At 39.9% G+C, this 134,763-nt stretch overlaps 6 protein-coding genes across 10 annotated transcripts in view; 2 read left to right on the top strand and 4 right to left on the bottom strand.

Annotated features, from left to right (window-relative positions):
• Positions 1–7,981, bottom strand: part of znf385b (zinc finger protein 385B) — a 56,739-nt gene extending 48,758 nt beyond the window's left edge. Inside the window, exon 1 of the mRNA XM_023420863.2 lies at positions 7,743–7,981. The gene's annotated coding sequence lies outside the window, so the exon portion shown is untranslated. The remainder of the gene's footprint in view (positions 1–7,742) is intronic.
• Positions 7,982–13,442: 5,461 nt separating this feature from the next.
• cwc22 (CWC22 spliceosome associated protein) lies at positions 13,443–29,964 on the bottom strand. Of its 3 annotated transcripts, none has more exons than XM_087177874.1 (20): positions 29,860–29,964; positions 28,539–28,595; positions 28,208–28,437; positions 27,036–27,319; positions 26,219–26,473; positions 24,794–24,922; positions 24,326–24,494; positions 23,358–23,411; positions 23,105–23,240; positions 21,943–22,149; positions 21,795–21,857; positions 21,609–21,704; positions 20,897–20,978; positions 20,403–20,463; positions 16,970–17,047; positions 16,606–16,758; positions 16,369–16,496; positions 15,693–15,794; positions 14,810–15,000; positions 13,443–14,207 (listed from the first exon to the last, which is right to left on the bottom strand). In XM_087177874.1, the coding sequence occupies exons 2-20, from the start codon at positions 28,591–28,593 to the stop codon at positions 13,699–13,701; spliced, it is 2,982 nt and encodes a 993-aa protein (XP_087034000.1). In that variant the 5' UTR covers positions 28,594–28,595; positions 29,860–29,964; the 3' UTR covers positions 13,443–13,698. The 3 variants fall into 3 exon arrangements, with proteins under 3 accessions (XP_087034000.1, XP_087034001.1, XP_087034002.1); XM_087177875.1 differs by having other exon boundaries at positions 27,036–27,313; XM_087177876.1 differs by having other exon boundaries at positions 27,036–27,307.
• A 772-nt stretch (positions 29,965–30,736) lies between these two features.
• itprid2 (ITPR interacting domain containing 2) lies at positions 30,737–74,358 on the bottom strand. Of its 3 annotated transcripts, XM_087177872.1 has the most exons (24): positions 74,226–74,358; positions 66,316–66,366; positions 66,023–66,150; positions 65,277–65,441; positions 63,462–63,504; positions 61,043–61,092; positions 60,740–60,793; positions 56,451–56,490; positions 56,093–56,188; positions 53,422–53,481; positions 53,173–53,320; positions 52,234–52,294; positions 43,863–43,970; positions 43,075–43,447; positions 41,643–41,859; positions 41,038–41,089; positions 38,405–38,487; positions 35,667–37,451; positions 35,451–35,510; positions 35,021–35,145; positions 34,800–34,911; positions 34,281–34,346; positions 33,848–34,189; positions 30,737–33,568 (listed from the first exon to the last, which is right to left on the bottom strand). In XM_087177872.1, exons 3-24 carry the CDS (start codon positions 66,063–66,065, stop codon positions 33,461–33,463), a joined length of 4,191 nt encoding a protein of 1,396 aa, XP_087033998.1. In that variant the 5' UTR covers positions 66,066–66,150; positions 66,316–66,366; positions 74,226–74,358; the 3' UTR covers positions 30,737–33,460. The 3 variants fall into 3 exon arrangements, with proteins under 3 accessions (XP_087033998.1, XP_023276649.1, XP_023276651.2); XM_023420881.2 differs by lacking the exon at positions 53,422–53,481; XM_023420883.2 differs by lacking the exon at positions 66,316–66,366 and having other exon boundaries at positions 74,226–74,351.
• Positions 74,359–79,128: 4,770 nt separating this feature from the next.
• Positions 79,129–85,472, top strand: neurod1 (neuronal differentiation 1). Its single transcript, XM_023420867.2, has 4 exons — positions 79,129–79,222; positions 81,284–81,558; positions 82,715–82,944; positions 84,332–85,472. The coding sequence occupies exons 2-4, from the start codon at positions 81,296–81,298 to the stop codon at positions 84,892–84,894; spliced, it is 1,056 nt and encodes a 351-aa protein (XP_023276635.1). The 5' UTR covers positions 79,129–79,222; positions 81,284–81,295; the 3' UTR covers positions 84,895–85,472.
• A 3,186-nt stretch (positions 85,473–88,658) lies between these two features.
• On the top strand, positions 88,659–120,661 carry cerkl (CERK like autophagy regulator). Its single transcript, XM_023420864.2, has 14 exons — positions 88,659–88,965; positions 91,238–91,347; positions 98,683–98,913; positions 107,686–107,817; positions 108,715–108,778; positions 111,696–111,826; positions 111,958–112,032; positions 114,755–114,932; positions 115,119–115,184; positions 116,001–116,038; positions 116,168–116,276; positions 116,366–116,462; positions 119,261–119,457; positions 120,347–120,661. The coding sequence occupies exons 1-14, from the start codon at positions 88,793–88,795 to the stop codon at positions 120,423–120,425; spliced, it is 1,680 nt and encodes a 559-aa protein (XP_023276632.2). The 5' UTR covers positions 88,659–88,792; the 3' UTR covers positions 120,426–120,661.
• Positions 120,662–121,036: 375 nt separating this feature from the next.
• itga4 (integrin alpha 4) overlaps positions 121,037–134,763 on the bottom strand; it is a 25,083-nt gene continuing 11,356 nt past the window's right edge. Inside the window, exons 12-29 of the mRNA XM_023420876.2 lie at positions 134,447–134,541; positions 133,773–133,863; positions 133,613–133,658; positions 133,342–133,496; positions 132,311–132,465; positions 132,045–132,197; positions 131,455–131,531; positions 130,305–130,446; positions 129,989–130,090; positions 129,223–129,299; positions 128,755–128,844; positions 128,412–128,499; positions 127,105–127,212; positions 126,100–126,225; positions 125,091–125,216; positions 124,751–124,849; positions 124,424–124,543; positions 121,037–123,681 (exon numbers count right to left, since the gene is read on the bottom strand). Coding sequence (XP_023276644.1) covers positions 123,580–123,681; positions 124,424–124,543; positions 124,751–124,849; positions 125,091–125,216; positions 126,100–126,225; positions 127,105–127,212; positions 128,412–128,499; positions 128,755–128,844; positions 129,223–129,299; positions 129,989–130,090; positions 130,305–130,446; positions 131,455–131,531; positions 132,045–132,197; positions 132,311–132,465; positions 133,342–133,496; positions 133,613–133,658; positions 133,773–133,863; positions 134,447–134,541 — 1,952 coding nt within the window. The 3' untranslated portion in view covers positions 121,037–123,579. The remainder of the gene's footprint in view (positions 123,682–124,423; positions 124,544–124,750; positions 124,850–125,090; positions 125,217–126,099; positions 126,226–127,104; positions 127,213–128,411; positions 128,500–128,754; positions 128,845–129,222; positions 129,300–129,988; positions 130,091–130,304; positions 130,447–131,454; positions 131,532–132,044; positions 132,198–132,310; positions 132,466–133,341; positions 133,497–133,612; positions 133,659–133,772; positions 133,864–134,446; positions 134,542–134,763) is intronic.

Raw genomic sequence — 134,763 nt, 5'->3', positions numbered from 1 at the left:
GTTTCATCACTGAATGTTTCCACTCAGAACCTCAGTGCTACAAACACACTGTGTGCGCACACCGTGGCGAGCATCAGCAGTATTCACAGTAGAGGATGAGGACTTGAAGATGGGGCCAGAAAATATGAACCCGGCCCGAAAGACGAGAAGACGGCTACGACGTCACTTCCTTTTCAACATGCTGACTCATCAAACATTCAACGGCTGCTCCACTCAACTAATGGAAGAAGAAACATGAGACCAACAGACAGAAACACACACCTTGGTAGGCAGGTGGTTTAAGTTAAGACACATTCACTCGTTTCTACTCTGTAACGGTCTTTCAGGCTTCAAACGGAAGCTTGACAGAGTGACACCACAGACGACATGGGGTTGTGGAGAGTAAAATTGTGTCTTAGTCTCTTTGAAACTTTGTTTTCTATGTGACTTTGTGTTAGACAGGATTACCTTTCCTGTAATTTTCCTGCTGACACACAGAAACTGTCTAAAAATCTGAGACATGTCTACGCTAAGCTCAAGTACATCTGACAGCAAATCCTTTTCTTTACGTTTCTGGCTCTCTGCACATGCTACGCCAGCATTTTGCACACTCGAAAACTGAGAAATTGGAAATACTCCGTAAGTGGATGAATCCAAAAGCACTGGTCACATGTTTTCCTGTTGACAAGGAAAACTTGTGGAAAACAATGATGTTGGATGAGTAGAATTTATGGATAAGTGTGGTGAAATTCTGTGTTTTTCTTCCTTTGAAAAATGCCACAGAAAGACAAAAACCAAGAATAAACTGATTCTAGTGTTTAGATCCAAAGTTTAATCTTATTCCTTTGTACCACAAAGGCTCGGTCATTGTCCAAAATCTATTAAAAACATGTTCATACAATGAACACACACTAGTTTATTTTGATTAAATCACACATACACCGTCCTGCTGCCATAAAAAGTCACTAGAGCACCGAATGTGGATTAATCTGCCAGTGAAAATATTGCCTAACAAGTTCACAAATGTCTTCCTCTTTGGGTAACAATTGCTGAAAACTACAGTGACCGGCTGGTTTAGGAGTTATGTTATTTTGAGTATTTAAAAATGAAACTGTACATTTGTGAGCTGTTTTTAAAGACTTTCATCCTCAGTGGGAACCAATGGGCTTGAAGCTGAGTGCCACAGAAAGGAGGGAAGTCAGAGGGTGTTGAGAGACGGACGAACATATTGTTTAAAAGAAGTAACTTCCTGTCAGCTCTTAGCCTGTCTGTGATCACGTCACTCTCATTTTAAATGTGAGTATAGCCGATCGTACAGTTGTTGTTATTGAGGTGTATTGATATTGATTCTGTCAGACGACTTCATGATCGTAAGCTAACTGGCCACTGACTCATATTTAAATGTCAGATATGACAAATTTGTTTTCTACCAAAATATCTGATCTTGCTGACCATGCAATATCCACTTGTAGTGACTACAGCGTTATTACACTTATTTATGGTTATGTTGAGGCTCTCCCAGCACTTGAACATGGTCTAGTTTACTACAGGAAAAGTTCACAGTAACTTTAGACAACATGTTTATTTACATTTAACCAAAACCACCATCTTTCCCTAACCGTAACCAAAGCACTCGTGTTGCCTAAACCAAACCACAGACGGGCCTGTGGTTGTAAACCCCAGTCACTTGTGTGACAGTCGTTTGCTCTGTACGCCCAACATCCTCCCCATCCATGTCCTGATGACCTTGCTGCTGTTAATGAATGTAGCACTTCATTTATTCAGAAACAACATAAACCAGCCAGTGATTATGTTTCCTACAAAACTTATTTGCTATTGCAGTAAGATGAATAAAACTGTAATTTCTTGTAGACGTCATGGTCTGACTGTCTGCTGACTACTTGCTACAGCCGCCCATCTGATGACACAGTGTGTAACTGTGTGTATGTGTGACCTTCACAATCTCAGTAGTGTGTGTCTGTGTGAGAGTGTGTGTGTGTGTGTGTGTGAGAGAGTGTGTGTGTGCGTGTGTGTGTGTGTGTGTGTGTCTGTGTGTGCGTGTGAGAGAGAGTGTAATACCTCAGAGACATGAGTCGCGAGGAAACACTTCATCACTGCCGTCCTATTTACACACACACACAGTTGACTTTTCCTTTATACACTCTGTCCTTTTTGTACACACTTTCCTAACACCACCCCACACACACACACGTGCACACACACACCTCTCTTGCTCTCTCATCACCATCAGGCTACTAATTGTGTATTTGATAATAATCATCCAATCACATTTCATTACTGTCATCACTTCCTCTTTGTCACATGATAGAAAATTAATTAAAACTTCCTGAGAGCAGGTGCACACACACACACACACACACACACACACACACACACACACACACACACACACACACACACACACAGGTAGCTCCATAAATCACAGCAGACAGAATGGGAGTAATGAGGTGGCTAGCTGTTAGCTCTTTGTACTGTAGGCAGCACCTAGCTAGGTAAGCACACACACACACTCACACACTGTACTCCACATACTGCAATACTCTGAGTTTTACTGCTGCAGTGAGAAAGTAGAAAAGCATCTCTGGGGGAAAACACAGCTGTTATACACAGTTGTTAACACAAGTAGTGTGTGTGGAGTGTCGTCAGCAACAAAATTACTGAGCGAGCACAAAACTAAGTCAAGTATCTATTTGATTTTGTCAAAGGAAAAGTGCTATATGATATATAATAGTTAATTAGTGAGTTTTAGAGGTGTTGGTAGCTGCGGTTACCTTTGGACAGAGCCAGGCTAGCTGTTTCCCTCTGTTTCCAGTCTTTATGCTAAGCTAACTAGCTGCTGGGTCCAGCTTTATGTTTTACACAGTTAAAAGTGGAATCAATCTTCTTATCTTATTGTCTGCAAGAAAGCAAATTCATGAATTTTCCAAAATTTCCAACCATGTCTTTAAAAATCTTCTGAGTCACAAAATCGAGAGCGACCAGGAGCTTGTGAGCAACTGAAGACCAAACCTGTTGTTTCCCCACACACGATTAAACCGTTGATTACATTTAATTAAATATTGATGCAACGTTCACATCCTTCCTGTTTTAACAGAACAGCAATAAAGTTGTTACAATGAGCTCATTACACCTGCCTGCCACAGTACACAAAGCAAGGACAGATTTAGTACAGAAACAACAGTTTGTGCTTGCATCCGTGTGTGTGTGTGTGTGTGTGTGTGTGTGTGTGTGTGTGTGTGTGTGTTTCTCTGTAGGTTTCCAAACTAATCTGTCCTGACGTAACAACATGCTGCTTCTCAATCTGCCCACTGCTGGAGACCTGGCACAAACGCGCACACACACACACACAGACACGCATGAACACACACACAAACACACACACACACATGCGCGCGCACACACACACACACGCACACAGTGTTTAGTAATGTTGTCATGCTCTATAAATAGGTAAAATTGATTTGTGTGGAGGAGAGCGAGAGAGAGCGTTACAGTAGGATAAATCTACCTTTACTGTACAACTGGAAAATGTAAACTAACGGGCTGTCAGCGTGGACTTAAAACTACACACACACAGTTTTAGCTCGTTGGTGCTTCCTAATGTCCCTTTAGTCAGTTTACAAGCCGGTTAGTACAGTCAAAAACTAGTTAGTTCAGTCAAACTGCTGGTTTCTACTGACTAACAATCACTTAGTACAGTCTAACAGTCTTAAGTAAAATCCAGCAGCTCATTAGTACAACTTAGTCCAAACTAACAGCAGGTGAGTCTAACAACTAGTTAGTGCCGTCTAATAGCAGGTAAATACAGTCCAACACCAGATTAGTGCAGTCTAACTAGTTAGTCTGCTCTAACAGGAGGTACAGTCTGACAACTAGTTAGTACAGTCTAGTACTGTAGTGCTGTAGTTAGTACAGTCTAACTAAGTGTGTTTTTACAGTAGGTCACTACAGCCTAACCACTACAGGCTAAGCTGGGTAATTAACCGAAAAACTATCAAAATCGACTTAATGTTGCTCATGTCGGTTAATTTGGTTAAAATGTTCGTATGCGTTCACATCCATTTAAAAAAACCACAACCTCATGCCTCAGTCACGTGCCTCAACCCGAGCAGCTTATTCCTAAAAACGATACTGTGTCCATCGTTTGGGCACATTTTCATGTTGGTTGCAGTGAAGACGACACAGAACAGAAAGAAATCAAATGCAAACACTACAGAAAAACTATTTCAGTCTACCAGCAAGTTCGTATGGTTCAACAGCAGGTTAAGTGTCTAGCAACGAGTTTGTATTTCTAACAGCAGGTTTGTAGGTTTTCATTATCTGACACTGTGAGCGCTTCCTCAAACTGATGGGTTTAAAATATCTTTATTGCCTTTTTGAGCTGTGTAGCTGTTTTGGTCGGCTGGTTTGACCAGCTTACCAACACTGTCAGCAGTTGCAGCAGCAACAGCGTGAACAACTGCATGTACCTGTGTCTTTCACCTCACACAGTATCTCTGCCTCATATCTCTCACTCCTCGCCTCCTTCAACTGTCCCACGCTGCACTGGGGAGGCGCACCTCACAGAGATGTAGTCTAACAGCAGGCGTGTGTGCTCCAACAGTTAGTTAGTAGAGACTTGTAGCCTTTTAATCCTCACTAACAACCAGTTAATATGGCCTGACAATGGGTTGTTATGGTAGCGGGTTAGTATTGGCTACTGACGAGCTATGGTTTATAAGTACAGTTTAATTTAATGATTGATTTAATGATTAAATGACCGCCCTTTCCTCTGGTTCTTTCTTCTGATTGGACGATCAGCTCAGTGTGAATGTGTCTCTGTCAGCTTCCCTCTTCTACTTCTTCTTCTACTTTAATTAAGTTGATTAGTGTTAATTAGACTCACAGAGGCCGGAGACACACAGAGTGAAGGTCAAAACACCCAAACAAAGACCAGCACCTTAACAGGAGGAAACTTCTTCTGCTGGGAAGGAAGAAAAGGAAAGAGATGGAGGGACAACTGCAGCGATGGCGGCACTAAGTTTCCAGGTCACAAAGGAAAAGTAGGAAAAATGGAGGACGGGGAGAAAAGGAGGTAAAGATGCGAAGGTAGAAGTAGAGAAGGAAAGGGGAGATAGGAAAGGAGAGAAGGAGATAAGCAAAGGTGGAGATAGAAAAGGAAAGGAAAGGAGATATTTTAGGGATAAATCAGTTTTCAGGTCTTTTTCCGCTCAATCTACAGAGGAGCGCTACAGTCCACCTGATTAGACATCATTATCAGACGGATCAACACACACACACACACACACACACACACACACACACACACACACACACACACACACACACCAAGAGCCTGTCATTTTGTCACCTATGTGAAAATGAACAACATCTCCATGACAGAAGGAGAGAGAGACCGAGAGGACTCTGGACGATTCAGACTGTGTGTATGTGTGTGTGTGTGTGTGTGTGTGTGTGTGTGTGTGTGTGTGTGTGTGTGTGTGTGTGTGGGCTTTGTAACGGATTATCTGACAATAATGAAGCATGTTCAATACACACACAAGATTATACTGTCTGTCTGTCTCTACTTCAGCCCTGATTTGTAAAGAATCAGGTAGTTTTTATCTTTCAGTACAGTTTTCTAATGTTTTGATGTAAATGAATTAATGAGCAGAGGCCGAACCAACTCTTCTCCATGTGAAAACAAACTGTCAGTTACAGTGTGTCAGTCTGCCGCACCTCTCTCCCCTACACCCTGCATTCAATTTCATTCAAAAAACAATGCTAATAAATGAAACTCAGTATAAAAGCACAGACAAGAATAAAAACCACCTCAGAAAGTGCTGAGTAAAGTTAAAACAGCAGAACACGGTGAAAGACCTCATCAGGTGTCTCGTTATGTTCAGAACCTGAAAATATTCAATTTACTATAATGTAAGACAATAAAAGATCCTCAGGTTTGAGAACATGAAGCGATCTAATGTTTTTTATTTTTACTTGAAAGATTATCCACATAATTAACTCAAATTATCAAAAAAAGATGCTGCTTTATTTTAAGTGTATCTGCCAATTGATTTATTGACGTTGTAGCAGTTCTACATGAACAACTGAGAATTAAGTGAAAAAAACTGATTAAATGTCAGAGACTGAAACACAGGGAGGTCTCAGGAAGTGACAGCAAAATGTAATTTAAGTATGAAAAATTAAGTTTCTGTTCCACAGTGTTCTGATGCAGTAACATGAGAGTTAAAGCAGAAAAGAGACACCACTCTCATATGTAAATATGTTATCTTAGATTAGCATAAGGATTGTAAACAGGCTCTGTCCTAAAGTAATAAAATCCTCATTACAGAACCTCTGAAGTTCATTTATTAACATGTTAAATTACATTTTTTTATGAAAATAAGTAAACACATAAATATTATTGTTGAAATGCATTTGAAGTATGAAAAGTAAAAGTAGGCTACAGTTTTCATGTTTCATTGATGTTACATTATTATATATGAAAATCACTGATGAATTGATGCTGTTGCTGGTCAAAGTGGAGCTAATTTCAACCTCTCCATAAACTGTTTTGTACTTTTTACAGAAACCTGTAGTTTTTAGTTACTTTACAGATTATTATGATACATACAGATTAACGCATGTATTTCACATTTTACTGGACTTTTACTTGTAATGGAGTGTTTTTTAGTTAGTACCTTTACTAGTATTTACTCGAGTGCAGTACTTAAATACAAATTTGAGGTATATGTAGGTACTCCTTTAATTTACAAACTTTACAAAATAAGATTCTGAATACAAAACTGTGATAAACTGTATGAAAAAAAAAAAAAAAAAAAAAAATACATATATATATATATATATATATATATATATATACATACTTACGACTTTTCCTCGTCACAATTGACAGTAAACTGAATTATTTTGACTGCTGAGGAGATAAGTGACGGTGCAACCTGTCAAATGGACAATCCTCACCAGTTTCTTACATTTTTTAAAACCAAATAAAAGAGGGATTAATCAAGAAAATAACCAGCATATTAACCCATAATGAAAATTATCATTAGCCTAGTTGCAGACTTATATAAAATAAGTAAAATTTGGTCAACCTCAACCAACTACGACTAAGAGTAATAATTATCTAGTGATATACAAATAATAGAATATAGGCTTGTATCATTAGATAAACAGTAGGTTACAGTCACAAAGACCATTTCTCCGCATTCTGTATTTTCACTTTTTAAACTTCAAATACATTTTCCTGAAAACTTTCACTTAGGTAACATGTTTACAGTGAGGTGTTGGTACTTTTTACTTCAGTAAAGAATCTGAGTCCTCCACTGCTATTTTTACTGATGTTACTTCAGAAGAAGATGCGGGTACTTCTCCCCCCACTGCGCGACAGACAGACAGAAGATTATTTATCTTTTCAGCCACAGAGAGAGAAACTGATGTGGACAAAACTCCACAGAGACGCACAATACAGACACACGGGTCTGATCATTATCTAAAAATACAGACAGAAAACACGAACGTTTAAAAGAATCAGACTTATTTTTGTGGCTGACAGAAACAACCTGAAAGTGATCCGGACGAAAACCAGCGGACAGACCGTCTCCGGTGTTCGCGGTTTAAAGCCGCTGCTGCTGCTGCTGCTCGGTCCGTTTCATAACCTTCAACTAACAAGGAAAAAATAAAAGAAAGAAGGAGAAAAGGAGGAGGAATAAAAGAGGAGGAGAAGGAGGAAGGTGACTTACCGGAGGAGGTGGAGGAGTAGGTGATGGATGGATGAAGAAAGTAGAGTCCTGTTGGTTTGAAGCGCTGAACTCCGCTCACATACTCTGTCAGCTGCCGATCATTAATCAGTAATCAATAGCTTACTGAACGTGCCTGGGTCTCCTGTCTATGAGTCCGAGCGGGGGTTTGATTGATTGGGCATTGATCATCCATCCATCAGGTATCACTCCGGACACTGATCAACTCTGTCGGAGCAGCGGAGAGCCGCGCGCCCTGCGCCGCACCGAGAGCCGAGCGGCAGGAATGCGCATGCGCCACACACAAACATACAGAGGAGGAGAGGGGGAGAGGGAGAGTGAGAGGCTTAAATTGCATCCAATAAAAATAAAAGAACCACAGTTGGATGGATTTTAGAGGACAGAAATATCCGACACCAGCTCGTTACCTGTGTCTGTCTGTGTGTATGGTGTGAGTGTGTGTGTGTGCGTGTGTGTGTGTGTGTGTGTGTACAGCAGGTTGATTCATTGCCAGGTTTTGTGTTGGCAAAAAAACGGATAAAATCTATTTTAAAACAGTAAATACTGACTACAACACACACACACACACACACACACACACACACACACACACACACACACACTGTTCTCAGCTGTCAGTAGCCTCTGTTGTACCTCTCTCTGTATTTACAGTCAACTCACCTGTCCATGTTGTCAGGAGGCGTCAGGTTAAAGGATCATTTCACAGTTTCCTTGAGCCAGAACTGAATCTATGACTTAACGAGTGCTCCACTGATTTAGCACTGCTCTCCTCAGAGACGAGGAGCGGGCTGCAGAGGTCTGGTAAGATCCCTTCTCTCTAGCTTCACACCACGGACGGATCATGAGATGATGAGCTCCTGGGCACAAACATATTAAAGACAAGACACAAGAGACACAGATTCAGAGACACAAAACAATTACTGCGTCTCTTTGCGGCCACTTTGTCTCATATTGTGGTCGCTGTGCATCTGTCTGTGGTCATTTTCAGTGTCTGTGGTTATTTTCTAATCTCTGCGTGACTTTTTGAGTCTCACTGAGGTCACTTTGTCTCATATTGCGGTCACTCTGAGTCTCATTTGTGTTGTTAGCACACCTCAGGGTGCATTATCAGTGGCTCACAGATTCTTCAGTACCAGAGTTCAGACGGACAGACAGGTATCATGTCAGAGAGCTGAGGCATTTCACACTGCTGCTCTGAGAGATACGTCTGCCTGTCTGCCTGAAGCTCAGCAGACTGACTGGTGCCCACTTTCCAACCAACAAATCCGTTGTCAACAAATCCAACGAGAAGAGCCAAAACAACGATGAATCGATTCCACTAATAAGTATTACCCCTGTACAAGAGCCTGATATGTTGTATATCACAGTGATATGAACTGGTGTACTCTGACATTTTCCTTCATTACTATGAACACACATACTGCTGTTTATTTTGTGTGTATTTTTTCAGGATATTACTGACCATAATTATTAACTGGACTGAATCATCCAGGATGATATATTGGCTAATATATAATTGTAATAATATAGTCAGTTATATTTTTCAACTGTAAAATTTCCTGCCCAGTGCATTTATTGGTCGCAGTCATTAAAAACAAATATAATCTATTTCCTTATTTTAACTCTCAAATATCAGTATCAGCCTTTAAAAAAAATCAGACAGACAGTCTTTTAATGGGATGAGCTGTCAACAAAAGTACGGATAACCACCAGCCTTATCCTTTAAATTCCATATACAGTGTCTTTAAAGCAGCAATAATCAACCTTTCTATACTAACAATGGATCACATGATCGCTTGCATGTGAAAGGGTTTTGCTTGTAGTGACAAACCTACAGAGAATAATCATACGACTGGTCTCCTCAGCTCTTTTTACTGTCTTTAAGCTCATTGTTTAGTTTTTTTTCTGGACCACACTTTTACAGCTGTGGTTCACTCATCACTGTCACAGCATCATTTTCGCTACAGTAAACAGATGTTGTCAATGAAAAAGCATTAACTGCCCAGTGTGCTCTTCCTGCTCAGCACCAAACAGCAGACAAACACGGGAGTGGGTGAGTGGGTGGAGACCAAACCGGAGCTATAACAGAGGGGATGTTGGACTATCTTCCCAAAATTCAGTCTATAATCAGTATTGTTTAGCTGTGTTTTGTTGCTTTGTGTTGGTTTCAGATTAACTCGCCAAAGGACTGTTGAAAATCAGGCAGCCGGCTTACACACACACACATTCACAGCAATGCTGATGAATGTGTGTTGTCCTTCTAAATAAACACATGAAATTAAAATATCTCTGGAAACTTTGAGATCAATATTAGAATTTAAGAGAGGGAGAAAGAGGAGTCCACTTCACCTCCTCATCTTCTAACTCATCTCCAACAGCTCTCTTACTTTATCCTGAACCCCCCACCCCCCCCCACCTCACTCAGCTGAGGGCCTTGCTGTGGTTTCCCAGAGTTCATTGCAGCTCCCAGGTCCCAGTGGATCCGTTCCTCCATTTGCTGCAGCAGCAAACCAATCCGACTCCTCTGCTCCTCAGGACATCCAACCAATCCCAATCTAGCACTGCAGCGACCCACTTACACACACACACACACACACACACACACACACACAGGCAGGCATCTCCCCCTCTCACCTTGAACACCACATCAAGGTTGTACAAGGATACAGCAGAGTGTGAGTGTGTGTGTGAGGAGTGGGTGCTGGCAGTAACAGGGAGCAAAACCAGTACACACACACACACACACACACACACACACACACACACACACACACACACACGAGAGAGAGAATAAGAGATAGATTCCAGTTTGGAGCAAACTTTCTGATTCAGTGCTTCTTCTTAAACGAATAGTGACAGACGGACAGACAGATAATCCCAAAGTGAAATTGAAGTGTTGCAGCAACTACTTTACATAAATCGTATAAAATAAGATAGGTAGGTGGGTAAATATATGTCTTCCCCTCGCCATACACATAGGAGAGTCATTGTACAGTCTGAATCGTTCAAAATTAGGCTACAGCCAACATGGCTTTGCATAAAGACTGAAAAGAGCCTGGCTCTGTCCAAATTTTTTTTTAAAAACCTACAATCACCTGTTATTAACATGTTAAGTCTCCTGTGTGTAGTGTGTGTTATAACTGTGCTTGGCCACAAAGTAGTCCAGTACCAACAGTAATTTGTTTGAGCTAAGAGGGAGCTTCATTAGGAACAGCAGGAGTTAGAAATGTGTCCTAAAAACAAATAAATAACCCAATTAAATAATAAAATGCTAAGTGTGTTTACACTGAGGATCAAAACCCTTAATTAATATTATATGCATATCCTGTGTGTACAGTTGGTGCAAACAACAGTATTCTGCAGCCGTGCACAATTACAGACAGCAAATTGCTTCTTAATACAGTCAGAAGCTTAACAACACACTTAAACACAACAGTGTGTGTTAGGGAAGACTCACAACATTAGTGCAGTGTTTCTTTCAGGTCAGTGGCAGCCCAGACTTATTATGTGCAGTGAAGCGACATCGTGACGTGCAAGAGATAGTGGAGGAAAGAGTCAGACACACACTTGACTTCCACATCACTGATCACAGGACGGCGTGGAGAAACCAGGCAGGTACGACGGGAAAGTTCAGACTGTGTTGTTCCTGTTGAAGAGATAAAAGTCAACGAAGTGCAGACATCAGCACATGCTGAGCTGACGCCACCAGAAGAGACGGTTTACTGTAAACAAAAATACTGCTTTCAACAACCTACATTTTTCAGTTTTAAGTGGTAAAACCTGAAACAGATGAGCCTTTACAAACAGCACAAACATAAATATACTACACATTGCTGCGGCACCCAGCATTGGTGGAAAGTAACCGAGTATTTTGACTCAAATTCCATTTTGAGATATTTGTACTTCTTCAATCTCCTGAATGAATTTAAGACCTAAAAAAAAACAAAACAAGAAAAGTGGCATCATGAAGGAGGATTTCCCACAACCTGGCAACCCAAAGGTTCCTCTTGTAACTGATCTATAAAGTACCAGCAAATGATTTATTAACCAATAATAAAGTCAAGTGAAAGTAAGTTGTTGGTTTTTTTTTTTTTTTAAGGATGTAATTATATTCAGAAACACTTCTTGAGATTGGTAGCGTTTCAAATCAAAAGGAGCTATTTGTAAGTTTTGCTATTGCTACATAGCTAACGTTAGCATTAACGGCTGTTTACTTACCAGTCTAGAAGAATCGAGTTCAGCATCAAACTTCATTCCTTTACTCGCCCAGATGTGGAAAGCAACATCAGTCTTAACTCTTGTCTCGATCACGTCTTTTCTTCCCGCTGAAGTTATCTTTAACTAGCTCATCACTCTGACGATCAATCCCGACACCTGCTCCCGGCAAGAAACCATGTTCTTCAGGAAACTTAAAGGGGCTACAAATGGCCCCTTTTCGCACATTTTGCTCACAATACTTGTGTAATTTTACAAAAGATTTTGAAAGCAGGACAGATGCTTATGATGCAGTATTTTTTACAGTGCTATATTAATCCTTTTAGTTAAGTAAAGGACCTGAGATCTTCTTTTACCGCTGATACCTAGAGGTTCTGTTGGTCCGCAGCCTGGCTGTGGGTCTCTGAACTCACTACTGCTTTAATGCTAATCAAGAATCTGGTACTGAAGCTTGTTGAGCTGAAATTGGACGAGTTTCAGTGTGTTTATGGATTCAGCAAATTGTGCGTGTGTGTGTGACTGTGTGTTGACAGAACTGATTAGTCACATTTCAGTATCGCATCATCAGGGTTCCCTAAGTGTTTGGATATTTCAAACAGCTGCTTCCATCTGTTCAAGGGTTTAATGTCTCCACAAGTCTCACCAATGTTATTACAATTCATCCTGAGGGGAACACCAGTGTCTGTACCAATCTCATGGAAAATGTTGAAATATTCCGTTTGAAAACACAAACAACATGTAAATTAGTCAGATTTAGAAGTACTGGTATGTTATCTTTAGCTGCCAAGATTAGTAGTTAATTAACTAACAAGTCGATTGAAATGAATTGGCTATTTTAGGAAATAAAAATGCCAAAAATCAGATTTTCTTTGTCTCATATTAAATGAACTACTTTGGGGTTTTGGGTTGTTGGTCGGACAAAATCATTTGTGTTGCAGTATATTTTGATGGGTTTTTATCACTGTTTACTGTTGTTTCATTGACCTATGTATTACTTGCATCAGTTACAGCACTGATATTTTTAGAATTGATACAATATGAGTGGATAATCGTCACTGGAGTGAAAAGCAAGGGGTGACATAAGCAGGAGAAGCAGCTATAAGCAGAGGTGGAGGCAGAGATGATGTTTGTATGAATCATGTCTCACTAGATTATAAATATAAACTCTGATTTATTACAACACAAACCACAACTCCCTGCTTGCTTTTACAACAGGACTGAGGAAATTTACCATAATATTATTTTTCTACCTGGTTTATTTATTAGATTATTCATTTCACTCTACAGTTACTTAGATATTTGTGTGGTGTGGTGTGATCTTCACATTTGAATGTAAGTGGATTTCCCTAAAAAGGATCAACTTTTTCTAAGTGTTTGGGGGAAAGAAACAAACAGCTTGTAGTGACTCCACAGTAAATAAAACAGTTCACCTGGTCGGGAACTGGAAACAGTGGAAACAGAAACAGATTAGAAAACATGTAAAGCAACTTTAATGTTTTTTTTTTTTCTAATTTCATAAACAACAAAAATCAACAATAGAAAATACAGACAGACGAAGACGAGAGGGAGAGAGGGAGAGGTGAAGAGAGAGATGGGACCTGAATCCAAAACACCAGAGTGACAGGATAGGGGGGAGAATGGAGGGATGACAGAAGGAAAAGATTCACTTGTCTGTCAGTCATCAGTCCATCACTGCTGCTTCAGGACGGAGGGATGAAGAGTTTTACCTCCTCCTCCTGTCCTCTCTCTCTCTGTTCCTGTCTCTGTTCTCTTTGTTCCTCTCTCTCTCCCTGTCTCTCTTTTCCTCATTCTCTCTCTCTCTTGGTCGCTCTTGCTCTCTTTCTCTTTCCCTCCCTCTGTCTCTGTCTCTCTCCCTCTCTCCATCCCTTTGCCTGCCTTGAACGTCCATTTTTCGTCTCCTCTCCTCCTCTTTCCGCTGCTCTTCTTCTTCTTCTTCTTCTGCTCTTTCATCTCGTCTGTTCCGACGGGCGCCCTCACGTGCGCGCTCTCGCTCCTCCGCCTCACGTGCATGGCCTTTCCTGTCCTTCCTCGCCTGCTTCTCGTCGTCACTGTCATCCTCCCCGTCTTTGTCGCTCCTGTGTCTGGTTTGCTTCTTGTCAGTTGGTTTGTCCTCCTTCTTCTTCTTCTTCTTCTTCTTGTCCTTCTCTTTCTTCTTCTTCTCCTCACTTTGTTGTTTTCTCTTCTTCTTCTTCCTGTGTTTGTTGTCCGAGTCTGAAGCACAAGAGGAATAAATAATCACTCATCTATTAATCTTTTACTTGCTCACTCTACACACAACTTAAATTTAAACATTTAATAACTTTTAAACATCACATCAAATGCAATTTCATTCATAATCATAAAACCAATGTATGAAAGTATGACAGAAAATCAGTAGGGGCGATAGAGTTACTCCTAATGACATAATTCATTTAATTAACACACTCTGCACCTGGATAAGCAGCAGAAAATGGATGGATGGATTAACCAGCTGAAAAGGATTAATTCATTCATTAATTCATTCAATTCGTTTTTACTAAAATGAACTTGTCAATCATGAGTTTATCATCTTTCGAGCTACTGCAGCAGCAGTGAAAGTGTTTCCTACAGGTGTGATGGTTCTGACTGAAACTCTCTCCCAATGGGTTCCTATCACACACTCAACTTTAGGTAAAACCTTTAGCTGCTTCCGGAGCAGAAGCTATTCAGATCAAACACCTTTTGGATCGGGTCTAATTAGTTCAGGACTTAATTATCCAGAATCCCTGAGGCAGCAATGTAACCATCCTGCACACTGGGACATATTTAACTGCAGTAAATTAATACAGACTTACCTGAGCTGCTGCTGCTGGAGGAGTCAGAGTCTGAGGAGTCTGAATCTGATTCGCTGGAGGAGTCCGAGGAGGAGGAGTCAGATGAGGAAGAGGAGGATGAAGAGGACGAGGACGAGTCAGAGGATTCCACTTCTTGGTTCTGAGTCATGATCATCTTTGGAGCGTTCTTCAAATGTTCCCTCAACTCGTCCCTGAGAGAGAGTGAGAAAAGTGTGTGTGAAATACATGTAGGTACAAGATGCACAATATAGTGTTGTTGGTCATTGTCAATGTGTGAATATAGACTCTGAAATTACAGCATACAATAATATTTGAGACAATAGTGTGCTTCCAACTGGGTGGCAGTTTGGGGAAGGCCCTAAACATTTAAAATTTAACTGTTTTTGTAATAAATAAATTCATATTAAAATTCTACATTAATATTAATTGTGCATTCATACACAATTTATGTTACTTCTGCAAAAAGGGAGATAGAGTCCTTTTCTCATTTACCTTAGTTAGTTCAGTTAACTGAATGAGTACAAAACTAAATATTATATTAAATATACATATGGGAGAGCCAGAATAATTTCGTACCAATTACAGAAAGCGTGGTTATATTTATTTAAAAGAAGAAGAAGAACAGTGAAACTGATCATTTGACATTGCTCATAATCACGTCATCACATTCATAAACAACTCATAAATAGATTTGTTGTGTTTCTGCTCCAAACACAGCGCACAAGCACAAAGAGCAAAATCCCAACAGCCAGGTTTGGAAATCTGAATAACGCCCATGGTTTGGGAATCTCAAGTCTCACTACTATCACATATTATGGCTATAACGTTCAGATGTCCACATACTTTTGGCCACATTGTGTATGTGTTTTTGTGTGTCTCTTACGTTAGTCCTCCCAGTCCAATAGAGGTGAAGAAGTTGATGGCGAAGCGAGTGTTTCTGGGATTATCACGAGGAAAGAGACCTTCAAAGAACGGCTGCAGAGTCCTGAAACAAACACACACACACACTTTAGTAACAAATAGCATACACTCACCAGTCATCATCATGTTTTCACATTGTAGCCCATCTACTCTTCCAGCTAGTAGTAGACACACAAGCACAGTAACAGCCGAAACCTGCAGCCAGTCTCACGTTGTCCAACTTTATTGTGTCTATCTCTGATCTTCAGCCCTAAAACCTTCATGTTCATATTAGATCCATGTTGTTACTTTTTATACACGACCTGCCTCTTTACCATTACCATTTGAATGTCCTGAGATTTCTGTCATATTTCTCAAAAGTTGACCTGCTGACCTTTGGCTGCCAAAGCCTCATGGCAGCTGTAGCTGTAGATTGCTAACAAAGTATTTACATGTGTTCACACGTCACTGTCGAGTTCAGCAGTAAAGACTCATCTACCTCTGAATATGGACACACAATGTTTCAGCTTTTCAAAAGGCTGCATGTGAAAATATAATGATGAAGAGAATCTAGCAGATGTTATAGGGCTCTATTAACACAGTCTGAGTACTCTGTGTGATAGTGGTATGACTGTGTGTGTGTGTGTGTGTGTTCGTACTGGTCTTTGAGCCTCTGGTTGAGTTTGGGGAGGCCCAAGTAGGCACAGAGCTCCTGGAAAAGGATCTTCACAAAGATCCTGCTGGACGACGTTGTAGTCTCCTCACTCATCCTGATGCACTCCAACACCTGGTCGAGAGAGGGGTGGGTAATATGAGGAAATTCAATTAGAGAGAGCAAAATTAAACTAAGTTTGGTCAGACTGGAGCAGATTTAATGGAAGTTTGTGTGTCCTTACACTCCAAGGGACAGAGTCCGTGTACAGCAGGTGAGCGAACAGTCGGGCCACGTTCCTCAGTTTGTTGGTCTCCAGTCGGTGAATCGTGTCGTACTGCTCCGCAAAAATCCCCTCAAAACTCTCCATGTACTCCTTCTTCAGCAGACAGAATCTCTGAAAACACAGACAGACACAGACACAAACACACACAGACAGACAGACACACACAGACACGTAAACAAGTGCTTTCAATCTGTCCAGTGCTTCAGATGTCTCAGGTCGTGGATTCTCAAGGTGGATGTGTACATTTATTATTATTTTACATTATAATGTTCTTAGAAGCAAGATGTGTAGGTGTGTGTTTGTGCTCGTATGTGTGTCTCACCCCGGCCAGCAGACCAAAGAACTTTTCGTAGGTCCTCTGTTGAGCGCAACAGTCCAGGATCATGTTACACAGCTCCTTCTGTTCACACAAACATAAAATATCTTGTAATACCAAATAAAAATTAACATTGTGTTCATCAAGGTGTTTAATCTGTATAACGTGTAATCTGAACTGAGTTTGTGTTTGTTTCCAGCAGCTGCAATAATAAGTCAGCGTGATGAAGCCTGGTGGGATCAATCTTCATGTCGGAGGAGGAAACTTTGTGAAACTAGCCATTAGTAAAACACTTTTAAGACTTTTTTGAGTTAAATTACCTAAAATATCTCTGACTATTTCTTTGCGTTGAAGCTTCTCAGTCAGCTGTGATCTGATTGGATCCTTTAAAAGCTCAGCGTTAAATGGGAATGAAGTTCCAACTATGTGAACTGGAGAGCAGCAGTGAGGTGTAAAATCTCAGTGGTGGGTTACATCCAAAGTGGTGCCAAAGTGAGGTTCGGCGTCACCACTCAACCTGAGGGAAAACAACAGCTCAAGCCGTTTTGTTTTGATTGTGTGTGATGTGTAAAGAGCAGCTGTGACGACAGCGTCTGTCTGAGATCACACACACACACGCATGTTCAAACAATGACCTGACCCACATTTCAAAAGCATCTCAAGGCTATATTTAAAGTATCTTATGAATGTTCCTCGGTCTCAAGAGGCGTTTCTCAAAAGTGTCATAACTCCAGATGCTCTTGAAACAACTGTAGATTAAAAGTTCCTCCTTCCTGCTCGTGAGAATCTAAGATTCTGCAGGAGGAACCCAAAACTCTTCCGTCCTGATCCCCCTCTATCTCTTCTCCAATAATATATTAATCTGTTCTGGCTGAAAAGACACCGTCCTCTTTTCTTATTATGTGGCACAAGTTGTTTGCCATGCTGGACATGTTGTCGGTCTAATCCAACGTCCGTCGAGAAGTTGTTTTAGTTCAGACCAGAAAACGTGAGACGCTTTCAGATTTCATGTTTTTGAGCTTCGTGACTCGATGGAAATGTTTTTTCTTCAGGAACCACCTCAGTCGCTGCGGCTGTTCAGTGTTTGAGACAGAGGCTGTGAGAAAAATATGTCAGAGGACAAACATCTTCAAAGAGTGAGTGCAAGTGTGTGTGTGCGTGTGTGTTCCAGCTGTTGTGCTGAGTGATTCATCCTGATGCTGATGAAACTCTGGCTGACAAGGTCATCGGCTTTGACCTCTCTCTCCCTCTCTCACATACACAAAGTCCCCGCGCCTCCAACATGAAGAATCATTTGTTCATCACTCGATCTTGTGTTCATTTAATGAACTAAAGCACAATCAAATATTAAATAAAGACAAATCTAACTGACGAGAGAGTCCACTGCGATGTCTTCAAACCCAAAGATCTTCTATTTACAGTCATTTAAAACAATGAAAAGCAGCAAGTTCTCACAATAAAAAAATATAATGCAAATTAATTCAACAGTTTATCATCAAAACTGTTGCAGTCTCTCAATTTTCAATTGATCAGCTAATTGTTTCAGTAGTACACTCACAACACACATGCAGAGACCAACACGTGCTCATGATTTTTCTCATCATGTGCATCAACAGCTCAAACAGCCAAAGTCTGTTCGCAGTGTTTAACTCGAGGTACAGAATGAGAAGCTGGGGACAGGTGTTGATGATTTTTTCCCACAGTCTGCAGCATGTGTTTCAACTGAAGTCAATGACATGTCACAGTTAAATGTTTATGCTGCCATCACATGAAACTCTTGGGAAGAGGAGTACACCGTGCGTTTGGAGTTCAAATTCTTGAAGACGTGAGAACACTGTTGACAGTTGACTGAAAATGAAGGTTGCCTTGTTCCACTTTGAAAAATGGTGAATCATTTTGTGGTTTCTGCATTTCAATGCCATGAAAAACATGAAGAGGGTAGACAACAAAGGCACAAAACAACCAGAAAGAGACTAAAAACAACCAGAAAGAGACATTAGACTGGAACTAGAAAGACTCGACAAATGACGACCCTGATGTCTGTAGTCTCTGGGGTTAGGGTTAGTGTGTAGGAGGGGTGAGGGGCCTTTTACTCATCTGTGCCAAGGGGCCCTTCTAGTCATAACCTGTCTCCGTTTTCAACCTTCTTCGACACTGCTGATAAAACCCGACAGCGACAGTTTTCATTTCAACAGACAAAATCAATGATCGTCAGCCTGTAAAAAGGCGCTGCTCTCGTCCACCTCCGTCTGCAAACGTGTCGAGGAGCCGAACCATCAAACGCACAAGCTGGTCCTCAAACAACACTAACAGAGCTGTGTCCTCAGACACATGATGTTTCTCACAGACCTGAGTTTATATTTTTATAGCAACAATTAGCTTATTAATCAATATAAGGATCAACAGAAAACAGCCAACTGCTGATAACTGATAAGTCATCAAAGATATTTTTCATGAAAGAACTGCCAAATGTTTCTGATGTTTTCTCCATTCTGACAATTTTCCGCTTTTCTTTGTTTTATATCATTAGAAATTAAATTTTTGTGTTTTGAACTGTTACTCGGACAAAACAATCAAAAATCAGAGACGTCACCTCGGACTCTGGGAAAGTGTGATCGATATTTTGCACTAATTCTTGACATTTTACGAACTGAGCGATTCATCAAACAAATAAACAACAGATTAACTGATTGTGAAAATAATCTTCAGTATTTTGTTTAATGTTTAATACCTCATCCCCTCACTGACAAGCATTTTACTGGCTACAAAAACCGTTAGAATAAATATATAATCTTTTTAATTATCATCATTAATGAATGGTTAATCCCTTGGATTATACTGTTTAGACGTTGTTGATGTGAGGACACTCACTGCTGAATGGGTAGCGCTGAGAGAGGAGGGGCTTTACAAGAATTCAACAAATTTTAAGATAAGATGCTAATTAGGCTCAACTGGTGCGTACAATCAGTGTTTGTTTAGAGCTTATTCATAGAAATTTACGATCATCTTAGCTCTTTATGGCTGTGTTCAATGTACCAGTGTTGTGGGTGAAAAGGGGACATGGGGTTGACTGTGGGGAAGCAGTCTGCAGAGAGAACTGGATATTAAGTGCCATCCCAAGTCCACAACCAAGGCATCATCAGAACAGTAACAATGATATAATTTTTGTACTTCCCAGGCAATAATATATCAGCCACCAATATACTGTGCATCCCTTTTTAAACAATTGTCTTAACTTTGTTGTTTAATTATCAGTCACTCGTTCTTTAAGATTTATCCAGTATGGAGAACTCAGTCCTCTGAGGTGGGAAACTCAGAGAAAGACAAGTTTTCTCATTTATCCTCATTAATGTGTCTGATTGCATCGTTGGAGCCTTTCACATCAGTCAAGAGTTATATGTGTGTGTGTGTGTGTGTGTGTGTGTGTGCGTGCACTCACCGTCTGGCTGTCAGGAAAGTCCATCTTGATCAGTTTATGAGCACACTCCTCGAAGTCCAAACTACAGAAACAATCGATCAATCAATCAATCAATCAATCAATCAAATCAGTCGGTGACTGTATATCAGTGAGCTTGTGAGACTCTGTGTGTGTGTCTGTAATTTTCTCAATCTGTTTCAGTGTTTCATCCTGTTCTCCAAACCTATGAACTCATATTCAATTAAACCATGGTAAGTAGGGCGCACACACACACGCACGCACACACACACGCACGAGCGCACACACACACACACAGCTTTAAATATTAGTCCAAACTCCATCAAATATAGCAGAAGCTGTAAATAACTGCCAACACCCTGAGAGACAACTGAGTCACCGACTATGTGAGTGTGTATTAATAATAACATGTGTTACGTGTGTGTGTGTGTCTGTGTGTGTGTGTGTGTGTGTGTGTGTGTGTGTGTGTGTGTGTGTGTGTGTGTGTGTGTGTGTACCTGGACTGTATTGCGAGGTAGATGGTTCTTCTGAAAGCAACAAGGTTGACTTCTGTCTTATCAAAGATGGTGACCTTCTCATCTGGGAGAGACACAGACAGGTCATGTTTAAGGTCACGGAAAATGCTGTTTTGTTGTGTATTATGTTAAAATCAGGTTCATATCAGAACATTAGAAATACAACTAATGTGAGAATACAATATCAGAATATTTAACCATAAACCTGATCAGTGAGGTGTCCTTTGAGGTTATTGTCCTTTATGATTTTAATCAAATCAAACCATGTCTTTACATTCAGTAATTCCCTCTCTATTTACAGTCACTTTTATTGTCAGGGGTGGATTCTGCTATTCCTGCGCAGCATTCAAAACGTCCTTCACACCAACAGCAGATTCGCAGGGAACAACACAGCATGTAATCCAGAGTTACGCGGCAGGAAAAGCACAGGTGCAACACATTTCACTAACGATGGCTCAGTTCCAAGACGCCACGAAATCAAACGCACCTGTGCTTCTGCTGTGACTCATACAGCCTCACTGTTTACTGTTCAGCCTTCTACATCACATATCAGAAGTGTATTAAGTTACTGCTAAGTAGTTGATTAATCAATTAGTCAATCAACAAAAAGTACTCGGCAACTATTTAGATAATTGTTTAATTTCAGTTAAAACAGGGGAGAAAAAATTCTCTAGTTCCGGAGAACATGTCTCACCTTCTCCCCCCTCCTCATTCTCATCTTCATCCTCTTCATCTTCGTCGCTGCCGTCTCCCTCCTCCCCTGAATCGCTGCTTCCCTCGTCCAGGATATCTGTCAGGAGGAGGTGACAGCGGATTGGTTAAACTGTGAAAAACTGTGATGGCTGATTGGACAGAGTCGGACGTTTATGCACGTTCTCACCTTTTTTAATGGTTTTGTATTTCTCCTCGTTCTCCAGGAAGTCTGGGTCCATCTTAAACACATCTGAGTGAACACAAACACACCGTTAGTACTACCACATAAACACTTAGACCCCAGTAGATTCCTCCCCTCCCTATCCAGCTCTTACTGAGGATGTCCTCAGTGTTGTACTCATCGTCCAGCGGCAGCATGTGGGTGAACTGGTCATCCTCGTCCACCAGGTCCAGGCCTTCTGGGATCACCGGATGATCTTTGAAACCGTCCTTCCTGATGGCAAACATCACTTCAATCATGTACTGGACCCTCTTATCGATGGCCGACTCGTGGAGGACGTTCCTGAGACGCTCAAATATGGCTGAGAGGAGAGACAGACATGTTTCTGATCACGTGCTGATATTTGTGACGTGCTGATATTTGTATTTATTTTGTATTAATACTTGTATATACTTACTTATTTGTAAGTATTGTACTTGATATTTGTATTCAATATTTTGAAAATATTTGTATTTATTTTTACAATTTGATATTTGTATTTATTTCTCTTATAAATGCAATATTCTTTAGTTTAAAGGATGCAGGACTTAAAAGGACTTTTTTTTGATTTTTTGGGGGCGAGTTCTGCCTTAGAAGACTATTTCAGGGGAAACAAAGTCCCTAAAATAATGATGTTTTTGTGATGAATCAGGTTTGTAGAAGCTGACGTTTGACGTTATTTGACTTGGCTCTTAACAGTGGATCTGAACTGGATTATTTACATTTCTTTTTACTTTTTTATCTAGAATAGTTTCACTATCTATCTATTCACCTTCGCATAGTCATTAGGAAAGGACTTTGCTGCTCCTTCACTTTATCCAACCAGACTGCAGGGATTGAACTGGGAACCTTTTGATCACAAGTCTGATTCTTCAGCATTCGAGCAAACAGTTCAAAACCCAAAGACATGGAGTTAACGATGATATAACAAAGGCAAAAGCAGCAAATCCTCCCAAAGAGCTGGGAGCACTGAATATTTGGTGTTTTTGTTTGTGACTTTGCCTTAAATAATTAAAGGATAATCATTTCAGCTCTAACTGAGATGATCAGCCACGATGAGTTATGATAATGACTGGGACAATTTTGAAATATGCTTTTAAATCTTAACGTCTTTGAATGTTATTGTTTTTATGAGGAACAGACTTTTGTATTTTTTCTGCTTGGTTTGTTCTCTTTCTGCTTACGTAATCTCAGCATCATTGAAAATGAGGCTAACACTCAAGGTATCCCTGAAAAAATAAATAAAAGTTGACAATAATCGTGAGTTTGCAGTATACCGTTGATTCCTCGAGGGGAGACTTCGGTCAGTTTGAGGCCACACTCCTTCAGGAAGGCAATGGAGACCTCCACACTGTCGTCAGTCGGTCGCTCCAGCAGCAGAGTGAGCATCTCCAGACACAAAACCTCATGGGCCTGAGGGAGCGAGACATCGCAGCAGACAGAGCGAGAGAGGAGTAAACACACCTCATTAGAGCTGAGCATCAACACTCAAACCCTTCATCCATGCTAAAGTCAGATGGCACTACCTACCACGTTCTGGTTGATGAGGTGAGCCACAAACTTTGAGGCTGTCAGGCACTGTTGCTGGAAAACAAAAGACAGACAGGCTTTAATACATTTCAGACCTCAACGGTGCTACTACTTACAATGATAACAAGAAGAGTAAATTTAAGAATACCGAATCCTAATCTACCTGTCTGACGTGTGTAGAGGTGTATGTGCGGTTATTCTGTAGCAGTCTGGAGTCATGTGCGTGTGATTTCATTACGGTAAACACAGTGGACGGACCGTGCATAACGAAAATGTGCTGTGATGCGGCACTTCTCAAAACAGAGGCTGCAAATTTATCAACATATGTATCGTGCTGCCTTCACACAGCCGCAGGGATTTAATGAACTGAAGGAGAAGATTTTCATTCAGTATAAAAGCAGCTGTGGGCAACAGATACCGTAAGCAACACTTACGTAACACTCATGTTCATTTATAGATAAGACCGATTCACTAATGTTCCTCATTTTACCACATTAAAAATGAATTTCTGATGCAGATTTAAACACATCTACATGATCATGTGTAATTTATTAAAACAGCTTATTTACATTTTATGCATTATTTCATTATTATTGTGCATTTGCTCCAAGTATTCAAGTTGCTCTTGTTGAGTGAATTAACAAAGTTCGTGTGGGGAGACTTTGTGGCAGAAGTGGATGTTGTTCTGAGACGTCTATTCTCAAAGTTTAAGTCCCCTTTTTTTACTGGTGGGCACCAAAACACCACACAGATTAACAAAATTAATTTCAACATCAGGAAAATACTAAACTACAGGAGCACTGCTTCCATTGGTTCTTGCACCTCTTGGAAAATAGAGACACACATCAATTCATGTTTATTTGAAACCAGACGCTGGATCAGAACCTGATGCACATTTTCTTCCCCAGACTGTCAGACAGGCTGGTATGCAGTCAGGTTATTGTTCATACAGTCAGTCAGACAGGTACCTTGAGGTTGCGGCGGTAGCTCCTCCTAAAGGCCAGGATGAGACGCTTGAGGATCAGTTCTCCAATCTGGGGGAATTTGGAGTTGATAATGGCAACGACGGCAGAATAAACGTGAGTGAAAATCGGAGACGCTGCCTGAGCCTGGAGCACTGAGCGAGCCAGCAGACCCCTGAAGGACAGACAAAACGACAGTTACATGACCGCAAGGTACAACAGAACAAAAATCTCTATAATCAATCATGCTAGTCAGGAAGCGTGACTTTGAGAAAGACAACAAATTAGTTAATAAGTGTCAAAAAAATGGCTGATAGCACTTTGTTGAAAGAATTTTCCGATTCATTTGAAATAGCTACAACAAAATCAGTTTCACTCCAATTGTCACATAAATTTCTAACACCACCTAAAATGTTTATATTTGCATATTAAGTGTTAATGTGCAGTTGTTCACGGGTGTGTGTTATTGTTCACCTCCCCCTGACGATGTTCTCCTGCAGCAGCTCCTGGATGATCATGACAATGTTGGACACGTTGACTTTGTTGATCAAACCGTTGATGGACTTCTTCAGGGCCTCCCAGCTCATCCTCTGATAGGCCAGGCTGCACGGGAGGCGGGGCGTCAGCAACAACACACACAGATTAAAGGGTGTGAGTCAAGATTTCGGTAACACACCTCAGAACAGAGTTGATACAAGTTAAGTGAGTTCAATAAAATCTGCTCCTCAAAAGTTAGGTTTAATGCCGTTGGCTGCAGGGAGTGTTTTACAGTTTTGTTAAAATGCAAGAACATATTATTATATATAAAAACAGTACATCTTTTAGTGTAACAAATAACCACATTCACATTTTTGTTCAGTGTCCATATTTGATTTTTTTTTGTCATTTAGGTTTTATTTCCTGTCAGAGCGTCTTTGAATGCATCACATTCAACCAATTTACCATATAATAACAACTCAACTCAAGCAAACAATGAGGTGACTAAATCTGTATTAAGATGGATTTTCCCTCTGCATCAAGTCTCAAGTCTCCACGAGAAAAATGATCAGCAGTAACAGAGCGTAAACAGGACTGGAGTTAAAATAAAAAGAGAGGATGGTTTCCAATCCTCGTGGGGATGGGTCCCAACTGCCAGTTCCATTTTGGATCCGGTTCCAAGTTGGTAAAATACCCAAATTTGTTACGTTCTGCAGCCAATGAATCCCTAATGAAATCTTTTATTCATTCTATGTTTAGTCTCTTTTGCCTCTCTTTCTGATACTACATGCAACATCAGGTTCAACATGTTTATGTAAGAACTTGTGGAATTTCTGAGATTCTGCAACTTGTAGCAGTGGTACAAGTTTACCTTCAGGAAACCTTGTTTATGTAAAATACCTGTGATTTATTTAATTGATATTCACTGAATGATAAAGCAGAATGAGTATAATTTTCATTGTGTTTTTATTCTTGCTTCTACAGCCCCCTAGTGAGGAGAAAACACAGCAAAGGGAAAGACGGGATAGGGTTAATGAAGAGAGTAGTGACAAAACATGTGGGGAAAGCCTTACAACCCTTCAGCACAGTAGAGTGTCCATAGTTCTGAATTGATAGTTAATTACCGTAATTTCTATTAATGTCATTGTCGTGCTTTTCTAGTAATTGGTCCTTAAATCACAATTAAAATAAACAATTGTTTTACTGACGTTATTAGAAAAAAGCTAGATTCTTAAACATCAAGTTCTATCTTCTGTTACTTAATTTGCCACCAACAAACTAAAAAAAACTACGTATTAGATTGGATTAGAAAGAATTTGGATTTAAGGAGCAGATTCTGAACTGGATTCAGATTTATAATCCAATCAAACCATATCCCTAAATCCTCATGTCTATAAACCAACTAAGTAAACACGCTCTTACCTGCTCTTGTCAGTGATTTGCTGCTGCATCATGCGTAGCTTGGCGGGGGGGATGTAAGCTCCACCGGTTCTCGTCAGGATCGGGTCAATCTCCTCCTTCTTCTTCTTGACCGGCGGCTCGTTGGCCACCGCCGGCTCTCCTTCTCTCGGCGAGGAGGCGGAGCGGCCACGTCTCCTGTAATCGGACTCTGCATCCCGATTGCCCCGCCGGTCAAAACGCCCGTTCCTGTTGTCACGGCGATCGTCATAGCGATCTCTGGGCGGAGCAAGGGAAGCCGGGGGTGAGACAAAAACATTCAATTATTCATGTTATTACGTTAAAATTACAATTTTACAGAACTGTAACGATACAATTGATAGTACTACATAGTACAGTTTTCTCTTCACATCTCTGTCTTCTTCACTGTGAATTGTTTCAGATCATGTTGTTAAGTCATGAACACTCACCTAATTGAGATTGTTAGTCACTCAAATCAGGTTTTTCACACTAAGCATTTGCCTTTCCAGACCACCTTTACAAAACATCCCCCAGGTCTGAACTGGTCTGGTGTGGCTTAAAAATGTCTGGTGGTTTTAGTGGTCGGAGTACATTTAAGTTTACTAATGCAGCACAATTTCACCATTAAAAGAGTTTTTAAAAACTTAAAAAAAAAACTTGTAAAATGAGTATTACTGTATTCAGAAGAATTTAATCTACGTGTCACAACTTTCTTTAACATACTGATCATCTTACATTAAAGTAATAAAAAGTCACTTACAAAAATACTACAAGCTAACTGATACCAAGATATGTGGGTCTGTTTTTGTCTGTGTGTTACCTAGCATATCGTCCTCTGTCGTAGCGCTCCCGGTCACGCTCTCTCTCTCTGGACCTGGATCTGTCTCGTCCCCTGGACCTGGACCTGTCTCGTCCTCTGGACCGGGATCTTTCTCTTCCTCTGGACCTTGATCTGTCTCTTCCTCGGGATCTGTCCCTCTCTCTGGACCTGGATCTGTCTTCTTCTCTGGATTTGGACCTGGATCTGGACGCATCTCTCTCTCTGGACTTGGATCTGTCTTGCTCTCTGGACCTGGACCTGGACCTGGACCTGGACCTGGACCTCTGGAACAACAAACACACAGAGTGTGAGCAGTATTCCCTTCTGTTTTTACATGTTAAAATGATCTGGATCTATCTGAATGCAGGCTGGACTTGGACATGAACTCGACAAAGAACACCGGACCAACAGAAAACTGACCACCACATACTGATTTACTATTTATTTCTTATTACTATTTCAAATGGGTAAAATTTTATGTCATTGTAGGGCTGTGCATAGTGTTATTGATTTGTTCAGCCCCTCAGGTTTCAATGACAATAAAGGCTTTCTAATTTCTGATTAATGCAATGTGAAACGATGTATATTGCTCAGTTATTTATTTATCAAAAAGTACTTTGCAAAGGAGTACCTTACATACAGTATTATTTAATAATACATGGTATTATATAATAATACTGTATATAATCATTTAATATGGTATTACACCCTTCCCCTATCTCTCATCAGCTACCACCACAAATATAATCCAAATCTGTGGGAAACACTGAGAAAAACATGCTGCCATTTTTTTTAAAGTCTTACTTCAGCTGTAAAAGAGACAAGGCAGCAGCTCCAGTTCAACTTATAGTCAGACTCGGTCAGTTTCTACATTAAGTAAAAGCTTGTGGGTATCTGGGGAGTTCATGTCTAAGTTGACAGTAATGGACACACAGATCCCTTCTATTTGTGTTTCTGTCAATCATCAAGCTGCGTCTTTATTTAGCAAAGATGCTCTTCACTGGTCTTTGTCATGAAGCAAGCGAGCTTACTCTAACCAAGACCACTCTGTCTAACAAAGCCATGGAAATTAACACTGCAGACCACATGACATTGTGAGACCAGCTGTCCAGAATCGCAAAATCATGCATCACTTTGAGTAATAAAACATGTTTATATCAGTCCTTGCTTACTTTGATCTGGGCCACGCTGCTCCTAATCTTCCTCAGTGCCCCATTATGTTCATCCTCATCATCACTGCTGCTGCTGCTGCTGCTGTCCGAGCTGCTAGAGGCGGGGCTCCTGGAGGGGCTGCGTCCTGCAGGACTGGCCTGAGGGGACGCTCCCTCTTTTGGGCTTCTCTCTACCGAGCCGGCCTTTTGGGGTCTTTCTGCTGCTGGACTGGACTCGTCCTCTGAAGTTCCTGAAGAAAAGACATGAAGATGAATATTAAAACTGCAGCTACAAGGACACCTACTGTTACCAGAACAATAGAACAAAGTAGTGACAGCCAATTCTGCTTACCACTATGTTTTCTCTGCGCAGGACTGGGACTTCGACTTCTGCCTGGAGAGTCCATACCTGGAAAACACACACATATACCCATGGCTGCAGCAAAGGACTATTTTCATGATAAATTTCATTGATTCTTTTCCTGATAATTGATTGTCACAAAAGTGACTTATCAGAATCTATTAACGCATCTATTTAGTTTGCTACCATAGAATAAACACAGAAAATATTAATACTTGTGAAGATGGAAACAGTGTTTTGTTTTTGTTTGTTTTTTTTGACATTTCATTAAAAAATTGTTCACACGATTAATTATTGATCAAAATAGTTTAATTTTTTTCTTTTTTATCTTTATCACACATCATCTCATACATAAAGAAAAATATAGATTCTGTTGTTTAACAAAGGGAATTTTTCCACCCAATAATCTTTAGTTTTCTTACTATCAATAAATCCCATGAAGAGACTACTGTCTATCAATACTCTCTGGCTGCCCTACCATGTCTGTGATAGGGACATTATCTGACATAACTGTTAATTACATAAAACAATATTTTCAGTGCTGGATTAATGCTTATTTGATGTTCCAGTAACTACTTTAAGGTGATCTGCATAATTTACCTGTTCTCACCTTCACCGTGACAGGTCTTAGTCCTTATCCAGATATATTTTGAAGGAGTTCTCAGAATTGTTGTTCAAACAACAATATGCGCCAGATTAACTTTAAGACCGTTTAGCAGGGTTTTAAAAAAAATCCACGCTTTGATCAAACCATCAAGATTGAAATAAAACATATTTTGGATTATTTTGCTTGAAAATCGAATCAAATAATCGATCTATTCATAAAATCATTTCAGCTCTGATGTAAAGACATGCTCCTATGTTTTACAAATGTTATTTTTCAGTGCTGTCTACTTAACTGAAACTTAACCTTAGAAAAATACACATATAACATACATAACAGAAATGCTTATAACTTTTAAATAAAGTTTAGATTTACCTGTGGGTAATATACAGGAACAGCGAACACTATGATACGCGACCGGATATGGTCCGTACGTGTAAATTAATCATTTAAAAATTACTTTGGGCAAGATGTTAAAACATTATAAACAGTATAATAAGTAACTGTTAAATCATTTCCAACAAACGTTTCAGTTTTATCGCCATGTGTGTTTGAATCAGCTAGAGTTAGCTAAGCTGCTAATGCTACATTTTCTGTACGTAGTTAAACTGCCGGTTATTAGCCAGCTGGAGCAAAGAAACCGGGCGACTTTTTCTTCAAGAAACTCTTTCTGCTCCTTCTATATTTTAAGTTTCAATGTCGTCTTACCGTTCTCCTTCCCGACTTTTCGTCCCTCAGTTAAACCAGCGTCGCTTTTCTGGCGGAAAACTTCCTACAATAACCAACAATGCTTCCGGGGCACGTACAGTTTCCGGATTTCACAATAAAAGTCGCCAGGTTGAACGTTGGGGGCTGTTTTTGTATCGCCCCCTGGTGGTGATGATAACTGCCTCCCCCAAGGATGCTGTGTTTTCATCCCTTAGTTAGAAAAAGGAGAACAAGGAGTTATGATAGTGGAAAAAAAACACGAAATGCTGTAGTCTAAAAAAAATTAGTTGAACTGTCAGTCAAAGGGTGGTTTTTCTGTAACAATGCTGTTAATATGCTTATAAAAAGTTTTCTTTATAAAATGTTAATCGGTATCTCTGAGTATTTGTACAACGTGGCTTTGGTTTTTATCAGTTTATACTTATTACATTTCTTTTTGTGTGTGTGCGTGTGTGTGCATTAGTCTCAAATTGTTTTCACTGTTCACATTTATTTTATTTTATTATTGGCTTCTCAGTCATTTGAAAAGCACTGTTCATTGCATGAACCAGTATGAAAGATGATATTCAAATAAAGTTTAATTGATTGATTGACTGATTGATTGATTGATTGATTGATTGATTGATAAGTTACTGTTACCCAGTGTTGTAGCCCTGGCAGAGGTATGAGCTTCGAGTACTCTCTCTATCCTTGTGTGTAGGTTTAAGATTGGAAACTGATGCAAAACCCACTGGAGGGTTCTTATGAAGATTTAGTGTTAAACTGCTTACCAGCCCTCCTTCTACACACACACACACACAGACACACACACACACACACACACACACACACATAGACACACAGACAATGACATCAGAAGTGAGGCAGCACTCATCTGTACTGAAAATAAATACATCTTTATTATTATCTCTACAGAGTGATCCCTCCCTGCATCCCGCTGACAAGACATCAGTACAAAATACACATCATCATTAATAGACGTCGACAGAAATTAATAGACACCAACAGTCAACCACTAAAGTGTAATTAGAAGTGTGTGAAGGATCCTTGATCAGTAATAAAAAAAACAAAAAGCATTTCGAGCCTTGGCGCTCACAGTGAGTGTTTGTCCAGCAGAGCAGAGTTTGTGATCAGTGAAACATGACAAAAAAACTTTTCCACAAACACAAAGTCAATAAACAATGAAGAGAATCGAAGGTCAGTGGTCCAGTTAATAACAATTTGGAGCATTCACATGATTGAAAGTTCACATTTAGATCACATGGTGACACCTATCAGCTCCATTTGCTGAATGAAAACTGTCTCTGAAAGATCAAAATTATTAGTAAGTGGGACCTTTGAGCTTATATTCTCTTTAAATTGCTCCCAAAAATCAAGAATGAACATTAATGTAGGCCTACGCAAAGTTCAGCTTTCAGTAGATTATATCAATTCTAATGTGAGCCTGTGTGGAAATTTTCAGAATCATTGTTCCATTAAGAGGATTTTTAAAAAAAGAGGTATTTAGGGGAGTGTTTGCCATGATTGACAGGCGTCTGAGCCAATCACACTCATCTATGGAGGGTGCCAAGTGCTCGTTTCACCTCAGCTACTAAGATTTGATGTCTTCAATAACTGATGGTATCCGGAAACCTTTGAGTGACCACACAGACAATACACACAGGCTTCAATGAAGAAGAAAATACATGTTCAGTGAGTCGTAAAAAATTGGTCAGTGATCAATCAGTTCTGTAGATTCTGTGTGAAGAGGAAGACAAGCTTCAGATTAATTTGTATTTGACATGCAGGTAGACAGTTTGTGGGATGACTGATTGCATCTGAAATGTTAGCAGTGATTTACTGATAATCTATTAACAATAATCTCAGTAATCAGAATATACTGTATGTTCATATTATTGCACAAAGATTTGTCATCAGACAGCGTGAAACTAACATGCTAACACAGCTAAGGTTCGAGCTACACTGCCCCACTCACTAAGCCCCTCCCCCTGACTGGTCATTAGATCATCATCAACGTCATCATCATCACCGCTGCTATAACAACTTACCAAAACCTGCTCCTGCTGTAGAATAACCTTTGACCTCTAAGCCTGACCTCCACAGTACCTCAAGATATCACACACTAACTTCATCACCTGCTAAATTACAACCATGCATTCAGGATGTGTTTAGCCTAGCTTAGCACAAAGACTTGAAGTTGGGGGAAAGTGCTAGCGTAGTTCCATCAAGACATAAAACTATTCACTCTCCAACGACTCCAACACTGTCTGAAAATGTAAAAAGGCGACGTTGTGGTTTTTAGCAGCTATCAGCATTGGAGCTATTTGTTAGCGAACATTTGTGGGCTGCAGTGACAGTAATAAATTATAATAATGCAGTAGCTTTAGAACATGACCTCATTTTAAAAAGTTGAAAACTTCCAAGTTATTGTGACCTACACATTTCTTAATTGAGTTGTTTATGAACTGACCAGCCTGCGATGTCACATCACAGAAAACACTGAAATGAACAGAATCAGCTGTGAAGGAGGTGAGGTAAAGAGAAGCATAATGATGACGATGATGATGGTGATCATGAAGAAGGAATGTTGACAGCTGAAGCATCATCATGTTTTTATGTAATCCCTTAAAAGCCTCTAAAAACGTTTTACGTTTAGCTGAAATGTGCATGGAATGAGTAATTTTAAGGTGTAGAAGCTCCCAGTTTGACCCTCAGCCGACCTTTATTAAAGATTAAGGAATGCAACCTCTTACTAAAAGGCATGAGTGCATAGATTAAAAGATGATGAAGGCGTTTATAGTATTTTTAAAAGGAATCCCCTGTGTTGCTCTGTCAACACATTTTAGGCTCAATTCAACCAAATTATATAAAAAGAAAGATATTTTCTCCATCTCCCTCAGGTGGTGTTTCTCCAATGCAAAGTTTTATTTATACCTCAAAATGTGTCTCTGAGATGTTTGCCCCCACCTCAATACAATGGAAGACAATTGAATTTCATTTGAGGTTTTCACAGCATTGAAAAATTTAATTTATAGATATAAATCTTTAGATTTTTGTGAAATCAAACCCTGTTTTTCCATTTACATTCTATCATTCTCTCTCTCTCTATCCTCAAAACTGGGATTAGTAGTGGTTGTAATGGTGGCAGTACTGTTAGCAGTACAAGTAGCTGTAGTCATAGTATTAGTGGCAGTGGTAGTAGTTTTACACTTTTGATCACAACAGTTTAGAAAAAGGAAACAGGATGTGGAAAAGAAAACACATTTCTGATGGATGCTGTAAGAGGAGGCGTGGACAGGCTGGTCCAGACTGGCGTTTCCCAGCATGCATCGCACTACCTCACTCGAACCAACTAGATAGTGGAAACGTCCTCTCCTGTCTGAGGCTCTGTCCTCCCCCTCTCACTGACGAGGGGGGCATGCCACAGGTGAGGTGGGGGTGGGGGGGGGGGGTTCATTTCATCATCAGTGTTACAGACATACAGTGTTCCACACAGACAGTGTTACTCAGCTATACAGTGTTACAGACAGACAGTGGTGCTGCTCAGGCTGTAGTTACTAAGGCTGAAGGTCAAAGAGGTGGTGCTCTGCTGTTGGCATGACTACAGGCGGTGTTGTCTGGTGGGAAGGGGCGATTGCCGAGGCGACACGGCAGCCAACAGCTCGCTGTAGATCTCCCGTCGGACCTCCTGCGCCAAGCTCTCTCGAATCTGGGAAAACACAGACAGAGGTGATGAAACCGTTTCAACAGCTGCTGTCTTCCCTGAAAATGTTTCCAAACACAACCAGTTCCCATTGGCTGTTTGGAAATGTTTATCGTCTGTGCACACAGTTAACATTAAACATTTACATAATGGCTTACCCATGACTTCACTTGTTTAACTGCTTGAAGATCATTGATCTTGATGTATCCTTTTTTTCTATATTTACCTCGATTGTTTGACTTGTAGTAAAGTTACTAGAAAGTAAAAGTGCTAACAGGCTGTTACCTCTCTGATGAGCTGCTGTAGATTCTCCACTCTGACTCCTCCTGCTGCTCCCTCCACCTCCGGTACCTCTCCACCTCCTTCTCTTCCTCTGTTCCTCTCTCCCTCCTCTTCCTCCTCCTCCTCCTCCTCCTTCTCTTCCTCTGTCTGTGTGTTGGGTCGAGGGGGAGGGATGGGGGTTATGTTGATTGATGCCTTGTACACGCCTTGTCTCTGCTCGCCTTCTCCTCCCGCTCTTCCTCGGACTGGACTGGACGATCGGGAGGAGGGGTTGGTGGAGGGAGCGTTACCATCATAGCTGAGTTCTGATTGGAGGAAGAGCTGCTCTCTGAGGAGGTCTGACACCTGGAAAGACAGGGAAACATTACATTTAGACAAACTTTAGCATTATTAGCTTGAGAATAAATGTGTATGTGTGTGTGTTTGGTGTGCTGACCGGCTCCATGGCCCTCAGTGCAGAGGTGGTAGACAGGCTGTCAACACTGCTGTTTCTATGGAGACCCTGAGGAGGAGAGCAGGACTGACAACATTACTCTAATGTCAGGTCACATGTTCTCAAAGAGGTTTATAATCAGTTTGTAGTGTGTGTGTGCATTTATACCCTGTGATGTGTGCCCTCTGTGTATATGCCTTAAGTTGTGTGTGTATTGTGTGTTTGTTTTTTTTAACCCTGTATTGAGTATTTTGTGTAGTACTCCCTGTGGTGTGTGTGCTTTCTGTGTACAGCCTGTTTTGTCTTTATTCCGTTGTTTGTGCATTTTGTGTTTTGCATGTTGACATCCTCTGCTGTGTGGGTGGTCGGCACATACCGTCTGGTTTGTGTTGCTTGTGTATATCTAATGTTGTGTGTGCACCCTGTGGTTAGCGTGTATACCCTGTGCTGTGTGTGTATCCACTGTGTTGCCTGCATATGTAGTGTAGTGTGTGTGTTTGTGTGCGTAATGTGTGTATATACCCTGTGCTGTGTGTGTGTCAGCTCCATCAGTCTATCTTCCAGCTGCTGTTCCAGCTCCTGCAGTTCTTCTCTGACTGCTGATCTCAGAGACTGAAGCTGCTCCACCTCCATCCTACATGCACAAACACACACACACACACATACACAAGGTTTGCTAGTATCACATGTCAACACAGGACAGATTACTGTGAAACATGTATCCGCTTGCTGTCATGAGTCACCTGTCAGCAGGGCTCAGGTGTTTATAGACCAGAGCTTGCTGTCGGATGATTGACAGCTCCAGATCCATCATCTGACTGCGGAACACGTTCAGACTCCGCCTCTTCTGCTGAAACTCTGCCAAAGACTGAAAACAGAGAGAGAGAGAGAGAGAGAGAGATAAAGTGAAACAGACTTTATCGTTACTAACGACAACAACAGTCCACTCTGTTGCCTCCTGGATGGACACTATGTAAATTTTATGTTATGCAAAGCTAATATGTGAATTTATTACATGACTGAATACAGAATGTGTTCATGTTATGGAAATCCACTAAAAGCTATATATAGTGTGATTTAAATAGACTGCAGGGACTTTCCCCGCTGGATTTTAAACCACAAATTTAACTACTGTGTTTACCACATTACAGGGGTGTTGAGGGATGACAGTACCTGGTGGCTGGGTTGAGCTGCTCTGTGCTCACTGAACATGTCCGGAGTGTCGGCTCGGTTCTGGATGGAGGATAGGAAGACGAACACTCACTTTACATGAATAACAAAATAACTTTAACGTGTGTTTACAAGTAGGACCAGAACCACAGACTACAGCTACAGCGACTAGAGCTGAAGTAACAGGAGCTTGAGAGAGTGCGACTGCAGAGGACTAACCTGGCTCAGACTCTGAACCGTCCCTCTGATGTCATGCAGAACTCTCCTCAGCTGCATCTCGGTGCTGGACGGGCCCTGGCCGGGCCCTAGACCCGGGTGGAGGCTGTGACCTTGGCTGAGGGCTGACGTCAGGCCCGGGAGGAAGCCTGGAACAGTCGGCGCGAGACCCGGATGGAGGCCGTGCTCTGGGGCCGACAGCGGACACTGGTTGACAGGGTGGGGGAACCCTAGGTTTGGATTCGTGTTGTAGCCATGGTAACCCAGATAGGGAGAGGCAAACTGTGAGCCATGAGGAGCGGCATGGTAAGGCGATTGATGACTGTACGAATGGTTGTAGCCCTGGTGGTGCATTATGGGAGATCCGGGATGCAGGTTACCCATACTGACGTGGTGATGAGCTGTGGAAGATGAGGGCTGATGCAAGTTGGAGAGGCTGCCGTGCTGGGGGACTGGGGGAGTTGTAGGCTGGTGGAGACTAGTCAGACTGGAATGGTGGTTCAAGGAGTGGTTGTGGTGGAGGTTGGGAAGACTGGCGTACGGATGGAGAGGGGAGGGGTAATGCGGGTGAGGGTTCAGAGTGAAGTGGTAGGGGCTGGGGTTAAGGCTGGGACTAAGGTTGGGACTGGGACTTAAGTACTGATCTGTCGGATTAGGATTTGGGTTAGCGTAAGAGAATGACGTCGGCGCTTGATTCCAACTTTGCTGGTTTCGGTTGGCACTCAGGTTTTGTTGGAAGTGGCCAGGCGGCTGCTGATTGGAGGAAAGATCAGGGACGCTCTGGGTGCTCCAGGAGGGGGCATGGCCTCCTGGTGACAAATCAGGAGGAGGGCTGGGGCTCTGCAGGGAGCAGGATGACCTCATCAGGTAGCGTGGGATGGCTTTAGGTGGGATGGGAGAATCTGTGGGAAGCCTTAGTGGTTGGTTGTTAGAGTGAGACGAGGAGGAGGGGTTTATGATCAGAGTGGACAGACAGTTGGTTTGTCCTTCCTCCTCCTCTTTCTCACCATCCTCCCCATCTTCCTTGTCCTCCCCGGCCTCCTGGTTGTATTTGAACGAGAACCTGGGCTGGGTGGACGACGTCTGTCCTCGTCCAAACTGGATCCTGACAGAGGACACGACCCTGGAGGGCGAGAGGAGCGAGGAGGGCAGGGAGGAGGACCTCTGTAGGGGGATGCCACGTCTTCCTCGTCCTCTCCCTGGGGTCTCGACCCTCAGCCCACCCCTGCTCAGTTGGTACTGTTTGGCTCGGTTCAGAGCACTGAGGACCGGAGAGGAAGGAGCAGAAGGACAGGATGAATCAGAACCGTCCAAGGATGCGTGCTCTTCTTGGGTCTCGTCCCCAGCTTCCACTCCCATTGTAGGGGGCTTTGTGTCTGCGGCGGTCTCTGTCTGGTTCTGAGTGTCTTGTGGTTCTTGTTCTACAGCAGACATACTATGTGGAATCTCCATATCTGGTTGTGGTTCTGGTTCAGGATCAGTCTGGCCCCCATTCTCGGCTGGCTCCTGGTCCCGGGTCTCATTCTGCTGCTGTCCCATTGGTCTGTTCCTGGGGAGCTGGTGAGCTGTGTACTGTGTAACCTCCTCTGAACTCCCATCATGCTCGTCTTCTTCCCTGGATCTGCTCCTCCCATCAGCCTCACCAGTGCCACCAGGCCCCGCCTCCTCCTCTCTGGCATCTGGCAAAATGAACGCTGGTTGGTCCAGTGCGAGGGGCGTGGCCACATCTTGTGATGGGTGCGATGTCACAGTGGTCTCACTGTCACAGCTGTCACTACTTTCCTGCACCTAATTAAAATTAAGTATCAATTAAACACTAGACATGGAAGAAGTCACCTGCTTAAATCAAAGTACATTACTATTAATATTTACTTTTAAATATCAAAAGTAAAAGTCTCATTCTGCTGCACAAATTTATATCAACTGATTTTTTTGTGAAATATTGGATAATTTTACCTCTTTGAATATCAAACAGTTATTTAAACAAAAGCATCTGAGTTTTGAAAGGAAATCAATCACTGAACTGCCAACAACTCCTACACATCTAAAATGTGACAATGGATCCAAACTGCACACTGAGTTTTGTAAGAGGTCACAAGGTTTTGCTGTGAAGTAAATTCAAAGCAGAAATTTGGAGCCAATTAGTGGTTTAGTATAATAAGATTAAGTGTAGCAGCAGCATGAAATTCACCATGAGATTCATATTCAATAATGAGTTGAGTGGAATAATTCTGCCATTAATAAATGCCAAAAACTGTAAAATAATGTAATTTCTTGTGTTTTCATATGGAAAATCAAATAATTTTCCCTCTTAAAAGAAAAGCCTGACATCTATTGAGGGTCTATGTACAGACAGTATCATATGCTGTACAGATTGTAAAGCCCGCTGAGGCAAATAACTTACTTATATCAATGTGTGTGTTTGATTCCTTATTTCTAAGTCTGAAGGATTTTATTTGCTGGACCCTTTCTACAGACATTAGAGAATCTGCAGCAGCTAAAGTGGTTCTGAATGTTTTTTTCCTGAAAGATAAATGTTCCAGACTGGGATACAAGCTCTTACTACACACCATTAAATCATTTTCCTGCAGTTCACCTGTGACTAATCAGCAGGCGTGTTTCTCCTCCTGGTGTGATGAGACTCTGACTGGAATTAAATGAGTCAGTTCAAATAATTCAAAAGGGTCAAAGGTGGTGACCTAACCTCAGACGAAAACTTTGAATAAAACGCTCAAACAGACCTTGAAGTAGCTGTTGGAGTCGGCTGAGGGCTCCTCAGCAAAACCACTGCTGTCTGACTGCTGACTGACTGTCCTCAACAGATCTGAGAGAGAGACACAGAGAATAAAAAACATCATGATTATTCCTGCAGTACCACATCTGTCCAGCAGGCGGCAGAGTAGACTCATTCATACTGAACATAAAGAGTCTGTCCTGCCTGAGATCTGAGTAAATTGAGACAAATGAAAAATGTCTGCTGCATACAGAAAGAGACTGTGTTTATACAGTATAAACTCTCATATATACACTCTTATATACAGAAACATACTCAATAGATACTCAGCAGAGACTCTACTTGGAGGATATAAAGTGGAGAGACAGAAGATCCAGTCAGAGTTTGTTTGTTAAATCTGGTTAAACAGATATGAGTGATTTAGACTCAGGCCACAATTTGATTTGTTAATTTCAAGAATGGAAAAAAACAATTTCATTGTATTCTTCAACTCAGAGTCAATTACATTACTGTTTACCCACAATGCTACTGCCAGGATTTTTGATTAATACAAAAAAGACACAGCTCTGGATCCCTGTATCTTTTACTGTACCAGGTAACAAACTGATACCGATACTGATTTCCAACAGAATCCTTTAGGATAAAAATCTCAGACTTTCTATCGCCTTTAGTGTTTAGCTCTTTCAGGAATTTCAGTCGTTTTGGAAACATGCATTTCATGTCTTGCAAGACTTTCTTTCATCTTTATAAGAATCATCATGACGCCTTATTGAAAATCTAACTTGTCCTCGTGGCTTCTTGGAAAATCATGAAAAGGTGACACTGATTTGGCTTGTTAAGGATTAAATCTAAGCCCTTAAATTTATTCAAGCCAATTACCATCATACAGTTAGAGGTTCTATATAAAAGATACAGCACAGGTGTGGTTGAATGACTATTACAATTTAACGTTTATACTTTTTTCACAATTACATTAAAGAAAAATCTAGATTTAGAGAGATACAATCCTGCAGTATCAGACCAGAGGGGCTCTGTCTAAATAAATGTGTATTCACACAGAGCCTGACGCAATGTGGCATGAACGCAAACAAGTTAATGGAAAGATGCAATTTGGCCAGTGTATCGTTCCTGGGCCCCTTGGTATTTTTAAAAAAGGAAAAAATCTTTTTAATAGAGTTTTAATTTGGGGTTATCCTATTTTTCAGGTCTTTTTTTTTGGCTTTTTATTTGTCCTGTTGGTTTTATTGTTGTTGTTTTTTTTATCATCATATTATTATCATTATTATTAGTAGTATTATCATTCAATAATTACTGATATTACTATCTAAGCCAGTGAGACACAATGTTACAGTCTGAACAAAGTGCTATAGAAGGAGCTGTGTGTTTGAAGCAGGCTAGTCTAACCCTGATGTAAGGGCAGACTTAAGTTAAGAAAAACATTACATAATACTACTTTGGTATTTCGGTGATTTATGCGCATAGTTTAACTCTAGCGGTGGAGAAAATATCATGTTTCGGTATTCTGAAATTCCTAAAATATGAGCCTGACTTACTGGATCAAGCCTGACTTATACAATCTATCTGTGCAGACTGTGTGTGCCGAGAAAATGTGTGAACGTGTCTTTTGTGGTCTGAACATCCTTGATAATACAGACGTTGTTTCATGAGCCTGCTGATTTTTGTTTCCTATCAGTCAGGCACAGAGCTGCATTACATAAGAGTTTATCTAATACACTTTTAATACAATCTGCCAAGGTCTCGACCCCCTCTATCATGGCAGTTTCAGTATTTCCCCTGGCACTCAGACACCAACCAGTAATTTAAAGATTAAATAATTAGTGTATTAATTTATTAGGTCATTGACAGTAAACAGCTGGCAACAATTTTGATGATCATTTAAGTCATTTTTATGCAAAACTGTCAAAAATTCACCTGTACCTGCTTCTCAAAGGTGAATATTTACTAGTTTGTTTGCTGTAATAGTTAAGTCCACATCTTTGGATTTTTGACTGATGGTCAGACAAAACAAGATATTTGAAGATGTTCACTTGTGCTTCAGCAGATAATAATGGGCATTTTTTACTATTTTCTCACATTTTATTTACTAAATAATCAATAGATTGTTATTGAAAATACTGTCAGACCTACTGATAATGAACAACTGTTGGTTGCGGCCTTACAGTCCTCTGATGATGGTGATAAATTATTTGACACAAATAAAAAATTTGATAATTTAATTAAACCGACCAGACCAGAGCCACAAGATGGAGGGTGAACGACATGATAATATTCTAATTCAATGGTGCAAATTTCTAATAAATTTGTGATTAATTAAATTATGTAGAGCCAAGTGATATGAAGTAAGCATGAGGGATTTGGGGCCTTTAAGGATCCGGGGACCTTGGGCAGGTTCAAACTTTGCCAGGTTGGTAACCCAGCCTTGGGCCCACGTTGTCGCCAGTGGTTTCACACTATTCCAACAAAGACAGGTGAGAAGAAGACTACTAGCAAGTAAACACATATGTAAAGAAAAAGTGCAGAGGGGTAAATTAATGTTAACATAACTTTTGTTTGTGCGCAGGAAAACGCCCACAGGACATTAAGGTGAGCAGGTGACATCAGAGGTTGGGGTAAACTCACCGGTGGCTCTGGAAGTTCTGGATGGCAGACCCTCATCATCGTTACTCTGGATCTAAACGACAAACAACAGACTGGATTTTAAAATAAAGAAAAAAAGAACAGCACCTTCACTCAAAGAAAAGCCTGAAACCTTTCACTAACTGGCTAGTCTGTAAACAACAGCGTGGCTTTAAGCAGATACACTGGGTCAACATGCTTGTCCACCTACAGCAGCGGACTTTCGTCTGGGTCGTCAGCAGGTAAAATTGCCCTGAAGGTCCTGGTGTATTTACTCCATCAAGCAGAATCGTCAAACAGGTTTTCACCTTGGTTTTCCACTGACAGTCGAGTCAGAAAAGCTGTCCAACCATCAAATATCACTTTAAATCACACCTGAATGCACCAAGAACAGAGCCACGCCTGCTTTACAACAGATAAGTCAACCAACACTTGTCATTGTAGGATTGGGAGTTTTATGAACAGAGGAGAACATCACAAGTTCTTTGCATGGAAGGTGATTTACATGATTATAGACGAGCAAACATCAGAACCCTGAAGAACACTACATCTCTGTGTGGGAGGAGGTTGGATATTAGAACCAGAGAGAGCGCAGGAGAACATCGTACCTCCTCCATGTCGAAGGAGTCGGCATTTTCGGTGCGGAGCTGGGCCAGCTGCGGTGGGGCCAGGGTGGGCGGAGCTTTCTCTGGGGTTGAGGTCAGGTTCTTCTCCTCTTTGACCACCTGAGCTCCCTCCTCTGTTCTCTGATTGGATGACTGAAGGTCAGCTGACCCTGTTTGATGCTCTCCATTGGCTGCTGGTCCAGTGCCGCTCTGTTCAGGACTGATGGGAGGCCAGATGTTAGTCAACAGCAACAATACAGACTTGAAGTGCATTTACTCAAGTACTGTGTTTAAGAACAAATTTCAGGTGCTTGTACTTTAAGTATTTCATTGTATGCTACTTTATATTTCTAATCCATTACACTTCAGATGTAAATATTTAACTTTTTACTCCATTACATTCATCGGACAACTTTAGTTACTACATACTTTACAAATTAAGATCTTACATAAATGCATAACATTGTTAAATATTAAACCAGTGGTTTCCAACCTTTTTTGGCTTGTGACTCTGTATCAAAAAAAAAAAAAAGATAGTGTCTAATTTGGGCCTCTTGTCAGTTTGAGATGTCTAGGACTAACCTATCAGTTCCAACAAAAACCTACGCTCACTTGGTTTCATTTAAACATGTCAAATAATCCATCATTTCACAAAAAAGCAAGATTAATAGAAAAGTCCAAAAGTCCTAAAAAAAAAATTGTGTATTAGAACTTTTAGTCAAACTGCTTTTACCTCTTTCCTCTCCCATTAATCATCACATGGCCCCTCAGATTTATCTTGTGACCCTTTGGAGGGGCCTGACACCTAGGTTGGGAACCACTGGACTAAACTACCTAACTGTATATGAAGCTGCTACAATACAATAGTATTACTACAACAATAAAATGCTGCCTACACGTTGATGATTCAGTATTAACAACCTAATAACATTGAATATATATACTATAATATACATGTACCGCTCACAGGGGCAGGTTTTCTATGCAACAAATGCTTTTACTTTGATATCTAAGTACATTTTGCTGATAATACTTATGTTATTTTGCTCGAGTAAGATTTTAAATGAAGGACTTTTAGTTGTAATTAAGTATTATCACTTTATTGTACTGGTAATTTTACTTAAAGCTACAGTATGTAACTTTTTTCTAATATGTTTTCATTCCAAATATGCTCTAAATATATAGAGGTGCTGTCAGATGCCTCTGTAACCCAGAATCATTCAACAGCCTGGCAGCAGAGCAGAGATATTATCTTGTGATGTTTTTGAGTGAGTGTTGCCTTTCTAACCAATCAGAGAAGGCCAACGTCAGGGTGGGAGCTCGCAGCTGTCAATCAGTATGTGAATAATGCATATTGTAGCTTTAAGTAGATGATATTGATTAGAGTGCTTCTTCCACCAGTGCAAACTGCTTTAAATATTAGCTCCACCAGTACCTGTTGTCTGTAAGCCGATCTGTCTCTCCATCCCCGTTGGTTTCCTCGGTAACCGTCGCCAGGGAACAGCTGTCTTTTTTGCGGACATGTTTCTGGCTGACTGTCTCCCCCTGGTGGGTTTGGTCAGTGCTGCAGCCGTCCTGCTCTGAGCCGGCGTGTGCGTGACCGTTGGTGTGCGTGTGATCAGAGGATGTGTGTCCGTTCACCTGTGTGTGCTGGTTAGGTGTGTGTGTTTCAGGTGACTCGGGGGCGGCTGCGAGCAGGTTGTGTTTGCTGATGGTTTTCTTGAGGAGTTTGGCGACGTTCAGAGCGGAGTTGGTTCTCTTCAGAGGAGGAATCGACTCATCACCTCCCCCTTCTCCTACTTCTCCTCCTGAACGAGACAAGATGAAGAAGATAATGAGTTAAAGAACGAGATTTTGAGAGAGGGATAAAATAAAATTGTTGTACCCACGTCTCTAGTAGATAACATGTCCAATATGTTTCACAACAAGGCGGACATATTGTTACAGAAAGATTGTTCTCTAACAAACCCCAGCTGCAGATTTTACATAGCACTAATTCCTTCAGTATAGATTAATGTCATTCTCAACACAGTTTCTATTTTTTTTTTCAAGAAATACCCATCTAACCCACCTCTTAATTCCAGTTTTTCCATGTTTCTTTTTTTGCATTAACTAGAAATCTGGTGAAACTGGGAATAAAAGCATGTCTCTAATTTAACCTGTTCCGAATAGAGGCCATAATAAAATCACAATTTCAGCATTTACAGTAGCTGCCACGGTTACCTTGGTCCCTGGAGCTGATGCGTTGGACAGGCTGACCAGAGACCTGACTGTAGAGCTGGAAGAACTCATTAGCTACTGTGGTCAGGACCTCGATCTGACGGAAACGACCTGTGACGGACAGAAACAAAAATACAGTCACAAAGTGCTTCACAGAGACGATATGCAAACTACATGTAAAAACAGCATTACCTATTACCTTGTTTATGGGAGGGTGTTGTAAGTTGCTTTGCTTTGCTCTCTGGTTGGTGGGAGCTGTTAACACTGTGTGTTAGTGTGTAAATGTAAGAGTTGTTATTTCTGTATGTCAGCTAGCAGCAACAAATAATAAGAAAGACTCTGTGGCGATGTTTTGTGAAGGTATTCAGTATCAAAATATAGTTGGAAGGCAGCTATTATTTCAGTACTTTCTGTGCTCACATCATGCACAAAGTTGTGTTTTTATCACTGGTTGCTCTGGACCTAAAGGGAACATGGAGGTGAAGGCTACATTCAAAGATACAGTCAAACAGGTCGTATGTAGTTGGCTAGCTTTGTAAGAAGTCCAAAAATATTTAGTGAAAGCAGCGAGAGGAAGAAGCCAGAAACGAGGAGGGAGACCGTCACGTCCACAGCTGTAACAGGCCAATCACACTTGGGCCCTGTTCACACAGTGGACAGCTTTAAGTTCAGGTGTGATCGCACCCAAGACGCATTGAGGACACATTTGAGATCCGATCACTCAGACCATATTCACAGGTGGTCTGGGCCACACGAGGCCACATTCTTTTAGCAGAGTGAACACGAACGCCTCCTGGGCCACACTGAAGGACCGCCTACCGTACTGACGTCCTCTGCCACAGTCTGATTAGTCCCAACACTGTTTCATTATGAACCGAAAATATTTTACTATTTCAAAAAGATATTTCAGTGTCAAGCTGTGTGCAGTACATTGATTTGCTAAGCCCCTTCTTCCTGCTCTCTCTCTCTCTCTCTCCCTCCTTCACGGTCGGACTGGCTAAAAACAACAATGCATACATGTCTGTTTGCATATCGAGCAAGTGAGATCCAATCGCAAGTGGTCACTCGAGACATGTGGAGACACAAGCCAGGTGCGAACTGACGTACTTAGAGCTGTCCACTTGTGATCAGATCACTGAGGACGCATGTAAATACCAGGTCTGAACAGATCCTTTGTTTACAAAGCCAACAGCTGATGGAATAAAAAAACCTCATACGTCTACTGTGCCAACACTAATGAGGCAAAAACTTCTGTCCTGATGGAAGAAAACTCCTTGAGTAAGATGAGATGTTTACAGTAGGGAGCCTAAAGATTGAGAACAAAGGATTTCGAAAAAAGTTTAAGACCATTTCTTTGAGTGTAATAACTGGGAGTGAATAGATCAAAAGGCAGATTAGTTAAGAGTCTGAACATGTCAACATCCAGCTGCCAGGCAACGCTCTTCCCTCTCTGAGCCAGTTCACATATCTCTGCCGGTTGGATGTTTCCTGTTGTCTCTGAGCTGGTTTTTAAAGCACTCCCCAAAACACATCCATCTTACAAGGTCATTCAGTCTCATCTTCAGCCTTATGAGGACAAAGGAGTCTTATTTCATTTCAAACCGGAGTAAAAAAGTTAAGTGCAGTCCCAAAGGAAGTGCAAATTTTAACCTAATTTCCAAAAAAATAGAAAAAGAAAATGGTAATTAAAAGTCCCATACTGTATAAAGTTAGATTCCCATGTCTTTTTTTATTGTAAAACAGGTCTAGATTCTATATTAATGCTGTGAAAATGTCAAAGCACTCCACAGAGAAACGCACACAGCCTGTAAAACGAGGCGTCAGGACTTCTGGAACTTTGTGATGTCACAACAAAGCAGCAATGCCCCAAGCTCCGCCCACCCAGACCCACCACTCAACCTTGAAGGATTTGGTTTCTCTGGATGTTTACTGGAAATCTGTTTTAATTTTATTCAATCACTCAGAAAATAGTCAGCCAATCAGAATAGGGGCTCAGAGCCTCTGATCTGATTGGCTCACCAACCTATTGTTACTAGAGCTCCAGAGAGCAGATGTAAAACTACGTTCAAACATTTTTTTGTACTTAAAACAACAAATATATCTTCTTATGAATATCTAAACATCAAATAAAACACCGGAAAAGTATAAAATATAGGACATTTAATGTGTTTCCATCCACCACTCTTATGTAAATATTAGGAGTTGGGTGCATCGAGATAAACAGCTGATGGTGTTAATTCTCCATCTGAGTGCTATTACACCACTTCAGACAAAGAGGACACAATGAGATGGAAAAAAGAGAAAGAAACCTCAAACAAACATGAAAAAACATGTTTCAGGTACTTATTTGGATTATTGCGTCATGTCCAGCATTTCTACACAGGTTTTTTTTAATACACAAATTGAAAATGTGCATAAAAACGGACAGATGGAAATGCTTGAGCTGTCTCTAAAACCACTATATGGTGCAATAGATTTATATCTATAAATTAACTTTATAGATATCTATATATATATAAGTGTTTATTATATAGGAAGTAATGAGAAAGAGAGTGAGTTCAGATACACACAGACTTAGGAAGATCACTGCTCCAGAAAGAAGAAAATAACACTTTATTCACAAAAAAAACAAACTATTATTGGAAACAGATGAAATATCTTCCATCCCACTGACAGAGTCCTACACTTGTTTGAAAAAAGAGTTTCGGATTCTTTAAGTTTCTGCAGTAAAAGACTGGGGAAAAAAAACGCTTCATGTTGGGACTGAACACAGACGTCAGAGCCACTCCTCCCTCCTTCCTTCTTCTTCTTCTATGGTTGTGTAAGTCGAGCTGTCAGTCTCGTCTTTAACAGGATGATGACTTGCATACTTTCCTTCCTTCCTCCCCTCCTCCTCTCCATCGCTCTGTGTCTAAATACTTGTCAGTCTGTTATGAAACACAGATTTCTGTCTTCTCTCTTTGGCTCTGTAAATTCCCTGTAACTCTCTCTGATGTTACAATATCACCTGAAATAGAGAACATGCCTACTCTCTCTTACTGTCTCACCTCTGACCCCATCGGGACCTCGTAACTCCTAAAAACAGATCTGTTGGTTGTTAAATTTTATTGTTGAGTTACATCACTGCTGTCAAAATATAGATTATAGAAGGACTGAAACAGAACAAAGATCCAGAAGTGAACTGCGGATACTGTGATTACATACTATGCATTTTAACCACGAGGCCACCAGGTCGGCCAAAAATCAACACATCTCCACAGTAAAGAACAGTTGTACTGAAAACCTGATCTGAGCCGACATTTAAAAAAAATACATACATACACATAAGCTACACATGTGTGCACATCCATGGGTCGGAACTGAAATAGGTAATTCTACAAACTTTTGTTGCCAATTTGAAAACATGCAAACGAACGTGGGCTGAAAAGTCTCAAAAAAGAAAAAGGCTCAAGTTGGAGCCCACAGCCCATAACTCACTGAATCCACAACTCTGCAGCTCTACGGAGCTTTTGAGCCCTATTTAGCTCCTTGTTTTGGTTGGCACATTTGCTGTATGGTTCAGTATTAGTGCGTTCATTAACCTCATTTCCAGCTGCAACAGACAGCTGTTTTCAGAGAGCTCTTGATAAACCCACAAACAGCAGACAGACCAAGTTAGTGACAAGCTGGTGAAGACGGTGGAATTGGCAGAGACAAAAACTGGAGCTAAAAGTTGAGTGAAAACTGGACTTAGATTTATCAGGTGGACACAAACACAACTCCAATGTGATAATAATGTTGCTCTGTGTCTGCTAAACGTATTAAAGGGCAACTACTTGCTAAAATGTTAGCCGTAACAACTTTTTTAAGTTGATAAAATGTCCGAGTCATGCTCTCAGTTTATTCTGCTGCCACCAAATTGCCAAAAAAAAAATCAATTGTTGTACCTTTAAAACAAGCTAAAGGATTCTGAAAGAAGCTACAAGAAACAAAAACATAAAAAACCTTGACGTTAAAACACATATTGAACAAATTATTGTATCAACTAGTCAGTCGAACAGACAATCGTCCAGTTATTTCAGTCACATCTGCATACGACTACAGAACATGAACCTCTTATTACAGCAGCCTCGTGTGACGACAGTAATACTGTGTGAGTGTGTTTCCTGCTGACTGCTGACTCTGCACTAATGCTCATTCTTAGGATCCTAAAACAGGAAGTGAGGAATAAGAGAAAACGACACGTACTCGCTCTTTTTTCTACTCCTCATCCCAAGAGATTCTTTCAGATGGTGAGAACAGGGCTTACATAACAAACAACAACACACACACACACACACACACACACACACACACACACACACACACACACGTGTCTGGGATCCAGGGAAACGATGGGACAGTATGAGAATGTTCTGGAAAAGAAGAAAGATTCCAGGAACCACAGACAGACCAGAGACTGTTAAAGGAGCAGTTCGCTTAAAGAAAAAAACACACGCGGATCCAGTTCTGATCGGAGTCGATGCAGCTAGTTTTAAACCAGACATTTACAGCATCAGGTTCAACCAACATCAGTATCAGTATGCTTCAAGATAAGTGCCTGTCAAACAGCATCTTAAACCTCTCCCCCGCACACACACACACACACACACACACACACACACACACATTTTCAGTGTCAGTTTCCAAAAAACGACAATCCAACATTCAAACTCCCTTTTTTTTTTAAATTCAGTTTGACCAGGTGTGCAGAGGTGAGGAAGTAACCAGGACTTGAATTTTCTCCACACCAGTTCTCCAAGAGGTTCAACACTGTGAATACCCTGGAGGGGAGACTGTCCAAAAATATGTACAATTATCCTCACAATTATCCTCACTTCAATGATGATCACATCTCGCCCCTCTCTATGAAAGCCAGCTTTTCATCCCACCTTAAAGTGTGGTGGTTCAGAAGAGCTACGAACACTACAGACTGATCTGTCTCTGAGCACACTGTCGCCTTTAGTAAAATGTACAGTTCGGTGCATGTTTAGATTCTTATCCATCATGCAGTACAATCAGGGAAACATCTGGCTGGTGCCAAATACATTCTGAAGAATAACAACAAGCTCAAACATACAGCCAGAGTCATAAGAACCGTCTTCAGAGACGAGTCTCGCAGCAGATGGTCTGAGCTCCTACAGAGCCCTGATCTCAACATCACGCAGTCTGGGATCACATGAAGAGACAGAAGACACTGAGACAAGTTCTCTAAGATACTTGGAACAACATACCCACCAAGTACCCTGAAAAACTGCGTGTGTGTACTGAGGAGAACTGATTTCGTTTTTCTTTTTTTATGTTTACTGCACTTTGTGTTTATTTTTCGTGATTAAACATAAGTTTTAAAGTAACATCTAATCATAAAGCAATCTATGATGTCTTTAACGGACCTGACAATCCACTGTTAAAGATCTTTTAAACAATTGTTCTGGCAAAAGTTTTAATTGTTAGAAAAATAAAAAAATATATGATCTATATTGCTATAGATCATATATATAGATCAGGAGATCACAGTTCTCACAGGAGTTTTTTTTTGAGGGAAACACTGTATCTGTATCCAGCACAGTCCATGTTACTTCCACACCACAAACGAACCATGCTAGAGTCCAGTTGGAGGCAGGCCAGGACTCTCCAGGCGGTCCAGGCCGGGTTGCTTAGTTTGCACCAGAGTTCGACTCAGAACTTTCACAGCCCAAAACAAACGGAACCAAATGGACAAACACACCAGAGTTTCTTACGACCGACCCAGATGTATGTCCTGCTTTTTGGGCCGTTTGTCCCGCCTCTGTAGGATCCTGCACCGCTGCCTGCCACCATCTTTCCTGATGATAACACGGAGGGGCACCAAAGATGGATATTTTCTGCACATAGTGCGTTTGCATGATCGAAGTTAGTGAGTCAAAGCATTCCGACAGTGAACTAACTCCTGCTTTCTTTTTCTCTCAGCAGGCCCTTTGATGTGTTTTTGTCATCATGAGTTGTTTTTCTGCCCATCAGACTCTGGTTCCCCTAAACATTGGCTCTCGTCTCTCCTCCTGACTCAGTTCATCGAGCCTCAGTGGGCATGCCACCAAACAGCTCGTGACTCATTTAGTTGTTATCTGCAGATAACAAGAAAATTAGGTTGTGCTCCTGAGATAAGAAGCAGTGGGAAACAATATGTATGTATGAGCAGTCACGCCCGTTCTCAGTGTACATAACGCACAGCATCGGGTTGTTTGTTTTAGACATCTATGGCACAGGTTAGTACCTCTGGTGGACTTTGACCAACAGGAAAATATTTTTATTTTCTGAATCCCGAACAAATGGCAAGACTGAGCAGAAATCAGTTTGTTTACCAGTGACCACCTGATCAATTCATTATGTTTTTCTGTGGCCTTTCAAGTATTTGGACAAAATAATCAAAGAATGAATCCATTGACCTTATGCGTTTCAGTAACAAGGAAGTTCTACGACTCCGCTGTTTTGTGTATGAACTTCCTGTCTGCACCAGGGGTGGGAATGTGTTGCTTTGTGTAAGTGAACATCTGCTGCGTGTGATAATGCTGCAGTGGCATTTTAGCAAATATATAACCAGTTACACAATAAAACATCACAGCGTGAAGGGCAGCCACAGCTGGAGGAGACTGAGACACATTCATTCACAACAGTCTGACAAACGTCGACTGCACACTTGTGAGAGATGTCTCTTCTTCCTCAATGTGTCTCACTGTGGGTTAAATAACTGGTCATATATTTACATAGTGGAGCTATTTAGATCATTCTTCCTACACAGAGCTGGAATCATGTCACCGTTACAACAGTCACAGCGACGGGTCAGAGTGTGTTTTATTATGTGTAACTAACAACATGACATCATAACAGACGTCTGAGTGTTGCCATTCAAAAAAGTGTTGACACAGAGTCACAGTGGAAACTCATTTGATTAGTTACACTGTTATATTGCACCATGACATGGGCTTATTACTGTTTAACAAGCTCAATACTGTAATTCATATTTTCAATATCAACAGAGTGAAAATTTTGTGGAAATGTTTTTGTGAATTTGTTAATTTGTGACAAATGCAAATGATGTCAATAAAGTGATAAGTGGACCATCTAGAAATGTTTCACCGTAGAAACATCAAGCTGCTGCTGTAAAGTAAGTTAAGCTGGAAAAGGTTGTCTTTTAAATCTATCTGCGGTGCGTGTGGTGTTGTCAGGCCTTATTTCCTCCTCAGAAATGTTGACATGTGAGAAATGTGTAGTAGGCTGTGTGAACTGATCAGGGTCAAGATCTTTCACTTGTATTTACTAAGGACAGCAATAGCACCTGGAAGTTAAAAGATAAAAGCAGAAATGGAACAAACAGCAAAACGGAGTGGCCACAAATGGACTGAAAAAACCAAGAGAGCAGAGATACAAAGTCCAGTCAAAACCAATTAATACTGTGTTTAAGTAAAAGTGTTAAGACCGCTTGGCTGACCAACACTCATTCACTGCATTGTTTGTTTCAAACGAATGATGATCAGACTGGTTAAACAGCCAATGAGGTGTAAAATCAAACTTTTGCAGACCTGATGTACTTTCAGCTACGGAGTGATTCATCTTCTCACACACAGAGGATCCTTGGTTAAGTCCTTTTTTATAGCACCAAAGCAGTTAAACTGTCAAGAAGAAGAGAATCAGCCGTGTGTGTGTGTGTGTGTGTGTGTGTGTGTGTTTAATTACAGAGCCCATACCTTCATGCAAACGAAGGTTAAAAAACAAAAAGAGACCAGGATGTTAGCAGAGCAGGTCTCTCTGTCCATGTGTGTGTGTGTGTGTGTGAGTGTATGTGTGTGTATGTGTGTGTATGTGAGTGCGTGTGTGTGTGTGCATGTGTGTGTGTGTGTGTGTGTGTGTAATTACAGAGCCCATACCTTCATGCAAACGAAGGTTAAAAAACAAAAAGAGGCCAGGATGTTAGCAGAGCAGCTCTCTCTGTCCATGTGTGTGTGTGTGTATGTGTATATGTGTGTGTGTGTGTGCGCGTGGTGTGTGTGTGTGCTGTAAGTGTGTGTGAGAGTCTGAGACAAACAGATCTTTGTCCTTGCCGGCAGTGTTGTCCAGGCAATTGGCAGAACAGCTAATATGGCTGAAGGACCCCACAAAACACCACAATAATACTGGGAACAGGACACACACACACACACACACACTCTTTGAACTTCACTTCCTCTATCTACAGTTGCAGGACGTGAACCTCCGAGCCTCTCATCACTAACACGGTTAACCCTCCACCTGCAGTACAGAGGTGTTCGCACATTGCCACCCTACTGAAACTAAAAACACACTGTAAACAGAGTAATGCAGACATTGTGGAGGCACATACTTGTCAGAGCGTAGTTGGGGTTCTCCAGTTCCATGCGCTGCAGCTGGGCTCCCAGATAGACCTGCAGGTCAGCCACAGGAAGTGATGTCATTATAAAACAGTATCAGTGAGTAATTGCACTGATAAGTCGGGCAGCAGACTCCAAAAAAGTAAATCTGGTCTGTTCTCACAGGTGAAATTTGTGACCATTTATGACCAAAAATGTGTTTCTCCACAGCAAAGGCAAAACTAACACCTTGACAGATTCTCGAAGGGAGTTTGTTGGTTTTTAGCCGTGCTAGTGCTGGTCCACAACTTTGGTCCAGATATTTAAACACCTACTGAATGGATTGTAATGGAATTTTGTAGAGGCGTTCATGGTCCCCAGAGGATGAATCTTAACGACTTTCATGGTTCTCGGACTTATCTTGCGGCACCACATGAGGGTCAAAGTTTTCACTCATCCACTGAAATATCTACACATCTACAGGATGGATTAGCACAAAGTTTTGTACGGATATTCATGGCTCCCAGAGGATGAATCCTAATGACTTTGGCGATCCTGTGAGGTTTACTCTACCGCCACCATGAGTTATACATCTGTGGTATTTTTGTGATATGTGTACAACATTTCCTTGTCATGAAATTTGCTGTTGGGTGACTCTTCATCTAGCACCATCATAAGGTCCAACTTTTCAATACTGTACTTCAGTTTATGACCTTTATAAAATTCTCATTAGCCTCAGTTGTACTTTGTGTTTAGTGTATTTAGTTTAGATAGTGAAATGGGACTGTGCAGTTGTGTAGGAGTGTGTTACAGTGTAAGATTGCTGTGCTAGAGTCACCGGGAGTTTACTGGTATTTGTGTTGCGGTCGTCTGCATTTCAAAAAGCTTCAAAAAACAATCTAAATTAAATCTGAAGTTTGTTTCCACTGTTTTCACACTGCTGTTGTCGGTACCTTGATGTCAATGCCTCGCGCTGTGGAGGAGTTGTTGAAGAACCTGGAAGGAACCTTCGAGGCTAGGTCGGGTTCTTCTCGACCAAAACCAAGATTTAAGAGGATTTCCTCAGGGTCCTCCTCATACAGGTCCAGCAGCTCTGACACACTGTGGACACACACACAGACAGTCTCTCAGTCAGTAAGTCAGTCAGCCAATCACTTAGTTAGCTGGTGAGTTAGTCTGCTGGTTAGTTTAGTCAGTCTAACCACAGGGTAAGGAGGATCTCCTCTGGGTGCTCCTCTGACTGCTCCATCACCTCTGAAACACTACGAAAACACAGACAGGCAGTTAGTACTTTTCACACACAGCTTTCTGTTAGTGGGTTAGTCTGTTAGTGAGATAGTTCATTATTTAGTTAGTGAGCTAATGAGTAAGTGTGATGCCTCCGCCTCCCTGGAGATTGCAGCAATGCTTTGCCCTTCCCAAGCTCCTCAGCAGCCCCACCTAGAAAGGGTAAAGACCAGTAGAAACTTGACCAGCACCAGGCAATCAGTCCCTCCAGGATCTTGAAAAGTTGTTTTTGTGATTATTGTGGCCAACAATGACCTAAAGTGGAGCTCATTTTGCAGCGGCTTTAGAAAAATGCAACCATTGTTGGTTATTTTGTCTTAAATTGCAGTATTATTAAAATTGCTAGTTCCAGTGAGAGGGAAAATAAACTTATTGTAGGGATTTCTCTGGATTTCTGGAATGTCCTGTTTATGGGCTTTTTATGGGCTTGTAGCCACTAGCCTGAAGCTGGCTACCACTACCAGCCTCTGTAAGTAGTTTTTCTCCTGTATTGACTCAATAAGGTAAAACAATGCTACCTGTCATGTCATGTCACCAAAGGGCTCCATAAAACCATAAAAGTCTTTTAGGCGTTAGATCAATTGGAGAAGTCATGCCGCTGCGAAACACAGTCTGAGGGTAAATTAATGGAGTGGTGCCAATAAATGTATAAAAATGAGATCTGATCTGTAACATTGGCACGCATTATTTGAGTTTGGCCATTTTTATGTGGAAGAATTGTGTGGATTTAAAAACATTGCAATTTGTCAAACAAAGTGCAGGGACTCATTTGCATAAATTCTTGTGATAACAAGATCAGAGATTCCTGGAGGGACTGCATGATGAAACCTGGGTTTGCATTCAGTGCTGCCAAGATAAAGGACAACTTGTTTTATTGGGAAAAAAGTGGTGCAGTGAAGATAATGTACAGTATAACATGACTGCAACGAGTGGCTAATGCAGCAGTGAATAATTCCAGCTGTTTGTCCCCGTCCACTGACAGTGAAGGATGAGATGTATATTCAAGGACAGATTCACAATTTTTCATGTCTAACTTAAAATAATATGAATCTACATGAATATTGAAACAGTTTGTTCTTGCTATAATCTTTCCTCTTATTCAAACTGGTAATTAAAAACATGGACTGGATTCAAAAGTTTTTCTGACGCTTACATTAGGCTCCTGTTGGCTGAGTCAGACAACTAAAGGGGATATCTTCCCAAATAAGTCAGTGTTTCCCTGTTGAGCTGCAGTGAAGCCACAGATTGGCTTCTGATAAACTTGTGAATACCTTTTTGCACAGAAGAAGGACTGTGGATTGTATCATCCCTAACTTACAGTGAAAGCACATTAGGAAGGGATATTATAATGGTCAGTGTGAACAGAAGGAGCAATTACAGCCAGAAAGAACTGTTTCGATGTTGATATGGGCACCTGAACATTGTTTTAAGACAGACTTGAATAAGTGTGAACACATCCTTCAACGGAGCTGAAGTGGCTCCCTGAAGGACTGATGTCTGTGTTTTTATACGTCACTGCTCTGTTGGCTTTTTCATCCTGACACACACAGAAACAAACCTCTCAAACCTTGTATCAACAACATACAACAGAGGATGGATTACCCATGATGCACCACCCACAGCCCATTATGAACCATTACGCACACACAAACCCTGGCACCCATAGCCACACCCCCTGCCCACCCACTCCCAATGAATCATCCTCCCAAAACAGTAATATCCACCACAAACAGTTAGTTCAACTTTAAATCCAAACACAAATTACAAACAAAGATAAATCCTGCTAGTTTGTTGACCCGCACCTACTTTCTGTTAGAGCAGTGACACTGTGAGCTGTTGTTATTATTCAAACCAATCAAAGGAGCCCTGAGACAAGTCTTTACTGTTGTAGGAAATATACAGTAAGAAAGTAGCTTCAGTTAAATACTGAGAACATTTCAGCCAGACACAAACCACAATTGCTCAAATCAACTGTGTTAACATCTTTATATCTTACATGCTCTTATGTGAGTGGGTCCCAATGTTTTTTGCTTGTGACATTTTAAAATGAAGTATTGTGTATTTGTGACTATAGCCCAACCCATACTGGACTTTTAAGGACCAAACAAATGTCACACATAAAAAAAAAAATCAGACAACAAACTTTTTTTGAGTAAATAAATTTAAAAACAGTTTGATTTTATGAAAATCTTACAGATCATAAGTTATTTTCCTGCTCAGATTGATTAATTTTGGGACCCGAGGAGGTGGCAACTATCTGTCAAATTACAAGAAAAACATTTTTCTACAGAAAATTAGAAAAAAATATTGTAATTTTGTGCAAATTAATTATTTCTTTATTTTACTTTTTGTAATCATCTTCAGACCCCTTGGTGAAGAACCACTGCTCTACATCCACGTGCACCAATAACAACACCTCTGGTTGCTTTTTAGTCGGCTACAAACGACTTCTCTGTATTGTCATTCAATTGGTTTGAAGCTTAATAACAGCCCTCGGTGTCTACGCCCCTCTCTACCTGAGATCACTGGGTCACTTCCTGCAGAAACCTCCATGAGTCTGACTGAAGACCAGAGATGTGAACTGACCTGGACACTGTGCTGCTCTTCCCAGATCCTGTGGAGTTCATACTTCTTCCTCTCTCTTTATACTGACTCCTCTTCTGATCCGCCGCAAGACCAAAACTATACATAACACATTAACATGCACATACACAGGACGTTAACACGTACACACAGGGTAGAGAGAGGATAAACTGATTTATCAACTGTGTGGAACTTCATTTAATTAATCTAAGGGCCCCTGGATTATTCTTTAACATTTGGGTCATGTGATTAACTGCAAATTTGTCAGAAACTTGAAACTATTTTGGCACCTCGACCCTTGATTTTATGGCCGCGGTGTTATAAAGGGAAGTGCAGAGAGAAAACATAAAAGTGGACTCACCAAGATTCAGTTTTATTGTTACTGGACAGAAGATGGTTGGCTGCAGAGAAAAACAAGAAAACAAAAATTACTCACATACCAATAAAAAAAAACTTATAATATAATATGTATTTATCTGTCAATAATTACCATTTAATTAAAAAATGTCAGAAAATAGTGGGAAATGTCCTGCTAACAAGTTTACTACTGAAACTAGTACCCAAACCCAGCATTAATTGTATGGCCAAGGGGTATCATTAGCTAACTTCATTCTTTTGTAGGGTTTTATATTACATACCCGCATTACAAACAAAAAACACAACCACAAACCCTTAGTCATCATCCTCAAAGCCTTTTCTTTTGTAAAATCAAAAGTGAAGACATACAAGTATAAGCATTCAAACAGGGTTATGTCAGAACAAATAAACCAACATTTTTCCACATCATACTCTTAACATTAGGCCATGAACCATGAAGTGTTGAGGATGCTAACACTGGGATCTGTTTGTTTTAGCCTCAGTTTTTTCAGCCTGATTTCGTGTATGAAATGACAAAAGTGCATATTCAAGCCCCCTTTTTTTTTTAACCAGATTCTTCACTTTAAACGAGCCACCTAGAAGCAAAAATCAGCTAAGAAACAGCATTTTCAACCAATTCCCAGAGCAGATTTTTGCTTTTCTATAGCTATCTAGCTTTAACAGATAAAACCTTATGTTTTTTGTAAATCTGCTCTGACTTTGTAGGTAAAGCTGAGGCAGGTTAACCTTCATTCTTTCAGAGAAGTGAAAGTCATCACCAACTGGAGGTGTGACAGTTATTTTCTTTTCCAGTTAATGAGAACTTGTTGAGACCTGTCGTCCTGACATTGTCTGTCTGAGTGTGTCTCTCTTTTTCTACTCCATTTCAGCTGGATATTTTAAACCGTCTTTGAATGTACAATGTTTTTTTTCTCTGACAGACAGCGGCATTAAAGAAGACAAACATGGCGATGACATGCCGCCTTACACTAATTCACCCATCCAGTCCACCCTCACCCTTTAATTTACTAATTCACTTCCACCTTATTCCCACATTAACACTTAAATCCCCGCCCATCCTGTCTTTACAACATTACAACCCATTAGGATCAGTTCATACATGAGATTTCCAAAGAGGATAAAAGCCACTTCAGCCAAATCTCAAGATGACTCAACATCGCTCTCAACACGATGAAGGCACGAAAGGTAAGGACATAATAACCTGAGGTGAGGTTTAGGCGAACACAGGAAGTAGACAGAATTACTCAACTAAAGAGGCTGCTTAGGTTTTCAACAAATACAATACAATACTTAAAACCGTACCATTATCTTTTCATCCTGTGTCTTGTCCACATCAACACACAACCAGTTAGCTCATTTTAATCATTAAACCATTTCACAAAATTTAGATACAGCAAGAATGAATAGCAACTTGAACAGAGACAATCAGACACAGTTTTAAGTCACACTAAAAATCCCTAGACATTATTCTTGATCTTGACCTACAATATAAGATTACATGCATTCTTGTACACTTCTTGTTCCTAACTCCCACCCAAATGTTTCTCTACTAATTTTGTTACGTGATCACTTACTTAAAGCTGCTTATCAGTTTTCTTATTTTGAACATCTTGTATGTGACAAACCCACAGTTAATCATGATCCAACTGTAATTCCCCACACCTCTAAATCTACACTGTAGCGTCTTCAATCTCATCACTGTAGTTCAACAGGGACATGCTGATCAGCTGATCACCTCAATGTCAATTTAACAATCTGCCAGTACAGTTTTTATTGATATAAATCCGGTCAGCTTTTTGGTCTGAATCACAGCAGCTGGTGAAGCACAGTAGGCTGCGGCTGCTCATTGAATGTCAGACACATTTAATACACAGATCATACATTACACTGCTCATTATCAGGTTGTGAAATTTAATTAGGCTGCCACAAAAAACTGTACTGTTTCTGATACAATGAAGGATTCGAAAGGATTCAGATTTAGGTGGATTAACACAGGATTTGAACTTCAGCGTCTCTGCGGACTGATTCAAAGCACCTGGCTAGACGCTCTGTATGTCAGTTGGATGACTGCGTGCTTTTATTCCAAAGAAGGATGTGGCGTAACGTAGAAAACTAAAAACTGGAGATTGAATGAAGTTTGAACTTTAAGTGATACCTGTGAATCAGCAATAGGGGGTACGTTTTTTCCTCCAGTATCTAGTGACGAATTCATCTCTCATCCAGCTTCTTCAGGTCTAGTAACTGATGTGTACTGAAGACTAACTTGTAGAGACTTGGTGTGGAGCGTGACAAAGCTTTGTAACGGCGCTTGTACTGTTTATCAAGAAACTAAAACATTCAGGTTGGGGCGGGGGGGGGGGCTGATTTTACTGAACGATAAAATTAACTGTTAATTAATCATCAATTTCTTAATTATCAATTGTTTTAGCACCACATTTAGGTGACAACAGAGGAGCAGTTGCTATGGCGTAAGTTTTTTTTTAATCAAATTAGACAACATTAACTGCAGCTCCAGTGTAGAAACAGGGTGTTTCTGATCAGATCCACACAACCTCTGACCTCTCAGCCTCAACTCATTAGCATCTATTCAGTCCCTGATTCCAACAGCTGACCCTCAGACCACACACACACACACGCACACACACGCACACACACACGCACACACACACACACACACACACACACACACATACAGAGCCCCCACAACATGTCAGTGTTCAGGACTTCAACATAAAGTCATTACAGTCTATTGTGCACTCAATAACAAATACACCCTCTTGCTTCAGAGCCATTAGTGCAGTATTCACCGCAGATCAGAGGAATGATGAAAACACACATACACACCATGAGGACAGTCAGTCACGCATTCACTGGGTTTCCACACCTCTGTGACTGTTTACTTTTCCGTCATAAAGAAACAGGACTGAGGAATGAAGATGGAGCAGTGAATCACACAATGTTCTGTTGATTTTTCTGACACTGTTGTGTTTGTCAGACATCAGGAGTTGTTTTAACAAAACATCTTCAGGTTAAAAGTTCATCAAAAGTTGAAGAGTTTGTAAAAACACGTAGAAATAAGGGACGTGTCGATCCTAACTTTAAAACTGTATGATATTTTCTTTTGTTCAAAGAGTAATTCCTCAAGATTTTCAGTGCTAACACCAGCAGAGTTATAGGTAACCCACAGATCTCCTAAAATCACAATCAGTCAGCTTCTGCACAAAATGTGTCAGAGTTATAAAAAAAATAATGAACTTTTAAAAGCGTATTATTATCAATCAAAGAACAATATCACCAGTGATTTTGGTTTGAACAACTTTTCACTACTGTGGCTGTGGAAAAATCTATATGTCTGCCATCTGTTAATCAATTATTAATATGATCATCTATCTATCTTGATGTAATTTGTCCCCTGCGCTCCTGTATATGAAGCAGCTTCTCGTCATGAAACACCTTCTTTATTTTTATGAAGTGAAGCCTGGCAGCTGTTTCTCACATGGCATACTCTTCCAATGCAATAAACATGCGTATATCCAACACACCCTCTGCTCACTCCTTAGCTGACACTTGCTGCTGTTTTCAAAAGCCCCACCTCTATCCCGGCATTCACCTCAAAACTCCCGGTCTTATGCAACAGATGAATTCAGACGTCTCTCTGCAGTCTTCTAAGCCATAGTCAAAGTCTGTCTTTGTGAAACTGGCACCTCTTCCTTTATGTATTTATTTTTTGCAGGTGAATTTGCTTATCTATATCTCAGAACAATGTATTGTCATATTGTTTATTTATGGAGATATAGGGGTTGTTTAGATGGTATTAAATAATATAAATCTGCAGACAGACCTGCAGAGCTCCGCTACTGATTGACTGTTGACAACACAATTGACGATCACACTGGACTTCACTACCATTCAACACTTGAGCCGAAAGCATTGAGGGGGCGAGCAGACATGAGGGTTAAGACATAGTTTGTCACACTTCTCTATTTCCATTACAGTTAGGCTTTCAGTTAATGATTCGACTGACAACATGAAGTTAGAATCAGTGACTTCTTGAATAACGATTTAAATCATCGATATTTGGGGTCAAAATCAACTTTCTAATCTGACTGTGGGTAAAATGGAGAACTAGAGGATATACCAAAATGTCAAAATGCTCCTTGAGTTGGTTGCATCAGTTAAAATCCAGAATTAGAAGAACACAAGGGGAAACTGTTAACAATGAGCAGAAAAGTCTAATCTTGTTTGTATTGTGAGTTTTTTCTTGGTACTGACCTTCAGCTCCCAGTGAAAGGTCATCTTCAAAGCTGCAGCCGTTCCTCAGCGGTCCTGTTCTCACACAAACAGTGCACACACACACACACAAAGCAGTTAAGTTGTGAAATCTTTTCAGTAACATGTCCCCAGTAATATAGAGTAAGAGAAATTTCTCAACCAATTCTGACACGCCTGAGGTTAACCCGGCTTTAAAAAATATGCCGATTAGTCTCAAGTATTACTCATAAACTTCAGTGTCCTAACAGGCTGGTGTCCTCCCAATGTAATACACAAACAAAACGTATAGAAAATGTTGATTACCTCTGCTGGGAGAAGCACTCTGATCATCTAGGGAAGCTCCGAGGGGAGTCCTGGACATGGGACATTGTGACAGACAGAGATAGTTATACATCAACCCAAACCATAAACTGACTATTTAAAACATAAAGATCCAAAAGAGCGCTCTATCAGTGAAGTCAGGTCCTGTTAGCACAAAGTATATGTGGTAAAAAAAAACAGCTGCATCAATAAGCATCGTATCACACAATGCCTGTACCACACACCAGATATGCCACACATAAGAAGACTAGGGTAGACAGTGGCCAGGATGTGTCAACTTGCATCAACGTGCGTCTTCCAGAAGCCAGTGAGTGGGTTTACATAGAAAATATTCACCACCGGTGTTTCACCCTTATGCTTTTCTACTGTTGTCTACATCGGGCTAGCTGAAAAATGCCTTTAGCCCAACAGGTAAAGTGCTATCATAACCAGGCAAGGCAAGCTAACAACAAACCAGGCTACACCATCTATCCCTCCTGATCAAGATGGGAGTAATAATCCATGTTTATCCTAGACTACTTCCTGATTCCTGATATAAACCAAACTATACCATTAAAGTCACCCATGAAACTAAGTATCTAAAAACACACCAGATCAGGCTTAAACTTTGTTGTAATGAAGGACCCATCTATGCTATCACAACTTGACAGCCTATTGTTGGCTAAATGTTAGTCACGTGACAGCCAATAATGCAAGGCTAACTTCCTGTTATCTACTGAAAAGGATATGACGATATGAAGTATACTAGGATAAAGCCTAGTTTGGGCTAAGATAACAATATCCCAAAGTGTCTCAGGTTATCATTATTAACTATCCAAGCACTAACTGCTTGTCGGGCTAAGGTTAAGTAACCCAGGGCTAACTGCCAGGCTAAGGCTTACCCCTTCAGGCTAAGGCTAACTATCCCAGTACTAACTCATGTTAGGTGAAGGATAACTATGCCAGAGCTAACTGCATGTCAGGCTAAGTAACCCAGGATAACTGCATGTCAAGCTAAGGCTAATTAACCGCCATGGCTAACTACCCAAGCGCTAACTGTCTGTGAGGCTAAGGCAAAGTTACCCAGGCTCACTGTCTGCCAGGCTTGGGCTAACTATCCCAGGCTAACAGAGAGTCAGACTAAGGCTATCAAGCAAGGCTAAGACTAAGGTACTTTCCCAGTCCAACTCCTAGTCAGGCTAGGCTACATATTGTAGTCTGCTACTGACCAGGCAAGACTAAATATCACACACTAAATCCTGTTCTTGTTACCTATCCCAGGAGCTCTACTGACCAGACAAGCTGTCCCAGGCTAACTAGCTGACAGGTCAGACTAGTTGACAGTAGCAGTACGCTATGAGCAGGTCTGAGCTGCGGTCTACAGCCGGACGCTGGGAACACTGAGCTGTTATACAACCTGCAGCTCTTATCAATGGGACAAACTTCATGCCACCATTCAACACACACACACACACACACACACACACACACACACACACACACACACACACACACACACACACATGGTTGGTTGTGTAACAGTGCGCAGCCGCAGAGTTTACTAATCCTCCCACTTTCCACCAGCTGCCATGTTGGCCCCTGGCCTCTGTCTGGTGGCTGTTGCTATAGTAACCAGTGATTCTGATTCTGCTGGTCATGTTACCATGGTGATGTTGCCAAGGACACATCAGAACTGGAGAGTTCTGAGTGACAGTGGCTAATACTGTGTGTGTGTGTGATAACAGTGTTGACTCAGCAGGAGGAACCCCTCCTCTGTTTACCCTCCTTTCTTTTTTCTGCCTTCCTTTCCGTCTTCTGTCAGCTTCTTCCTTTCTTTATTTCTTCTCCTTCACTGCTCTATGTGCCCTATCTCTGGGCGTTGGTCTGCTTTGTGTGTGTGTCTGTGTGTGTGTGTGTGTGTGTGTGTGTGTGTGTGTGTGTGTGTGTTCTGTGTGTTGTATGTCTAGGCGTTGGCTGTGTGTTGGTTCTACATCAGCACCTGATAACACTGCTCCTAAATGCACACAACACTGGACACCAGGAAAACACATTGATAAACCAGTAAGCAAAAAAAACAGTTAGTCAGTCTGTCTCACAACCAGTCAGTCTGGATTTGAAGGACCATACTGCCTGTTTTTCATGAATTGCTATTTACACACATTCCTGCTGATCATCACTGAACCATCAGTGTTGTGTTTTTTTTTTATTTATTTCCTTCTTACAAGGAATCACTGGTTTCAGTTCATTACTAAGAAAATCAACCAGCAGCAACTTGAAACTGGCTCCAGGGAAATAATGTGTCACTGTCAAAATTTTGTCAGCTTTATTTAGATGTATCATCAAGTGCACATTGATCTGAAAAAAGAGGACATTAAAAAACATTGGTACGGTCCTTTAATCATGTGGTGAATGGATACTGTACCTGCATTCAATCAACCAGCTGGTGATGTTGTTAGAAACTTGCCCTGACAGACAGAGAGACAGATGATCATGTTAAAGTAATAAGCCAGCAGATGTTGAATGCAATAGTGATTACAACATGCTATAAAACTATTACATCAGTGCCAGACTCAGTACATATCTCAGCTGATTAAAAACATGGTACCAAGCAGGTTGCAATTCCACCACAGTTTAGTTAATGACCCACATGCATGTCCTGTTCTTACTGCTGTGGCTGCAACTAATGAGCATTTTTTTAATTATGAATCAATCTGTGACGTTATTTTTCAATATGTTGTTTGCAAAACATGAATTTCACAGTTTCACAGAGTGCAAGGTGATATTCTCAAATGTCCAGATTCGTCCCACCAACTGTCCTAAAATATAGTCTAAATGTGAATATGATAGAAAACAGGAAAGCAGCAGATCTTCACATTTGAAAGTTTGGTGTTTTGCTCAGTGGATGGCTAATACAATTAATCAATAATCAAAGTGTCAAACAGCTGTTTTAAATCAAAGACAGCTAATGGATAGTGGAGTTAAATTGACACAAAAATCATTGCAGTGAGAGTCATAAACATCTGAACCAATTTTCATGGCAATCCACTTAATAGAGGCATTTCACTCAAAACCACAAATGTAGAGATGCTAGAGGGAAAGTCCAGAAGGCTCACCACAATCACCAGTATTCATCTTCTGGGCACCGGGAATATATGTACCAAATTTCATGACACTCGATCCAATAGTTTGGACATATATGTATTTTATTTATTTTGATAAAAACAGGTTAATTAACAAAAACAAAAGCCTATAATCAGAACGACATGATGGAATTAATACACTACTGTAAATATTTGTCTGCTTTCACTTTGCGTTGTGTAATGTTGTTAAGAGTAATACCACAATATCAATGTTGTGATATTAACAAATGTACATATAACTTGATATAAGAATTAATCTGTGCCGCCTAGCCATACCCTGCACACGTCCCTTCTTCAGCGGTATTGTAATTGTATTGCTCGAGAAGTTGAGGTTTTCCCATTCACGACAATCCAATCAGAGTTTTGTCAGAGCAGAATCTAGTGGACATTGGAGGAACTGCAGCTTGGCACATTTCAGCATTAAGCCGTGTTTTTATTACAAGCGTACAACAAGGGGCTTGCCTTGCACGTTGGTCGGCACAGTATTTACCCCGATGAAACTTCCAGGGACACTGATATTAACAGCACCATCTTAGCTACAATGCTAATGTCGCTAACAGTCGATTTCTACGTTTCAGAGACTTAAACAGTGGGTTTTTGAGGCCACGATATCTATACTTAAAGAGTTACAAAAATCTACCAATGTTTGTCTTATGATGTACATAAACATACATTTTTTTGAAAAGGATCCTTTTAATTAAGTTGTAAATAAACTGAGACGGAGACATGTACTGAATGGCAGATTTTCCAGCTGAAGATCTCTGGTGGACAAACTATGTAATGGAGACACTGTTTTTCAGTTGCCTCAAATACAATACACCATACAATTGGCCTTTCTGTCTGGCAATTTCATGTTACTTATTAGCTGACATATGGTGATACTGATATAACTGTGAGAAGATAAAAATGTCTGACAATAGGCCCTATTCAGCACTCAGCTAAGGATGCTGCTGGATGGCAGACAGATACCAGTGAATATTGGATGCCCATGTAATACAAAGTTAATGTGAAATATTTTGTTATTTTAAAAATACAGTTAACATTGAGAATATCCCCGGTTACAAAACTGCTTTAGTGACAGTTCAGCTCAGTCTAACCTGGTTCCTCTGAGGGTCTCTGTGCATCCCCGTCTCTCTGGCTCTGTTGGGGCCCCTGAGAGCCACGGCGCTCTTGTTCTGATTTTTGCCAGATGGAGTCTTTGCTCTGGGCCCAGGCCCGGCGCCGCAGACAGGCTATGCTGCACTCTGACTCCTCTCTGGTGTCTGAGGATCAATCGAGCAAATAATCTGTCTGTCAGCCTGACAAGTGTGAAGTCATCAATCGGGTTTGGCAGGTATTCAACCTGACAAACAGAAACTACAACTGATTCAAAGAAAAAACACAAGAGTGGAGCTGAGCGATCACACGCGTCAGTCCCCGCCTGCATATCTAGGTCAACTAACTGTTCTTTCCATCCACCAGTTTGATAAGGAACGATAAAGACATGACTGAGCCAGCATTAATGACAATGTAAAATCACATTGTGTTTCAATACTGTATGTTCAAAGACACACAGTGGCAAGGTGAATCTGTGTGAGACTGTCACCTGAAGTTCACCTTTGATGAATTAGGACACATGAAAACAACAGCAAGCCAGAGTTTCACCTATTTTTTTTCATACAACTGAATTGTCATTTAGTCAAGTTTGCATTCATACTATTATTACAGATGCTGGATCTTTCAACCTTTCATTTGTTACTTTTAGCAAATTACTTCAGTGTATCCATGACATTTAGCCAACTATTTCAACTGCTAATCCATTAGTTTTAGGTCAAATTTAAGGTGTTTAAGTAAGACAACCCACCTGAAGCAGCACTCGTGTCTATTTCCATAGCTCCACTCTCCATATCTACCTGTCTGTGTGTCTGGTTGGGGTCAGTCAGTCAGAGAAGACTGACGACTCTACAGCAACATCAGCAACAGGTAACACACCTGGAGAGGGAGAGAGAGAGAGAGAGAGAGATGTTACAAAGTCATATGCAGGTCATATGAAAGCAAGGCAGCTATAGATGGCAGGAGGCAGCAAGGCAAATGCACAGCAAAGACAAACTTGAGACAGCAAGGAGCAATTGAGTTTTTACTGCTGAGAAAACTGACCATCAATTAACTTCTAGAAGTGTCTCCCACACAAACAGTGTGTGTCGCATCCTGGAGGGAGGAAGCAGAGTAAAGATGGTTTTTGGTGAGATGAGAAGTTGAGAAGTGGACTTAATTATTGATGAGTTACCCACACTGAGAACCAGCTGAGATTACACACACACACACACACACACACACACACACACACACACACACAGGTTTGGAAACACGGATGTTGTGAAACTCACTAAAGGAAAAATACTTTAAACAGCAGTGTATATTAGCAGCTATAATTAGAATGACATTACATATCAAATGACAATGTTAAAACAATGTGACAATCATAGTGACGATCCGGCAGAAAATTACCACCTGAACCTGCAGCTTCAGAGCTTCACAGTGAGTTTCAGCTCTCTGCAGACAGACACAGACACAGCCTGATACATCCCTCAGGAGCAGGTAGAGACCAAAAACAGAGCTAAAAGAGAGTAACTCTTGAGTTAGAAAGTTGAGCAACTAACTATTACATTAATCAGGTGGACACAGACACCACTCCAGATGAATGCTAATGTTGCTCCATAACCTCTGAGCAATTGTGCACTAAGAAGTTCGCTTTATGAACAACTTGTTTCCACTGACATCACAAAAGAAAAACAGTTATCGGAGGCTTAAATTATATTTTCTATATGATATACTGTATGTACAGTATGTTGCATTTGTAATTTGGAAATATTTTTATGTAATTATGATGTTATACAGAAAATATCTAGATGATTTCATACATTTATATTTAATGGTCTTTACAATGTGTTCATGATGATACTGGAGGTCTTTCTTGCCTGTTAGTTACCTGTAGTTTATTTGAGTGTTTTCATTTCATCATATTTTACAGAGATATCACCCAGTCTCAATTAATTGGATTTGTTTCAGCTAAAATGAACCTGTCATAATGATTAACAAGTCTTTTTTTAATGTACTCTTTAGTGCTTTGTCCATGTCAGCCTGTTAATGTTGCAGCACTGCTCTCCTTTACGAGAGCCAGGCAACAGCATTTCACTGCATATGCAAATGAAAAGTGAATGTGTGAATGTGAACGCTCACTACCCCCGGACAATTCAAGACAACGATCTCAAACCGCTTCATCTCAGTGTGAAAATGTTTTCATTGAGTATGTCCTCTTTTTCATTTTTAACTGTGTATTTCTATGTACCTTGAAATTACTGTAAATGAGGGAAACCTCAGGTTCAAATGAATAATAACAAATAAGAAAAATGATTTTGATGCACAGATCAGACACAGGGGTTGTTAAAAATGCAGATGCTAGCTTTTGTTAGCATGAGGTTTAGCTGGTTTAAATGGTTCTGCCAGCAGGTCACACCAGTTGTCACAAATTAACATCAATTCTGTGAAACTTGATCACAGACAAAAGTAAGCTTGTCTGTTCATGTTGTGCACCTGCACTCAGCCAAAAAGCAGAGAAAAGAACTCAATCGTCACATTTGAGGAGCTGGAGCCAGTAAAAGAATTTTGCAATCAGTCAGAAAATGTCAGTTTGTCAGTCGGTCCAACGCTGAAATATCTCAACAACTATGTGATGGATAGCCATGAAATTTTATAGAGACATTTATGTTCCCCAGAGGACGAATCCTACTGACTTTGTTGAGCCCTTGACTTTTCCTTTAGTGCCACAATGAGGTTCACATTTTCTGCTTTTGAGTAAAATGTTTCAATAACTATTGACTGGACACTTGTTATTGTTAAATTTTTCCAATACTAAAGTTTGTGACCTAGAAAATGTGGATGGGAGTGCTATTAGCTACATGCTAATAGCTAAACTAAGATGTGAATATGATAAACGTTATACCTGCTCAGTATCAGCATGTTACTGTCACTAGCACTAGCCGCTGGCATGACTGCAGACGCCTCAGTCTTGCTGACAGATGAATGACTCAGTTGTCAAAAATGTTGGTGATTACTTTTCTGTTGAGTCACTGATTATTCAAGTAAATGTTCCAGCACTAACAATAATGATCTAACAACATAGTATATTGTCAGTAGTGACTCTGAGTAACTTAAATAATGACGTTTGAAGACGTCACCTTGGACTCTGAGAAGTTGTGAAGGGCATTTCTCTCCTTTTCCTGACATTTTATACACCAAAGGATTAATGGGTTAATTGCAAACATAATCAATAGGTTTAATGTTTAAATGTTAGTAGCAGCCTTTCAATTTCTTTTGGCACTAACTCTCTCAGCTCAGTCTCTCAGCCAGCTGTTCAGGGACACAGTCACAAAGTCATTTACTGAAATGAAACTCCACGTGAATTTATGAACAATAACAAAAGGCAGACGAGAAAATGAGGAGATGAAAAGAAAAAAACTAAAGCACCAAGGTAAATATAAAATAATACATATGGGGCCACTGAACAGAGGAGAAAAGGATGGAGAGGAAGAAGGACAAAAAAAAAAGATTACCGTGCAGCCAAATCCAAATGAGAACGTGTGAAACAGGAAACAAGTGTTTAGAATTAAGAACAGAACAACTTCCTGTCCATGAGAGAGAGAGATGGGGGAGTGAGGGAGGGATAGGGTTATTTATAGATTACTCATGTAAATGCAAAACAAACTGGAATGTCAGAAAGCAACAAAATACGCAGACTGTGAGCAGGGAGTGAGTCTTCTGCAGCTGTCTTCAATGCACATGAGGGAAAACATCAGGGGTAGTGATGAGCTGGTCAGCTGGTTTTCACCCTCATCGCAGCCCTCTTATGTTATCTGTCTCTAAATATCAACCACTCAGCTCCTGCAGACTTAAAAGGTGGCTATAAAGAGCGTGTAGTGTCGGTAAAGGATTAAATGGTGAAAAAAAACATCTGGGTATTGAACATCTGGTTACTCTGTGGTATGTACCACAGAGTATCAACATTTTTCTAAAAAGTACTAAAAGTTGGCATGCAATGTCTACCCAAACATTTCCTAATTCAAATAATAATTTCGCTGATCTTAGACTATGTTGTAAATATGTTTATATAGTGCTGTGTGCTGAACCAGGTTTTCATCAAGGATCTCTATGTACTTTGCTCTGTTCAGCTTTCCCTCCACCCTGACCAGCCACCCTGCTGCTGAAAAACACCACTGCACATGATGCTGCCACCACCATGCTTCACTATTGGGATGGTGCTGGGCAGGTGGTGAGCGGTGCGTGGTTTCTGCCAGAAATGACGCTTGGTTTCATCAGACCAGTGAATCTCTATTTAGGTGCTTTTTGCAAACTCCAAGCAGCTTTCATGTGTTTTACTGAGGAGAGGCTTCATCTGGACACTCTGCTATGTGAGTGTTGCAGTGATGGTTGTCCTTCTGGAAGTTTCTCTCATCTCCACACAGGATCTCTGGAGCTCAGCCAGAGTGACCATCGGGTTCTTAGTCACCTCTCTTGCAAAAGCACTTCTCCTCCGATTGCTTAGTTTGGCCGGGCGGCCAGCTCCAAGAAGAGTGCTGGTTGTTCCAAACGTCTTGTATTTAAGAATTATGGAGGTCACTGTGCTCTGTGCAGAAATGTTTTGTAGCCTTTCCCAGATCAGTGCCTCAAAACAATCCTCTCTCTGAGCTCTGCAGGCAGTTCTTTCCATGAACTGGTTTTAATGTCGTGGCTGATCGGTGTATATATGTCAAGCAATACAACAAAATAACGAATTCTACACACTGCAGGGAGCACTCAAGAAAAGCCAAAGATACAAGCATAACAAATCAATATCAGTTAAGTCAAACTGTTGGAGAAGACAAGGTGCGAAGGGTATAAACAACCTTCTGTTTATGATTCAGCCCTGAGAAGTAACCAGAGCTGAGAGCCAATTAGATTAGAAAGATAATCTGCAGCTATTTTGATAATCAACTCTTAGTTTCAGCTGTTTTTCAAGCAAAAATAGTGAAAAATTCCAGCTTTTCTTTCATTGGAAACTAAATATATTGGGGTATTTGGACTTTAGGTCTAACACAAGACTTTCGTGACTTTAGATAATTGTTGAGTTTACAAAGACTGGATTAATTAAAAAAATAACTGGCAGATAAAGCATTAAAGAAAACAAACGTTAGGTGCAGTTGTGTGATCAGTGCACTGTTAAAGTGATGGACTAATAATAAGCTATTTTAGTGTCTAATCATTTTATTTTTACTGTACTATATAAATCAGTTAATCTACTTTAAAATGAGTAGAACAATTATTCGATTTTCAAAGATTTTACACATTGATTTTCTGTTGATTGATTCATGGACTGATCGTTGCAGCTCTACATTATGTAAGCAAGTATAAATCTGTTTTATGGACTCTTGCAATGAAGTATTAAAAAATGTCTGTTGTAAAAAATGGTCTTTTTTCTCTGTTTAATATCATTGTAAACTGAATGTCCCTGAGAGAGGATGACCCACTGACTGTATGAATACCCAGCCTGTCGGAAAGTTAACCTGCCGGCTCTGACAGAAACCAGACTCACAGTTCGCGACTGTATGAATGAAATCACACTGTTACAGACGATTTCCTGCAGCCTGAACACAGCAAACACTCCAGCTGCTCCAACACTCGAAGCCTCTCATCGCTGACAGAGATCACGGCAAACACAGTTGAAGAGCAGCGTGAAAGTGGGACACAGAGTCTGTTTACATCACTTTTACGTCATTGTTACAGCAAACTGCGGGATGACACGCTAGAGGATCAGAGAGAAGCCGAACAAAGGCTCCACTTATTTGTGGCAGTTTATGTTTCTGCTCCACAAAATGCTGAACTTTCTTCTCCACTGCTTTAATACTGTTTAACTTTAGTTGCTTTACAAATCAAGATTCTTCATACAAAACATATGAAGAAATAAAATATGATGCACTGTTAAAAGAACTTAACTACTAGTGTGTAAAAATGTATCTTAATGGTTAATCAGTTAGTTGATCTGTTAAATATTAATGCAAAACTAATGATTATCTGATAATATAGCCCTATTATAGAAGTATAGTGTGGTGTAGTAGTATATACTGTATATCATATGCTATATACACTCACAGGACTCGTGTCTCAACCCAAAACAAACTGAACTATGTCAGTATTAAAGCTAAAAAGACTGGTCAAATTGATCAGTCAAACCATGGACCATTATCTTGATAATCAATAAATCATTTCAATAATTTCCCAGATATTCTCTAGTTCAAGCTTCTACAAATGTGATGATTCGGTGCTTTTCTTTGTCACATATGATAGTAAATTGAATATATTTGAGTTTATTCAATTATTCCAGCAATTTGAAAAGCTTGCACTCTGGGAAATTACAGTTGCCATTTTCTATTGTTTTCTGATATTTTATTGACTAAACAATTAATTGATCAATCAAGAGAATAATCAACAGATTAATCGAAAGTGAAAATAATCAAATAATCATTAGTTGCAGGAACCAGAAACAATTCAAGAATATTAACACGACACTGCCAGCAACATGTTCGCAGAATGGTTAAAGAAAGAAGAAGGTGTTTCAGCGTTCATCTGAGCATCAAACTGCCCAACAGTATATAAAGTGTTTCATAATCAGCTACAACAATAAAATCACACTAACACATTTATGCATCAGTAATAATCACCTAATATACATATTATTACTTCTGATCCATCAGGTACATTACGTGCAAGACTTTTAATTTATTGGAGTATCTTTACAATGTGGTGCAATAACAGGAGAGTTCTTGTTTCGCTTTTGGTATTAACAGCTAAGAATAATCAATAATGAAAATAGACATTAGTCACGGCCCTACAAGCCAAAAAAAGGTTGGGTACAAGTGCATTATAAGTCACGCAGGGGTGAAGTGAAAGCCGTCAGGTGGCTGAGTGTTTGAACGACACAGATAACATTGAAAAATATCTAGAAAACATCCAGATGCAGTGGCAGAGAAAGTATTTAAATTGGTTACTCAAGTAAAAGTATATAAATATGACCGCATTATGCTCCATTTCAAGGCGAAGTCCTGCATTCAAAAACTACAAATTCAGAAGTATTAGGAACAAAATGTACTTTTGTTTCATTGTTACTGATGCATTAAAAGTACTATCAGCAGTACTTTTAATATTGTAGTTGGTCGAACTGAAAATATTTAACAACCTTAATTACGAGCAGTTTCATCTCACAATGCTATAATACTATAATACTATAGTACTAGTAATATTTCCCTCTGAAATGTACTGAAGTAGAAGTACAGTAGTGGTGGAAGAAGTACTCAGACCCTTTACTTAAGTAAAGCAATATTACTGTGTACAAATACTGCAATAAAAGTAAAAGGCATCCATTCAAATGTTACTTGTTTAAAAATGCATAAGTATTAGCAGTAAAATGTACTCACAGTGTTAAAAGTAAAGGTACTCATCACACATCAGTACAGATGCAATAGTGCGTTAACTTTACCCTGCACCCATGTGTAGGAAACCATTGGGTCACCAATCAAATCCAAGACAAGGGGTTATTTTGTCTTAGCACTAAAATCATATTTTATTTGGGTTAAAATAACCCGACAGTAATATAAATATTCTTTTTTTTAAATGAGTAAAAATAACCCATTGGTTATTAACCTTTTTATCCAGTGTGGCAAAGCTGCGATAGTAACAATGTGTAAGGAGCATTTTATGCTGTTGCTGGTGTAAACTGAACTAAACTTAATCTTTAAACTGGCGGGTCAATTAAACAATATACTGTGGCATTGCACTGTATTTTGTAAGCTCATCATAGCCTTTGTAACTTGACCCAGTTACTAGTGCTGTTAAATAATATAAATAAATGTAGTGCAGTAAAAAGAACAATATATTTCCCTCTGAATTTGAGTGGAATAAAAGTAGAATTAAATATTCAAGTACAAGTACCTCTAAAGTGTACTTAAGCACTGAACCTGAGTAAATGTACTTAAGTACTTTGCACCATTGTCCAGCTTCACTGTTTCTGATGAAGCAAGTGAATGTTTCCTCTTTCTAAAGAGCCGAACAGCTTGTTTGTCAACACACAACAAGTTTCTGTAACACACACACACACACACACACACACAAACACACACACACACACACACCAGTGGTGGAGAGTAACTAAGTACATTTAAGTACTGTACTTCAGTACAGTTTTAAAGTACTTTTACTATACTTGAGAATTTAATTTTGCTTAATACTTCTACTCCACGACAGTTCAGAGGAAAATTGTATTTTACTTCATTACATTTATTTTAAAGCTTTAGTTACGATTTACTTTGTAGATTCAGATTATGAATTCAAAATATGGTCACAATAACAAATACATTGTGATGTATTATTATAAGTACACTACTCAACAGTAGATAAAGTAATTGAGTGAGTAATAAAAATTATTCCCACCAAATGATTTACACATGAATGCATCATTAATTATAATTCAGTAAAATAATATGAGTCTTTCTGAAATGAGAATTCAGCACAAAGAGTGGCTTTTACGTTTAGTACTTTAAGTCTAATTTGATGCAGAATATTTACTTGGAATTGTGTTTCTACACCGTTGTATTGCTAAATTTAGGCCTAGTTCAGTAAAACATCTGAGCACTTCTTCCACCACACACACACACATAGTAATGAAGCCACATCTGAATCTTTAAATATCCGCTGTATAAACATCATTCAATAGCGCTTTGATTTTGATTCCTAATATAAAGTAAAACGAGCCCTTTTACACTATCGCGTTACATGCATAGCTCCATTTCTCTCTGAGCTCACACTGTCTTGTTTATCCTGTTTAGCTGTTCCTGCTGTTTGACACGCAGGAACAGCACTGACAGCGGTCGTAGTAAAACTCTCTACAGCTCCAAACACCAGCAGCAGCAGGACTTTCACCTGCAGCGGTACAACCAGCCGTATCATGATCAGTACCGCGAGCGGTCAATGCGACTCACCGTCATGTTTCTCCGCAGTTTGTATCTCAGCTCCCAAACTGTCCAACTTGTCCAAACTTTTCTAAAAACACTCCAACATTCCTGCTTCCGCTTCCTGAAATCACCCGCAGCAGCAGCAGCAGCAGCGGCAGCGGCGGCGGCGGCAGCGTGGACGGAGAGGAGGCGGAGGGGAGGCGTGTCCTCAGCGGCCTGCGGCGGAGGAACAGCGACACCTGCCGGGCTGAGGGTGTGCACACGACACAGTCGTACACAAGAAAACAAGCTTATGCAAGATAGTTAAAGATGATAATAGTTATGGGGACAGTATCAGAACCCATCCACTGTCTGAACCAGCATGTAAACAAATGTGAAGTGGTTATTAGGTTGGTCTGCATTAAAAAAAAATCTCAGCATATTTTAGCCCTATTTTCTCTACATGGGTCAATACTCTGTAAAGCTTCCTCTACATTATTTTACACATTTATACAACATTTTTTTCTATCACCATTTTTTAGACCTTCATCACACCCTGACAAAAGTGGAGAGTCCTCCTGCCTTTGAACCTTAAATGCACAATACAATACAATCTAATATACCTCTATTATATATACATTACATTGCACTCCCTATCCGTATGTAACAGTTTATCTCCATGTTATAGATGAACAGAAAAATAAATAACCAAAATAATAATTAATAACTTATTCACTAATAATATATGAGTGTTGTAAATCCTGTCAGTGCCTTAAATGTGTGCAAGTGTACATAGGAGAAATGGTGCTGTTTCAAAGGCAAAGAGTGGTCACGTTTTCACAATGGAAGATATACCTGAATCGTTAAAGAAAGAAAGAAAGAAAGAAAGAAAGAAAGAAAGAAAGAAAGAAAGAAAGAAAGAAAGAAAGAAAGAAAGAGAATGTGTAGGGTGAGCTTTGATTTTACCTGCAGTACCTATATTTAACCATCAGATGGAAATCAAACACCATTAAACTAAGGGCTGCTCAGCTGATTAAATCTTCCAGTGCAGGTACCAACACTGTTAAACAACTAACCTCCAGTTATTACACTGATGTTCTCTGATGCTTTTAAAGGTTTGTTCAAATTAGTTAATGAAAACTTTATTTTGTCTATTCCAGAAAGTTGATCAAGTTAAATGTTATGGATTGACTGTGAGCTCTTACAAAAGAAATTAATAATTAAATAAATAAACAAATAAATAAATAAATAAGTGATATACTGTTTTTTGTTGTTGTGGGTTTTTTTGTTTATTTATTTGTTTGTTTATTTGTTTGTTTGTTTGTTTTAAAAAGGAAGAAAAAAGAAAAAAAGCTTTCATGTCTATATGTTATGTTTTCACTTAACACTTCTCTGATCTTTCTTCTTAAGACAGCGTCTCTCTTTCAACCATTGTGTTATTTGTTCTTTTGCATTGTTGTGTTGTGTCTTGTTTTGTTTTCTGTTTGTGTATGTTTTCACTTTAAATCCCCTATATGGCATTTTATACATCATATGAATATTAAATACATGGTTTATAACACATTATAATGTAGTAAGTAGATATAAGTGTTTACCAATGTTTTTGTCAACATTTTAACTTCTGCTCTGGACACCCATGAGTGGAGGCTACTGTATAAACAGTGTGTGTGTGTGTGTGTGTGTGTGTGTGTGTGTGTGTGTGTGTGTGTGTTGAGTTTTCATTGGATACTGAGTTCTTTGTATGAATAGGGTAATCTGACCTTCTACACACACACACACACACACACACACACACACACACACACACACACACACACACACACACACACACAGCCTGCGGTATAGAATAATAATTCTTATTCATCATCAAGTTGCTACACTGCAAACTCTTCTTCGTTTCTGTCTCTGTTTGAAACATTTGTGGAATCACATCATTTCTGAATGTGTTGATCACTTGAAATTGTAAATGTCGACCTCCTTCACTTACAGCTTTGGTTGGACTGAAACCATATTGCTGTTTCATTTACAATAGTTTTAACCATGCTGTCTAGTGAAAAACAGTACAGTGCTGTTATTGACTGCATTACATTTAATTCAAACTACAACAACTGTAACCTTTAATGTAGACCTATAATAGAATATATAGTCTATAAAAAAACATCTAAAACTTACAATGTACAGCACAGAACATGAAATAGCTTCAATCCTACATATGAACATCTTAAAACTGTTAAATTAGCATTGAAATTCCAACCCAGTATTAAAGCTGCATTTTTTAAAAATGCTGTATGTTAATTTTTAACATTTAATCAAAAAACAGAAAGTTAAAAGAATACTGTCTCTTTACAGCTCTGTAGGGTTTTATGATTTTATTTACAGCCCATTTCCTGTGAAAAAGCCCTGAAAACCTGGTGTACACCACACTGCTAAGAACAAAACAGCAGGGACACTGTGAATTGACCTGGTACATGAATATGTGTTTTTATTCTAGAAATTGTCAAGAACTTTATACTTGTTACTTGTTTTTAATAAAGTGTATTTCCTTCATGACTTGATCTGATACACTCCTCTGTTTTATATTCATTAATCCTCACCTGAACAGCAGAGAGATTGATTTTGCGTTAACCATTAGCTGTCATGGGATCCACACTGATGGACAGAAACACAGGTCCTCTAAAGTTGCCTGGTAACCTCCTAGCAACTGGTTCATTGTCACCATGGTGACCTCTTCACTGGAGAAAGGTCCAAAGTCCATGGCTTCTTTCCTGTCCATCAGAGCTAATGCAGCCAACCGTGGTGCAGTCACACCAAAATCAACCTGGCGAAATTCACTCACAAGGTGAGGCCTAAAGTAGGAGGGGACAGGAAGTAATGTTGTAACAGCAGCAGTCCACAAAGTAGGAAATTGAACTGCGCTTTATCACAAACATTTTACTGTCATATGCTAACTGCAGCCAAACAGCTCCCTCTCTTCTCTGCTGCTGCTTTTATTTTGCTGTGTAGTGATGAAATGAGAATATAAACTATCAATATTATTATTATTATTATTATTAATACAGTTACTTTTTGTCCATGTAAGATGGGAAGATGCTCAGTTGAGAGTTTGTTATTGACAAAAGTTCACCACAGCTCAGCCACCAAGTCCAGAGGGCGGAAACTTGGAATTATCCTAAGATGATGTGGACTGCTGAGATAAGCCCCTCCCACTTCCTAGATAAGCCACACCCACTATCCACTGACTTTTTCCAAACATTTAGTAAACGTAACTAACAGGCTAGCTGCTAGCTTAATGATTAACCAAGACTAAGGTTATGCTATCAAGCTAATTCATTTGCTAGTTGTTCAACCATGTTGTACGGAAAAGGTGCAATAGATCTTATGAACAGCAACACTCCAAGGCGGGGTGAAAAGCTGACTGTCATAGAGCCGTGGGAGATGTGGTATTGTTTAAATATAGACAGCTAGTAAAGTAAAATCAGAACTTCCTAGTTTTGTTCCAGACGTAAGAAAACCTCATTCAAAAGGCCACTGACATTTGTAACTGTGCCAATAACTAAAAATCCAGCCTTGGCTCAGAAGTCTCAACAGAAGAAGTCCATTAGCAAGTTGCTCAGACATGTCTGTAATAATAGTAGGACAGAGAATGAATGCAGCTTTCTGTGGAAATAATGGTAGACATTTTCAAACACTATATCTTACAGCTGAGTATCATCAGCATAGCAGTGGAAATTAATTCCATATGTGCATTTAATTTGATCTAGAGCTGAAATATAAAGAAAGAAAAAAAAGCCAAGAACGGAGCCCTGGGGTACTCCATATTTCACTTCAGAAAATATTGTAGAATTATTGTAGGAAACACACTGTGTTCTTTCAGATAAGTAAAAACTTTAACCACTTGAGAGTCAGGCCAGAGGCAACAGGCCCTGAAAGCAGATTGAAATAAGTCAAACAGATAACTGTTGGATATGTCTGTTGAAAGCTTCTGAGACACAACTCTTCTTAGTATTTTAGAAAACAACAGAGGGTTGGAGAGTGGTCAATAATTATTAAGAGGTCAGCGTCTATGTCAATCTAATGTTGGGGATGATGGAGTCCCTCCTCCTGGCAACAACAGGGTCGGCGAAGGTCGAGAAGGAGCGGACAGTAGTTGTTCGTCACTGAAAATCACAATGCACATGTCAGCGTCGCAAGTGTCCCACAACCGAGTGCTGTGTGTGAATCCAAAGCCTGACATAGATTCTTCTTCTGCACCATAGAGCACCACTGTTGTCGGGGTAACTGTTAAATCACACAATATTTTGTCACACTCACATGCTTTGCAATTGCTGAACAGAAGTTTGTGATACAACTGCACCTGCAGCAAACACATACACACATACACACACACACACACACACACACACACACACATATGAGATCAGTCTCTTCATGTTCCTCTCTCTGTGGGACCATCCATGCCTCCAGGGGCCGGGATGGGGCCCCTGTCAGTTCACTCCTGAAGTACAATTTCATTTCTTAATTTTCTGATCGAACACAAACATCATCATCATCGTCATCATTATATCTTCATCCTCTTCAACAACAGTAATGATAAACCTGTGCACACATTTTCTCTAAATGTCATACAATCATCACATACAACACACACCAACACACATTACGCATGCGTGCGTGTATGTGGACAGATGGTCAACTTTCTTCACAAAGAGAGAGATGGAGAGAGAGAGAGAGAGAGAGAGAGAGAGAGAGAGAGAGAGAGAGAGAGAGAGAGAGTCTTTGGCTCATACAAATGGAAGATTTGTCACGTGATCCCCGGGGCCGTTTTAATGACGTATGCACCATATGGCGCGTGCCGGGAGGGCGGGGCCCCGATATGCTAATTACCCCCCCCTGCGTGTGTGTGTATGTGCTGGGTATAAAAGCAGCATCATCCCACAAACACTTCACAGAAAGCTCAGAGTAAGTCACGCACAGTCACGCACGGACACGCACACAGAGCCCACGGGATGCGTGCGATCTAACGGACAGAGGATCTTTAACAACAGGTAGGTTTTTTAACAGATAAATAACCAATATCTGATTTATGAATTACTCCTCTGATCGGTTCCTCAGATCTCAGTGTAACGTGACCTGCAGGATGATAAATCTGATCATTTATACCGAATGAATATTAATCTGTCTCATCTGTATCAAACTGAATCAGCTTGCTCAAAATTAAACCAAGAATCTCTATGTTAAAAAGTTAATTAAGCTTTTTATTTAGTTTTCAGTTTTTATTGTTATTACTATTATGTTATTATTATTTCTTAAAGTTTATAATTTAATATTCAACCCTCAGTCTGCCCTCAGCCGTTTACCTGCAGACATTTTTCATTAAAAACGTTTGTCTTCTTCCCTGGAACTTATTTATTCTAAAATCGGCTATTATTTATCTAGTAACTGCTGATGTTGTTTGTTTTATTTTTTAAATTTATATTCGTCCTGTACCTCCGCTCACCTCCACCTGTCTCACCTCCACCTGTCTGTCGGTCTGTTACATTAACGGGACCAGTCAGCGGAAAACGGGGATGGATGAAAAGCGGATTTGATTCGTCAGCATAGGGTCGATTATTCTTATTCTTATTCTTATTCTTTATAAAGACTTCTGACTCCAGTCTACTAGTTTGAACAGCCTAAACTAAAATTCGTCGTTGCGTTAAATTGTGTAGCCTAATTAAACATTTTGCTCCAGTTTATATATATTCTGTGCAGGTAAAGAAAATATCGTCAGAGACGTTTTATGTTACATATGTATATATATACATATATGTGTGAATACATTAAAATGTTGAATTTAACTAAGCAGATGCAGATTGGAATAACTGATCAATAACTAAACTGAACAAAAAGCTGATTCCTTTTCTGTCCGAACAATCTGAGTCTGTTTGGCTTGAAATTCTCAATTTTTCCAACAGGTTCATGATTTTTTTTTTAACAGTTTAATATCAAACTAAATGTCACGTGTAGTTTGATACAGACAGTACAGACCTAATCGGGGATTTGTGATTTAACCTATATAGATAAATTTTGACTCCGTGGGATGTTTTTTTTTTCTTACCATAGTTGCAGCTTCATTTTGACAGTAACCTTTTATTATTTCACGGTTTGCGTCCGCAACAGATTGATAAAAAATTACGGATATTTGATTTGTCCCGCACAGACACAAAAGCGGAATCACACTTGAAGCGACTTAATACATTTTCTGTAGTGGATACGATTTAAAGTTCCGCATGAGTTCAGATTAGAAATCATTAGTAGAGATTTTGTTTATAATTCATAAATCAGAATAAGCGCTAGTCACGTTGATTGGATTTTTCAAACCTGCTTTTCAATAGGCTAAATTTTCACACTGAATTTTCTTTTTCTCTTTCTTTCTTTGTAGTTCAGACATGTAAAGAGCCTCAGCATCTCTAGATGATTTTATTGTGCTTCTTCCGTATTTTATTTGAAAGAAAATAATGGTTTGAGCCTCCATTCATCATCCGTCCACACACACCTGCTGATTCTGTTCAACACAAAGAAATAAAGCAAATATTCTGATCTCATGGGAATAAAACTTTTCATAATTCAGTTCACTTCTATACAACTTTCTATATCCCGTTAAGGACATTGTGTGCTGATCAACGCAGGAGAAAAAATCGGCTGTAAACTTAAAAACTATATGCGGAATTTGTAATAAATATAACTGTGTGGACTCAACCCTCCTGATCTTTTAAAATCCTTATACTGTAAAATCAAGAGCAATAAAAACAGCTTTAATCTCAAAAAGCAAAAACGAGTTTGGAGTTGGTGATTATTTATTGGTATTTGACAAAAATCTAATTTAATGTGTAGAACTTATACCGTTGTCTTGTAGGGTATGATATGAATATAATATATATTTATACGAAAATAAATTCCACCTTTCCTTAAAAATATGAAAAATTTGCAAATGAGACAGTTATTTAATAATAGGCATGGCTGTAATAGACAGGTTTATTCTTGTCTTCATAAGCTCTCTGTGATAATGAGCTCTCTGCTGGAGCGTTTTCTTGTTTTCTCATGAAGATATTTCTTCTGTTTTTCAGAGAATCAGCATCATGACCAGGTCTGTGCGGGACGAGCAGGCGTCAGTGGAGTCGGAGGAGCAGCAGGAGCTTCGCAGCCCCACAGGAGGAGAACCAGAGAGGGGAGGAGGAGGAGAGGAGGAGGAGGAGGATCACCTCCACCATTTGGAGGATGATGACGACGACGACGACGACGAAGAAGAGGAGGAGGAGGAGGAGGAGGAGGAAGATGGCGAGAACAAACCCAAGAGGCGAGGGCCGAAGAAGAAGAAGATGACGAAGGCGCGAATGCAGAGGTGAAGAAGACTTGTTTCTCTTCTTGTTCTGTATTGTAAAGCTAAAGTGCAAAAAATGTAAAGTTTGTTTTGAGGGTGGCAAGATGTTAAGGGTGCATCCTCTGAGGAGCAGGATTGTGATAAATATAACGAAAATCTGAGAGCTGAATAGACTAACATCACAATCTTTTAGAAGGACAACTGGAATAAAATTTTACTTGGTGTGGGGGCTAATTGATTGTTATTTCTTGGAAATACAAAAACAGAATCATCAAATTTTCAAACTGTTGTTTTATTGTGGATCTGAGAACATTTTAAGATGGGACTACAGGATCTGTTCATTCTCACTGCTCTCAAAGTGTAATTTCCGGCTGCAGCAGCCGCCTGTTTTCAGCAAAACACAAGTTAGCAGCCAGTTGGTGAACATATCGTTTCCTTTAGGAGTTGGTAGAGACCAAACACAGAGCTACAAGAGATTGAATACTAGACTTGCATTCATCAGGTAGCCAGAAACATGGCTCTTAATTATTGATAAAGTAAAATAAGCAACTGTTCAGTATAAGTTTAAAAGGTGATAATATGTCAAGGTTGTGTTCACAATGTCTTTCTGCTGCCCCATGCGGCCAAAAAATAAATCAGTTATTGCAGGTTTAAGCTGAGAGGTGTTTTCTAAAACCATCATAACATCAGACAATTTGTCAAACAGCAGCTTCCAGTGTACGTACAATCACTGTGGGGACCAGGGGGCAAATTCCCACTGGGACCAACACATTTACAGTTTGATTAATTCATAATCAAGATGGGAGAAGAGAATTTGATTAAAACATAGCTATGCTCATCTACAACTGCTGTGAGAGCATGTTATCGTGCTCTCACAGCAGTAAGCTTTACCAGCTGCAGTGATTGTTTTGTCAACTTCACTGAAAGCGTCTTCTTATACTTCAAGTATATTTTTTCCTGCCTTATGTGTGTAACTGCATCAATCCACGTGCACTTCAGGCTGTGACAGTTGCCAAAATGCTGTAAGCTAATGTTTAAGCTAATGTGCTAACTACTCATGGTTGCAGACAATTGTTTACCTGCAAAGTGATTCTTGAATGAAAATTATTACTACCAGGATTTTACAAATATGATGATTGATAAACACGCTAACGATCAATCCACTGATTTTCTGTAGGTTTAAAATCCGTCGGATGAAAGCTAACGCCCGGGAAAGGAATCGCATGCACGGGCTGAACGATGCTCTGGAGAGTCTGCGGAAAGTCGTGCCCTGTTACTCCAAAACCCAGAAACTGTCCAAGATTGAGACACTCCGCCTGGCCAAGAACTACATCTGGGCTCTGAGCGAGATCCTGCGCTCCGGCAAGGCGCCTGACCTCATGAGCTTCGTCCAGGCGCTCTGCAAAGGTCAGTATCTGATAAAAAAGCAGCGGACAGTCTGGAGCCAGAGGTCAGGTTATTGGGAATAAACATGAAGGGAAAGTTATGAACAAGTGAAGGTTTTTTACATTGAAATATCATTTAAACCCAACAGCACCCTCCAGCCCCAGTCATTAGGGTGCTGATATGAGTATAAATGTCTGAACCATTTCACGAAAATCCATCCAATAATTGTTGAGATATTTCGGTCTGGACCAAAGTGGTGGATTGACCAACCAACACTTCAGCATGGCTGAAAAGAGGGAAGCGAATTCAAAATATTTTAATGAAAAAAGGTTAAATATGTATTTTTAGAATGCTTATAAAGTTTTATCCATTGACTGAATAAAATTTTATACAATATGATTATCAGATATTTTTGTTCAAAAAAGCTATGAAATATACTTTGTGATGTCACAGCTGAGTAATTTAGTGGAATGGAGGTTATTATGAGCAAAACTCATGTCGCTTCATCACATTTAAACTGCAGTTTAAAACATAGAAGATGAGATATGTTGCTGTCAGGGCTGTTGATGGGAGTGATCTCATAGTTTTGTTGATGGAACTGAAAGGTGTTTTTATCAAAGGATTTAAAGTCGTCTTTTGATGATTTCATTTGACCAGGCTTCACAACCATATTTCAGAAAAACAGACTATTTTCTTTTTCCACTTTCCATTCGTTGGATCAGGATTTTGTTTTTCATACTTGGTAGCTCCATTTACATACATCCTGATATTAGAAAATAATGGACTTGAGTCCATCATTGTAATAAATATCACAAAGGGATTTACTTTTAATTTATTAAAATAGAATTAATGTTAATTAACAAATATTATTTTTTAGTAACAGGTAGTATTCGGAGTAAACACTTTTTGTTTATTAGCAGATGTTAACTCTTATTGATGCTTAATTAAAGGTATTGAGGAATTAATTATTATGAACATTTATTAGTAGGTATTAACAAATACTAATATTTATTAACATTTATTAACATGTAATGGCATTTATTAAGTATCAAAATATATTCACATTTAGTAATAGGTAATTAATGATATTAAGATTAATTAGCAGGCATTGATATTTATTAACAAGCTATGGACACCTATTGACTAACAAGGTTATGATATTACATTAATTAATATTTGATAATGTTTATTAACAGGCACTGGCTGTTATTAATAAGCTATTAAAATATATTAGTATAACTTAAATGCTATTCATACTGATTGATAAATATTAAGAAGCACTGACACTTATGGATATGCATTAACACAAAGTAACATGTATTGACATTACATGTATAAATATGTAGTAACAGGCAGTGATATTAACATGTATTGATAAGTACTGATGTATTATTGTCTCTGTTCTCAGGTCTGTCTCAGCCAACCACTAACCTGGTGGCGGGCTGCCTGCAGCTGAACCCTCGGACTTTCCTGCCGGAGCAGACACCTGACCTGCCGGCTCATCTTCCCCCTGCCGGACCTGCTGCCTATCCTGGACACTTCTCCTACCAGAGCCCCGGGCTGACGGCCGGCCTGCCCAGCCCGCCCTATGGCACCATGGAGCCCTCCCACATCTTCAACCAGGTCAAAGGTCAGCCATACGGCCCTCTGGAGCCCTTCTTTGATGGCGTCCTGGTGTCAGACGGCCCAGCTTTTGATCCGCCCCTCAGCCCACCACTCAGCATCAACGGAAACTTCTCCTCGTCCTTCAAGCACGAGGCCGTCACAGCCGCCGACTACGACAAGAGCTTCTCCTTCAGCGTGCACTATGGAGGAGGAGGAGCTGGGGGACACGCTGCCATCTACGGCGGCGGGGGGTCCAACCCGCGGTGTGGGGAGCTGCAAGTGGACGGGTTGATGGGCTATGACGGACACTCGCACCACGAGCGACTGATGAACGCCCAGCTGAACGCCATATTCCACGACTCCTGAGGAAGAGGAGGATGATGGACTAAGAGACTGATGGAGACAGAGACAGACAGACAGACCATTATATATATCTTTCTTTCTGTCCTTCGTTCTTCTTTCTGTCTGCGTCAGGCTCTACGACTCTGGTCATGAGGACGGTGGTGTTGGCGATAATATCACGTTGTTGATGTAATCTTTGTAGCGCTTCATTCTGAGGAGACGCTTTCTGAATGTCTCATTGTTATCCATATTATCACTTAAAAATAATCAATAATCAATAAGCAATAATCTGGAAGAAACTATGCAATTTTGTTAAAACCTGAGCAATGCTCAGTTGATGATTCCAAATGTTGAAAGAATAAAGATTTCTCTATTTTTGGGTCAGTGTGTCAGTGAGGCGATGTTGGGCTGGTGTTAGGCTGGTTTCCAAGTCGGGAGTGGGCCAGGAATGGGCCGGGAGTGTTCATGTTGTTCATGTGGTTTTTACTTTATGCTTTTTATAACGTTCCTGTAGCGTTCTGTTAACATTTCATGTGACTCTTGTTCATATTTTATAAGATAGATGTTTATAAAGGCCTTTTATTAAAAGGAATTCAATGTGATTCATTTGAGAGACTCTTTTTATCAGCAACAAAACAAGACAACAAAACACCTCAGTTTAGTCAAGTTCACTCTGGTTGTATCTTTCAAGCTATCCTCAGTTTGTGCCGCTCATGTATTAGCATGCATTCAACTCACAGAGGTAACCATCAGTTTCTTTAAAAGATAATTGAACAGTACTTATAATGTCTAAAACACATTTATCCATAAAACACTGAGATCATAAAAACTCAGCCAATAAACTCAATATGTCCTCAGTGTCACATAAAATCCCTTTATCTCCAGGAGCAGCTTAATGTTTAATGCAGATAGTGTACAGATCAAGCCTGAATTTGTTGATCCAGACTTTTCAGAACCAGGATGAATTTCCACCATGTCAGCGGATTAATTGCTCGAACAATCAACAATCTTGCTGTTAGATGGTTAGATGTGCAATTTGACAAAGTAATACTACCAATCTCTTTTTTTAGGACAGTCCTCTTTTAATCAAACTTTACTGGAATTTTCAATGGAGAAAACAACTCAAGGGCTACATGTTTACACTCACACCCACATTGTGCCTGGTTGACTAAGACATAGTCTTTTGCTGTACAGACAGGGTCATTATAACATATAGTATGAATAATAAAATCGCAGTGTCTTCTCACTTTAAGATAGATGCAGATATCTTTAAAAAATAACAAGACTGAAAACCTTTTTGAGAGGTTGACGTTTTGGAGATACAAGGTTTCTATGTGACAACAGCATTATTTTAAGTGGATTTTAGGTTCCAAGTATGATACTAAACACATATCTCCTTACAGAGAAAACCCTGTTAACATGTTAACAGCATTATCACACCGACTGAAGGACAAAACCAGGATTTGTGTGTGTGTGTGTGTTTGTGTGTGTGTGTGTGTGTGTGTGTGTGTGTGTGTGTGTGTGTGTGTGAAGGGCACAGATGTTCGTTCTGCAGGCAAGACTTTAATTTATGAAAATGATCTCGTTTATGCATGAGAGCCCCCCTCCATACATACTGCTGTCCTGCTGTGTGTGTGTGTGTGTGTGTGTGTCGCGCGCGTGCATGTGTATGTGTTGAAGTGTGTAAGTCAACAGGGACAATATGGTGGCCATATCCCACCATTTAGCCTCCCTGTTAAAGTGGAATAATAATGAGAGAAATTCAGACTGCAGCATAAAGATTCACTCATCCTCTTCAAATAAAACAGAATCTATTAAAAAAACTATATATAAAATCTATACAAAAATATAAAAATAGTCACAATACAAACAAACTCTGCTTTAAAATAAATGACAAGACACTAAAATTATTAAGATGAACATCGTGTGGACCTTTCACATTACAGAAGACAGCTACTGAAGTAGCAGCAGTAGTATTAGCAGTATTAATAGCAGTATTAGCAGCAGTCTTTGAGATAGAGGGTTTTGTATTTCAGTGTGTTGGCTGATCATAACACTGATTAATGCAGCTTAATCTTAGCCATCTGTCATCAACACACACACTGTGTGTTTGTAGCTCATAAGGTATTTATTCATCAGCCAGGGCGCATCCTGCTTTCTGATTGGTTGGCAAGTGTCTGTGAAAATCATGTACAGTATGATGACAGTGCTCAAGATATCTTAACCTGCAGGTAACAATAACAACAGTACTGACACTTCGAATCTAGTTAGCACTTACCTGAAACTAACCTGATCATGAGTTAAACTGATTACAGACACATTGTAAAGGAATAGCTGCCTGTCTTTTTGTTCATATGGTACATGATAATTTACTCCCAGGTGTCTACACAGAGACAAAAGTGGACTCATCTCCACTGAGTCCACTTCCAGAAAACCTACATCATAATAATGATTTGTACACACATAAAATTATAATAAGACTAAGAGTTAGAAATTATTCTCATTTGAACAGTAATATTACTGTATTATCAACAGGATATTGCTATACAACTGTGACAACTACAACAAATTTACTGTGACATTAACAACAATAGTATTGTATTATTAACAGTGCTTTGCTGTTGGTGACGCATACAGGTTGTCACTGTAAAACCAACCAATCATGAGGGATTAATACTCCTTGACTGTGAAAACTTCTGATAACTCATTAATTAGCATAAATTACTACAAACCAAAATAAACTAATAGTTCTTGATTGTGAAAACTAACCAGGTGTGGAACTAACTGAATTCAACAATTCTACCTTTTTCACTCACTTTATTTCTGCTCTAAGACTGCTATAGCTGTGACGGCTATTGGATAACATATATTTGGGAATACCTATCAAGCAAATCAAAAGTTGAAATAATGACATTTCCTCTCAACAAGTTTAAAGATACTAGAAAGTGTTTTTAGATTTTTATAGTTATTGTCATACTGCTTTGAACTTGCAAATTTGCCGGAGAGTGGGTCATGAAATGTTCTTAAATGCCTGATGTTGCTTTCTTCACAGTTCATTATCATTATCCACTTGCAGTTTCATCTCTGTGAGCTGCTACACTTCCCCTTCATTTTTCAAGACTGTTTCAAATTAAAATTACTTGATAAAATTATTGGATTGCTCTTTTTCTCCCCCCTCTAGCTGTGTTTACTGTTTTTTTTCTGTTTGCATCCACCTGAATAAATGCCCAATGTTCAGTCTCTTTTAGCTCTGTTTTTGGTCTCCACCAACTCCTGATGGAAATATCTGGCTGCTAGTTGCTAACTTAGCCTGTCTGATGTTTGGTAGTTTACAGTGGGTTTTAATAAAAAAAAAAAATAAAAAAAAAAATTTAGCGACCTGTGAGACTGGACCAGACAGGACATCTTCTATAAATAAAATAATAAAACAATGAATCAAACTGGTTTAAAAAAGACTGTACAGTTGTAGAGACAGTATGATAAGGCGATTCATTTTCAGTTTTTTTTTTTTAATTAAATGTTAAAATACATTACAAACATGAGGTTCTCTAGGTTTACTTCAACAAAAGTAATGCTCACATTAAGTATCATTTTCAGTTTAGATGACGTGAATACTTCTTTCTCCACTGATGCTCTCTAACCGATTACAAACTGCTGTAAAGACGCAGCTTTAAACTCCTCTGGGTTTACTCACTGTGTGCGCGCTCCCGCGTAACCGAGGGATATACGCGCGCCCGCCCGCTTATTACGAGCTGTGAGTCCACGCGGTAAAGCTGATGCCAGTCGCCATAGCGACAAGACCCCGGAAATACACCACAACCTGCCGTTGGTGATCAGCTTACTGCACGTTTATCTGTCGCTTCGTTTATCAGAGAGGGACTCTGTTTGTTTGTTTGTTTGTTTGTTTGTTTGGTCAATAAACATGTCGGAGCCTGAAGAGGAGCTGCAGGGACAGCAGCGAGACAGCACGAAGAAGAAGAAGAAAGAGAAACGGAGCGGGAAGAAGAAGAAGAAGCAGAAGGAGAAGCGGGAAGAAGAAGAAGAAGAAGAAGAAGCACAGCAGCAGGTGGAGGAAGATGATGAGGAAGAGCACAGGTGAGTGGGTCTTCTGAGGTTCCTTCAGATCTAAGTTCTACACAGAACCAGAGCAGAGTTAAGTTTAAGTTTAGTGAAAGAAGATCCTTGAATTCTTCCTTACAGGTAAAGTATCAAGAACATTGTTTTACAACTCTTTCAAAGTAAAAGCTGTGTGGTCAAAACCATACCAAATTAAAAGTAAAAGAATTGATCTTGCAATAGTTGCAGATACTCCAGAGACAAGAGGTGATGTGACACTTCACATGATGCATTTATTCCTGATTCCTTCATTCAAAGGCTGAACTCCAACAGTATACAGCCACCAGCTGTGAGCACAACTGCAGCTGCTCTGCCTGCGATAGGTGAAGCCGTGGCTGTAGTTGCATATGTAGTTGAATATGTTGCTATGGACATGGCTACAGTAGTTGCACTGTGGCTGCTCTTTACTGCTCCTGTTAATACTAGCTAAGAAAGCATCGCTAAGTCATACAAAGTCTTTCTATTACATATGACAGATGTGTCAATACACCTTGAGTTCAGGAATACAGTAGCTTACAATACAACGCACAGCCGGTACAATCATGTCAATTCACTGCACACCGAAGACCTAATGTAGTTAATATTACACCCATTATAAAGTAATGTCACAGTAATCACAACAACTAAATCACAATTAGCGACAGCGGTAGCCAAAGCTATATCATCACCTAGCTTTCAAATACACACATAAACAAAATATACAGACGAACAACAAAACAAACATACAATCCATCAGCCAATAAGTATCTGCAGTGTACACACTTAATTTCTTTTCTTCTTTTTCTACATTGTACAACAACAATAGAGACATCATGACTATAAAATAACATATGTAAATATGTGGTAAACAAAAAAGTGTTGAACCACTGCATATTTCATATTTTCGATTTCTCAAAGCAGCCACTGTTTGCACACTATAAGCAAGGTCTTAACCAGCTTCATGAGGTGGTCACCTGGAATGGATTTCAACAGGTGTGACTAGCCAAAAGTCAATTGGTGGCATCTCTTTCCTTCTCAATGAGACCAAACACAACAGCCCTTCAGCCCTTTAAGACATGAAGGTCAGTCAATCCAGAATTTCAAAAACCATCAAAATCATCAAACTCTATAAACTCTCTCATGTGGACCACCCCGGGAAAGGAAGACAAAGTGTCACCTCGGCCTCAGAGGATAAGTTCATTAGAGTTACCAACCTCAGAAATCACCTATTAATGACACCTCAGACTGGAGTCCACATCAATGTTTCCCAGGGTTCAAGTTGTAGACTCATCTCAACATCAACTGTTCAGAGGAGACTGCATGAATCAGGCCTTCATGGTTTAGTTGCTACAAAGAAACCACTTCTGAGGGAGACCAATACGAAGAGGAAGCTTGCTTGGGCTAAGAAACAGAAGGAATGGACATTTGACTAGTGGAAAGTTGTACTTTGGCCATGTCTTTGTGAGATGCACAGAAGGTGAACGGATGTTATCTGTGTGTGTGGTTCCCACCGTGAAGCATGGAGGAGGGGGTGTGTGGGTGCTTTGCTGGGGACACTGTTGGCAATTTATTCAGAATTCAAGGCACACTTAACCAGCATGGCTACCACAACATACTGCAGCGACATACCATCCCATCTGGTTTGCGCTTGGTGGGACCATCATTTGTTTTTCAACAAGACAATGATCCAAAACACACCTCCAGGCTATGTAAGGCCTATTTTACCAAGAAGGAGGGCAATGGAGTGCTGCATCAGACAACCTGGCCTCCACAACATCTGAGTTGGACGGCAGAGTGAAGGAAAAGCAGCCAACAAGTGCTCAGCATATGTGGGAACTCATCTGTTGGAAAAGCATCCATGAAGCTGGTTGAGTGAATGCCAAGAGTGTGCAAAGCTGCTATCAGAGCAAAAGGCGGCTACTTTTAAGAATGTAAAATTTAAAAAATACTGTGCTTTGTTTACTCTTTTCTTTTACTTACTACATGTCATTTCATAGTTCTGATGTCTTTAGTATTAATCTACAATGCTAAAAAAAAATAGAATAGAATCAAAGAAAAGCCATTAGAGACAATGAGTCCAAACTTTTGACTGATACTGCAGATTTAAAAAATAATAGGATTTGTGTATTTACTCCGAATGATCTCAAGAAAGTAAATATATTGTTGTACTTTGCTACAGATATCATTTATATGAGTTATTATACAAGTTATTAAGGACCTCCTCTGTATTTATCAATGTCTGATTAATAATGCAGTGTATTGTGTGTGTCAGTGAGTGTGTTGTGCTGCGTGGGATCTTCAAACTGGGGAAGAAGAGTCATGACGTACTGCTCACCCGAACCAGACTGACCTGGACCCCCATCACCCCCGAGAACCCCACAGGTCAGTTACTGCGGTGACGCGTTGTCATGGTGATCACTGCTGACAGGCAGACAGACTGTGTGTATGTCGAGGCAGCTGGTGCTGTAATGGAGAACTTCTATCATGTTGAGACCACCTGAAACTTGACATCTGGACACGCACATCCACTGCATGGGGGACAATCTGAATGCTTCCCATGGCTCTTTATCGGGGGCAGGAAAGTTAACCAGGACCCTGTTTCCCAATAAAGATCGATGTTAGTCGATGTCAAAGAGGTTTTTCTAAAAGCATTTCTATGAACACTCGCGTTTCCCAAAGCAGCACTTAAGAGTGAGTGCACATGCATGCTGTTAGCTTCTTAAGGCCAGCTGTCTGTGATGCTGAAAACTAACTCTGCTTATTTAGCTGTGTCTATAAGCTGTGCCATACATTAAAAATACATCCATTGATATTGACCTAAAATGAAGCAGTGGTGGTTTCCGTAATCTGATGTGATTCTATCATAATTTCTGTATCAGAACTGCTGTTTATAAGCAGCAAACAACATGCGCATAAATAAAAAGAAAAGGGAAGATATGAAATCTGAACATTTACCATAAGTGTCATTTCGGCAAGAGGTATTGAAAAGGCAAGAAGAGGGAGAGGAGCGTGATCATAGAAACTGCCAGATGAAATAAGCAAATCAATTGCTGAATTAATCTGCGCTTGTGTCTAAATTTAGTTTTATTTCGTTTTTTCTAATCTAAACACTATCCATCAGTTTCCATTAAATGTAAATTAACAGAGTACTAGCATTCATGAACAAAACAATTTTAAAAAAAGAAATAAAGCTGAGTTTTTTTGGCTCTTCCTGTAGGTTCTGAAGCTTCTTAAGCTCCTCGTTTTTTTAAATCCAAACTGCACCCAAACACAATTTTTATTGAATTTTTCCACAAATTGTCAAAAGAAAATGTGAATTACAGTGCGTCTCCATCCATGACTGTTGTGCTTATAATACGACTTGGATGCACGAAGGGTTTTGAATCCAATACTAACTAATACCAGAGCAAGCATCACCAATATCAATACTGATTATTATTATTCATTGTTAAAAGCAGCTAATGCTTTCATGTAAGTAAATATGTAATTTGTGCGGTGAATGCATTATTAAATCTGCAAACATAATGTTCGAGTCATGAAAGAGAAGAGAATTGTGTTTTGATTTTTTTTGTGATCTGGCAACCTGGACTCACTGTAGGTGTAGGCCACCACCATCCTTCATGCAGTATCTCATCCATGTTGGTTTCCTGCAGCGTTGATCACAGCAGACGCCTCCAGAAAGACACTTCATTCTGTGTGATTACAAGCAGCAGCAGAAGCTCAATTTTCAGGCCAGCTACATCTCCAGCAAGCTAAAACAAACACACAGATTTTCAGTTAGTACACAGACTTAAAGAGCCACGGCTTTTAATTTTTCTGCAAGAGGACAAGTGTATGAAATTGATGGACCTAAAACGAGCCTTCTCCAGTTTGGAATAGATAGTTTAACAGATCCTTTAAACGTTAACAGTCTCTGTTTTGGTCATGTTGTGGTAATATTATTATACTGTTTTGGTAATGTCCTGTGTTGTGTGTTAGTTTTTGGTTGAAATCCATTCAGACAGAACTGGTTAGTGGAGCAGGATGAAGGTGTAAATACAGCGTGTGTGTGTGTGTGTGTGTGTGCGTGTGTGTGTGTGTGTGAAGCCAATCTGTTTTGCTGTATTTCATCCAAGCTAATGTCATTAAGCCAGAACTCTGTGAGTGTGTGTGTGTGTTGGCAGTAGTAGAGAGCAGTTGGTTCAGCCCGTGGGGGGTTATTAGAGTCTCTCAGTGTGAGGAGATTAACACACACACACACACACACACACACACACACACACACACACACACACACACACAGCATGCTGACAGGCTGACTGTGTGTGTGTGTGTGTGTGTGTTGATTATATATTTCTATATAAATGGATCAGCTGTTGTTGTTTATTTCTACACATGAATTCATCCTCGTCTCACCCAACAGCCTATCTGTCTGTCTGTCTGTCTGTCTGTCTGTCTGTCTGTCTGTCTGTCTGTCTGTCTGACAGTTCAGGTCTCACCTCCCAGACAGACAGACAGTGTTTTGTATCAGTACTGAACCTCAGGTATTGTACCTGCAGCAGTATGAAAGAATTTAAACGACTCCCAGCTTCATGTAATTTGAAGTTAGTACACAAGAAATCAGTGTATGTTAATGTTTTGTACTGATGTGAAATCATGACACATACATGCTAATGGATTTCAATAGAGTGTCAAAGAGGAAGGGGGATATTTCAGGCATCCCTGGTTTTTGAGGAAAAGTCCCATTAATTTTCTGTGCAGTTGCTTTGGATAAAAGCATCTGCCAGATGAGTAAATGTAAATTTAATACAACCTGATTGTTACATTATTCAGAAGAGTCTTTTATTATTTATAAAATATTTTGCCAAAATTGAATAACTCTTTTTTTGTTTTCCAAAATCTTCAATTTCATAAAATTCTCCAGCCTTGCCAAGCACCTCTACTTCCTTTGTGCCATGTACTGTGGAACATCGTGTCCATCTCCGACAGCGAATCTAGTCTGTGTTTTGGCATCAAAAAAAAAAAACCTGCTCAGGTTAACTATTAGTATGGAATTGGGACGTTCTGCTTTCCTGCAGTAAAGTATCTCTGGAGAGTGTGAAGGAATGATAACTGATCAATTTACAATCAATTAACAATATCAGAGTGGTGGCGCAGGTTTACATGATCAGTGTCATCAGTGACAACTAGGGAGAGATGCAGCGCTGCAGCCTGTGAGTGTGTGTGTGTGTGTGTGTATAAATTACAATCCATAACTCCCCACAGTCCGCCACATGGCCTTGTCACCATGAGACTGGAGTGGCACTGTGTGTGTGTGTGTGTGTGTGGGTGTGTGTGTGTGTTGTGGTGTTGTCCCTACACGTCTAATGATTTACTTTTAGGGTTTTTATGTGTTTTTATTGTTGAGTTTAAATTAGAAGAAGGTGAAACCTCCAGGTAGCAAATGGAAGTTCACATAAGGGCCTCACAATGATAATAATACCAACATATCATATATGTTTGTTTGTGTGTGTGTTGTACATTTCTTTCTATGGCTGAGTGGACAAATCTTTGTTTGAAACCATCATTGTGAGGATTTTATCCGGTCCTACCAACGTCAAAGGGCTGTTTGAGGGTTAATTTTAGGGTTGGGTTTTGGTATTTAGTTGTGATAGTTATGATTATAGTAAGGGGCTAGGGAATGCATTATGTCAATGACACCAATCTGTGTGTGTGTTTGTGTGTTTCTATGTGTGTGTTGGCACAGTGGGTTGATGAGGGCATGATGGGAAACTCATCTCCATCTGGAACCAACACACTACCTGTGATGGGCAATACACAGTGTGTGTGTGTGTGTGTGTGTGTGTGTGTGTGTGTGTGTGTGTGTGTGTGTGTGTGTGTGTGTGTTTGCACGCAGCATCTCTGTAGGTTCTGTCAGCTCAGATCAGAGTCATCTCTATTGGAGTGGATGGAAAATCTGTCTTTCTTAATTTGATTTTTTTTATTTCCATGTTTTCTGTTTGGATGGCATTTGTTTCACCCAACCCAAACATAATAAGAAAGAAAACAGCAAAACAACGACAGAGCCACAGATCTACAGACATTTTTTTTCTAGCCTTTTTAGCTCATGGTTTTTGGTTTAATGACACATTGTTTTCATCACTTTAACAACTTTGTTTCAAGCTGTAGCAGGCAGCTGTTTTCATCAGACAAGCTCCAATAAACCGACTGTACACTACCTGCTTAACACTAAACAGCAGACAGACAGAATTAGCATCTAGCTGGTGAAGAAAAGTGTAAACATGTAGCTTCTGGAGACTAACTGTGAATATTTACAATATTAAATGAACGCAATGAACAGACAATGAAACAAAACAACAGACACACTGTCACCCTGACATATGGATGCTGGCCTCTCCGGGTGGACGAGGGGTGGGTTGTTCGGGGTATGTGATATCTGATAACAGCAGGAGGGTATTTCATAGAGAGGAGGGGTTAATCAGCTATCATCAAATAGAACTATTTCCTGATGAATCCGTCCCCTCTGAGTGGCTCAGAGCTGTTTATATTTTACAGGTGTAATCATATAAGATATGTCTTCAGAGGTGACAAATACTATACATTGATAAACACTTAAAGTAATTAATTAATACAAAAACGTCCTTATATCTGCTCACATTTACATGAAAGTGTGTTAAACCATTTATTAAGTGTATACTGCTTATAAATACCTATAAATGCTTAATAGGGGATAATTGAAAATTGCTACCCATTGAATTATAATAACAACATTATGCCTTCACTTGATATTACAATGTTCTGAGTCCCTTTAGTTGCTATTCATTGAATGGTCAGACAAGTTCAGAATATTGAAAATAAATTAGTAATGACCAGGGTTCTTCAGAGGACTCAGATGAGATTACACATGCTGGGAGGATAAGCTTTGGGAGCATCAACAAAAAGGTTTGTAGCTATAAATAGCTGTTATGAAGTAAACATAAAATAGGTTACACTTTGGTTTGGGCTCCAGTCTTTGGGCCTGTTACATATCACATGCAATATTTAATAATATATTCTGTCTATAGCAGGGCTGTAAAACAGAGGTTTAATTCTGGATAGATGGATATTCTAACTTATTTATCTAGATCTGGATGGATTTGACTATTTCTGATGATTAAAGTGGATTAATATTATATTTTTTTCATGTACAGATGTTTGTCCACCTGCCGCGACATGTGTCTGTCTGAATCTGGTTTGATCTTCGAAATAAAAGTCAATTTCATGCCGCAAACACAAACAAGCGGTGCTGCAACTAATGATTAATTTCATCATCAAGTGATTTGTTGATTATTTTCTCAATTAAAGGATTAAAGGATAGGTTCACAGTTTTGTGTGCACTCTCTGTGTACACTCACTCATTCTATTGGATCCTCCAGAATATCCTCTATATGAGATTGTACCATACCATTTCGCCATACTGCTTTTGGGCAATCAGCTCTAACAGCCACAAATCAGTGGAACAGTCTGCCTGACGATGTGAGGGGCTGCGGCTCTATCAGCAGCAAAACCAACTTTTAAACTTGGCTAAAAGCAGCTCAGCCCTGCACTCACCGATTTTGATATTCCATATATTTTTTTGTATATTTGATGTTGTTTCTAATCTGTACAGTTTGTTATTGCCTTGTTTCTTTGCACCGACCTGCCAAGGCACTACAGATGTAAATTAGCTTGAAACTGTAATCTGGGACGGTTCATAGAATTTTGACATTTATGTTTGAGCTGTACACTGTCCCATGAATTAATAATTTTTTCAAGTGTTTCGTACAAAATCCAGATGACCATATCAACATTAACAGATTTTGCTTGCTGTAATCATTTCTCCTGGTCATACTGGCCATTAAAACGTTATGTGGTTTGCTTCTTGTGTTTAGATAAGAAGAATTTATCTTGTTTATTTAATATGTATAATTTTATTGGCCCATATTGAACATCCTGTCCTAGAAGTTCTTCACGTTTGCAGGCTACGTGTCTCATCTGGACAGAAGAGTTAGTTGTGATTACTTCAGACATGTCTCTAGTAACAGCACGGCAGAGAGGGCTGAACGCTAGAGAGGACTTTAGAAAGTAGAGATTACAATCAGAAAGTTGGGAGCTGTAGTTTTTTGCGATCACAAAGTAACAGAGAAGTAAATCCTAGAAACACACTGCATTTTTTCATAAACATTATAATGTGGCTAGTGGAACAGAGGCTAGCCCAGATGTGACATTATGAGTTTGTCTCTTTATTAAAATTACAATTATTTTTCTGTTGATTGATTGTTTCAACACAAACAAACTTTCCTGGTTCAGGGAGCATTATACAAATATTGAATAGTCACAGTTTGAATCAAAAGTCATCATAAAAAAGAGTGATAATTCACCTTGTTGGTGCTGGAGGTGTCCTGTACACAGTTTGATGTCTCTTTTATAATGGTGGTCTATGGCAAAATGCTTTTGGTCTTTTTGGGGCGTCTGCTGCTCTGTATCAGCTCAGTTATTAACAAACAAGGTATGAATAAAGTGTGTGTGCATGTGAGTGTGTGTTATGCAACTCTGAGCTCTGCTGACATTATCCTCAGAAGATTAGATGATTAATCGCACACGAACCAATCAGATTCGGAGATTCCCTTCCGATTACACTGATTGATTGACAGGTGTTGCTAAACACTCTGCTGGTCAATGGATTAGTGATTAATAGAGTTAATTATATTATGTAACGTGAACACAGGTGAACCAACAGCATTAGCACGTTACATTCACATTTTACTATGACTGACAAGGAGGGAGGAAAAAATAATGTAAACACCTTCTCTTTACACACTGATTATCAGTGAACAGATAATGTTATTCACAAATTCAAAACTAATTACAGAGTTTTTATTATTATCAATTATATATTTTTGGTGAAAAAGCAAAACAATAAATAGTGACTGCAAACTTAACCTAATACAAAAAACAAACGATAAACAAGGATGTATAATAGCACCTATTATAATGATAATAATAATAATAATAATAATAATAATAATAACAATGATAATGATAATATTAATAGAAAAAAATAATAAATAACGTCTAATAATAGGCTTAATATAACAATAATATGATTGTTCATAGACATCACTGTTTTTGTTTCAGTATTATCAAAAAATTCTTGTATTTAAAAGAGAAAAGATATGAAAAGTCCAACTTTTAATGTCATCGACAGCTATGCTAATATCAAAGTTACCTTAAAGGAGCTATTTGTAAGTTATGCTGTTGCTACATAGCCAACGTTAGCATTAACAGCTGTTTACAATACCGGTCTTGCCAAGAGCTTCAGTCATCGTTGTGTTTACGTCCTGGTATTACGTCCTCTGAGCAGCGCTACTTTTTCAGGGCAGCCTGTACCTACAGTGACTCGGTATCGGAAAGTGACAAGATAAGCTAGGGCTAGCTGGTTAGTATGTTAACGTCAGTAGAAAAAGACAAACAAAAGGGTTGCTTTCCACCGCTAGAGACAGCTCTTGGTGAGTTAAGGAATGAAGTTTGATGCTGAACTTGCAACATTTGTTATTTTAAGGAGCATTTTGACATTTTAGGAAATACAGAAACATGAACACAACTGGAGTCAAAAAGTCTACACTTAGTAGTGAGCAGTAATCTTTAAAAAACTACATCCTAGTAAAGTCATATGTATGTTGTGTTCAGGTGTTGTGTGTTCTTCCCCTACCTCTGCAGGTGAGGCGTGCGTGCTGCAGCCAGGTGTGATGCTGCTACAGGACGTGTTTGCAGTGAAGGTGAAGCGGCGGCGAGCAGCGGGCCAGGAGTCCGGGGGAGCTGTGCTCGGTGTGGCACTGTTCTGTTGCAGGAGGAAAGGGAGGAGGCTGGAGGAGGACACGCTACACCTCCACAATGCCTCCGCCGAGCACACAAACACCTGGTACAACACCCTGAAGGAGCTGCTCACAGGTAACACACACATACATGTTTGTGTATCATCAATAGTAATGAGTGATCAGTCTCCCATTACAATCAATAAACATTCAAACAAAAACCTACAATCAAATCCTCAGTTAACCCAGGTAATTATTTTACTGTAAAATCAGACAACTGCAGTCGTTAGTCGACCTTAAAATCTCACTGAAAATATACAACATCAACTTCAGGGTTGATTAGGAATAAGGTGCAGCTGTGCAGGTGAAGGGGGGGGGGGCACCTCACTGACAGTGAGAGTAGCTGAGATCAGCACCATCTGATCACCTGGTCAGCACCAACGTAAACATCACCTGTTGCACCTCTTACACTTGAACAAGACACTGAACCCCAGCATACGGTGCTTTGGACGGAAGCTTCTGACAAATGGAAATGCTGCTTTTGGACGCTTTTAGTACCATAAACCAATTAAAATGCCAATTTTAATTAAAATCTAAATCAAACCTTAATTAACTATCAGCACAGTGGGATGGCATTCAGTGACTGGGAATATGTATTTCTTTGTGATTTGGATTAATTAAACCACAGATATCCCAGGTTGGAGCCTCCTCCACATAGAGTCCTTGTCAACCTGATAGACTCCGAGTAAGATGGAGTTTGTCTGTGTTACATAAGAGCTGAGATCCACTGGAAACATGACTCATTACTTCTTGAGCGTCATACTGTAAGATGATTACAAGGGTTGAGTAATACTGTTGTTATTAGCACTAACTGTCTTTGTATACATTAATCTGTCCATAGGCTCATTGGTGATTCTTTTCATAATTATAAAAACCAAGCTAACCATGACGAAGGTTAGTATTGTATTCAGTCACTACCCCTGTACACAATTTAACAAAGTCACTTTGAACAGCCAGTGTGGTCTGTTGTCTTTGTACCGACTCTGGTATGAAATGGCAGCTTTAAGTTCTTCATGTCAAATGAAAAAATGACTCTTTAAATTGGGAAAATGTTAAAGGAAAGAAAATCTGTCTGTCTGACTGTGTGACTGAACTAGAATCCAGGTTGTTCCACCCACAATCTCATGTGATGGCTCCCCCTGTTGGCCTCCAGTTCATCATATCCCTGTCATCTGAAAGTCAAGATCCAGCTTTTGTGCTTCAATTCACCGGTGGAGGGGTGGTCATAATAGGAGCACTTCATTAACTGTCTGCCCGCTCCCCAACTCTCTTTTTTGTCACCTGCCTTAGTCATTCATTTATAATGATTTTAACTTCTAACTGCCTGGACTTTTTCATGGCTACGGAGACTTTGCTTACTCCAAATGATCCTGTCCCCTTTAATGATTCTACCTTCTCTCATTTTCATCTCCCCCAGCGCTCAGGTCAGGTTTATACAGACCTCCTAAGATAAATGGTTTTATTTCTTGAATTCTTTGAGCTAGTCTCTCTTGTTGTACCCAAATATGATAAAGTTGTCATCCTTGAAGATTTCAATATGCATATACGCTGTGCTTCTAATCATCTATCCCGGGATTTCCTGGATCTTATCGAATCTTTTATCTTAAATCAGATTGTTAAAGGCGCCACACATTCACTCACTTAGTGGATTTCTCTCCATGATCACTGCACCTTTGTCTCCTGTATGTCTGTGGGTGACATGATATGAGACAAAACGTGCACACGTCTCATGTCCAAGGATTAGCTAGTTGTCAGACAGCTGCAGTGCTAGCTGCTCAGATTATAATTTCATTGTTTTCTATCAGCTTGTTCATCACTCAGTTTAATGAGGTGAGTCACAGTTACATCAGACAAGAGAGCTAATCTGCTAATCCACCACAGAGAGACAAAGAGACACAGATTACACACACACACACACATTCAGCAATACTCAGTAACATGTCATCAGCAGTTGAATCACGCTGTCTACGAGAGAGATTAGCCTCAGCACTGTCTACAAACGTGTGTCAAGTTCATTTTACTTCAAGATGAAAGTCTGTAGGGACTTTAAACATTAGCTCATACACACTACAGGGCCAAAAGTATGTGGACATTTGACCATGACACCTGTATGTGATGGTTCAACATGTGGTTCCAAAAACATGAGCATTAAGCTCCTTTCCACCAGATTTCTGAACCTGGCTAAAGAGATTTTCTCCCATTAGACTACAAGAACATTACTAAGGCCCAACACTGTTTTCCACAACAAAAAACAATGACAGGAGATTTATATCAAACTTCTCCTCTACGTCTCAGAAAGATAGAAGTAAAAGGTATCGTGCAAAATGTTAAATTCTTCTTTTAAAGGTGCATTAGTCAATATTTTTTATATTAACAATGGATTAAATTACTTCATGTAATCGGAAAAGGTGTGACAAAACTACAGAGAATTATCACCCACTCTGAGTTCCCATCAGCTCTCAACACTATCACAGAGTCATTTTAATCGCAGCAGACTGGCCTGACCTGCTCAGCACCAAACGGCAGACGGATTGGATCGGATAGGACTCAGAATCAGCACATATCCAAAATTAAAGGACTCGGATCTAAGTCCACAACTCTAGTTTTTTCTTTCATCTATTCACTCATGATTCATCAACATTTATTGACATTTATTTTTTTGCATCTCATCACTTCCCTCAACCCTGTTTGTATCCTACTTACCTGCTGCTCAGAATCAATCAGGAGTCAGGCAAAGTTAAAGACTTCAACCTCATTCACCTATTAGAGCCATATTTTTTTCAGGAGCTGGTGGAGACCAGACTAGAGCTAAAAGGAGAGTGAATATTGGACATACATACATCAGATGAATACAAAAATCTGATATATAAATAGGTGTAAACAGAAAGCTGTTTGCTAACAATGTTATTGTTAACGTCACAGCATCTTCACAACATCAACATCAACAAGAACATCACAGCAAATGTTGATGAATCTGATCCATCATGTTAAACATGTTTCCTGTAAAAAATAAAGCTGCATGAATTCAGACAACTTCAACCTCAGCAGCACGAACACCTCCTGACAGGACCTGTTCAATAACGCTCTGGACGTTGCTGCAGGCTGAAGTTCCCAGACGCTGGTTTCCCAGGTGCACTGAAGTGGGCGGTGCCTGGCTGACACTTTATACACAATAGAAATGTTGTGAGTCCCGGGTGTATGGATTTAACTCACACACACACACACACACACACACACACACACACACACACACACACACACACACACACACACACTTTACATTTCAGGTTTTCTACATTCATCCAGCGATGTCAGCTCCAACAGAGACGTTACAAGCTATCCATAAATTAAGAGGTCGAAGGTCACGCACACATGCTGCCATCGTCCTGTCACCATGGCATCGGTCTGACATGTTATCGCTGGTCACCTGTCTGTCTGTCCGTCTGCTTGTCCATCAAACCAGATTACCCATGAGGCCCAGCAGCAAAGTCACAACTTCTTTAAGTATTTGTGCTTGGCCTCTCTCTCTCTCTCTCTCTCTCTCTCTCTGTCACACACACACACACACACACACACACACACACACACACATACACACACACAAATGGCTCACAGGTCTTGTGTCAGCTCACATGGTCACACTGCACATCAAACTGTGATGGCTTTTGTGACTTTACACACAGCGGCGGAGGAGTTTGGTGTGTGTGTGTGTGTGTGTGTGTGTGTGTGTGTGTGTGGAAGGTAAACACACACATACGGTCGCTCTGCTGCTGTGCGGACATTAAGCCTATTTTCCAGCCAGAGGTCAGTGTGAAAAGCGTATTGTTTTGTGAATCGTGGCGTTGCGGAGCGGGCAGTCCACCGCCACTTCTTAACCTTCGGGTCCGAACATTCAGCTGCACAATGGTGAGCAGAGAGCAGACACTTCCTGTTTCCACAGCGTTATTCTGTGCCGTTTGCTGTATGAAGCAGCTGCAGAATGCTGTGCAGAGAGTGAATGGCAGTCAGAGTGACAAAAGGCGAGCAGTAATGCTGTATAGAGTCTGTTTCCACGCGCACAGTCAGACGGTGGGATGGATTGACTGCAGTTGTTTAACAGCACAACAGACTGACAGGCTGGTGGCGGCGGCGGAGATCACGGGACGGCTGGACTGAGCTCGCCCTAGCCGCCAGGTGCCGTCGCGACTCCTCCCAGATCAATTGTCTTGTCAATCCAATGTCAGTTTGCTTCTCGCTTACAGAGTTGTTAATTTGGGTCCACTGTGACAAAGTGTAATCTTTGGGAGGCGGTGATGGTCGGTTGGTGGTACTGTAGGGTGTCATAAGGTCAAATTGATACCATCAACACAATGTGTGGCCAGTAGGAATAAAGTTCGATAGCATTTTATCAAATTCAAATCCTTTTTGAATTCCTTATCGAATCTTCGGTTTATCTTTCAGTAACTAAAATATAAAATACCAAGTGAAAGATGTCTGATCACTTTTTCTGGGCTAACAGAAACACAACAGTTTTTAGTGGCAACCTGATTGATACTGAAAATAAAATGAGCAGAATAATGTATGAAATGTTCATTAAATACATCTGACACATTCAGTTAACAGCTGCAAGTGCTGAATGTCCTGCGTCACAACTATGAAGTTGTTCAGATTAAAATGTTCAAATGATATGAATCAAAAGAGCACTCCACTGATTTAGCATTGCTCTGTTTAATTTATGTTTCCTTATTATCCAGCTGTTTCTCACAAAGGCTTAACAAAGCAGCAAACAACAGATAAATATTTAACAGTGAGCATCAATCTGCTACTTCCAGACAGACCATAAGTAAAGCCAGGACTAGATACAGTGGCTGGTGACTCCATAATGCACAAAGAAAGAAACATATCTTGGTTAACTGTTGGCATGTGTATCAAGAAAATAACACTCAGCTTTACCACACTTTGCATCAGACTATTGATATGAGCAAGTTTTTCCAAGTTTAATTGCTAAAATTTGGTCAGTGAAGCAATCTTTTATGCTGGGGACACATTCCTCTGTCCAGCATTTTAATATCACCTTGCACTGCACTATTATAACAATATATTATATCGGACTCACTATGGACAGTCACATAGCTGGACTGTGTATGGGTGAAACTGTTAAAAGGATTTTGAAAGAGCAACGGCCAATTGGAAAAGCTCAGCACTTGGCTGACCAATGGTGTAACTTCATCACTCACTGACATGTGATTTACTATCTTTATATTTATTACAATATAAAACAGAAAAGCAGCAAAAACAGAACGAACGTCACAAAAATTACTTAGATGATTATCGGTTGTTCCCTCAAAATATTCTGACTTAATTCTCAAAATCTAAAACATCAATATCCAAATGGAGCAAGCACATGGGAGCACAAAACTGTCTTAGTTTAACGGCTGGTTTTACTGTGTGAGATGCTCACTGTCATGTGACAAACACCACCAGGTCTGAAGAGGCCCTTTATGGCTCTGTGTATGCGTGTGTGTGTGTTACATATTAACTACTGTCCATGAAGTCACTGACTGTTTCCATGGTGATGTGCCTTCCTGTCTCTCTCTCTTTCATATTCAGGTAGAAGGCTTTATTAGTTTGTCAGGAACAAAAAACTTTATTGTAGCACACATTCATACCCCACCCACCTAACTCATATACGGTACAGGAGGTCAAACTCTCTGACACCCAATGTATTACCCTGTATTTCACACACTGTTTTAAATGCAACCTGGCAACACAATGATTATGAGAGGTAAGAAAAATCGTGGTGTTGAAAAGTGACTTAACGTAATTTGAACGTAATGAACACAGAAAACCTGAGACATGGTAGTTTTAATCCATCACGGCTTGTAAATAGCTTGTTTTGCCCAACTAATAGTCAAAACATATTCAATGTACAGTGATATGAAATGGAGAGAAGCAGTAAATTTCCCCACTGGAGCAGCTGGAACCAGAGAAAGTTTTTAGTTTTTGCATAAATAAATCAAGAATCTGATTAATTACCAGCTGTTTAACGCTTTTAATTGATTACTGCTGCTCACTGGGCTCAGATGGAGTCTGAATTTAAATATAATCTGTTTTTGTCAACAACAGTCAGCAGCTCAGTCTTCAGTCCTCTGTCAGAAACTCAACACTTCTCTTTGACAACATCGGGATTGTTTACCATGGTAACGCTTCGGCAGCGCCATAGCAACCTGCCGCCGGCCGAGGCTGGGAGATGATCTGATGGATACTCAATCTCTCAACATCTCTGTGTCTATCTCCTTTCTTCTTAGAAAAATATCAACATAGGGAATGACATCATCTCCTGTGAGACTGTGTGTGTGAAAGAGAGCATCAATCATGCAGAGAGACAGAGGGAGAGAGAGAGAGAGGGACAGGGAGAGAGGGAGAGAGAGGGAGAGAGAGAGAGGCCTGTTTTAAGCTTTCAGGATCAGGGCTGAGAACTATTTTTCTTGAGTCATGAAATAGTGATTTGTTTTTTTTTAATTCTTTTGTCATTAACACTGTGAGCATTAATCTGACTATAAACATGTACACAGTATAATCGCTGTAAAAAGTGTAATATCGTAATTATTAGAACCCTATTTTTTAATCTGTATTTATTTATGTATATTTTTAGCAAATTGGCTGAAGTTTGGGCAGCACTGGGAAAATTAATTTTTTTTTCTTAAGTGAAAATCAGCAAATACACATAAAAAATGTGAATCCACTGTTACTTTTTCTTTTGAAACTTAGAAAAATAGAAAAAAAATTGAAATAAAATTAATGACTCAGAGAAAGAGCACTAATTTTCATGCTAGTTGCAGCAGTCGGTCACTAAGTGTTGTTAGTTTGTTTGCTATATGTGTAATTTATTGCCAACTAGTTTAATACTTTGATGGTTTAAATCATTTTGCAAGCTGAAATGCCAAATGTTTGATGCTCCCAGGTTTCAAATGCCAGAAATTTCTGCTTTCCCTTTTCTTATATCAAATATTTTGGGATTTTGGACTGTTGCACAAAACAAGACAGTTACTGAGGTCGTGAGATGTATCACATTTGTTGTCAGTGGTCAGTTGTCCTACTGTTGAGTCTGTTACAGTTTTAAGCAACTTCCTAGTTCATAGTAAATGACCAGCGTTACATTAGTGACACCCTGGCTCATAGTGCTGCCTTGGAAACGCTTGATGGGGTGCAAAGCGCCATCCCAAGCCCCAATGCCATCGTGGGTCCTTGAGCACAAGCATTTCTCCTGTTTTACTGTCGAAAAGAAAGATTAAGTCAAGTAAATGCTGCAGGGGTGTGGGCTTACACAGGAATCATGTTTGTTAGAGTAGAGATGAGCCTATGAGTTATTTTGGGGCACCAGAGGGATGGAGCTTCTGGTAATGGTGGGGGTCCAGTAGAGAGAGGAGAGGTGGGGGTGTCGGGTAGCTCCTCCTCACAGGAACTCCTGAGAGCCTGGTCAGAGCCGTGGGGTGGAGTGATGGCAGGGGGTGCACTGTGTGTATGGGTGTGGGGTCATTAACAGGGCGAGGTCACGGCCTTTTGGGAGCAGATTATTGTAATGAGCTGGATAATGGAGCTGGTGTGTGTGTGTGTGTGTGTATTGATCCGTGCTGGTCTATGGGGATTTATAATGCGGTCTCTAAATCTGTCTAATGATGAGCTGTACAGGGGTTCAGTGTGTGCCTGCGTGTGTGTGCCTGTAGTTTGGAGTCGATACCGTGTAACCACACACACTGCCACACACGAGCGTCTGCTCTAAGTACAATCCACAATTCATCCATTTAGACTAGTTTGAATTTATGTGACGAGTACAAACTGGTTGTTAATCCAAACTAAGGTCACATGCAGGACTTAAAGCTGAAGGTGTATTTCTTAAAGTGTGTTCACTTATGATAACAGTGTGTAGTGATCAGTGTTTATTGAAGGCAGGATGAGGACAGTGTCAGATTTAATGGAGGAATAATGGTTATTTTCATTATTAGTTTATCAATTGATTGTTGTTTCAAGGAATCCATTAATAGCTGAACAGATTTTAAAGGGTCCGAACGACAGACCTAAACCCAAATAAATTTTATTTACAATGATTAATACAGAGAATACAAAAAGCTGGAACCAAAGAGATTATAGGAAATTATGAAGGTCACTTGTTTGATGATTAATAACCATAAAGATTGACAGATTAATGAACATTAAAAATAGTTACAGCTCTAATCATATTTTAAAATTCACTTCCTTGGTCACTCATTTAGTATTTTCTAAGAAACATTCAATATTTTACACAACAGACAGAATAAACTGAGATATCCATGTCATGGAAAATATTGTAAATAGGGAGAGAATTACATTAATTTTGCAGCTTTTTGGTCACAAACTAAATTAAATTTTGTGGCGATGCATGAAAAGTTATGGTGAAAAGTTACAGGATCTCCACTTATTATGATTCATCATCTGGGAGCCATGAATTTCATTAAAAGTTTCGTACCAATCCATCTAGTAGGTCAACTTGATGAGTGAAAACGTTGATTTTCTGAGGATGCTAGATGAAAAATCAGGGGATTACCAAAGTCTTCTGTACTGTTAAAAACAAAAAGGTAGAGATATTTCAGCCTGAAACAAAATGGTGATCCGACCATCAGATTGACTTTTCACTGTAGAACATCACAGTAAAATCATCTGTAGAATAAAAACTACAGATGAAAGGACAAAACTTTATACTCTTTCTTTATTTTCTTCACAAGTAAACTTGTTGATTGTGATGGAGCCTTAGTGTTAGCTGCTTACAGTGTGTGTGTGTGTTGTGTGTGTGTGTGTGTGTGTGTGTGTGTGTGTGTGTGTGTGTGTGTAGGGTTCAGCAGTCGGCCCAGGTATCTGAAGGTGTTCATCAACCCCAGCAGCCACAAGAAGGAGGCTGTTCACATCTACAGAGAACATGTGGCTTCGCTCTTCAAGATGGCGGACGTCCGCACCGACATCACCGGTCAGTCCGCCTCTTTATTTATTTATCTACTGATCAGTTTTACAACAAATAGAATTGAAAGTTATTTTATACCTTGCACTGACAGTGGGTGGAGGTGATTTTTGAATTTTATTACACCTCACGTATTATGATGAAATTCTGTGTAAATCTGTTGAACTGTTGCATTGGTTTGAACATTTTGATCTCGTCTTTATCGACATCAGAGAAGATGTGAAATCTGTGTCTGTGTGAGTGTGTGTGTGTAGAGGAGGTCCAAAGGTCAGAGTTAATGGCAGTCTCTGGTCGCTAGGTAACCTGATACCAGGGGCGGAGCCTAGCCCATCTGTTGTGACAGAGGGAAACAACCTGCTCCTCTCTTCTCCTTGTTTCCTTTCTTTTTCTCAAGTTTTCTCCTTTCCTTTCCTTTCCACCCCTTGTCTCCTCTTGTATCCCCTTTCCTCCTTCATCTCCTCCTTCATCTCCTCCTTTCCTTTCCTTGTCTTCTCTCCTTTCCTTTCTTTTCCTCTCCTTATTTCCTTATTTTTCATCTTGTTTCCTTTTCTTTCCTTTCTTTGCCTCTCATTAGCTCTTTGCCTTTCCTTTCCTTTCCTAATTTCCTCTCCTTGTCTCCTCCTCTCATCTTCTCTTTTCTCCTTCTGTCCTCTCATTTCCTCTCCTCTCTGATCCTGGTTTCCTCCTCCTCTCAGCAGATGGTGTGATATCCGTTGTCCGACTTTTTTTGGCAGTCATCAAACACACACTTGTGTACATGTGACCACACACATGCATGAACACTCTGTCTCTGTCTGTCTCAATGTCTCTCCATCTGTTTACCTCTCTCTCTCTACCTGTCTCTCTCTCTCTCTCTGCCTGTCTGTCTCTCTCTCACGCTCTCTCTACCTGTCTCTCTCTCCACAGTGACAGAGAGGAAGGGTCATGCTCTCTCAGTGATGAAGGAATGCAAGCTGGATGAATATGATGGGTCAGTTGTTTCTCTCTCTCCTGTCATTTTAAAATGAACACTGGCTGGGAGTAGATCACTCAAATGTGATTTCTTGCCATACAATAAGTTTGTTAAAGGTAATTATACACAAAATAGTGTTTGACTAAAAAGAACATGATACTCCACATGATATTGTTCCACACAGCTGGAGTGAAAGTGCTCATTATAGCATGAAAAGTTTTTTGGAAAAAAAAGGGCATCCTCTGAAAAGCTCATCAAGTTATATTAACGTAATAAAGGCATTTCAGGGCCGTACTTTAGTTTTTGCAGTGGCATGGTAACGTTAGTGAGGTTTGGAAAAGATCACTTTGCAAACAGATATACTGCACAGGAACACTAATGATAAAAATCACGAGTTTCAGCAGGTATTACTTCATAGAAGATGGGCAGATTACTGTAATAATACTGTATTACAGTCTGGCAGGTGTAGCTCCTTTATCTGCACAGACAAACTTATGTACAGGTGAGTTTCACCAGCTCAGGATCCATCAGTGTGTTCTTGTATATCAGTTTAGAGTTACAGTAGTTAGTCTTGGTCTTAGTATTGTAAGTATGATAATGAAAAGTATAAAATCAAATTCTAACAGAACCCTTTTTCTTAACACACAAGAAAGAGTTTAGATTTATGGGTTATTGTTTGTATTGTCAAATAATATGTTCCACTTTAATGCTACAAGAGAACTAACCAAACATGTTTAATAAACGTAACACAATCTCTGATAATGGCTTTGGCCCAGCTGGAGTGTGAACTTCCCCAAAACCAATTCCAGTGTTATTATTACTGATAGATATGAAATGATTTAATTTTACAGTGAAGAATAAAATCTAACATGTTAAAGCTAAATGACGCTTCAGTTATGAAATAAAGACCCAAATTTTTACATTAAAATGGAAAGTAATGTTAAATAAATGTTGACATGTCAAACTGCGACATCCGCCAATAAGAGACTGAACTGAACCAGATAATTAAACAGCAGTTTACAGTCAGAGGCTGACACTAAAACACACTGACCCAGACTGATTACATACACACACACAAAAATACACACACACACACACACACACACACACACACATATACACACACACACACACACAGAAACAGGTGAGGTCAAACACCAAATGCTAATTGAACTAACCTCAATAAAAGTGAAAATAACATTTTATGTAACTGAAATAAATAACAACAGCTACTGTATAACTACACACACAAAAACACTGAAAAAACACTGATCAAACTCCCATCACTCTATCTGTGATGGTCCATGTCCGTGAGTGTGTGTGTGTGTGTGTGTGTGTGTGCGTGTATGTGTGTGTGAGTGTGTGTGTGTATGTGTGTGTGTGTGTGTGTGTAAGCAGCTTTTGTGCTCAGCCCTCATAAAGCTTAATGTGCTTAGAGAAGATTAGCTCAGCGTTGCTAAGCTAGCTGCTGAGAGAGTGTGTGTGTGTGTCTGTGGGTCTGCGTGTGTGTGTGTTTGTGTGTGTGTATGTGAGGCTGCTCTGGTGAGGATTTGGTTGAAACCTACATTTGCCAATTAGGCTGGCTGTCACCGTGGCGACCGGAGCTTCAGGTAATCCCATACACAGGAGGAGGGGGAGGGGGCGGAGTCTGTTCACTTCAAATTTACGGCAAACACAAACTCTGCAGATGAACCTTCTCGCTTTTCAATGAGCTCTGGAAAACAAGGACAGACCTGTCAAACAATCAAGTTATGATCACTGTTATTCTTGTCTTTTACTATGACAACTACTACTGCTACTGCAACACTCCTGCCTCACCTGCACAGAAACTGACAAAACTGCACCCATAATAATTAATACCTACCTAACAATACAAATGTAATAATAAGAAAATTCTCAAACCAAGGTTGAATGTTTTCTTCCATGCTCATCATTTATTATTTTTAGTTTTGACCCTAAGAAATCCCCAAAATAAACTTTTGTCTTGACACCAACAAACTGACAATATCGGACTCACCACCTTTTTTTGAATATTTAAAAAACTACAATGTTTTCGTATTTTATTTATCACAACTGTTGCATTATATTTTCTGTAAATTCTGCCTCCCTTCATTATGGTCTAAATGTTGTATCAAAGATGTCTGCACCCTCAAGTATGTAATTCTGATTGAGGATAATAAATCTATTTTCTTTTCCCTAAAAACAGTAAAAAAAAAAGTATGATATTTAGTCTGGAAAGAAAATCGAATTAATTTCACAGACTGTCACTTGAGCTCAATTTATTGACATGAAGATTCGGTCCTGAGACATTCATCAGGCAAAATTCAAGCAGAAAAACCTGGATGTACAAAAGGTAGAACCTGTATGAATTATGCTTGAAGAAGGGCTGAGGATCAAAATCCTACACATCTGTCACTAACACTTTGGCGTGCAGGACCTTCTTTGAAATTACAACCTGGATGATATTTAGTCTAAAACTAAATGAGATACAGCCTTAAAAAAATAACATGGAATATGTGTTAAAATCCAGGAGATCAGGGTTCATTCAAATTTTTTTTCACTGCTAAAGTCACCTTTTTTAATTTGGGATTTTTTGAAACTGTGATTTAAGACTTGGAACTGATGTTATAAATGTTATTTAATTGCTCACAGCCTAAAATTGGTAGAACGAAAAAGTCTTCAGGTTTGATACCCAGTACTAATGTTATGAGGGAAGTACTCAGTACTGAGGGTTCATACCTGTTCATGGCACCAAAAATAAAGCACCTGTGTGAGTGTTCACTGTCACTGGATTTCACAATAAAAGTTAAGAGGATAGTTTTATTTTGACCTGGATAACTGAGGTGGCTTTACAAAGACAGAAATCACTTCCCACGTGTTTGACTCTACCTGTATAACCCGTCCTGACACTGGTCCGTCTCCACCTGTCTGTCAGGGTGGTGTGTGTTGGGGGGGACGGCTCGGTGGCAGAGCTGTGTCACGCCCTGGTCCTCAGAGCTCAGCTGGATGCAGACTCTCCAGAGAAACCAGTGAAACCAGTGCTTCCACTGGGGATCATTCCTGCTGGTGAGAAAGAGGACACACCCACATATAGATGCACAGCATGTAGATCCGCACACAGTAGATCCAGATTATGTAAAAACTGTCAGGTAGTGGTGATGTCCTTTTATTAACTGTCTGTCTGTCCATCTTTACAGGCTCTACAGATGTGGTTTCCTGTTCTGTCCATGGAGTCAGAGATCCAGTCACTGCAGCCCTGCACATCGTCCTGGGTAGGTTCTCCTTGTTCCCGATCACATCATCCTAGCTCCATAGCCACACTGGCTGTAGTGGGTTCTACCTGGTCAAAGTTCTTCCTGTCATTGATCTATAGCGATGACGTCCTTAATGGGTTCTACCTGTTTTAGATCTATTCTCCGTGGTAATCCTGGGTGGCTTCTATCTATTACATTTCTATAGTTGGCGGGTCATCCTGGGTGAGTTCTGTCTCTTATAAATCTACAGTCAATCCCAATTGTCATTTCATCTACCTGAAGCAGGTCTCAGGGAGCTAATGAGGGTCTTGTGTTCAGGCAGAGCTTTGATGGGATTGGCTGACGGTCACTCAGACAGGTTAGCAGTTTGAAAACAAACAAACCCAGAAAAACAGAAGTTTGGGGGGGGTGGGGGGCGGGAGACAGATGTCTAACAGCGGGATCAGTTTCACTCTAAATCACAGCTTTACTCATTGTAGCCACGCCCCCTTCACCAATCCCCGCCCCCTCCCAGGTAAACCTGCCGACCAATCAGCTGGCAGCAGACCAGCCTGCTGTGTCTGAATGACAGTTTGTGGTGAGATGGGGGTTCATTATCACTAATTAACACTGGAAGCTGTGTGTGTGTGTGTGTGTGTGTGTGTGTGTGTGTGTGTGTGTGTGTGTGTATGTGTGTGTGTGTGTATGTGACAGACAGATGGGAGTATTCAGTGGCTTTAATAAGTCTAATTCCTGAACAATAGTAAACAGTTAAAATTCCCAGGCAGGAAGCTGTTCCCACGGACACCAGGTGAGTTCAGATGTGTTGACGACACAACCAGGTGAACATACCTGAACTTTTACTGTTCCACAGTGAAATTATAAGGCAGGGGCGATATGACAAAATAGATCACAGATCATTTCATCAGAAATTGTTACATATATTGTTTAAAATCAGTTTGAAAACTCTCAGCTGTGAATTCATCACTGTTGTTTGTAAATACAGCAGGAAAACAGAATTATATTTTCGATAGAAAATCAAAATGTTGACAGTTGACAAACGGACAATAAAAGAAAGTTACTTTATGAATTAAACTCTCCAGTATAAATATTGGTTCCACCTTTAAGAAGCGTTGCAGGTTTGATCTCACTGACATACTGACCATTACTGTGTAATCCTCATAACACACACACACACACACACACACACACACACCATATGGTGAGGAAATCAGATTCTATCCAGAGAGACAGACAGGCAGTCAGACAGACAGGTAGGGAGACAGCAGTTCAGTAGGTTACAGCAGGTATGTGCCAGATGGCACTGTGTGTGTGTGTGTGTGTGTGTGTGTGTGTGTGTGTGTGTGTGTGTGTGTGTTCGTCTGAAAGCTGATCAAGCATCATGTTCAATGGTCTCGATGGTGAAATAAGTTTGATGAGGTTGATTTTTTTGTTTGTTTTCATTCCAGTTGCTTCTGTTGTTTGTTTGTTTGTTTGTTGTGGTGATTGCAGCTGTCAGGGGATGATACACATCTAAAAAATGCAACTGAGACCAATGGAGTTATTAATATGAATAATAATATTGATATTAATGATAATAATAATAATAACACCGAGCTCATTGACTCATAATGAGTCAAAATTTTTCCCAATAAATCATTACTTTTTCATTGGTAGATCTACCCATCAATTTCCCGCCATTTATCTGAGTCAAGGGGAAATTATTAATTAATTATATTACAAAGAATTATTGTTAAATGCATCTGTTAAGTACTGACAAAATATGTATTCAGGTATGTGCTTTGAAAGTGATAAACTTAAAATGACAATGTGATGTACTTAAAAGTTTAAACTGGAAACCCCAACAGCTGTGTCCACATACAATGTTTTTTATGTAAAAGAAAAAGACTGCTCTGCAAAAAGACTGATGCTTGCATATTTGAGAGTCTGAAAGATGTTGCATGCTTGCGATGAGCGTTGCCTTCTCTTGCCTCTGTCATGCACATTGAAATACTGAAAAACACACCTTTCCTAATAGCAGACTGAAGAACGTCATGTCAACCAATCAGGAATCTTCAGAAACAGACGTTGCTGGCTGCTTCACATCAGCTGGTACGAGTGTATCTGCTGTAAAGCAGAAGGTTTCTACGGGACAGAAGAAACAGTACATTTATAGAATTAGTCTTAGTTAAAGGAAAATTTCACACCAAAATGAGAATTGTCTTATTGCTTTAAAAAACAGTTACAACATCCCAATTCAATTTGCACAGAAGAAAATTGGAAAAAGGTTATTACACTTGGCTGAGATGAAAAAGTCAGTAAACAACAGCAGAGACACATTTATCCTCAAACTGCTGTAAATGTTCTTTGAATGCTGCGGCTTCAGAGACGGGTCAGACTGGACTGATATAAAGCCAGGGACTGGTCCCTCTACTGCAATGTGATTCCACTGATGGACATTTATGGATACTAACACACACACACACACACACACACACACACACACACACACACACACACACACACACACACACACACACTCCTGACCTCCTTCTGTCGCCCGTATTTGGAGTGCTGCTTCTCATGAATATTAATGAGCTTCTCACCATAAGACCACTTGGCCTCCTTACAGGCTGTTCGTTGTGTGTGTGTGTGTGTGTGTGTGTGATCCTAATTTATTTCTAATTAGTATTCATTATCACAAGGATCTTTTTCAAACATCTGTATTTAACCCCCCTCCTCTCACCCCCTCACCCTACAGGTCACCTGCAGCAGGTGGACATGTGCAGCTTCTCCTCTCTCGGACAGTTGGTGTGTTTTGGTTTCTCCGCCATGTTTGGCTTCGGTGGGCGCAGCTTAGCACGGGCAGAGAAGAAGAGGTGGATGCCATCATCACGACGACGAGAGTACGCTCTGGTGAAGACTCTGGCTAGACTAAGGTAACACAAATACATCCGAGTTATAAAAACCAAGTTATAAAATCCATATGTTCAGAAATCCCTCAAAGATAAAATGGTGATTTTGGCTAAATAATATAAAATTTACCTGAATTTAGATTCAAAACTAAGAAGGTTGTGGTGCTTTTTTTTTTTTATTTCTCACATTTCTTTCTCTGTCTCTCTCAGACCAGAGGACTGTCAGCTGTCTTTCCTACCAACGAAGAAGTCAACCACGAATCTGTTTGAACGTCGGTAAGAAACACAAGATAAAATGATTCTCACTGTTCTAACTTTCTAGTAAAATCCCGTCTCATAGTATAATAGTATCTTTTTGTCTCACGTGACAGTAAACTGAATATCTTAGTTGTCACTTTGGTCACTGGGATATTATAACGGGCATTTTCTACTATTCTATGACATTTTATAGACAAATCAATTAATCAAATATCGAAAGTAATTGGCAAATTAATTTATTAAAAATGTGAGCACCTTGTAAATGACCATCAAAAGGCTGACATGACTGAACCTGACCACGAACATCATTTCTAAATTTTTGTCCAAACGTGGCCCGATCCATCCGGCTCGCATCAGGCCCAGTACCTGAAGTTACCAAACCAAGTTACAACAGACCCAGAATGGTTTGACATTTTGGGAAATACACTTATTTGCTGTCTTGCTGAAAGTCAGACGAGGAGACTGATACTACTCACATGTCTGTACGGTAAATATACAGCCAGTTAGCTTAGCTTAGCATAAAGACTGGAAACAGGGGGAAACAGCTAGCCTGGCTCACTAGTTAACATATTACATCTTGTTTGTTTAATCAATACAAAAACGTCATATTTATCACACAGATATGAAGTGGTATCAGTCTTCTCATCTGACCGGTGCCAAGAAAGGGATTAAATTTATTTCCCAAAATGTCAAACAAAAACTAACAGTTTGTTTTCGGTCTGAACTCCCACTTAGCCAGTGTATTAGTGCTGTATTATACACAATACATTCACTTTTAAACCACTGATGCTGCTCTCAGTCATGTTCAAAACAAAGTTTGATCTCCTTTCTCAGAAACCAGGATCAGGACCTGGACCAGGATCCAGATTCAGGTGAGAGCGGTACTTGCCTGTCTTTGGTTGGAGACTGTTTCTGGACAAAAGATCAAAGCTGGTTCAGGTTTTGGTCGCCACCAAGCAGTCCGTCTTCATGATTCATCTTTCTTTGATTTGCTGATGCAGAGGGGGAGGAGTCCTGGACGACCAATCAGGGGCTGTATCTGAGCGTCAGCATCATGTCCATCCCCTGCCTGAGTCCACATGCTCCTCGAGGCCTGGCTCCCAACACCAGGTACACAGGTGTATGACGAGCAGTTGTGTAAAGTCACCTGTGTTGTGTGACCTTAACTATCTCCTCCTCCTCCTTCCTGTTTGTGGCAGTTTGGCAAATGGCAGCGCGGCACTGATCGCAGTGGGAAACACTTCCAGGTCAGAGTTCGTCAAACACCTGAAGAGATACAGCAGCTCCAGCGGACAGGTGAGAACAGCTGTCAATCAAACAGTCCTCTGTCTTTATGCAGTATTAAATCCACATGTGGCAGATATAATCAATAATTTTATAGTGTATAAAATGACAAAAATGACATGTGTGAAAGTTGTTGCTCAGGTGTAGTGATGAAACTACAGAGAATTATCACCTGTATCTGCAGCTCATTGTTTATCTCCACAACTCGATCACACTCACCACTTTTATAGCTTCATGTTGAGTCTCAGCAGACAGCTGTTTTCAGTGTCTGCTGCACACACACACACACACACACACACACACACACACACACACACACACACACACACACACACACGACAAACACACTGTACAGCAGCTTGTGAACACTGCAGAGCATTCAGCAGCTAAAGAACCAGAGTTGGTGGAGACAAAAAACTGAGCTAAAAGACACATTACATTGCTTCATGTCTGCTGGATGTTTGGATAAGCAACTGTTAAGATGGCCGATTAGAAGTTTGCCTTACGTACTTAAAAAGGCGATGAAATGTCAATGTTGCGTTCACAGCTTGTATCCACTGCCCTCAAGTGGCGAAAAACATCAGTCATTGCTGGTTTAAGCTGACGATGAGGTGATCGGCTGATCATTTCTCTGCAGAAGAGTCACCTCTCTGTTTGCCCCCGTTGAACTACAAACAGTCCACTCACGGTCATACAGTGGTGTTAAAGAGTGATGGGTCTTTCACTCACAAACTATCTTTGGCTGAATACAGACACCGTCTCCAGAGAGCAGTTAACCAGAGAACAGACAAAGTTTTCACTGAAGTAATGTTATTAGCTACAGCTGATCTAATCTGCTGTCAGGGATGTTTGTCATTTTAACCAGAGACATTTGGCTAAAAATGAGAAGCTACTACTTGTATATTTTCCATTCCTCTTTGCAAATAAACAGTGAGGAGACTTCAAAGGTTTGATAAGAGAGTTGTTAGTATCATCGCTTTAGGAATCAGCCTACCGGGAACTGGATCCAAAATGGAGCCATTATCTGATCTCATCCCTAATGTGTCTCAGTACATTTACTCAAGCACCGTAAAAATACTCTTAGTACTGTACTGTGAGTACAATTTTAAGGTACTTGTACTTGAGAGTTTCTATTTTCTGCTACTCCTACTATTCTATAACAAATATTTCATCTTTTACTCCACTAGATTTTTCTGATCTTAGTTTTCTAGTTACTTTGCAGATTCAGATTTATAATACAAAATGTAATCAACAAATAAATGATGATGTATGATTACATGTTAAGATAAGACTTTATTGATCCCTGGAGGGAATTTGACACATATAGCCACACCTTCAACAGCGAACTTAACAGAAAGACCTGAGTACTTCTTTCACCACTGCTCACTCTCGACCTCGCTGTCCTCAAATCAGTTAATGAATAGATTAGCCTGGTTCAGCGTGGCCTGGCCCGGCCCGGCCCGGCAGACCACACACTAACCCACTTACTAAATATACTGACAGTGCGGTAACAGTGAGTAAACAGGCTGTTTAGTAAACAGGCTGTTTACCCACTGACCTACATTTGGACGGACAGCTCATTGTCAAACATGACAAGACATGGCATCCTGGTGGAGCAGGAGCCGTGTAACAATGACCCACTGTGGACGCTGAAACTCACCCGAGTCAGTCTTGCCCGGTGAGGGCCGTGTGACCAGAATTTATAGCAGTGTGATCTGAAAACCAGACTTGGACACATCTTTGTTTATATTTAATTTAAGTATGTATTTTCCAAAGTCACTGGCTTTTTAGTCCAAAAAATCCTGTTTGTGTTTCTGTGCCGAGCTGCGGTGTTCCTATGGACACCTGGTTATTACAGAGGAGGAGGAAGTATTCAGACCCTTTAAATAACAGTATTATTACCTCTGTGTAAAAATACTCAACATTGGAAATGTTACTTAAAAGTCTGCAAGTATCTGTAAATATCATGAGATTAATGTTAAACAGAATTTTCCTCCTGGAGTTGGATGAGATCTCATTTTTAACTATTTTATATAAAGATTTAACTAATGGTCTTTTTAATACGCTGGTTATTTCAATCCATTCGTTTCTTTTGTAAAACATGATAAAATGGCAAGAAATGCCCTTTAAAATTTATCAGCGAAGTTCTGTATGTCTTGTAAATAAGCTGCAGATCATCATATTAGAGAAACTGAAACCACGTAAAGAAACAATTAATCACTGGCTATTTTTGTTTTTGATAAATGCAATCAATTAATCAGTTACTCATTTAAGCTCAAATTTGAGATACTTCTCAGTGTTTTTTTGCAGTGCATCATATTTAAAAGATCTTGAAATGTTTTGTCCTAATAAAGTACCTAATGTTATCAAATTAATGTAGTGGAGTACAATATATAGAATACATACTCAGGGATACACTAGAGTAGAAGTAGAAAGTGCCATTAAATGGAAATTCTCAGGAAACACAGGCAAATGCGGAAAAACTCGACTTTTGTCATGAGACAGACTTGAAAAACTGTCCATCCATCTTTTCAGCTTTGTTTTAAGAAAACACAGTTGGTCTGTCTGTCAGTCTTTGCTGCCCCCTGTTGGAGTTTCACGATGTAAGAGTCGGGACAACAGGACAGTTAAACAGGAAGGAACCCAGTCACTGCTGCAGATTAACAAGCTGCTTAACAAGGATTTTAACAAGCTTTTCTGACCTCCTCGGCTGACCTTTGACACACACACACACACACACACACACACACACACACACACACACACTCCTGTCTGTTTGTCTTTCTGACTGTCTGATTGTCCATCCGCAGTTCAGCTTCTCTTTCGTGGAAACGCACGCCGTGTCAGCAGTGAGGATCCGCCCCCGTTCAGTGATTGGCTTATCGGAGGAGGAGAGCGAGGAGGAAGGCGACTCCAAAACAAAACCCATCATCCAATCAGAGGGAGCCGCCTTCCCCTGGAATATCGACGGAGAGCTGGTGGAGATTGCTAACGAAGTGCTCATCAGGTACGATGATTGTTTACTCCTGAAAGAAAATAAATCTTATAATAATCATAAATATCATATATAACAGTGTATTATTTACCGAGTGAAACATGGCTGCAACTGATGATTAACTTAATTATTGATTAACATGCGAGCTATTTTCTTGATACATTGATTGATTGATTGATGTTAGAACATAGTGAAAAATACCTGTTACAATTCCAAAAATGCAAAAGGGAAAATCAAATGCTACATCGAAAAGCAAAACCAACAGGGAAAAGTCATGAAGAATAATGGGCTGAAAATTACATTATAGAAAAATAGATTTTAAAAAATTAAATATATAAAAACATACAAAAATTTAAATATATGAATATACAGAAATGTATAAAAAAATAAATGTGAAAAATAAATTTAATGAATATAATTTGGTCATTTGACTTTACATTCCCACATTAATTTTCTTATCCTTTAACAGATTCTTTTTTCTTTCTTTTGTATGGCACTCCTATGACTCCATACTAAACCAGTTCCCTTACACAATAAACAGCAGCTTGTCACTGTCCCGGTTATTGAGACCAAATTTGTGAACAGCCCATAAAAGTCAGGACATCTTGACTTCTGCTTCTTCTTTTTTAGCCTAAAATAAACCTGTTTCTTCCAACTTTGCGGATGTGCAAAACTAAATCACTGGAGTACGCCTTTAAAAAAATGTTTGCATTAACACTTTCCCTGTTATAGAAGTTTTCTTTCATGTCATTTTCAATGCACTGAGCGCCACGCCTGTTACATTATCTTAAATTTTTATCTCATTATGTCACATTATATTGAAAAGCAGACTGACAATATCAGGACTTACACTGCACCTGTATCTAATGTGTGTGTGTTTGTGTGCTCATGTTGCGTTCAGGGTACACCCACGGCTCATCACTTTGTACGGGGAGGAAGTGGACGAGGCTGAGTCGACTATTTCCTGCAGCTGCATCTGAGTCCAGCTGAAGGCGCTGTGTTTGTTTGTTGGGATCAAAACACGTTGCCATGGTAACCACAATGCATAAACAGTGGCCTCTAGGTCATTACGGTTTCCATGGCGATTGTGAACTAATATTGAACTTTCATTCAAAGAAGCAAAGACTCAGAAATAGAAAGTTTTGCATCTTCCTGCTGCTGCAACAATTTATTTTTTTTCTCACATTATTGCAACTTTAATAATCACTATCTTAAATGATATGCTACTGTCACTCCAATCGTTGAGCATAACGATTCATATTTTATATTCAAATGAATGTTTATATTTTTCCATATTTTAATTACCAGCTTTTCTCACTTGACTTGACTTTAATATTTGTTGCATATTTTTTTATTACAAGTTTAATTTTTTGTTTTATCTCGTCCAGTTTCTGGTTGTGCATGTGTTGCAGCAACAACACTGCTGCAGAACCAGAAAGGATGACTTCATTGTGTCTAAAGACTGTAAAAGTTTTATATGTGAATATAACAGATAACTGTTTTTATGTTGAAGTTCTTTGAGGCTTTGTTTAGAGATAAGAGATTTTTAGAGTAACTGCTGTGATCAAGATGAGAGAGAAACATGTACAAGTTGTTGTTTAAATAGAAAATAATTTTAATAGAAAAGTGTTGATAAAAGCAGTGAGACTCTCCAGTGCAGAACAAGTTCACAAAAACAATAACAAACTAATTCATTAAAATATTAAAAACTTCTGTGTGATGTGCATTTGTACTAAATAGATAAACAGAAGGGAAAAGTAGCAGCTGTTTCAACTGTCTTCATTCACAGAATAGAGACAGTAAAAACAATGCTTTTTAATTCTTGTAATACCTTAAACATTTTTAAATGCTGATTTTCAAGTAGTCCTCCACTATTCAACACTGTGGCTCAGTGTGTTGCTGTCTGTGTGACCCAAGTGGCATCTTTTACTTTTACTGTGCTTTCCCAAATTTCAGTCTGAATCCACAAGTGTTTCAATTAAGAATAAAAACACTCAAGCTTCTTACAAAACAAGGAGTCGACCAAGAAACTGAACCTGGGTTCACCTGAACCACCTGGTCTGAGATCAGTCGACCAGCAAAAGCCATTCGAGGCAGACTTGACTTGTCAAATGACATGTGTTCCTACGACGATTGTTCAAGGAAGAAGTGCTTGTTTTTTTCCTCTTCCTACATAGAACGGTTTCCTGGTACATTTCCCTGAACTGTTTCCTCACAGCAGCGTTAAACAGTTGCACAGCGGACTAGAAGATCAGAAGAACAGAAACCAAGTGTGAATGGTATGGCACAGAGAAATTCATCCGTATTCATCCATATTTTTTGACAGTGGCTCCTTTCCATTCTGCGAACGTTTCCTCCCTTCCTACAACCCCTGAACGCAATCCTGTATCCTTTGCGAAAGTCTTTTTTAAAGAATTGCTACGCCACTTCAACATGAATGTTTCCGATTAGTTTGAGCTGCTGTGGAATCATAATAATTATATTACATGTTTTGTACTGTAGATTAGGAAAAACACCCCATTGAAAAATACCACTGCAGCTGTTTATTCATAAAATAAAAAATATTGTGTGTGCAAAATCTGAAAACTCTTAAAACTTCTTATTTTATGTTTCAAGTGCAGCTTTGCTCATTTAGAAAGAGAAGTACTGTTATAAAGTTGTGGTTATCATTAATTATAAAATATCATCCAGGGGCTGAAAAAGGTGTCAGACATAACTGTACCTGTGATCTACAGATTTTATTCTGAATATTTATACCTGTTGTTATTGCTTCTTCACATCCATTCTGCTCTTTCAGCTATGAACAAATTTTCTATTTGTTTAATTTTCTATTTGTCACATTCTTTGCCCTGATGCAATGTGTATACCACCCAGTGTTTTTTCTATCCCTAAAACAAGTGAGGGAGGAGAAGAGCCATCTTAGCCAAATGAAAACCATCTAGTGACAACTTGCTTAACAAACTTTTCTATTTGCCCTGCTCTGGGCCGTTTACCTCACACTTACGTTTTGCTCTCACGATTGTTCATTTAATTAAAAAAAAAAAAAAGTTATATATGGAAAAAGCTCTCCAAGCTAATGCACAAGCATCACCTGTCACTTACTGTGTCAATGACAGTTCGAGGCAAAAGACGTACTTGTGTTCTTGAGCTCTGTCTCATAACGGTCTGCAGATCTCTTCACTGGAGCAGAAGAGGGTTAAATAAAAATGGGTGGTGCAACACAGCTAAGAAGAGTTTCCTCCATTTCGGCCAACTCTGTTCCATCACAGGTCAGCACTGTCAAGACGACTCGCTGTTGGTCAACGCTGCAAAACCGTGTCAAAGTTCACCAAAGTTGAAATTGTCACAAAAACTTGACCACATGAGTGAATCCAATGTGCGACATTTTGCTGGTTTAAATGATGTTGTGATCATAAACTCAATCAAATCCCAGAGTGAAAACTCCCGCGCTGATTGTTTGCTACATAAACACGTTGCCTTGGCTGCCAGCACTTGACTATTTCTTCTGTCTGGATAAACATCTGGTGTGTGCACAGTCAGTGAGTCTTCTCTTTGTTTGTCTCCAGTGCATAAAGTGTTGGTCAGCAGGTAAACAAAAACATAGAAAGATTATATAGACAGACAAAAGGGAGATCTTCCAGAGAGTTATGAGCCAATCAGAGGCCAGGTTTCCATCCCCTGAGATTGAGGGTCACTACCGTATCCTCTTAGAAGAGTCAAAATGGAGGCCATCAATAACAGTGTCATGGTTCCAGGAATCCCTGAGATCCTTCCAATTGGTCCAAATATGATCGTTTCAGATTCACTTCCCTTTTTATTAATCCTCCATCCCCTCGCTGTTGCAGTCTTTATACTTGTCTGCATTTGTGAAGGCACATCAGGCAAAATAATTTAAAAGGTGATGGTCAGATTCTGGTGTGTTCAGGAGACATTCACTTGAGACATGTATCATCATCCTCCACACTCAGACAGGTCTGACTTCAAACTTCTGACACAGTCTGTACAGATATCATTGGCTGTTGATGTTCGCTGTCTGTCAGCATATGCTGTATGTCTCATTAAAACTGCTGCAGAGTCACAATATGAACGCCACCTTACAGTCACAGGTCAAAGGTCATGGGGTTGAAGTGACAGTTAGGAAAAGCTCTCTCTGTCGCTGCTTTTGGGAACGTAGTCCCAGCTGTGTCTCCTGAACTCCTCCTCCTTCTTCTGAAGTTCCCTCTTGAAGAAACCAGCCTGAGAGACGGACAGAAACAAACAGTGAAAAAATGAAGCTGGTGTTGCTATAGCAGTTATACACTGCAGTTAATCTCTACTATTATATTGGGATATACTGCAGTTTGTAAGTACCATTTTCTTGTGACATAATGCAGTTCATCAGTATCATTATATTGCAATATACTGTGGTTTACCTGCTCATCATACAGCAAATATTCACACCATTGTATTGAGACATACTGAAGTTTACTGGTGCCATTATATTGTGATAGACTATGGTTTATTAGTATCATTATATTGCCATACACTGCAGTTTGTCAGGACATTATATTAATATATACTACAGTTTATGAATACAGTAAGTGCAGTGTATCTGTACATTATATTGCAATATAGTGCAGTTTATCAATTCATTATATTACAGTGTACTGCAGTCTATCACTGAAGTATACTGCAACATACTGCAGTTTACTAGCACAGTATATTATGATATCTGTAGTTCATATGTACAATACAGCTGAAGTTTGGAATAAGAGTGACACAAGAAGCATCTTGGTCAATATCATAATTATCATGTGTATGTGTGTGACGGTAAGTAAAATGAAATAACAATATAGAAATACCAAAGATCTAAAGTACAATTTAGAAATCCTCCATTTGCTCACCAGAGAGCACTTCCATGTTTTTTCTTCAACCATTAAATGTTATTAACGTGAGATATTGGTTTATCCGAGGTGTTTATGTTAGAAAATATCTTTACCTTCCACAGACACCAGATGAGACCAGCCAAGATCAAAAGACCCAAAACTAAACTGACGACAATAATGAAGATCTTCACTGTCATTGAGGGTTTCTGGGTAAAAAGAGCTTCAACCACCACCTAGAAATGTACCACATACAATATATGATTATTAGTAACACATAGGATATACAGCAGATTGCATTAGGATTACTTTTAACAACTACAACTCCCATGAGGGACTTGTTCCAGATGTGATCCAGTCTGACTCTACACTCTTCACTCGCTGTGAAACCTTTGTTTTGATTGGTTAAGCTGTTGCTTGTGATTGGCTGCAGGGTGATTTACATGAGCTTGAGGGTGTTTCTGGATGAGGACGGTGTGAGGATCTTCTTTGGGAGATGATATCATCGCTGTGCTCTCCAACTTCATGAAACTGTGACGACCCTGAGACAGAGACACAAAGACAGACATCAGGGTCTAGCTGCATAAAACTCTGAAGATTCCTGAGTAAAACTCTACACACAAAAACAGAAATGTGCATGAACATGCTTGTTGTCAGATGTCTAATGCTGTGCCTACACCTGGTTCTGTTTTATCAAATTCAGTCATTGTAGAACTGTTGCTTAGGTGTTTTTCTAGTGTGTGTGTGTGTGTGTGTGTGTGTGTGTGTGTGTGTGTGTGTTACCGGAGCTTGCAGTAGTACAGCAGGGTTCAGTCTGGTCTCCAGTTGGATGGTGGCATCTCTCCCCGCCTCCAGGTTGCCAAGACGACACACCAGCCGCTCGCACAGTTCATCACCACGGCCACAAAACTGCACACACATATAGAAATATATTATATAATATATATATTGACAAACACATACACACACTACACACTAGCACCAAGGCTCTGGGGATCCAGACTGAAAAATCTTAACGACTGGAACGTGTGCCCTACTGACACCATGAGGTTGGCACATGTTTTTTTGTGACATTTCTCCACATGTGGATGCACTGCCAAAACATCTGGTACAGATATTTCTGCCCCTCCATAGGATGAATTACAATAACTTTTGTGATCCTGACTTTCCATCTAGCATCATCAGACTGTAGTCATAAATGCAAGGCTGTTGAAGAACTGTTCTATTCAGCAGTGAAATGTACTTTTCTCCCACTGTAAATTCTTATAGTGATGTCTCATTTCAACAGTAACCCCACTGACAAATCACATTTTTCCCCTCAGTTTGAGTAGAATGGCTCTAAATACTACACTGCCTTGAGCCTCAGCAGCTGTTGCTATGAAGAAGAATGAAATCATTGTGTTGTAAACATGTGTTTTATGTTAGCTATATAACATTAGTCTAAAAGGTAAATTCATTTTACAGAGTTGTACAAAGTTCAGCCCCTAACTTTATCCCATCTTTAGTCACATGGCAATAAAATTCAAAGCTCTCTGATTGGCTGCTTCTTACAGCAATGCTCTCTGGGAGTTGTAGTATGTTATATTCAACTGGCAGTGAACATTTCAGGCTAACAATGCATAATGTAATTCTGAGCAGAGAAATAAATAGGTCTTTATTTACTTGTATTGCTTTCTTTGTGAAGGAGGTAAGTTTAAGTTAGGCTTAGTGTGTGTTCATGTCTGTCTGTGTTGGGTGTGTGTGTGTGTGTGTGTGTGTGTGTGTGTGTGTGTGTGTGTGTGTGTGTGTGTACCATTCTGCGGGTGGAGGTGGAGGAGAAAAAGAAGACGAGTTGTTTGATGAAGGAGGCTTGAGGGACGGCACAGTCCTCGATGACTGAAACAGTCGTGTCACTGAGCGAACACACACCATGAGATGACTGCAGACAGAGAGAATTAATTTAAACATGTGAATATTATACACACACTTTTCTACCACTAATGTTGACAACTTTTACCACAGTTTTCTACTGTATTTCTACTGCTACTTTAACCGCCACTGCTACCATTACCAAATCTGTTACCCAATCAGCAATCACCACGGCTGGATGTTTAGGCCAATGCATGAGCCCAAACTTTGTGTGAAGGCCAGGGCTGGGTATCGAATGTCAACATGTTGTGTGGTACCAACCAAAATGTGTCCATAGCATTGTCCTTAGCATCTGCTGTTGAATCAGGTGCTGAATGTCTAAACTGTTGATTCTCACTGTCTGTTGTTTTTGAAAGTTAGTTTGGGGTTAAATGACTTTTATTGTAGCAGTTCCTTTAATGGCCACTAGTTGCTGTCACAAAAAAAAAACTGTTTTCATGTGCATAGGAAAATCCCCAGCTCCTCTCGAGACATACAATGTGAGTACATTTTGTTCTACAACCACAACAAGTTTCAGTAGTGCATTTTACTTCCTCTAATGTAAGTCTGAGAGGAGATTTTCAGAATCATTGTTCCATGAAGATGATATTAAAGCTTACAAGAGGTATTTAGGTGCATGTTTGCCTTAGTTACAGGTGTCTCAACCTATTACACTCAGCCATGGTTTTGCAGGTTGCTTGCCCCACCTCAGGCTCATACCCTCTTTACCACAATTCTCGGGCTACAGTATCTGAGAAGGGTGGCTGCAAGTGGTAAACGCAAACACTTATATATATATATATATATAAAAACTGTGCACTTGTGAACCTGTGAAGGAAAACTGTGCTATTTCTGCTTCTACTACCACCTGCTACCGCGGGTGCTACTGCTGGTACGTTAGTGCACACACCTGCCAGTCGACCACCTGCAGTAGTCTGTGTCGGTACGGAACGAGGATCTTTGGTAACATGATGTCAACCACAGTATCTACTGACCTGCTGGGACCAGAGTTTAAGACCTGCAGACAAAAAGAGAATAACAGATGTACCATAAGAGATAAGATATAATCAGGAAATATAATGTTGCTATGGAGACAGTCACTTAGATACAACATGAGACCCATTTTGTTAAAATTTCAGCAAATTGCCATCAAAAGTAAAAGTATGAAAGTATAAATTTACTACTAGCTGTTCTTGTTTGCAGTAGTTTGTAAGATGTTTGCACCCATGAATTTACAGAAAACTATCACTGAATTACTTTTAAACTGAATAAAACTGTAAAACAAGATGATTCTCAGGCAAGTTCTGGAGATATGAGGAGTGTCTTTTTTCTATAAATTTAAGTGGATTAATGAAAGATTATTGGCCGTGGGTGTTGGAGACAACGTTATCTTCTAAGAGTGTAAGTAAGTAACACTGAATCTAAAAGTATGTGTATCATGTCTTTTAAAATTTGATTGAGTTATGACTCAGAGAAGAAGTGGCTTAAGGACCTTAATTAGTTCCATGAGACATGTGTCACAGCCACTGTTGCAGCTTCTACTTAGACTGTGTTGATAAAAGGGCCAAACTAAACTACTAAGTAAGGCAAAGGAGGAGGAGTTCAGGGAGACAGCAGACACACTTCCAGTTGCCCTAGGAGCTTTTGGCAAAATACACAACTCAGAAAGTGGAAGCAGGGTCTTGTCAGGCTGTTTTTAGCAGCGAAGGAGAACTGCTGACCAGGGTGTCCACTGGGGGTATAACTGAGTCATAGAAAGATGTGCTCAGACAGAACATGAACATGAAGTTTTTCCTTGCGTTTCTCACATAAAGTTGACCGTTGGACTTTTTTTTGGAAATATATCAGCTGTACAGATGTTGGCTGAAGCTACCTCACAACATACACACTGACTGTGTCTGTATTTGAGTGACAGCTCAGACTCTGAATTCACCTGGTCACTCCATTAAGGTGCAAAGTTAATCCGCATGTCTTTACAAAATTCGTTTTGTTCCCTCATTGTTCAGGAACTGTGACATTTTGACTTGTCAGAGTAAAAACAAGACAAGGTCAAAGCGTCGTGTTTGCATTCAGTCTTGTGTCAGCCTCATTTGTGTCCGTTCACGTCCACTTGCATCTTTCTATTGACTTTGTATGTGACTGTGTAGCATCCAGAATTCACTTTTGTGTTCTGTCTGAACACACCTGAACAAAGTCCTGAGGCAGACTGACGTTTACCTTGTATGTGTAGTTAAATCTTTCAGTGTAGCAGTCAACTGGAGTCAAGTCTTCATCTCCAAACACAAAAGAGTCGGGAGTCGCAAAACTGCAGACAGACAAACACACAGACATGCAGTCAAACAGGACCAACTCAGCAGAGTTTTAGTTGCAGCATCTCCATCATGGCCCACATGTCCAACATCTTTTAAATCTTTCGAAGACTATTATATTATTATTATTATTATTATTATAGAGCATATTCATATTTACTTGAGTGTTTTTTATATTTTACCTGAATTGTATTTTATTGTAGAATGAAAATGGGTAAGTTGTATATTTTTTCATTTGTGGGCTAACTCACCCGTGGATGTTGATGTTGACTCCATATTTAAGATGAAGGGGGAGACTGATGGCGTTGTCATGGAGATACTCCTCCCTTTCATAGTTATCACTGAAGACAAAACATTAATACATAATCAACTTGCAAACGTCTAATCTTTAACGCATAGATGGATTGAGAAATGATTTTTGTATCTTTGCCTCATTCTGAGCCTCAAACTGAATGTGATTTCAGAAAGCTCATCTAATAATTTACCAATAATAAGTCAATTCTATATTCAAATTTAATTTCTCAAATTATTATTACAATAAATTTATTATTTGCATTTACCCTCAAGTCTTTAATTTCTTTTTCTGGCTTAACTTTCATGTTAAACTGCAATAATAATGTTAACACTGTGGATGAAACTATTCTTCACAATGAGAGCTTTAGCCTTTATTTGAGTTCTTTCTTCACCCCTGGAGAGGAAGAGAGGGAGCGTGCCCTTACCTGCTGGTGTTAACATGGATGTTGATGTCACCTGGTGTGCTGTTCTGGTTCACATCCAAAAGGAAGCTGATGTTCAACTACAAGAAACAGGAAATGTGATTAATTTCAAATGGGTTTCAGTCTCACTCATCCTGTTTCACTGTAAACTCTAAACTAATGTCCTTTTTTGTCTTCATCTGTGAAGTTAAATTATTGAGTTCATGTTAATCTCTAAGTTTTCAGATGTTGATGGAAATTACACCTTAAAACTGCTGCTGTGTGTGATTCTAGGGGGAACTTGGATATTTCAACAGTTTCTTTCACAATATTTACTTGAAAAAACTGAGACACAGGAAATATAGCAAGTATCTTGATAGATAGAGAACAGAAAGTACAGACACACTGGATCTCATCCCTGACCTACAGGCAGTTTTGAGTGATACTGAGCTGTGGACCAGTGTTAGCGAACTGTCTTCGTTAGCCATGCTAGCAGTGTGTAGCCTTTCATCAAGCGCCAACAACAGATCAAAAATCTTTTTTGTCCAATAGTTTGGTTTATGACCAAATACCTGCAAAACTAATGACACTCACATCAGCCTTAGCTGTACTTTCAGTTTGCAGTAATTAGCAAACGTTATCATGTCCGTCTGTGAGCATATTAACGTGCTGACATTAGCATTTACATCAAAGTGCCACTGTATTTAAGTGCAGGCTCACAGAGCAGCTCACATGTAGACGTTAGTCATAAAACATTTTCAGTAACAGTCTGTGACTGGCTGAGGCTTACCTGGGTGAGGGCTGGGAGGAGGAGGCTGGTGACGCTGCAGTCAACAACCACCATTGTACTGTTGATTTCCTGGGTGACATCACAACTGACCACATTCTCCTGCTGCACACACAGATTAGCACAGGCAGTTTGTTAGTTATTTGTGTTGTTAAGGTTATAATCCTTAAGATTTAAAAAGAGAAAGAATCAAACCCTGTTTCCAATACTAAATAGTCAAGTAGTAATCAAGTCAATTTTCTTTTACAACCCAGTAAAAAAAAAATCACATATTTGCCTCAAGGGACAACGAATTTATAGATGCATGAGGTAAACTCACGTTCTGCAGGACTTTAATGTAGTGGATGTTGTTTGGGAATTGGAGTGTCAGACGTGGCAGGAATGCATCGTCTCCAGAATTCAACAGCGATGTTTTCAACATGATAGTCTGTCCGGAGCCAAGAGCAAAGTAATCCTGCTGACTGAGTAGAGAAAACAACAACAGAGCTTATGATCCAGCCACAACCAATATCAAAATATAACTGCTGACTACTAACAATGTGGAAACAATTTTAACGCTTACTTGTATAGAAACATTTCCCCGATAAGAAAATGAGACATTGATATACTGTTAATAAGTTACATTGCTTGATGACATAGCAACAACCAAACAAAAATGCTGACTTCAAGGAATAAGATTAACATTCTGAAATACACTAATTTACTTTCTTGAGACAATGAGATCAAAACTTTGATAGAATTCTCATCTCTGTCCTTTAAATATGAGGCTGCACAGCTTATCTTAGCATAAAATCTGGAAACTCACCAATTAACCGATTATATAACACCTGTTGAACCCCTACACAGAAAAGAAAAAATGATATCTGCCGTTTTTGTAGGTGTATTTTTGTTCGTCGGCCAGATGTTTCCCCCTACTTCCAGTGTTTATACCAAACTAAGCTAACCACATCCTGACTTCTGCTACATACAAAACACACAGACATGAGAGTGGTATCAGTCTTCTCATCTCACTCTGGCCAAGAAAAGTGAATAAGCATATTTCACAAAACAATGTCAAACAGTTGCTCTAATTTATATTGTGATAAATATGGATATTGTGTTTCTGAACAATAACAGCATAGTCCAGCTACAACAAAGATAAAAGCACTGCTGCTGACTGATATTGTTCTAAATGGATCCTCCTGAATTAGCCAGCAGCTAATTAGCATCATCTGATGGGAAAAACCTCCATGTTAATTTTAGAGAACCGAGTGGCTCGTTTTGCATTAAAACACAATTTAAGACAGGTCATCAAAACTATGACCTGTGTGTGACTTATGTGTCCTAACTGAATCAGTAAGGAAACAATACAGCTGTTGTTTCAGACTGTTCCTCTCTGTGTATTTCTTTGCTATTCACACACAACTCCTTGCTCCACGTGTGTGTGTGTGTGTGTGTGTGTGTGTGTGTGTGTGTGTGTGCTTTCTTACTGTGGCAGCAGTAGTTGAGCTGACAACTGCATGTTGGTTGAACAGTTTACCAGGGAACAGGAACGAGCAAACCGAGTCTGAAAGAGAGAAAGGCAGGGAATTTACTGATGACGTTAATAATAATAATAATAATAATAATAATAATATCTATCTGACCCCAAATAGATGATTAACAGATGATTAACATTGTCCTCAAGCCTAACTCCAGCTGTAAATTCCTACATGTTCACTCTTCCTGCTCTGTTTTTATGAGCCAGTGGGACATGGTGTGGGCACAGAATGAGTGGAGTGATCTTGGTTAATATGTTGCAGCTGTAATTATATCTGGATTAGCAGGAAGTCATTATGAGTCTGTGTGGTGGAGCTGACATCAGATTAGCTGTTTCCTTCCCTTGAAAACAGATCAGATTGGTGATGGAAAGACAGATTTAATGAAGCTGCTCCAACAGGAAACTGAGGGTAAGTTTGACTCACTTAGTTTAAGTTGTGGCTCTGGTAGGAGAACCAAACAAACAGCACTGCACATATACTTTTAGTTGTACACACTTAGCACTAGCTGGGACCTGGTTGGTGTTAGCATTGGTCAGTACCTGGTTGGTGATGGTGTTCTGGTGTCCTGCTCTCTGCTGCAGAATAGGTTTTAATGGAGGGAAGGTTTTAGAAGAGGCTCTGTGGGTTTTTGTATCTCTGAGACTATATGAAACTTCAAACTGGACTGGAGTAAAAATATCCCTCACGTCTTTCTGTAGGAGGAAGAAAAAGGTAAATATCGTTGTCAGTCATTAACATGTTATTAGGCTCATGTTAAATGTATTTCATTGTATGTTTTTTTTTTGGAAGAGTTTGAATGAGTTACCCTTTGGTGAGCCACATGTGTTGTACAAGTGACGTGGCCATGTCGTGCTCTCACACGACCCTTTGTGATATTAGACGACCCGTTACCATGGAAATAGAAACGATGAGGGAAGGATGGCTTATGGAGGAGGTCAGAGGTCAAATTATATTGAAGCTCTGAAGAGGAGAGGAACAATGTTAAATATCAGTAGGTAAATCATACACTCTTATGTACAATATAACTGACCATTTGCTAAACTCCTCTACCAGTGATTCCCAGTCACAACTGAGAAATAACTAAACACTGAAGGGCGAGATATGTAGCGAGATATACTCGTCACATCTGTTTAGCCTTTCAAAAAAACGAAAACACATGAGCACAAGTGTATTTGTCTGCTCAAACATAAGCTGCAAACACCCAGCTAGCTTCATGTAAACTCCTGTGTACCACTGTACAAGATACTGTAACTACACTAGTGTATGCAGTTGATTTAAAAAAGCTCTGTTCATGACAAGAATATCCACTGTGTTGTATTACCCCTAGCAACATTACTCGAAATATAGTATTACATTTGCCATACACCTCTGTTAGTCCTCATCGCAAAAGCCTTTTAAAAGTGAAAACAACCTGTTTGAAAATGTGCTGACTTTTTGCCTGGTGTATATTTTACCCTCAGTCTTTCAGCACAATATGTATATGTATATGTATATGTATATGTATGTAGACAGGAAGTGCATATCAAACATCCTTTTACAGGGTTCCTGTTTTAAACTGAGCCAGCTGAAAACATTAAAAAGTCAGTCAGACACATTGTTTTCAACACAACCCATGGAGCTTTCGCTAGCTTTTTTAGCTAAAAATCTGATAACACTTCATGGTCGTTACTTAGAAATGAAAAGCTGCTTTTGTGTACCTCTATCTGAAATAAATAACCCATTGTTTCAATTAATACTAAGAATTTCAGGTCAATTTGGGTTTGACCTATAATCTTAAACATGTCTAGGTTGGGTCTACAGTCAGTCTCATATACTCGACAGTCGGGTTTGCAGTACCTATAGCTCCTGTGTACCGTCTGGACCTGACACTGAAGCAGACAGTGACATTGAAGCAGACAGTTGGAGTCTTGTGTTCTTGGCACAGCGCCAGCCGCTGGTCAATCTGCTCAGGCAGAGCCAGAGACGCCTTCACCTGAATCACTGGACGAGTCCTGCAGCAAACAGGACACATGCAGAGCAATTATTACAGCATGATGACTGGACTGAAAGGAAAGTACACCAACATTTGTAAGTCCTGTTGGAACATAAAGCTTCAGTGTGGTTTTACCTGAGAACCACAGCCGAGTCTGAGAGGAACGCACCAACTGCCACATCTGCAGAGACACAGGGAGTTTAACCTGGTTTAACGCAGATCTAATGTGTACATGAATGCACAATATGGCAGATGTTGTGACACAGAAAATTATCGTTGTGCGAGGTGGGGTTACCCTGGTAGCCATTATCGTCAATGTCAACGCCGGAGCTCAGTGACTGGCCGAACATCCTGAGGTTATGACCCAAGGTGGATCCAGTAATTCTCTGAAAACACACAAATACACCATTGTCAGACATAACAAAGTTGGTCATACAAAAAAAAATGCATGAAGGTGTCACTTGTCAGCTCTGGGTGAGTGTGATGGGCATTTCCCTCTATTGTTGTATATTTTACAAATCAAAGTCAGTCCTGATTAAATTTAACATAAATATTCTCCCTTATAATCAAAATTAAGTTAGAGACTGGCTGTATAAGTTGCCTGAAATAGCACCATATCATCCTCACTGTGCTCGGTGAAACACGGTAGTGAATGCAGACGAGACCCGTGCTCTGTCTGAACAGTGATTAGTTTGGGATTTATTACAGTCTTAAAGGAACTATCCATTTTGTCTTGTAATGATTTGTCCTCAACTACATTTCTGTCTCTACGAACTATAGAGACTCCAATAGGGGATCATACTGATATGAATGAAACAACAGAAATAAGTTGTAATAAACTGCAATTATCAATTAAGTGTTGAATCATAAAATATTATTATTATTATTATTATTATTATTATTATTAATTATTGTTTGTGTTATTAGCAGCTTAATATTACTGATATATTTCTGTGTCAGTGTTTATACCTGAGATGGAGTTGATGAGATGCCGTCCTTCCTGCCATTATAGATGTAGACAGCTCCTTTTAGGTCATCTTCCTGCGGTGCACCAACCGCCACATCTACAAATACACACGGAAGTAGATGTTACTGTATTAGTGAGGACTCTTGCTGTTGCCATCCAAAACCCGTTGACCTAACCTCATCCTTTAACATACGTATTGATTTCCTTCCTTCCAGACAGCCATTACTTTATGTTGCTTTTTTTCTATGAAACTTTCAGAGACTTGAAACTTGCTGCAGAAAATATTTGTTTATAGCGTTACAGGTGCTTGTAGGTGGAT

Source organism: Seriola lalandi, unplaced genomic scaffold (assembly GCF_002814215.2).
Source record: "Seriola lalandi dorsalis isolate HSWRI2012SDOR001 ecotype SW California unplaced genomic scaffold, Sedor1 jcf7180002054659, whole genome shotgun sequence".
Taxonomy (NCBI): Eukaryota; Metazoa; Chordata; class Actinopteri; order Carangiformes; family Carangidae; genus Seriola; species Seriola lalandi.
The sequence above is the reverse complement of the archived record's forward strand: the minus strand, read 5'-3'. Positions and strand labels throughout refer to the sequence as shown.

What these genes read in the sequence shown, in the direction of transcription:
- cwc22 (XM_087177874.1), bottom strand. Translation starts at nt 28,593, where the DNA reads ATGGACTCTCCAGGCAGAAGTCGAAGTCCCAGTCCTGCGCAGAGAAAA. An exon ending in ACTTTCCTGACAGCCAGACG is followed by an intron (nt 17,048 to 20,402) that starts GTGAGTGCACGC and finishes TTGTGTGAACAG; the next exon opens with AAGGAGCTGTGTAACATGAT. An exon ending in TCTTTGGTCTGCTGGCCGGG is followed by an intron (nt 16,759 to 16,969) that starts GTGAGACACACA and finishes CTGTGTTTTCAG; the next exon opens with AGATTCTGTCTGCTGAAGAA.
- itprid2 (XM_087177872.1), bottom strand. Translation starts at nt 66,065, where the DNA reads ATGGAGAGTGGAGCTATGGAAATAGACACGAGTGCTGCTTCAG. An exon ending in AGCTGGTTGATTGAATGCAG is followed by an intron (nt 61,093 to 63,461) that starts GTACAGTATCCA and finishes TCCCATGTCCAG; the next exon opens with GACTCCCCTCGGAGCTTCCC. An exon ending in CAGAACTTCCAGAGCCACCG is followed by an intron (nt 38,488 to 41,037) that starts GTGAGTTTACCC and finishes TCTCTCTCTCAG; the next exon opens with ATCTGTTGAGGACAGTCAGT.
- neurod1 (XM_023420867.2), top strand. Translation starts at nt 81,296, where the DNA reads ATGACCAGGTCTGTGCGGGACGAGCAGGCGTCAGTGGAGTCGGAGGAG. An exon ending in ACGAAGGCGCGAATGCAGAG is followed by an intron (nt 81,559 to 82,714) that starts GTGAAGAAGACT and finishes GATTTTCTGTAG; the next exon opens with GTTTAAAATCCGTCGGATGA. An exon ending in CGTCCAGGCGCTCTGCAAAG is followed by an intron (nt 82,945 to 84,331) that starts GTCAGTATCTGA and finishes CTCTGTTCTCAG; the next exon opens with GTCTGTCTCAGCCAACCACT.
- cerkl (XM_023420864.2), top strand. Translation starts at nt 88,793, where the DNA reads ATGTCGGAGCCTGAAGAGGAGCTGCAGGGACAGCAGCGAGACAGCACG. An exon ending in GATGATGAGGAAGAGCACAG is followed by an intron (nt 88,966 to 91,237) that starts GTGAGTGGGTCT and finishes TGTGTGTGTCAG; the next exon opens with TGAGTGTGTTGTGCTGCGTG. An exon ending in ACAGCAGCTCCAGCGGACAG is followed by an intron (nt 116,463 to 119,260) that starts GTGAGAACAGCT and finishes GTCCATCCGCAG; the next exon opens with TTCAGCTTCTCTTTCGTGGA.